Source organism: Aedes albopictus, chromosome 2 (assembly GCF_035046485.1).
Source record: "Aedes albopictus strain Foshan chromosome 2, AalbF5, whole genome shotgun sequence".
NCBI classification, from domain to species: Eukaryota; Metazoa; Arthropoda; class Insecta; order Diptera; family Culicidae; genus Aedes; species Aedes albopictus.
In genome coordinates, this window is record NC_085137.1 from 75,900,067 (window position 1) to 76,018,195 (window position 118,129).

A 118,129-nucleotide genomic window follows, 5' to 3' on the forward strand; every position below is an offset into this window, starting at 1 on the left:
TTGCATACAATGTTCGGGTCTTCGGCAAAAGTGTTTAATACATCAAAACCTATTTGATAATAAAAATTTATGCTAATGTTTTTTTTTTTCAAGCTGGCGCTAATACATATTCGCTCAGCATCCTAGACACCCTGAGCGACAAACATTCTCAAAAAGTAAACTTCTTTTGAGGTGAATGTCTTGATGCAATATAATGACAAACAATACCAATACTACTTATTTGATTGATAATTTACTTCAGAATTGACTCACCAGGTGCCGGAAGTATAGCTTCAAAGATTACACATGGATAAGACTTTTGAACCATAGTTGAAAAAAGTAATACACATTTGTTAGGTACCGTAAAACGGGGTCAAATTGATCAGCGGGGTGAAATTGATCATTTGGGTACTACATTGTAATTGCATACCAGGAACTTCTAAGCGTCGCAATGATCTCGAACTTTTTACCCCATCTAGTTCATAGATGTCTAGAGATGAGTTTAGACTTTTATTTGTTTAGAAAAAAGTTAGTTTTGCATTATTTTTTTAAGGAATTTGCAGTGTATTTCTCACTAAGCTGAAATCATTGACAGCAAACAATCGATTGCCACTAGGACTTCCCGTAAGTTTTTTGTTTCAACATTTTTGTGGAGCCTTGGTTAGAAAGTTATGAAGCTATTCTGGATATGAATAAGTTAAAAAAAAATCTTTTTTTGACGAAAAAGTAGTTTATTGTAACAGAAACCACTTATTTCAAAAAAAATTGCCTACCTTTAGGCGTTAAGGAGGAAATTTCAAAATTTAATTTTGCATTTTAAGGGTCAAATTCACTAATTGTAAGATTTTTAACGCGTTATTCGGGTTCAGAAGAGCAAAATTAAGTGGATAAGGAAATTTTTCTTTTTAACCGATGCCTAATTGCACACTGATCAATTTCGCCCCAAAGTGGCATCTTCATTTTTTTTTATTTTTGGAGTAATTTTACTAAAAGTTTAAATTAGTTGAACAAAATTTTGTCACATGGTTTCATGGAGATCCACTGGGTACTGATTTTACAGAAATTATTTTTGCAATATTTTAATAGTCACTAATGTTATCCGCAAAAGTTGTTTTGAAGTGATCAATTTGACCCCGGATTACGGTACCTATACACCGATGCAAGCTGATTCATTTCGCACACTATTTGTTTCTCTTCTGATTCGCTTCAGTGGCGTCGGTGGCGAGCCGTTCGTGTTGCGTTCGTTTTTAGTGCACCGTGCTCTCACTCAGTGTTGGGTTGTTGGCGTTCATTTTGCTATTTTGCGTCGCCGGCATTCGGGTGAGCGAAAGAGTTTTCCTATGCTTGCCAACGAACACAAAAAGGAACTGATAGTATTCATATCGTTAATTTATCCTTCTTCAAACTCAAACATGAGCTATTCTTTCGAGTCATGTTGTTTTGGAAATTGTTGTCACTACGGCTACTTAAACAATATCATCAGAGATTTTCCCTTCTTTGAAATAAATGCTATGCTTTTGAAAAATACTGTCTTAGCAATGTACTGCCCATAACTGCATATTTGTAACATTTGTTGTTTTTGTCAATATTCAGTTACAGTAGAGTTAGCTCGGTGCAAATGCTTTAACTGCAATGCTTTTTAACTGCAAGTCCGCTAAGTGCAACAATTTTGCAGTTATCGTACCGCTATCCGTCAAAACGAAATGTCAACAGCGATGCGATGTTTTTCACATGCAATTTTGTTGCAGTGCGATGTTTTCCGTATACACATTGGCTGCATTCTGCAGCAACTGACAGTTCTTTGACGTCTGTCAGTTGTTGTAGTTATCGAATTTTATTCGCTAAGTGAAACATAAACATGTTGCAGTTATCGAACGTCTACTGTAATACCGGGGATGATCTCCAAATCATCAGTACTTTCATCCACCAAAATAAACTTGACTAGTTTGTTCTCCAAAATGTGAAATAAATACCAAGTCGTTTTGTCTCATTATCGAATATTCACGAATGTAACCGCATAACAGTCACACTAGGGAATCACACTGGCCTCATAGCAATCAGAACTTGATCTAATCATTTTTGTCAACTATTAAAGAGCAGAAGAAGATTTTATTTAAAAAGGCTTAATTTTAAATTTTTGTATTTTTTTGAAATTTCGATCGTTTTCCATACTAAGTAATGCAAGTTGTAAACTTTGAGCTCAATTTTCTCCAATGCCTACTTTTGTCGAATGTGACTGTTATGCGGTTATGGGCAGTGTAGGCGTTCAATAATTCATAGCATTATGGCCAGTCGTAAAACTTTCTGATTTAGAACATACCCAACTAACAATCACTCATTTTACAAGCACCTTTACGACGAATTGATTCAGCATGATGCTGAATAACATTTGGATAATTTTGAGGCACAACCTTTGTTCGGGGTTTGTTCACACAAATTTGGAGAAACTATAAAGCATACTGTTGTGTACCAACTGAACAGTTTGTTGTTGAATTGTTTTACAACTATATAGTAAAGCTGTTATTCAGCTTTAGCAAAAATGCTTAAAAATAAATAAAATGATTTTTTTTTTAATTTCCACGAGAATTTATGATTGGAACTTAATGCTGTGAATAACTATTGTGAAATGATAACTACACATAAATTTACCTAAATCCAGATTCGAACTCGAGACCCATCGATTGCCAGCCGCATGCCTTCCTATCTGCGCCATCCTAGAGATGATGAATTGCAGCGCTCAAATCAAGACATAAACTTCCCGTGGTTTAATAATGATCAGACTTCGACTCCTATCCAGCACTGGTGAATTGGCACAGACATAATAGTTAACGACTGAACAACAGATTAATTCAGCTGTTATTCAGTAAAAAACACGTGTTTTTCATCACGTAATCTGAGTCGAAGTATGATGAAACGAAAGCGCTTATTTGACTTGTGAGAAACACATTATACAGATACATGTGCTAAATTTTACATGAACTTAACAAGAAGCAGGAAAAAGTCTTGTTAAACTATGTTGTAAAGGAATTACTGCGAGTCGAATAAAAATCTTATTAAACGTTTGAAAAGTGTTTTAAATTATCATTTTTAACACCAATACGAAAAGTTGAACATTGGCTAGCTTTTCAATTTAAATAGCATTTGTACAGTAATGTATACAGCATAATTTTAGTTTAGCTACAATTACTGTTATAAAGCAACAATTCAGCATGCATGCTTGTTTGCGGCTAGCGATTGTTAGTTGAGTAACTGAAGCATGTTTCCCAAAAATGGCTTAGTTTGGCCAACCATGAACTAGGGACGGTAAGACGGTAAATCGTCAAGCTCAAGCAAAACCATTGCGAGTGCCACGGCTGGTCGATTACCCAACAAAATTTTAAAAAAAGATAGTAAAATCAATGGATGTATGTAAATATTCCCAATAGGAGTGATTTGATTGTATAAGTTGTTAGTGTTGCGGATAGCCTTAAGGCTGGTGCGTTTGAAAACTAGTCGAATAACCATTTCAGCCTTATGTTATTTCAGCCTTTTGTTGCATTCAGCCTTCTCTAATTTCAGCCTTTCATGTTTCAGCCTTTTATTTTTCAGCCTTTCGTAATTCAGCCTTTTGTACGAACTAAAATATATTTTTTTACAACTTTTTCAATCACGGAAAATCATTGAAAGTAGTAATGTTGTCATTGAAACCATTGATTGATTGATTGATTTGTCTTTATTAAAGAGACTTTCAGCCCTTGGTTGGTTCGTCTCTGTTGAAACTATTTCGTCATAAACAAAAGATAAATATTTGCCTAAGATTAAGCATTATAATATGTTTTCATAATTTTGAACGATCAGTAACATTTAACAAAGTACTCTGCGGGCCGCATTCTAGAGCTTCGAGGGCTGCATACGGCCCTCGGGCCGCAGTTTGAGCATCACTGCCCTAGGACAAGATGTGAACTTTTTTTTTGGGTTTTGCGTCTCAAGGTGCACGAATTACTATATACTGGACTGGCATTGCAAAAATCCCTGGCTGATTGATTCCTAAGTTTGAGGCAAAATTTAAAAAAAAGTGTCAAACCCCACTAACAATCACTCATTTTACAAGCACCTTTACGACGAATTCATTCAGCATGATGCTGAATAACATCTGGATAATTTTCAGGCACAACCATTGTTCGGGTTCTATTCACACAAATTTGGAGAAACTATAAGGCATAGTGTTGTGTACCAACTGAACTGTTTGTTGTCAAATCGTTTTATAACTATATCAGCTTTAGCAAAAATGATTAAAAATAAATAAAATGCAAAATTTTTCAATTTCCACGAGAGTTTATGATTGGAATTTAATGCTGTGAACAAATATTGTGAAATAATAACTACACATAAATTTACCTAAATCCAGATTCGAACTCGAGACCCGTCGATCGCCAGCCGCTTGCCTTCCTATCTGCGCTATCCTAGAGATGATGAATTGCAGCGCTCAAATCAAAACATAAACTTTCCGTGGTTTAATAATGATCAGACTTCGACTCCTATTCAGCAGTGGTGAATTAGCACAGACATTATGGTTTACGACTGAACAACAGATTAATTCAGCTGTTGTTCAGTAAAAAACACGTGTTTTTTCATCATGTACTCTGTGTCAAAGTATGGTGAAACGAAAGCGCTTATTTGACTTGTGAAAAACACATTATACAGATACATGTGCTAATTTTTACATGAATTTAACAAGAAGCAGAAAAAAGCCTTGTTGAACTATGTTGTAAAAGAATTACTGCGAGTCGAATAAAAATCTTATTAAACGTTTGAAAAGTGTTTTAAATTATCATTGTTGATACCAATACGAAAAGTTGAACATTGGCTACTTTTTCAATTGAAATAGCATTTGTACAGTAATGTGTACAGCATAATTTTAGTTCAGCTATAATTACTATTATAAAGCAACAATTCAGCATGCATGCTTGTTTGCGGCTGACGATTGTTAGTTGGGAATCCTGTGCCAAAAGGAGCATTTAATGCAACAGAATGGTGTTGCAAAGCAAGTTGTTGGTTTCTATGCTGCGTGACCTTAGTGGCCATACTAATTTCTCAAGGACCGAAACTATGATGAGAAAGTGAAAATGGGTTATTTCAGATTCAGTATCTCATGCAGCACGCGGATTCCCAATCTTGGATCACGGGCCATGCTAAGTTATAGAAGAACATGTGAATGTTGAAGGATTCTGCGTCTCAAGGATTATCTTACATCTTACAATTAAGGGGTGTTGCAAAGCTCAGTGGTTCTCAATTTGAAGAGCCGGTTTATTTGGTGTGACCTCATATTGATATCTACAGAACTTTACATTTAGTGTTGAAGATACTGCTTTCTGAGATGTCCAGTTCGAAAACATGTGCAGTTCTTCCTAGTATTCAGGAAGATTTATACTTTACTAGCTGTCTCGTCGTTCTGCTTGACTGTGTTTTTTGACATGCAGCTCTGTATAAAAATGCCCCGCACAATGGATTTTTGATTTTGTGCGTTTCCGGTCGATGTTCCCAATTATTTTTCGTACGAACACGTCGGAGCCCCGCACGAATGAAACACTGAAAGAATGGTGTAGATCCGTTGATCCGTTTCCGAGCCTATTCGTGATATACAAACACTATTCTTTTTTATTTATATATATAGATAGATTCACATGGTTTCTCATAAAAACGCGAAAATAAGCTAAAAATCTGATTTTTTGTCTATTTAAACACATTTTTAAAATAACTCTAAAACAGTAGATTGTGCAACTTTGACGTCTACGGTCAAACCAAAATTAAATTCAAATCGCTTATTTACCCACACTTTATTTATTTTGATTTCGTTTTTCTGAATGCCTCTGTTAACAGTGTGAATAAATTACAAGTTGCACTGAATTCCTGCATCAGATACATATTCAACATTTCAAGATATGGAAGTGTTACACACTTGCAAAAACAGCTTATTTGTTGTTCTTTCGATCAGTTTTTAAAATTTAGATCCTGCTGTCATATTTTTAAAATACTTTCGTCTGAAAACCCTAGCTATGTATCTGTTTTCAAAGCTGAATTTCTGCAGAAACACCAGAACAAGAAGCCTTCTTGTTCCTTTCAATCAGTCTACTTATTATAACCGATCGCTGTTTGTTAGGGGTATAGTTAGTTGGAATTCTTTGCCATCAAATCTAAAATCTGCCAACAATTTTTCGAGCATATTTTGCCCTATAAATTGAGGTGTAGCTCAAAATTGTGACGTGCTGGAGCAAATCTGATCCCGGATTCGGGTTCAGCAGCCCAAAATCTGTCGGAGACACATAAGTTTGCTCTTGAGACAGACCAATAGTTAATTTTTGTTACGCTGTGTTATCTTTGAAGTAATTCATCGCGAATATTGATTTTTATGATTTTTCTGGGAATTCCGCTTCGATAATAGTTCTGAAAACAGAATAATTTCAAACTAAAATTTCCACGAACTTTCTTAGATGTCTTCAAAAAAGAATATTTAACAAAAATCATGCCGATTATCTTGGGAACCAAGGAACAACACAGGGCTTCGTTGAGGGTCTCGTCAAGAATCCACTGAAATTTGGATGTTAACCAGACACTAATTTCACCAACTTCGAAAAGAGCATGTTCATAAACAACGTAGACTCTTAGGGGGCGGAGTGAAGTGTTGGTAGTGTCTTGTGAAAGAGTACGATCCATACAAATTTCGAAAAAGTCATAGAACAACAAGCTTGATTACAAGTCATTTTCAAAATTATTTCAGAACATCAAGCTCGCGTCAGAAAATACATTAACATTTCTGACAAACTTCAAGTTTATTTTTATTGAATTTTTGATCAAGTTCACCGCGTGGCAATTTTCTTCCAAAAAGTGCATCGCTAGACATAAGGCCTCAAAATGCCTATGCTAGGGTATTTCAACTAATAGTGCATCCCCTTCGAATTTCCTGCTGTTTCTACCAGTGAATTTCTGCCAGAAGATCGCTCATGTTCCTAGACAGTAATTCCAAGTGGTGAAATCACACTGGAAAACAATAATTATTAACTGGAACACTTGTACACTTGACTATCACACCGAGGACCTGGGATCTTACCCCACTCCCGACAAACTCGCAAAACGTGAGTTCTTCCTTCGGAAGGGAAGTAAAGCGTGGGTCCCGAGATGAACTAGCCTAGGGTTAAAAATCTCGTTAATACAGATAAAAAAAAAACTGGACCAGAAAGTGCTCATAAAAGAAGATTCTGTTCAAGTAGGGACGTATGTTTGCTAGATAGAAAAAAAGTTTGTATGTGAACTATTCAGTAACAAAACATACAAGCACGTAGGGTATGTGCAGCGCACCCTTCTTCAGTCATACTCATCCAATTTCAAAACAAACGATTTAAGCATTAATTGTTTCCGTTGTTTTTGTTATTATACTTGCTCACTCCTAAAATCGAAAAAAAACGAAACAAATAGCGCTTATTAGCTTTGTTTTCGGTAGAATGAAAATGGGAGCACTATGCTGAAGATGGATTCCGTTCCCCTATGTCCGCAACCACGATTGAAGACCGACGTTTTGCAAATTGACCTTCTCATTCACAGATGTTTTCCTTAATAGCAGTTTCAGAAAACACTGATGTGGTTTGATAAAGGTCACAACATGTATCTTTTAATAAAACACTCTTAAAATTTGATACAACACTTTTACACAAGCATACACTTACCGATAAGTATTATCAGTCTTTTCGATGTATATTCTCCGACGCTATCAATCATCTCTGTAATAGTACCATGTGCCATTTAGCCATAGAACATTTCGTGCAAATACTTATCATTCGACTACTAGTGATAAGAGTTTCCGCTTTGGTTTCCTCTTCTAAACAGCACTGTTTATACCCGCTCCCGCTATCACATATTATATCACACAATTTTAATTAGATTCTCTAATGTCGTAGATTCACTTGCACTATTCCCGGAGGCCACTTTCCACTAATATGTCGGGAGAAGTTCGATTGACGCTTCGGTTGCCAAGAATCGCAACTGCTAAACTGAAGTGCGGGTGTCCAGTTGAAGTGCCATTACCGGCCATACCGTTTGAACGGCCTCTTCAAGGCACCGTGGATGGCCACCGCGCCTTCGTCGCTCATCGGTGCGTGTCGGTCATTGCAATCAGCATGGTAAGTCCACACTACTTTCTTCTGCCAGCCACCACACGGTCTGTGACTATCTTTCTTCTGGAACAACAACGGCACCAGCCAGCCAGAGCCGTTTATGCAGTTTCAATTGTCTGACTTTCCCTGATTGGGCGACAACGACGACGATGACGACGCGACGTGCACTATCGAACCAGCAAATCAGTGTGACAAATTTGCGCGGAATGCTGGACGGGATTCTTTAATTATTCAGCTCACACCGTAACCCAATGCGCCAATGCGAAAGCCAAACTAGGCTATCGAGCGCAGATATGGGTTGGGCGACAGGTGTTCGGAAGAGGTGAGCTCATATTTTCACCCGAACGGACGGTCGAGAGACAATCGAAGAGTACTGTCGGCCAGATGAGTTCAAGTATCACTTCTGTATTGATTTAAAACAGACTTGCAAATACCTATGCACATATTCCATATGAGATGTACGAGTATACAGGAAGTCGACATATTCAGCACTTCATGAATCACTATCATTTCATTGTTGAATTCGCATCTACCTCATAGAACACAACCGGTGTCGCACAAATATTGCACACTATCTCGGAATCATGGACCGTCGTCCTTCATTCGCACAGAACTTATAAAACAACACCGTGGTCAGCTCCAAAGAAACGTAAACTGAGTAGGTCAAAGTCGCCCTTATCATAGTATTAAAAAGAGAATAAAAAATTCATTAGAGAAGAAAGCATGGGAACTTAATAGGCTCGTCTGTATATTGGCGAATCTTCTTCTTCTTCTTCTTATTTCTGGCGAGCCGACACCGTTCGGCATCAGCTCTAGTTTAACGTCCGCCTATTTCTGGTACTAAGCCTAAACACGGACGGTCAGGGAGACATCCACACACACCTGACACCCTACATATCGAACCCATCAACACATGGGCCGGGACCTACGGCTTTACTTCCTATCCGAGGGAAGGCGTGATCAGATATTTTTGTCTCAGAAATACCGACGGCGTCGACTAGGATTGAACCTAGACCGACTGGGGTGAGAGGCAACCACGCTTACCACTACACCACCGACGCCGCTTATTGGCGAATCGTAGTTTTGTGCCGCCGGCCCGATCAATACACTATACTGTGGGGATATTACACATGCATGCATGCAGTGTTTATTCGCTCTTTCTCTCCATCTGATGTGAATGGAGCCCAGCTGATAAACTCGTTTTGCTGTGGGTGGACGGGTTTCGTGAACATTTGTGAGTGAGAGCGAACACGGCGAGGTGCGTTTAGTGATGGAAGATTAAATGTAATGTATCATTTTGTTTTCATATATTGTTTGACGGAGAAATTATTTTAATAGTTTGCTAGTTTAGAGTAAATAAGTACACCAAAACCTCATTTAAATTTTTGGAGCCAGATTATTTCACCGTTGCTGCCTTAACCTCGCTGGCGTCGAACACGTTTGTTATCTTGTACCGACTTTTCGAACCCTCTAAGCAGAATACCCTCTACGAATGAGTGTAATCAATTTCGTACCGTATTAGGGCGGAATTAAAAGGTACGAAACTGATTACACTCATTCGACGTTTGTTATGCTCGGTTTCACCGCCGAGGCCATATATGAGCCCTTGGGCCCCAAAGGGTTAAGGTAATGAGTCGGAGGTGCACAAATTGAATTAGTTTGTTACTTATAAGGAATTCAAGATTTCAGGGGAGTTCAAGTAGGTTGAGTGCGAGATAATTTTAGTGGAGATAGAAAAGGTTTGAGGAAGGTCTCAGGGGCGATGATAATAGAGGCATTTTCGGAGGCTAGACCCGTGAACGCCCAAAGTGTCTTACAATTGTAAGCTTCATAAAAGCTTATCAACAGTCAAGTTCCATAAAATATTTAAATATGCACGACTTCACGAAAAAAAATGGAAGTCTATGGTGTATAGTTCCAAAAAAAAAAAAATCTTCAATGTGAGTCCTCAACATTTAGTAAAAAAGAGGACTCAAGAAGAATAAGAAATGAATATCGGATGACCTCATGGTTTACTAGAGATATCTACGTGCATCAAAAAGTATATTTCTCCCTATTTCTCTATTTTCTCTTATTCTCCAGCTCTCATTAGCTGCAATTCACGCTGGAGAAAGTTATCTTGGAGAAATCCCTGAAAGTCACAAAAGAATTCTCGTTCAGAAATCCACATGGAATCCTCGAAAAATCACGGAAGAAATTGCAGCTGGAAGCTCGGCAGTAAAAATTCCGGGTGGAATCATAGTACAAATCCTTTGAGAAATGTAAAAAAACGAGAAGAATCTTTGAAGTTACCACAGCAAGAATCCTGGCATGAATACCTGAAAGAATCTCGCAAGACCTCCTAAAGGAACCCAAGGAGGAATCCCCAAAGCAATCCTAACAGGAACCTCTAAAGGAATCCTTTACAAAATCCCGGATACAGTTTTGAAGGAATTTCAGCAGTAATACTTGAAGGAATGCCGAGTAGAACATTTGTCAGTTCAAGATTATCCAAAGCAAACCCGACAGAAATCTCTAAAGGAATCCCGGGAGGATTTCCTAAAGGAATTCTGGGAGTCGAATCTGACAGAATTTCGCTAGAATGTCTGCTGGAAGCTTGACTGAAATAGTCACAGAAGAAATCCTGGAGAAATCCCGAGAGTACACACTTAGCACAAATCACCGACTTCGGTAAATTTTTTACCGAAATCTCAACAGCTGATCGCTCGGTAATCCGTTCGATAAACGAACAAACTACCGATCGATCGGTAAACTGAGATTTTCCATGAAACGTCAAAATCACCGAACCGTTCGGTAGTTTTCATGCACACCTACCGATCCGTCTGTAATGTTGCTTTTTCCATTCCGTTCCTTCTCAGCCGCATTAAAAATGAAAACAAAACATGAAACATGTAAAAGTTTTAAGGATATGATTTATTCAGCAGATTTTTATATTTTCTTATAAATCTCCTATTTGTTGCATAAGTTAACTATTCACATCACCAGTTTGTGCGACACCTTGCACGAGATCCAGCATATATCCTTATGTTTTCCAGCGCACCACCGCCGGCGTTATCATCGCCGCCGGTCAAGCTTGGGAGGGTTTATTTCACTGGAAAATTAGTTTATCACACTATAATATTGATGTGCCACGTAATAACAAACGAAATTAAGTTACCAAGTTACTCACCTATAGCTTTTACAAGAGTTGGAAGAGAATAATACGTATGAAAACTTAGCGCTTATTTCACCGTCTCCGCAGAGAAAATTTACAATTGCCAGTTTGACGTTTCTAGCCAGCAGGCTACCGACTTCGGTAACCTGAGGAACCGATTATTCGGTAAACATTACCGAATTCGGTGTTAGGCTTATTTTACAGTCCAGTTCGGTGAAATAAATTACCGTACTCGTTAAAATGCTTCACATTTACCGAATTTTTGTAATTTATTTTACAAATTTCGGTGATTGAGAGCGTGATTACCGAAACTCCGGTATTTTTTTGAATCACCGATCCGTTTCGGTAATTTTCATTACCGAACTCATGACGTCTGTTTAACTGTGTAGCCCCTGAAAAAAAAAAATCCGAAAAGATCCTTTCGAGGAATACCAGCAGGGACTCCGGCACGTATACCGTAGAATTACTTTAGGACTCTCTGAATATAATAGGAATCTAAAAAAGAAAACCATGAGGAATATGTGAAGTAATTTCAGCAGGAATCCCTGAAAAAATGCCGGCTAGAATTCCTGAAAAAAACCCCTTCAAGATGTTCAAGTCAGGGATTACTTTATTCCTGGAGAAATCTCACAGGAAATACCTGATGGAGTCCATGGTAGGAATCTCGGATGGAAGCTCAGCAAGAATCCTTGAAAGAACCATAGAAGAAATCCCGGAAAGAATTGATCAGGAAATCCCTGAAAAAACTCGGGAAGAAATCCCATCTGAAATTCTGGACCGAATATCTAGAAAAATCTAAGGTTGCCTGAAGAAATCTCGGCAGAAATCAGGATTCATTCATATTCCTTTTCGGAAGGACTCCCTAATGAAATCACGGTGCTTCATTTACCGTTATTATAAAAAAATATATGTACCATCAAAACCTGAAACGCCATTCTCTTTCTTTATAATTCCTACACCTCTGGACAAATTTAAAAAAAAAATCGTTAGACGAAATTTTGAGTTACGCCCTTTTAAAGGGCCTAACCTCTAAAAATCAGGAATTCTATTGAAAATCATCATATTTCATAACAAAAGCATGCTTCTGTAATCAAAACCTGAAACGCCATACTCTTTCTTTATCATTTCTACACCTCTAGGGGTGAATTCCGGCACACAGTTTCTTCGAAGAGAAGAAATTTTCTTCCATTGCTCACCAGCAAGAAAATTTTCTTCTCTTCGAAGAAAATGTGCGCCGGTATTCACCTACTGGACAATTAAAACAAAAATCGGCAGACAAAATTTTGAGTTACGCCCTATTAAAGGGCCTAACCCCTAAAAAATCAGGGTTTCTATAGAAGATCATCACATTTCATAACAGAAGCATGCCTTGAAGTCCCAAATTATAAAAAGTATCATAAATAATGCTTCAATTTGATACTATGCAGTAATATTGACTGTATTTTGTATTGAAATTAGCCATTACGCCAATATAAGGGAAGTATTCTTGAACCTGTAGAATACGGACGTTGTTGGCTTCATTTACTATTATAGCCAGAACAATATAGAATGAAAAACATAAACGACAGTTCATTCATTTATATAGTTATTGCACACCCGTAAATTTAATTTTGAAAATAATGTTGGTCAAATTCTTCTTAGTTTCATTTAATCATGTTTATTCTTTAATCAAATTGGTGCATAATCAAAAACTAAAAATGCAGTTTTATCGTCCATATTAAACTCAAGATAGCTCAAAAAACGATCACACAATTCCATTGGCCAATAGAATCACGCTGATCGTTTTCCAAAAGCGAATCATAATCTTTGAGCGAGAAAACTGCTTTTTTGTTTTTTGAAAAATGCACCAAACTGAGTTGCACGTTAATTCACTTTTGAAAACGGTATTCACTTATAAAACTAACGAATGGCAAATCCGTATGTTATAGCTCATTAAGGCTCAAATGAGAATCGCATATTATCCTAAACTGAAAAAAGCACTTTTCTCCAGATTGACGAAAAAGTGAACAAAACCAGCGCGTGTCCGATTATCATAATTGACTAAATAAACAATCGGACGTTCTTATTTTCTTCGATTTGTGGATCATTTTGGGAAAAAGTGCTTTTTTAGTTTTGGAACATTTGCCTTTCTCAATTGAGCCTTAACATATTCGCTAATTTTTTTATATTTCATACTGATACTATACAGTTTTGAGGTTCGCATAATATGGAAGTCATCGACAATTAAGGTTACAAAACATTCTTACGTACAACATAACAACATTTGATTTTGGTAGGTTGATATCTTACCGGTGTTCTCTGAACTGTAATATGTATGCACTCAAAATCCTCCTGCTGATATGATCGTCTTCAAGAACTTCATTATCATTTTTTTTTCCAGTATACAATGGACATGCTCTCCAGAATCTTCCAGGTCGCTTAGATTTTCTCTTGGTGATTAACCAAGGCTGCGTAGCCAAGAATAGTGAATTTTTCCAATAATTTTATTTTCTAAAGACGTTCTACAGAGTTTTTACATGTATTTTTTCAAGTATTTCCGGAGTGATTTATTTGCCCATAAAATAGCAATACAAAAAACTTACGTCCCACGCTATGAATGGCAATTGATACAAAAATGATTTCTTTCTACATGTTTAAAAATACTTTCTTTATATTGGCAATGTTTATACAAAATGCAGTCAATATTAGCGCATAGTATCAAATTGAAGCATTATTTATGATAATTTTTATAATTTGGGACTTCAAGGCATGCTTCTGTTATGAAATGTGATGATTTTCTATAGAGACCCTGATTTTTTGGGGGTTAGGCCCTTTAAAAGGGCGTAAGTATAAATTTTGTCTACCGATTTTTTAGAAATTTGTCCAGAGGTGTAGGAATGATAAAGAAAGAGTATGGCGTTTCAGGTTTTGATGGTATATTTTTTGATAATAACGGTAAACCCAGCCAACACGAGATCGTTTATTATGTAGAATAGGATGCTGAAGTGGAGTCCATATACGTACATGCTTCCATTTAAGGGAGCGTCCATAAATTACGTCACGCTTTGAGGGGGGAGGGGGGGTTCAGCAAAGTGTGACGACCAATACAAAAATTTCAGAGGTCCCATACAAAAAGTGTGACATAGGGGGGAGGGGGGGTTGAAAATGATCGATTTTTGCGTGACGTAATTTATGGACTCTCCCTAACCGCGTGTAAAGTGTACGCATGTCGCCTTCACTTTTGCATTCTATTCTACATCATATGCGATCGTGTGTTGGCTGGGAATGAAGCACCGTGCGAAATAACAGCAGGAATTCCGGAAATAATCTTTTAAGATGCTCAATTCCTAAAGGCGTGCCGAATAGAATAACGAAAAGAGAACACGAGAAGATTTCACGAGCAATCCCCACATCAATTGCGGAAGGAACATCTAAAGGAATCCCGGGAGGAATCCTGGGAAGATTCTCGACAGGAATCCTAACGAAATCCCAGAAAGAATTCCCGAAGGTGTCTCGAAAAAATTTCATCATATCTAATCCTAACTGTTCTACCGTCCACCTAACCGTCTTCTCTGCCTTCTATCCCAAACCTCTATCCTACGCTCTATCCTAACCTTCAACCCTACCTTCTACCGTTCCCTCTACCCTATTCCTTCACCATATGCTCTATACTATGGCAGCGTCTATTTATTACGTAACGCTAAAAACGACTTTTTTCGACCCCCCCCCCCTCCACCCTCCGTAACGCTTTTTTGTATAAAAACCCAAAAAATTTTCTATGGGCCGTAACGCTCGGACATAATCCCCCCTCCCCCTAGAGCGTTACGTAATTTGTGGATGGCGCCTATCCTCCATCCTAGCATCTACCCTAACTCTCTAGCCTACCATCTAATCAGCCTTCACCCTTTTACTTATCAAGCTCAAACTATCATTCTGTGGCTAACCATAGATTAAACCACCATTCCGTGGCCGCTATCTTGGATTATGGTCTTGAATTATTGTACGCCATACTGGATTTCAAAACGGCATCAAATTCGATTTTTGACTTCTACTAACCTTTTCTGCATTCGACCTTATGTCTTTCGACTTTTTGTCACAGATACTGAACAAGGTGGAGAACATCTTCTCTGAAGAAAGCATTCTAAAATTTTGATTAATTCTGGAGATATTCACATCAAAAAGACTGTCCTATTTATAGGACAATTATGGGCGCTTTCGAGTTTTTTTTTCAAGCTTTATATTTTCGTGGATTTTAACGAGTATGCTAGATCTTCTCAGCGCTTGATAAGATGTGTTACAAGGCGTTTCTCGGCGTTTCAGGGTGGCTTTTTCACTAAAACCTCTTTTTACCAACAGAACCAACAGCGGCCAGAGTTTATAAGGGACAGGAAAGGGATGTTGCAGGGACATTCCAGAAAGACACAAGGAGTGTTAGGGGGTACAGGCAAGGTTGCGACCATTAATTTGCAAAGATTTACATTCATTTGATATTATCTCAGTTCAGAAGCATGCTATCGAAAAACAATGTATGGATGAATTTAACCTTGTAGTTTTATCTGAAAGTTTGCCGAATAACATTGGGGTCGCAAACGTATACCAAAGTCGTGAGCGAGCTGTGAAGACAACTCTCCACGCGGTGAATGTAAATTTCATTCACGCTGTGGAAAGTTGCAAATGAATGGTTGCAACCTTGGGTACAGGAGATTTGAGAGGTGCTTCAGGGGGCTCTCAGGGGCGTTTCAGGGTGTTTGGGGGCTCCAAGAGGTCTTAGGGGCGCTTCAGGGGGGTCTTAGGGGCGTTCCAAGGATTCTCAAGAGCATTTCAGGGGAGCTAAAATGAATTAATGGGGTCTCAAAGAGTTCAATACAGGGGCCTACATCGTTGAAACCTAAACATGACACTAAAAGCGAGTCTCATCAGTTTCGTAGGGAAGCCGACAACAGGAACGTTCACGACACGGGTTGCAGATCATGTCCATCAACATTTCACAGCTTCGCCAGCTGTTATACTCATTAATCGAGTTATAACAGGAGAATTCATTCGATGTTTAACGTAAGTGCGAAACAAAATGGAATCAGCGAACTGGGTGAGGATAACGCCGTCTTGTTTCCATGGACGATGAAAAAGCCTAACAAACTTCAGCTTAAAAATTCAATTGAAATTGAAAATGTAGGGCTGTGGTTCCATAGGTTTCAGGGGCATTTCATTGGGTTTCAGAAGGTACTAGACCTCAATGGCGTTTCAGGGGGTCTTCGGCGGTTTAAAAGAGTTCCGATAAGTCTAACGGGCGTTTCAGGGGGTCACAGGGGGTTTCAAGCGGATTTCAGGGAGTCTGGAGATTCATCAGGAGTCTAGGGAGGTTTTAGGAGGTCTCAGGGGCGTTTCAGGGGTCACAGGGAATCCCAGGGATTTCAAGGAGTACCTGGAAAACTCAGGAGAGTTTCAGGAGGTCTGAGAGGATACCAGGAGGTCTCATGGGCGTTTCAGGGAGTCTCAAGGGGAATCCAAGGCAAAGGGCCTCAGGAGCAGGGATGCCAAGGGATTTTTTGAAAAATCTGTACCACTCTTTTCAACAATCTGTATTCCATACATAATTTGGGTAAAAAATCTGTATCTCATTCAAAAATAAAATAGCCTACCTAACTCGAAAATCTATCTTTTCGTCGCGGGGGTTCCAGGTGGGTTCTAGAAGGTCCCAGGGGCGTTTCAGGACGACTCAGGGGCATTTCAGGGGGTCCCAGGTAGTACCTGGACGTTTCAGAGGCGTTCAAGAGGTCTCAGAGGCATGCGCATAACTACAACGAACTTGGCCTATCAGTTCCAAGTGTTCTCAGGGGCTTCCTGGGGACTTTCAGAGAGTATTAACCGTTATGTGTCCGACAAACTTTTTGCTTTTTTCTACACCGTGTATTTTAAATGGGTGCTGGGTACCCGGGTACCCTGTCGGCCACATAAGGGTTAAGGACAGATTTGTTAGAATCCCAAAATAGCCGCCACAATGGCCGACTTTGGGACCTACTCACGATTTCGAGGGCACAAATCTCTTCGTAAACAAAACCAGTGCACCTGGTCTTCTTATTTCAAGCTTATCACATGTGAGCAAGAACAGAATAATAAACTGCACTGTTGTTTGAAATTTGCTTCTTGAGATTTGTGCGTCTGAAGCTCTGATGTATTGTTGAAACGGGATTTCAAGACGTTTGTCCTTAAGGTAGTTTCAGGAGGTCTCAGGGGCATTTCAGGGACGCTTCATGGGGTCTCTGTCAGAACGCCCTTAATGGTTCCTGAAACACCCTCAAACGCTCCTGAAGCCTCTTGGAACCCCCTTCCTTTGGGCTTTCTGGGAATTTCCTGGAAACGCCCTTGACCCCTATTCAAACGCCCAGAAGTGAGGCCGGTTCTCGTAATCTAAGTTTCCTCATTAAAGGCCTAACAATATTCTCGGGGTCTAAGATGAGTTTTTGGGGGTTTTAAAGCGTTTCAATGAGTTCCAGAGGGCTTTGTGATTTCAAAAACAAAGTAGATGCTTGTACGTGGACCGAACATGACATGATTCCGTCTTGGAAGAAAGAGACGGGAATACTTTCGAGGTAATGGAGAAATTTGCCTACCTTGGATCTTTAATAAGGGCTGGCAACAATGTGAGTCGTGTACCACGAATGCGCTAACAAGGGAAGGTTACGATAGTGTCCCCCGGGGATTTCAACCGGACTATTTTTGTTGCATTCTACATGTGGAAATATGAATAAATCCAAAGCCTTTCGGGTGATGGGCCAGCGGTGTAGTCAGGAGGGGCCCTCAAAGGGGCAATTTAAGCAAAATATAAATCACTTTGTTTATCACCCATCTCACCCTGACAACGCCTATGGTAAATAAAATTATTACGAAATCAAGTATTCATGCATATTCTGCCTGTTTCTACTACAATACATTTTGAAATTTGCATGTTGATGATGTTTGAGCATTTTCAATAATGTTATATTTTGCCTAAATTGTCCCTTTGAGAGCCCCTCCTGACTACAACACTGGCCCATCACCCGAAAGACTTTGGATTTATTCATATTTCCACATGTAGATAGCAACAAAAATAGTCCGGTTGAAATCCCCGGGGGACACCATCGTAACCTTCCCTTGTAAGTATGATCTTTGGCAGCGTGCAGATGAACTGTGTGGTGGCGAGGGACAATCCACGAGATGACTTCGTTTGGCGAACCCAGTATCCAGAAGGTTGCCAAAATCGGAAAGATACGGTGGACAAAGCATGTACAGTACTGGCCAAAATTATAGGCAGTGATGGTGATACGATGTTTAGGTTGATAAATCTCCCTTTGAAATAGCTTTATTCAAATGCAATAATTTTGGTATTATTGTTTATTGATTACAAAATAGAATTGCATTGTTTCTAACATGAGGTGAAACTTAACGAAAGAGAACGAATTTAAATCTTGAATTTAGTCGAAAATTGTCTGGCCAAGATTATAAGCATTTAAGACCTTCTTAAGAAAGTATGATGTTCTATCTCAGACGTTAATAATAAAAATCATCAGGATTCTCAAATATTCTGTTTAGCAGAACTGTTAGTACGGTTTAGAATCGAGATCACTAATTTATGAGTTTGATTTTTGGTATTTTTTATAAAATGTCCATGAGGTATATCGAGATTCTTGTGATTTCTAGTTTATAAATTTGAAGTTAACAATAAATGTCCTCCAACCGTGTCTAAATGGTTTTAAATTTTGGTAAGTGGGCAACCGATCCAGAATTGGAACTCCTAGGCATTGTAATGGATTAGTTTTGATTGTGTGGCCTTAAAACTTATTAATTTTGAATTGTGAGATGAAGCGTTGGCTTGTTCGAAATACCTGTAGCAATCATTACGACCAAAGTTCTAATTGAGATATTTCTCGCGAACATTGAAAATGGTTCTGACATACCAAATGGCATTCAGTCTACCTTTCTATGAAACCGGCAGTCCAGCTTTTATTGAAGAATTTTAGTCTTACACACTGTTTGTATCCAGTCCCACTTGTCGTTGTAAGTTATACAGCTACTCAAAAAAGCGGTGTCCAGTTCGATACAACAAACAAATTACCAACGCCTTGAATGGAGCCGAAAATATGTCTATTGGAACAAAATACAATAGTATCATGTTGTTTTGGTTTATTTTATCGCTTTTGAGGAAATTCACTGGAATATGGGGTGTCTGTTAGGTGGAGAGTAGAATAACGCCATATACCACTTACCATCTACACACGATTGCAAAGAGGTGGAGTAGTAATAGTGTGTGGGGATATATTTTCTGCACAAGATATTGATCCCCTGATTTTATATAAGGGTATGCTGAATGCCAAACGATATATCATCACCCTATCTATTGTCTAGGATAAACACTTTGATGAAAACTTTAGTTATAATTGTGATAAATGATACTTCCAGCAAGACAATGATTCATATAACAAGTTGAAATATCAATTCTTTGGTTTCAAAGCCATGAATTTCCTGTCCCAGCTTAATCGCCAACTAGCCTAGATAACAACCGTATTGAGAACACATGAAGAATATTGATCATCAGTTGTAAAATTATCAATCTAAAAATTGCCAGGTACTCGTTGGAGCTTTCATAGGTATTTGATCAAAATACACCAAACGCCAATGGCCTAAACTAGTGATCCTGATTCTAAACCGTGTCAAAAGAACATTGAAAGCTCGAGGGAGTAATATAACCTCAATTTTAAGTAGTTACAGAAATAAGATATCACACTGTCTTTAGCAGGTTCACATAATGCCTATAATTTTGGCCAGGTAGTTTTTGACCAATTTCAATATTTTGATTTTATTTCCTTCATTGATAATCGTTCGAAGTAAGAAACGTTGTATTGTTATTACGTAGTCAATAAACAGTAATACAAAAATTATTGCATTTGAATAAAGCTATCTCAAAGGGAGATTCATCAACCTAAACATCGTATCATCACCACTGCCTATAATTTTGGCCAGTACTGTATAACGAATGCCGAAAAACATCCTTGCAAAAACAATGTGGATGCAGGAAATCTGGATGGTGTAAAACGATGTGGAGCACAGAGGGTAAGGAGGCCGGATCAGGTCGAGAGTGATTTGGCGACTGTCGGACGTGTTCTCTATAAAAAAGTGACATTGTTTGTAATTGTTAATCAATTTATTATTTATTTCGCATCCTCAGTCATATCTTTAATTCTTGGAATTATCTCCTGTCATTCATTCTACTTCACTAATAACTTAATTGGACGATTAGATGGCTCATAACATAATTTTGCATTAAGATCTTTTTATTCTTTTTTGAACAATTTATTACGTATTTTCAACTACAACTAGAAGTTGACGATTTCTTATCATATTGAACGATTTTTCGATGCATAGTTTCTAACGTCAACCAACCAAGCGAAACGCTTCATTGTCGTCGGAAGATAATCTGGTAATCTGTTTCGATGATTAACTCCTCATAGCTTTCGGGTTGCTCAACACCAGAGCATAAAATCAGATCCGGCTGATTAGCGGCCCGCTACGGTGTGGAAATTCGCTCCTGAACCGCTTAGTCTTTTCAGTAGCCCATGGCAAACGGTGGTTTCTTATTGGTTGGCACGAAATAGACCCCTTCGGCTCTGATGAACGATAGAAACGAGAAACAAAGGGTTAGGAGATTGGCATTCTGTCTGAGAAGTCCATCTCAGTTGGAGCGTACAAATTGAATTTAGAGAAATTGTAACGTTTAAGTCTATTTAGTACGCTATAGCATCAGAGCTCTTATGAGAAATACAACATTATATGTAATTCTAAATATAAGAACAGAAACAAGATATAATTTCGCTCCGTGCAGTTGGTTCGAAAACCAACCGTCAGTTTAAACGCACCGAAAACGCAAAGTCCACAAATGCGTCTGTCATCGGTTCGGCATGCACACACATGCAAAAGCGCAGTCGCGGGAAGTACAGACCGGACAGACAGAGCAAATCGATTCGATCATTCATCGTCAGCATCCCGATCGGCACGCAGGCCGAAAGCAAGTGTCCGCGAGTGAATTGATCTGGTGAAAACCGCGTGGCCGTAAAATACATAATTTCGGTCTGGGCAAGTGGAAAAGTGTCCTCTCTTGCACCACCTCCGGGGATTCGCTTCGCTGGGCAGGAAAGAACCCAGATTCAACAAGTGCGCGAGTGTTACCCGAGTAACGGGGGCGGCGGAAAAGAGCATTCTCCGAACGAAGCCGGATCTCAGACCGCGCGCCGGCAGTACGGAAAAGGTCAGAACACGGAACGCTCACCCGGTGGACGGAAAAATAGCCGACGAATGCAAATAAAATTCGCCGACTGTAAGGTAAGGTACGATGACGTAATGTGGACGAGACGAAAGGTAACCTAACCTATAAACTCCCACCAGCTGGCTGCGGAAGTGTCAGAAGGACCAAACGACGCTGGAAGATTGATCCGTTGTGAACCGATCACTAGGCACAGAGCAACGGAGGGGGCGCGACGAAGAGCGACGGCATCAGGTAACTTCGATGAACGACTCCTGCTGGACGCAGATTCCTAACCCTAAATTGAATTTGCAGATCGCGGGACCTCTACGGAAAGCTGCGATAATCCGGAACAGCTGGAGGTACAGCTGTGACTCCTTCCGAAAGATCAGGAAGCGAACGACGACTGGTAGAAGTTCGTCGGACCGCGAAGGAACCAACATCCATTTGGTGCAGCCGAAGGCACGGATGCGATTGCTGGCGAAGACCCGAGCCAGAGGAAGAACCCCAACTGGGTAGGTCAGCGGTAGAGAGGTTATGTCAAACCGGGACTAATGAGATGCGTACTTTCCTAGGGTTCTTTTCCGGGACTGATCGCCACGTCGAGGTCGAGGGAACAGAGGACAGCGCGTCGAACATCCGGACTCACGCACTCCTGGCACACGGTAGTCCGCGACGACCGCTCGCATTCGGGGGCGCCGAAACAAGCTCGAAACCACCAGCTCGGAAAGGAGGACCACTGCTGCGCGCTGCGGGAAAGTTACGTCGATACGGGAGGTGCTTCGACGACGATCGTAGCACGATGGAGGGCTACCTCAAGTGCATGATCGCTGCTGGACGTCCGTAGAGCAAGGTGCTCGGTACCGTGAGTACCCGAATCTAATAGGATTAAGACAAATCAACATGTTAGCGCTTAAGGAGATGATGGACAGATCTGTCGCTAGGAGTTAGGGGTCGAAACACGACCGAGTGTAGAGACATGATAGGCATGATGCTTGAATAGACGTTTATCAGAACTTTTGTTGTTGATTGATTTTGGTTGGAGCCTCTAGCCCTCAGTGTTTGTGTTGAAACCCTTTTCGTTATTGGTAGTTCTGCTCTACTAGGCCGGGAAATTTGCAACACTGGCGCCCAACTGAAAATCCACACATTAAAAACTACCGTTTAGCGATTTTTTTGTTTGGTTTGATGAAATTTGGTTTTGCGCAATTTCGATTATCTGGCCTACGATTATCGAAACAATTTTAGCCCTTTACGCATACAATTCGAAAGTGTAATGGATTATACACAATTGACTGACGAAGAGGTGACCTACGAGCTGGCTTTACGCCACGTAGTCAACCTAGGACCAACGACCCACAGAGGGAAGGTCCTTCGTCTCAAGGCACTCATGCAAGAGGAGTCCTTGAGAGACAGTAAGCCCACCAGCTCGGAACATGTCATGAGTTCCCAGTCCAATCTAGAACAATGTGAATCGCAAGTTCACCAGCTGCATATTAGCGCCGAAGCTGCCATTCGGACGGCTAACAGCGCAGCCTTAAGTCAAATCCGGACTCGTCTGTACCATTACCGCGATCGCTTGCAGTTGATTCAACCTCCAACCGAACTGCGGGAAACTCATGCAATGTTATCGGTGCACGTAAACGTTTTACTAGATAAGGTGAACGGAACAAGTGTAGTGAATGGTGTACCGCGAAGTGAGAGTGTCGTGAGTCAAGCAACTTCGACTGGAGCCATAAGGAGGAACAACAGCGGAGATGAAGGAGCAGTCGGAGGAGAAACCACGATGCCAGTGGAAAGCACTTCGAGACAAGACACTACACCACCACCAGCAGTGCAGCCACCGCTCGTGACGTCATTCTCGGGTGGACAAGGCAGAGGATTGTTGTTCTCGAGTTCGTTCCAAACGCGAGACAGCGAAGAAGCAGAACAAGCAGATACGAGGCACCGAAACACCTCACCTCCCCCTCCCTACCTGCCGCGAGATCGGGAAACATGGAACCCGTCGACCAGGGAACAAGAATCGCGGGAAAACCGCGAATTGCAAGCAAGAATCAGGGAGATGCAGGAGAGAGAACAACACATGCGTGAGGAGTACTACAGAATGCGAGACGACCTGGAGCGGTTGATCCGCCGAGAGCGACCAGCACCGGAACGAGCGGACGATCGCCGAATACAGAAGGCCGTTCACAACTGGCCTTTCAAATTTCGCGGCGAGAAGGACACGACATCACTCAACGTGTTCCTAGATCGCGTGGAGACATTCGCGAGATCGGAAGGCATGAGCGATGCTACACTCCTGAGTTCGATCAAGCATCTACTCCAAGAGGACGCAATCGACTGGTACTCACGAGCAACGTCGCAAAACTTGTTGCGGACTTGGGACCAGTTCAAGCGAGAGATTCGAAGAGAATTCCTGCCCAGCGGCTACTCCCAAATTCTCCGTCTGGAAGCTAGCTTCCGATTCCAAGGAAGGGAGGAATCCTTCGCGAAATTCTATCGCGACATTTCAGCGCTCTTCCGCTTCGTCGATCCACCAATTCCAGATGACGAAAAGTTCTTCCTGGTGAAGAAGAACATGAACGAGAACTACGCAGCTATCGTCACAGCAGCGAGACCTCGTTCACTGGAAGAAATGGTGGAAGTCTGCACCGGATACGACGAGACGAGAATGCTTCTGAACAGGCAACGTAGGATTCCGATTCCGCACAGCGCGCTTCTGGAACCGAACTTCGCCACGCCAGTGATAACCAGCAGACCACCACCGGTTCAGCATCACCAACAGCCACAGCGGTTCAACAGAGTTCACGCCGTGGAGGTAGAAGAAAGCGCTTACGAGCACGAAGCGTTGGAGGAGGGACCAGAAGACAATTGGCAGCATACCATCGACGAACTGGTTGAGCAAGTCAACGCGCTGAAGATGAACCTGGAGCGGAGATCTGCGAGGCCAAACTTTGCCGCACGCGACGAGAAGCAGTCAAGATCGACGGACAGGTACAACCGTACAGAAGCTGATGTTCTGAGAGCAGCGCGACAGTACACAAGAGAAGCGCAAACTCCGGCACAGCAGCAGCGGCCCCAAGCCACATCGGTTCCGACTCGGCAACCACAACAGCAGCAAGAACAGCCGCAAAGAGCACAGGGCTGGCAAGCGCGACAGGGGATTCAAAGCTCGGATCCGAGCGACAGTAACCGAAGATACCAACGTCTGCTGCCAGAACCAGGTAGACAACGGGAAGATCGACAAGTAGAACAGCAAGAAGCTCACAACGACCAACGCCCAGCCATGCTCTGCTGGAACTGCGACGAGGAGGGCCACAGATTCATGGACTGTCCGAAACCACAAGCCATTCTCTTCTGCTACCGGTGCGGACGGAAGGGCTACTCATTGCGCAGTTGCTTCACGTGTCGCACGGACGCGTTAAACTACCCAGCGGAGAACCAGCAGTAGAGGGGAGCAGCTCTCCGCAAAATCTCGGAGACCCCTCCGATATCCCGGAATTTCAAAACCTCAACTCAATCATTATCAACCCCGGAAGTGACAATCGACCGCACGCCGTCATATCAGTGCTGGGAAAGGAGTTGACAGCTTTGCTGGACAGTGGAGCGAACTGCTCTCTGCTAGGAGGAAGAAGAGTCGAACTGGCAGAGGAATGCGGATTGCAGAAAGGAACCGTCAGCGGCGGAATAAAGACGGCAGACGGCACGAGACACAACATCGCAAATTTCGTCTATTTACCGATCGTGTACAACAACCGCAACGAAGTTCTTCCAGTGCTGTTGGTGCCTTCGATTCCAGACTGCATCATCCTGGGAATGAATTTCTGGGACAAATTCGGTGTAAAAGCGGTGTGTTGCACACTAGAAGCGAAGCAGGAAGACCAGATCAGCGAAGACCAGGAGATGAAGCAGCTCAGCCCCGAACAACAACGGCGCCTAGAGCAGGCGATCCAGAAGTTTCCGAAAGCGGTAGAGGGAAGACTAGGACGCACGAAGCTGTACGAGCATCGAATCGATGTGGGGAATGCACCGCCCCGTAAACAACGGCATTACCCTATGTCGCCGTATGTTCTACAGGAGGTCAACAAAGAGATCGACCGGATGATAGCGCTGGACGTCATTGAGGAGGCGCAGTTCTCACCATGGAACAATCCGCTGGTCGCCGTCAAGAAGAAAACTGGGCAGTATCGCGTCTGTCTGGACGCGCGTCACCTCAACTCCATCATGGTGAACGAGGGCTATCCGATACCCCAGATTGCAGCGATCACCAACAACCTCCGAAGCAGCAAATACATTTCTTCGATCGATCTCAAGGATGCCTTCTGGCAGCTATCACTTCATCCAGGTTCGAGACAACTGACAGCCTTCACCGTTCCATCCAGAGGCCACTTCCAATTCAAGGTGGTGCCTTTCGGGCTGTGTACGGCAAGTCAAGCCCTAGCGAGACTTATGACCCACCTATTCGCCGATCTAGAACCGCTGGTATTCCATTACCTAGACGACATCATCATCTGTTCCGAGACATTCGAAGAGCATATCGCTCTGCTCGAAGAAGTAGCCCGCCGGCTACGCCAAGCGAATCTCACGATTTCATCGGAGAAGTCCAAGTTCTGCCGGAAAAGCATGAAGTACCTAGGCTACGTGATCGACGAGCAAGGTTGGCGAGTAGACGACGAGAAGATCCAAGCGATCGTACAATTCCCGACTCCAACAACGCGCAAAGAAGTGCAGCGGTTTCTCGGTGTTTGCAACTGGTACCGACGCTTCATCGCCGGTTTCTCGCAGCTAGCAGCTCCGCTAACAAACTTGACGTCAGGAAAGACCAAGTTCCGTTGGAATCCGATAGCTGAAGAAGCGTTCCTAAAGCTGAAAGCAGCTCTGGTTTCGGCACCGGTACTGGCGATGCCGGACTACAGCAAACCGTTCGCCATAGCGTGCGATGCCAGCGACACAGCAATCGGAGCAGTGCTAACGCAGGAGATCAACGGCGAGGAACATCCCATCAGCTACTTCTCGCAGAAGTTGTCAGCGTCGGAGAGAAAGTACTCGGTCACGGAGCGGGAGTGCCTCGCAGTGATCCGAGCGATCGAGAAGTTTAGAGGCTACGTAGAAGGAATCCGGTTCATTGTCCACTGTGACCATGCAGCACTCAGCTACCTGAAGTCGATGAAGAACCCGACGGCTTTGATGAGCCGGTGGCTGTTGCGTCTGAACGCGTTTGATTTCGAGATCCGGTACAGGAAGGGTTCCATCAACGTTGTTCCAGATGCTCTCTCGAGGACGGTGGCAGAAGCAGTCTTCACGGTAGACCAAGTCCTGGATCCGTGGTACAGGAAGCTGGTGGACAGAGTAAAGAGCGAAGGAGATAAGTTCCCGGACTTCCGCATAGCAAACGACACGCTATTCAAGAACTGCCGTTGCAAGGACGAAGTGGGAGCAGTTTACCACAAGTGGAAGCAAGTCGTTCCGAAAGAAGAGAGGTTCCAGCTAATCCGAAGATTCCACGACGAACCGGCAGCAGCGCATCTTGGTTTCTGCAAGACCTGGCACAAGCTACAAGCCCACTACTACTGGCCACAGATGCAACAGGAGATTCACGTTTACGTTATGAACTGTGCGACCTGCAAAGCGTGCAAGGCACCGGGGAAAAGAATGATGCCGCAAATGGGAAACCCGAAGCCGGCGAAGACCCCTTGGGAGATGATTTCGGTGGACTTTGTCGGTCCGCTCACACGTTCCAAACGAGGAAACACGGTTTTGTTTGTAGTAGTAGACTGGATCAGCAAGTATGTGATCGTCAAGCCGATGCGTACAGCGGATTCGCAGAAGATGGTGGAGTTCCTGGAAGAAGAAGTTTGTCTGAAGTTCTCTCGGCCGCGGCTGATACTGTCCGATAACGGGAAACAGTTCGAATCGATGGTCTTCAAATCCTGGCTGGCAAAGCACAAAATCGGCCACATGAAGACAGCGTTCTACTGTCCGCAGGTCAATAACGCCGAACGCGTCAACCGCGTCGTAGTAACCTGCATCCGGGCATTGTTGGACGGCGATCATCGAGAGTGGGACGAAAAGCTACCGGCGATCACGGCGGCGATAAACGCTGCTCGGCACGAGGCGACGGGCGTCAGTCCACACGAAGCCAACTTCGGACGGAACCTGTTGTTGCACACGGATCTGTACACGCAGCAGGAACTCAACACGCCCGAAGACCCGAAGGTAGCGCAGGACCTGCGACTTTCTGCGATTCGTCGAATCCAAAAGCTTATCATCGAGCGGATTAAGAACAGCCACCAGCGGGCGAAGCAGCGATACAACCTTCGCACAAGATCAGTAGCGTTCAAAGTCGGAGACCTGGTTTGGCGGCGATCGTTCGTACTCTCTTCGAAGGTGGACCAAATCAACAGCAAGCTCGAGCCGAAATTCGTTCCGGCAGTTGTCAAGGAGATTATCGGGACGAACCTGTACGTGTTAGAAGATGTTCTGAGCGGCAAGAAGGGAAGATACCACGCGAAGGACATCAAGGCGGACTAAACGAACGTGTGCAAGCTATGCAAACAGGCGGTGCCTGTCAACGAAGAAGCGAACGCTGAAGAAAACACCACAATTGGGCATCATTACAGCGGACAGGAGGGCAGAGAAGTTCCAACCGGATTCTGCACTTCCGTTACACCGATTTGACGACTACATCTACTGGAATCTTCGTTCCCAGCAGCGAGATTCCGGGCTGTTCAAGCTATGTACACAGGCGATGCCTGTCAACCACGAAGCAGTCAAGCTAGCAGAAACACCAATCACTGGGAGAGTTGATCACGAGAGTTGAAGGTGAGAAGCCGTCGCAACACTGCTCCACCACAGCAACACCGATTGTGAGTCGACAGTAAGGATTTCCGTACATCCGTACGAGGTTCCACTATGTTAAAGCTATGTCCGCAGGCAATGCCTGTCAACCATGAGTACCACGCTCCAAAAACACGTAACAAACGGGAAAATGGTAAAAAGTCAGGTGTGATGAGCAATAACTTCTTTACGACTACCTCTCCACCTCGACAAATCAGCCAGCTTTGTTGTAGACCACGATCTTCGCCAGGATCAATGAACGATTTGAGATTACATCACCCGATCCGTCAGAAGGCTGAACAGTAGCAAGTGGAGGATTAACATGCGGTACCCAAACACTTCCATCGCGCCAGGAGGTGTACCGTGAGCCGTTCGCCAAGCGGGAGAAATGGCACCCTGTGATTCTGGAAACGGGACGCAGGTTCCTCGTCAAGGCACCAGATGTATTCTCTGATAGGAGGAGTGGAGACCCGGAGATCGACGACCAAACATCGGTTCGGCGTGGTGTCGAAGCTTACGGCCACTATCAGGCGCAGGGAGACAGCAACTGGAGAGCTTTGAGAGAGCAGGAGTAGCCTACAGCGGGCGCGGGAAATTGGAACCCTGAGAACAACCGTGAGTAAGGAGGCTCCAAATACCAGGACGAAGACACGCCAAACACCAGGACGAATCGACAGCCTACTGAAGGCGAGGGAGACTGGGACCCTGAAAACAGTAGTGAGTAGGGAGGCTCCAGATACCAGTACTGAGAACACAGCAGTCATCAGCCTACAGCGGGCGAGGGAGATTGGGACCCTGAAAACAGCAGTGAGTAGGGAGGCTCCAAATACCACTACTAGGAACGCAGCAAATCATCACCTACACCGAACGATCAACACGCGGTACCAAAACACTTCCATCGCGCCAGGAGGTGTACCGTAAGCCGTTCGCCAAGCGAGAGAAATGGCACCCTGTGATTCCGGAAACGGGACGCAGGCACCTCTGCAGTGCACCAGATGTATTCTCTGATAGGAGGAGTGGAGACCCGGAGTTCGACGACCAAACATCGGTTCGACGCGGAGTTGAAGCTTACGGCCACTATCAGGCGCAGTGAGACAGCAGCTGGAGAGCATTGGGAGAGCAGGAAGACAAGCAGGCAGCCTACAAAGGGCGCGGGAGATTGGGACCCTGAAAACAGCAGTGAGTAGGGAGGCTCCAAATACCACCACGAAGAGCGCAGCATACAGCCTACAGCGGGCGAGGGAGATTGGGACCCTGAAAACAGTAGTGAGTAGGGAGGCTCCAAATACCAGAACGAACATACGCAGCAACCAACAGCCTACAGCGGGCGAGGGAGACTGGGACCCTGAAAACCATCGTTGAGTAGGGAGGCTCCAGATACCAAACGAACAGAACATTGAATGAAGCGCAACAACATCCGAGGAACTCTCACACCGAAACACCAAGTGGTCATGCCGTTAGCCGATCGAGACAAATCGAGCCCATCATCAAGAATTCGACCACCCTCACTACACAGAGCTATGAGTGGCACCACTACGAAGGAACAAAATACGATCTCGGCAATCCAAGCACGTCCACGACTGGATGGTGCACACGAACCCTCAAGTTTTTCCAGTCAATTCGAATGCGTGGCCAAGGGTTAAAGATCTGGGGGTCGTCATGAAATCTTCATCCCAAAAGTAACGCGACCAGGGGCGCGGTAAAACCCTATTTCTCGGGCTCATGACGATTTAGATTAGTAAATGTTTCTTTTCTCAGAAAATACGCACAAACCAATACAAACCAATTTTGTCCATAGATATAGTCGATACACAAAGTTTCTTAATGCTTAGTGTACAGTTATGCCTATTTAGCAGATACCATAGGCTAGAATCCGATTTGAAAGTTTTGCCGTAGGATTCGTGGAAGTTGGACATGGACTTTGGTCAGAGACGATTAGAGAGGTCGAAGATTTTGCCAGGCGTAGCTGGCGTGAAGTTTAGTCTAGCATTTAGATTATGCAGTTTGGAGGATAGAGAAGATTTGGCAAGCGACCAAGGCTTGCGTATGAGTTTGGTTTTAGTTGAGGAAACGATGTAACTTGAGGTCTGCTCAAGAGTTAGGTTGACCGACTTGTCTCTGACCATCATCCTAGGAGGATGAGTAATGATTTTGTGAATTTTTCATAAATCGTTTGATCACCGATTTATGAAAAATTCTTCCGCTACGGTAGAGTTGTGTAACGTTTAAGTCTATTTAGTACGCTATAGCATCAGAGCTCTTATGAGAAATACAACATTATATGTAATTCTAAATATAAGAACAGAAACAAGATATAATTTCGCTCCGTGCAGTTGGTTCGAAAACCAACCGTCAGTTTAAACGCACCGAAAACGCAAAGTCCACAAATGCGTCTGTCATCGGTTCGGCATGCACACACATGCAAAAGCGCAGTCGCGGGAAGTACAGACCGGACAGACAGAGCAAATCGATTCGATCATTCATCGTCAGCATCCCGATCGGCACGCAGGCCGAAAGCAAGTGTCCGCGAGTGAATTGATCTGGTGAAAACCGCGTGGCCGTAAAATACATAATTTCGGTCTGGGCAAGTGGAAAAGTGTCCTCTCTTGCACCACCTCCGGGGATTCGCTTCGCTGGGCAGGAAAGAACCCAGATTCAACAAGTGCGCGAGTGTTACCCGAGTAACGGGGGCGGCGGAAAAGAGCATTCTCCGAACGAAGCCGGATCTCAGACCGCGCGCCGGCAGTACGGAAAAGGTCAGAACACGGAACGCTCACCCGGTGGACGGAAAAATAGCCGACGAATGCAAATAAAATTCGCCGACTGTAAGGTAAGGTACGATGACGTAATGTGGACGAGACGAAAGGTAACCTAACCTATAAACTCCCACCAGCTGGCTGCGGAAGTGTCAGAAGGACCAAACGACGCTGGAAGATTGATCCGTTGTGAACCGATCACTAGGCACAGAGCAACGGAGGGGGCGCGACGAAGAGCGACGGCATCAGGTAACTTCGATGAACGACTCCTGCTGGACGCAGATTCCTAACCCTAAATTGAATTTGCAGATCGCGGGACCTCTACGGAAAGCTGCGATAATCCGGAACAGCTGGAGGTACAGCTGTGACTCCTTCCGAAAGATCAGGAAGCGAACGACGACTGGTAGAAGTTCGTCGGACCGCGAAGGAACCAACATCCATTTGGTGCAGCCGAAGGCACGGATGCGATTGCTGGCGAAGACCCGAGCCAGAGGAAGAACCCCAACTGGGTAGGTCAGCGGTAGAGAGGTTATGTCAAACCGGGACTAATGAGATGCGTACTTTCCTAGGGTTCTTTTCCGGGACTGATCGCCACGTCGAGGTCGAGGGAACAGAGGACAGCGCGTCGAACATCCGGACTCACGCACTCCTGGCACACGGTAGTCCGCGACGACCGCTCGCATTCGGGGGCGCCGAAACAAGCTCGAAACCACCAGCTCGGAAAGGAGGACCACTGCTGCGCGCTGCGGGAAAGTTACGTCGATACGGGAGGTGCTTCGACGACGATCGTAGCACGATGGAGGGCTACCTCAAGTGCATGATCGCTGCTGGACGTCCGTAGAGCAAGGTGCTCGGTACCGTGAGTACCCGAATCTAATAGGATTAAGACAAATCAACATGTTAGCGCTTAAGGAGATGATGGACAGATCTGTCGCTAGGAGTTAGGGGTCGAAACACGACCGAGTGTAGAGACATGATAGGCATGATGCTTGAATAGACGTTTATCAGAACTTTTGTTGTTGATTGATTTTGGTTGGAGCCTCTAGCCCTCAGTGTTTGTGTTGAAACCCTTTTCGTTATTGGTAGTTCTGCTCTACTAGGCCGGGAAATTTGCAACAAAATTTGGCTACAATCATAGAAAATGTAATCGTACTCAGAGTTAGAAAGCCAATTGAATTGATCACAAACCGTTCAATGAGATCGAGGAAAAATTCTACTCACGTATGCGAACAGTGCTCGCCCATCAATATTCGATCGTTATCGATCACACTGTTGTCGTCCAGTTCCTGGCTCCGGCTGTCGTCGAACAGCGCAAACTGCTTCTGCTCAGCTTTGTACCGACAGAAACCAAAAAAGTAGGAAAAGTAGCTGGTGCACTTGGTTGCCCAGAAGCCCGGCTTGCTGGAGATCGACTCGGCGAAGAAGGCAGGGGCCATCATATGGCTGCACAGCGGTTGATCTGCATTCGATGGAGTCCGCCGCGACGCGGTATGTGATGGGTTCGATCGCATGGATAAGAAGTACAACATCAGCAGCAGCAGTTGGGGGTGGTGGCGGGGTCCGGGAAAGCAAAAGAAGCATAAAAGAAGCATGGTTGGTTGGTGGCAAATAACGATCAAGGCTTCGGGCATCATTATTCTTACGATCGACTGATCATAATCATATTGCATGCCAGGCAGTGCCTTTGATCTTAATTGGTGTGCTAGAACAAAACGGTGTGGTTTGATTAGATTGTCGTCATGGTTCTTGATCCCAGTTGGCAAGGTCGATTTGGGTAATTCATTTCCATGAACGTCGCAGCAAGACCGTTTTCACACAATTTCGATTGGCTGAAATTATGACGGGTATGCTAGACATAATGTTGTAAACCCGGCTCATTCGATTGAGACAGTAGAACAATTCGTTTGTCAGGGGTCATGAACAAATTGTGTGAAAGGGGATATTGCATTTTTATATCTTTTTATATTTTCAGTTGTATTTTCTCAGGAGACAATATAACATAGTCCATTTAAGGACCCGATTTTATGAATGAAAATTTGACAGGAGGTGGCATCCTCATATGTGAATATCAATATCAACACTGTTGTCGTTTTGTGAAACGGCTCATTCTATAAAATATAAACTTCGTACTGTGTTTCTCTCATGCATTTCCATAGAGAAATCCCCCGAAAATTGTATTTGTATATAAAACCTTCGTTTCCAGTGGTAGGTGAGCTCTGGTCATGTTAGGAACCTTCCCCGGCCACAAAAACTCCCACTTTCAAATTTTCACTCCGATCGATTCATTAGTTATAGTAGTAGTCTTCTATTATAATCCGAAAGATTAAACAAATTCAAACAAAGACAAGAATTAACCTTTGTATTACTCAGCCTGTCACAAACCTTATCTTGGCTTGCTAACCTAACGGCCATTCGCCCTTATTTGAATGAACAATCAATCTCTAGGAACGCTCAAGATTGGATACGTACAGCTCATGATACAGAACAGTGTATAGATGTAACAACCTGTAAAACAATCTACAACTTTTCCATAAGTCAGCAGAACATAATTCCTCGAATAACCCTAAAATTCCCAAACAAACCATGGGATAAACTGTCTAAACCAAAAGTTTTTGAGCTCTGATGTCCAACATTTCATTTTTTTTTTTCGGTGATAAACGATATATTATTCCGTCAAAGGAAAAGCTTTGCGACAAAAGAATACAAGGTAATTCAGACAAAACTTGTAACAGCTGTGAAAGAATAGACACCATTGAGCATAGATTTAAAACTTGTGGCTCTAGTGAAACTATTTGGAAGTGGATCACAAGGAACATTAAAGAAAAACTAAAAATTTCAGTCAACGATCCAACAGACATGTTAGGAATTCCCCGAGCAAAGGCGGATAACAAAATGATATCACTTTGATAATAAACTGTGTTATCGGTGTTATCATTTTGTTATTTGTGTTATCATCTTTTTCAATTGATGATAACCAGATGATAACAAATTTAGTTATCGATAATTTTGGTCTATCGCGATAACATAAAAATACTAAATGATAACAAAATATGTTATCTGTTTCCAAACGCACATTTCAAAGCTTTCCTAAAACTGAGAGTCTGATGAACCTCGAATATAAAAATAGATTCCGCTTTCCACCTACAATGCGACTGCAGTACGAAAGCGTAGCCTTTTATTACTATCACTCTCAATGAGCCCCGTTGGTATAGGGGCTATCGGCTGCGACCGACAATCACTCGATCAGAGTTCGAGACCCGCCTGGGCGCAATAGTTGAAAACATTGGTTGTAAATTATAAGAAACTTTTTTCAATAGGTGACGGTAAAGTAGATTTTTACTATTTTGGTCGATAAAATAGCTCTAAATGATAACTAATTGATAACAAAACCAGTTATCAGTCAGATGTATTTTTTTATGTTGATAACTAAATGAAATGTTGAACAAAATATTGTATAACACAATTAGTTATCAACTTGAACTCAATGATAACTTAACTTCTTATCATTTTGGTATTCGAGAAGTAAATATGAGTTATCATTTTTGTTATGTTGGCTCTTAATTCAACCTAAATGATAGCAAACTCAATTATCAAACGAATGATAACCAGGTAACAAAACTTGTTATCATTTTGTTATCCGCCTTTGCTCGGGAAGGGTAATTGGAACCAATCAATTTCAAAGCAAAGTAGCCTTATGGTTAGCAACCTTAGGTATAGCATACAACTTGAAAAACTCGAAAAGTAGTCTGGAGAAATTTATTGATACAGTTCGTGAAAAACGATGGGAAAACCGGAAATTGTACGAAAATAGCTTTAAGCGATGGATAAATGTGTTGTAAGAATTGTAACGTTTTTATACATAGAAAGTCCAAATAAACAAAAAAAAAAAGGCAACTGAACGTCAGGAACTGATGCTTCCGGTATTTTTAATATTTGTACCTGGTCGAAGATGATTCATATGGGACTGGATTAGTAAAAAAAATCAATAACTATTCGGCTCAACATACTGCCATTCATATTTAGCCTCCGGTCGAGCTTCAGGGAATATTATTGATAAAATTTCCTCATGATCAAGAAAAAAAATATAAAATACCGAAAATCACCTCGCTATGAATTTCAAAAGTATTTCTATTTGTAGACATTGCTGACAAAATTCATTGGCAGAATTTGAAAAGACTATCCTTAGGGATTTTTTGAACCTTTTCTGATAAGATTCGAATTTTCACAGAAACCACAGAGGCAAATAGGCATTAATAAAACACTGTTTCATTTTTTTTGACACCTAAGTCTTGAGATACCCAAGATGATTAGTAATAAGGATATTACTTTGCTTCCGTGATTTCTCCAAGAATAATAAAAAATGATCGTGATGTCTCCTAAGCGTAAATGGAAAACCGTCGGAGATTTATCTCTGAGTTTATACATAGTTTTCCACAGTAATTGCTTTAGGAGTTTCATCAGAAAATTAAAAGGGTTAATAATAAAAAAAAATCAGTCTTGTTGACAATAGCTTTTTCACAGGCTGCATCCCGACTCCATCCACAAACTTTAAGAATGATATCTACGGTATCCATGGGAACTTTTAGAGAGATTACAAAAAATAACTTTAGTGAAGTGTCTAAAAAATTCGTTATGCTTTTTAACACGAAAAATATTCATCATTTGTGAGCGACTCTATACCTTTGCATGGGCTATACTGGAGTCTCTTCGAACCTTATTTAAAAATTTACAGAAAAAATGTGCCTAAATTAGGTCAGTACTTTAAGTGAGGGACTGCTGTTAGTTCAGGAGATCAGGTCTTGCTCCTGGGGTTTGGAATGGAGCTGTGAAGGTTTCCAAGAGTTTCAGGGAAACATCAAATCAAGCGGTTCTTAAGGGTAAGGTCCTAGAGAAGCCCAGTGTGGTCTCCTGAAATGCCTTTAATTCCTGTCCTCGTCTGCCCCTGAAATTAAATGCCCTTAAACTCAACTAAATCTCTTAAAACGTCCTGAAACCGCCTTGCAAAACCCCGGAGTTTCATGAAATGCTTCTGGGACCGCACGAAACCCAATAAAACGCCTTTCAAACCCCTTCAGGTATTAAAATCTCCCTATGCTCCCTTGAAACTTCCATGACATCTTGAAATCGTCCTGTGGGGTCATGCTATGTACAAAGGGAAGTATTATGAAAAATGAATGTACCTCAAAATTTATTCGCTAGAACCATATTTTTGGACCTCTAGATTTAGAAAATGTGTGGTTCAAAATAATTCATCTTGGGTTTTTCTCCATACATTTTTATATGGGACGAAATTGACCTTAAAATGACTTTTTTCGATATTTGCATGGAAAAATAGGAAAAAAAAAAATCAAAATATTAAAAAACCAAAGATGAAATATTCAAAACCGCACAGATTCTGAAACTAGAGGTCCAAAGCTACGATCCTAGCGTATAACATTTGAGGTACATTCGATTTTCATAATATTTTCCTTTGGACATAGTGTGCCCCATGAAACGTTCCTGACACCTCATGAAAACTTTTGACACGCTCTCGATACCACTCAAAACCCCCTGAAATATCACTGAAATCACACGCATTGAAACTCTTTTAAACGATTTTTTATTTTCCTGAAACGCTCCAGAAATCCCTTATTACCCACTGAGACCCCTTGAATTTTCACACATTTCTGCGCTATAGCGCAGATGGCCGAGATATCAGTACTTTTTCAAACTTATGCCGAGAAACGTGCCCTGATGATTCTGAAATGCTCCTGAAACTCCTTGAAACGCTACTGACACGAATATTTGAAAATCCTCTTCAAACCCCTGCTAACCCCTACAACTCCCCTGAATCTTCTCTAATGGATCAATGAAGCCAACTTTTCTCGTGTTCACCGCATGTAAACAGAGGCGCCACCCGTATATGGCCATTAACATTTTGACAGCAGTTGAGCTACAGGGGATACTCAAAATAACTGGGACAGGTAAAATTTTCACTTTTCAAAAAATGTTCAAATAGCTGTAACTTTTCGAAAAGGGCATCAAATACCCTCAAATTTTTGCTGTGAGTTTATCAACTAGTTGTGTATCAGTGCTCCAATTTTTTAATAGATCGGGCTATTCTACACGATGTTAAAAATATTTTAGAAAAAGGTACACTAAGGTCTTTTTTACACGGGTAGTTTTTCTGCTTTAACTCGGTCAATTTTGAGCCAATTCACATGAAAATTTGAACACAGGTAGACACGGTTAGTACTACCTGTGTACGGAAAATCAGATAGGTAGGTTCAAAATTGACCGAGTTAAAGCAGAAAAACTACCCGTGTAAAAAAGACCCTAGTGTATAATTATGCGATAGCTAACTTTGAGATGTAATATGTCCGGATTCAACAAGCCGAATGCAATGAAATTTTGATCATTTATGACTAATATAATAAGCTATTAAAAACTTTTGACTAAACTTGAAATTCTTCACACGAAAGAATATTATAACGATTAGATTATTTTTCTAATATAACACCAATTTATCCAAAATTTCATCATCGTTTAAAAATTCGAGATAGTAATAATAGTTAATTCAAATTCTTTTTAATTGACTTTAATATGTTTATGTTTCGAAGGAAAGCAACCAAATGGCCAGCATTAAATTGAAAAAGTAATGGGATGCATATGAAAAATAGATAAATTTATTAAAAAAAACATAGAAAAAATGAAATCGCTATAACTTTTTTTCCTATTAATAATTTTAAATTGAGTCAAATGTTTTTCAAAGTTTATTATAATCGTCATAAATGATCAAAATTTCATTGCATTCGGTTCATTGAATCCGGAGATATAACAGCTCAAAGTTGGATATCGGATAATTATACCCTTTTCTAGAATATTTCTAACTTCGTGTAAAATAGCCCAATCTTTTCCAAAATTGGACGACTGATACACAACTAGTTGATGAACTTACAGTAAAAATTTGAGAATATTCGATGCCCTTTTCGAAAAGTTACAGATAGTTGAACATTTTTTGGAAAGTGGAAATTTTACCTGTCCTAGTTATTTTGAGTATCCCCTGTATGTCAAACACACAAGGCTACTGTGGCGCTATCTGTTCAATCCATAGCGGCCGTTTTAGTTATTTTAGTGATCCATTGCTACTGAAACAATCTTGCATAGAGACAACCACAGAGACACGCCCTTGATCAAAAGTTTATTTCGCACTAGTAATTTTCACGCAGCGATCGAAGGATTGTTTTCAATATATGTGTATCATTAGATCACCAGGATCTAGACTAGATCAACTATGTAGTGCCAAAAAGTGTTGATCTAGTGCTACACATAGATGAGTGAAAAATTCTTTATGTTTTCGATCGCTGCGTGAAAGTTTTTTGTGTACTGAGCACATTAAGTTTTGCATGAAGAGGTAATGACGCAAGATACCTTAAGCGCCCGGCAAAATAAGTGCATAGGACATGACCAATTGCACTTGCTCTTCTTCTCCTCAGTGTGCCCCAGGTGGTATAAAACCTGCTTCTCGGCTAGTGATCTATGAACGCTTCCTTAATTGAGAGCTACCTCTACCAATGACCATATCGTGTGGTTAGACTATTCCCAGGAAAGTCAAGGAAATTTATTTTACGAAAAGTTCTTTGATCGACTGGGAATCGAGCTCGTCACCCTCAGAATAGTCATGCTGAATACCCGGGCTCTTACCGCATCGACTATGCACACGTACTCGTCTCTTTCGAATTGGTTACACGATGCGCGTATACGGCGCGCACAGTTTCGAGCCACACCCTTCCCCAACCTGAGATCCCTTGAAACGCTTTTGAAAACACCCTGAATTCCTCTAACAGTGGCTCCAACTCACTGGAGCGCCTCTAAAAATTCTTCTGAAATTGCCTGAAACGCCTCTGAAAACTCCTCGAAATTCTTGCAGACCCATCGAAACGCCACTGGTCCTCCTGAGACTCCCTGGAAAGCCTCTGAAGCCTCTTAAGATCCCATGCATCCCTCTGAGAAGGCTTGAAACTCCACTGAAATCCCTTCAGGCCTCCTGAGACCCCTTCAAGCTGTACGAATTGAATATATAACGCATATTTTACCATACAGTAGGGTTAGGGAGGTATTTTGGACCCCTTTAGGAAGTGGATGGACAATTAAGCGAAAAAAGAAGGTTTTCACTTCAAAACATGGATAATTCAGTAGGCATTACGTAGAGAAACATGTTTTCTGTCGAAAAAAGTCAAACAAAACTCAAAATTGTTGAAGTACTTAAATACATGAAACATTAGAACTCCTGAAGGATCTTCCCGGGCAGAGGGGAATATAAAATTAATAACTACGAAATTACAAAACCTGTTTTTATATCTCGTTTTATTATTATTGCATTATCAAGGCATTACGTTTCCATAACATGTTTTGTTGGACAATTATATTTTGTTATGACCAAGCTATTGGTATACAGCTATGAAATAACATTTCAATTTTACATTTTATTGTGGAACAAGTTTGATTATTATTGTATTATTGAGAGTGTACAAATACTTTATGCTTTTGCTTTTAAAACTAAAACAAGTTTTGAAATAAATCCTACGTCATTCAACAACGTTATATACAGTATTTCGCGAGTTATGCTTACGGTATCACATTTGATAAGAGGTGTGGTATATTCCGTGACATGGAGGTGCTGTAATGTGTACAAAACCAAGTCCCTGCTGGGCGCTGCAAGGTTTGAAATTGACTGGGTTGCAGCTGAAAAGTTCCCAAAATATCAGCCACTGCCCAAGTGGCGCAGCACCCTACATACATCAAAACGAGAACATAGCAGACGATATTGAAGGTGGGGTTTGAAATGATAAAAATGTCAAACTTATTGAGTAAACTTGTTTGAATGAAGCTAATACAGACAGCTGAATCCAAACTTGTAGATGGTTTTGAATGGGATTTTTCAGAAATATTTTATATTTTCACATGTTTTCCCTGTCGTTCCAGAGGATGAAGTCCGATCTACCTATTTGTGGTAAAATATTACATGAATAGTTGAAAATACGCCTATGAGGGAAGAGAGAAACTGAAGTTCGCAATGATTGTTCCGCCATTCTCACATGCTGGTCTAAATATGTATAGCATTCTCAGCCAACACGAAGTCATATATGATGTAGAAAAGGATGCTAATGTGGAGGCCATATGCGTACATGCTTTCATTTAACCATGGGTAAAGTGTACGCATATCGCCTCCACTTTAGCATCCTATTCAACAGCATGTGCGATTGTTTGATATCATAACTAATTTTGCTTTCGTGATGTTATCAATAACTGTTTAATACCAAAATTTGTTATTGAAATATTTCCCAAATTCACTGTTATTAAGTTGTTATTGACACTAACAAAACATGTTATTGAATTGATTTTTCGGGAACAATTTTTTGTTATGTGACTTGTTATTTTGCCGCTTATGACAGAGAAGTTTATAACTCAATATGTTATGTTAATAACATAAAAATAACTAATTCCATTATGCAGTTATTTTGCCAAAATAACGCATTTTGTTATGCTGTTGTTATTTTCTTCTGCTCGGGTTGGGCTTCTATTTTGGACCACCTGACTTTATTTTGGACCACCAAGTGCACATATTTTGGCCCACCTAATTAAATTTTAATAGAATGATGAAATGAAGGCCACCTCTGCAAAACTTTACACATAGTCCAAACTTCGTGAAGTTTACAAATTTTTTTCGTTTTTTTAGGCAGGGAAAGTTTGAAAGTTACGTAACGTTCAAAAAAGAAGAAATTTTGTTGCAATTGCCTGTTTTTATACATTTTAGTATTATGTGTCATAAAAATGTTTAAACAACTGTTGCATGACGTCAGTCATCATGCATAAACTACGTAACGCTTTAAGTGAAACGTGAAAGTCTAGTGATTTTGCTTAATATAAGGGCATTCCTTAAATATTGTAGAAGGCCATCAAAAATAAAGTAAATTCAATGATACGTAATTTGACAAACATACATAAGATAACACATTGTCTCAGTTAACTTATTGCCGAGAAAGACAACTTTTCTAAACTGGATGACTGAACACCTGAAAATTACAACTTTGCGAAAAGTTGTTAGGACACAAATCGAATCCAGAACAATCTCATTATAAAATAAACGTATAACAACCCCCAACATATTATATTTATCTGTTTTCACAGTACATTACGTTGGCATGAATGTTTTCTCCCTTTAGGAGAGATGAATCTGACATGTGTACCAAAAGAGGTCCCCATCTGATGAATATATTTTGGCCATACCTTAAACCACCATTTTAATAAATATCGCTACACCTATTCACCTAATAACAGTTTATTTTGAGTTCTAACAAGGCTCTAACTACATTCACATGAAATAAAAGTTCATTTGTAAACTATAATACCTATTTGAAGCTAACTACAAATTTGTCACCTTTCTCGTTTTTGGTGCTTTCTGTGCGCTTCATTGGAAGTGAAAACACTTTCCTTTTTTTCATACTGAACAGCATATTTAACTGACATCCAAAATGCAGGTCACTATATAGTTGAATACTTTTCGTGTTTCAATAAAAATGTACCAAGATTTAGTAGAGGTTATATTATAAATGTCATAAAACTCCCTAGGTGGGCTAAAATACCTGCCCGGGCCAAAATACGTCCACTATCCTATCAGTAAGTTGGCTCCAGAGGCACGTTCTCCTCCATTTGGGAAATTTGTGCCATATTATACAGTGCGCGATTGGAAAAAAGCGAAAGTGTTTTTAATCTTCAAACCTCATTTTCGACCATTTGACGTTAACTAACGTTCTATGATCTCTAACAGGTTATTTTTTAGAAAAGTTAGAAAAAAAAATTTGGTCACTAATCTTTACAATACTACTTGACAAGAGTCTCACCTTTTCTCGACAAATCATGCAAAAATAAGGTGATGAAAAAAATGTATGAAGTATTCATTTACACGACCGCGTAAATAGAAACCGCGTAAAAATACCTGGCTTTACATCCAATAATAATAATAAATTTAAGTGAGCATATGCAAAATTTCAAATTTCAATTTTTTATGTGGATAATTAAAGGGCGAACACGATGAAATTGCCACACAGAAAATATTGTATAACTTTTGATTGCGTTCGCCAAAATAGCTATTTTTTACCATGAATAGTTTATTATGTGTAGCTAATACCATAAAATTTTCATTAGAATCGGTTGAGTATTGGCGGAGATATTGTTGAAACAAGGAAATAGCCACTTGAGAATCTTGTGCAAACAAACATTTTGGAAAATATCTCTTTTTTGCAAGTTTCAACGCTGGCGCCAAAAATACTGAACCGATTTCAATGAAAATTTTTATGTACGTTAAGTATGTATGTAGAAGTAGTTTGAAAAAATTACATTCAATTTGATTTATGTCGCACTATGTCACAATAAGCAGATGTGATTTTTGGTATAGTGAAATTCAAACTGCTCTTACTTTGAAAGTACTCGACAAAAATGGCTGAAATTTTCACTGTAAACAGTTTAACACAACAATTTTACACTGTCAAAGTTTTATAAAAATCGGGACAGTGTTACCAGTTCTACAGTCAAAATAGTGCACGCGGAACTAAAAATAGTCAAAAAGTACCTAAAATTTACCTTGAAGCGATTTGAGCTTTGGACATTTACTAGAAAAAGTACTGAACCGATTTCGATCAAATTTTTACCACTTAATTGATACTATGTTAGAATATCGAGTGAAATTTTCAAACGTTTTGATAAGGTAACAAAACAGTTATAGCCTAAGTAATTTTTTGAAGGGGTGCACAAATTTTCTAAAATCTCATTTTATGATATTGGCAATATATGCGCCAATACTCAACCGATTTTTATGAAAATTTTATGGTATTAGCTACACATAATATACTATTCATGGTCAAAAAATTAGCTATTTTGACGAACGCAATCAAAAGTTAAACAATATTTTCTGTGTGGCAATTTCATCGTGTTCGCCCTTTATGAATAAAACCCTGTTTTTCCATCAACGATCCGCATCCAACTTGCAACTGAATACATTGTGCAACGGGCTGCCGAATACATAGCATGAGCTGGCGCATTCTTCCATCTCTCTCTCAACGGAAGTAGGACGACAACCCCGCAAAAATCCCCCACCGTTCCATACTCACTCGTCGCATTTTCGCACATCGGCTGGGTCTGGCCACCGTTCATGTAGAAATCCACGTGCCCACAGGTCTCAATCTTGCCGAACACACCGGCATTGGTGTGAATTACGTCGACAAAATCCGCATCGGTGAGGTCCAGTTTCCACTGCTGGCGAGCGGTGGCGAAGAAGGGCAACGCCGGATCGAGACCTAAATTCGAGGGGAAGGCATTCTATTAGCGAGAGAACTCTTCATTTGAATATGTTTTCATGAGCGATGAGACCAGAAGCGTTTATTAGTTACTAAAACCGAACGTATGTGCCGGTGCGTATGGGCATAAACAATGTCTTACACAGGCCGGTCGCAACCGGCAAGCTGCATCGTTTAAGCGCCACCAGGTGGGGGAAATGACGAGAAAATGTGTGAGCAAGTGATGCTATAAGTTTTTAGTCGATAAGTAGTTACCGTAGAATGGGATAACATCGATACTAAAGTAGTTTTTTTTAAAACTGTCTTTAAATATTTCTTCAGATAATGCAAACCTTTTCGTTTTATGTTTATCAAGCAAGTACTGAATACTTTGAAACCATCTATGTATTAATAAAAACAAATCGAGTAGATTTCTTTCATACTTGTCAAATTTCCACGAATATTTGAATAGATTTTATTTTTTCACAGTCCAACGGTGTAATAGTAAAGTTGTGAACCTTGTTTTATAGTTGTGTTCAAATCCCCCTCTTTATACGGTACCCGCACTTTTCTATACCGTTTCGCACTGCGTATGGCTGAGGCTGCAAAGCTCAACCAGCTTGTTGCCTGGTTTGCGCTGCTGTTTGCTCCGGTTGTACTTAGGTTGATAATTACGCGTGTCATTAAAGTAGTAGTTCCACTTGAACTTGACTTTGATATCGAGGCATTTTTGTTACTTCTCTTGGCTTGGCAGAAGGTACATACGTCTTGACGAAAGAATCTAAAAAACGATCGAACCGGTAGTTGATCCGTTGTCAGATTAGGGCTATAAGATGCTGAACAAGGATAAACGTTATTAAGTACACTTTTTATGAGCGTACTCGATGTTGTTTTTATTGGATGATAAGTGGGTAGGGCTTGTGCTCCACTCTGGTCGGTAATAAATTACACTAGTTTACAGCATTTTTGAACTCGGTAAGCTGATGCTCATTCTTGGTGTAGAATCATGCCCTGAGTTCGAAAAGGCGAAAGAAAAAAATCACAGTAGAGCGGAAATTTTTTCGACTTTCCATACAAAGTTGATGATTTGAAATCGATTTTTGTTCTATTTCTAAGCAAAGTCGCTCACTTCAAACATCTCATTCTCCGTAATCAATGCTCCGATTGAGCTGAAATTTTTAATGTAACTCGCCTACATATGATATGTCAAAAAACCGTCGAGAAAGAATTTTTAAGTTGATTTTTTCTTATTGAAAAAAATACATATCTTCAAAAAATTTTGGGAATTTTGTTAAAATTTAAGAACACAGTCCCTAAAACTCGCCAAAATCTTGAATTTCATCAATCTGACGCAAAACCTGTATTCAGATAATCGAATGGTATTGTATTCAGCTTTTAATTTATGAAGAAAGATTCAAAATTGGTTGAACAAAACGCAATATATTTGAATTTTAGTAAATTAGATATTTTTAAAAGCTGCAAAACTCGATATTGAGCTAAAACTCAAAAACTGTTCTACTTAAAATTTTTTGAAGGTCCGTTTCGAAATCAGCACCAAATTGTGCTTCAAAAATTTAGGTCGTTGACAGAAGTTCACGACTTTCGTTTTATTTTGTAAACTTGTGTTATTATGATCGACGGCGGTGAACTTATTGAGACTGAATCTATGCCGTATTGCAAGTAATCAAGGTTGAGCAGAAAGGTATCTTTGAAGATCAATTTTGAAGCTGATAGAACGTGATCTCTGACCAGTATAGAGGGTTTAATTGCATGTATAAAAAGCGTCAATTGGATTCAAGTGCTGAAAAGACGTATTAAGGGCAAAAGAACTGTGAATTATAATGAGAAAAAAGCAATTCAGGTAATTGAGTTTGTTGGAGAATTGCGATTGATTTTGATTCTACCCTTGACAGTCTATGTTTTAAATGTGATTAGAATAAGACGCAATTCACGGGGAATGATTGGAAAACGCTTTTTTTTATTACGCTCATCTGCGATTTGGGTCATACTTGGCATGTGTTTTCAGAATAAAAAATCTAGTGTCTTGATGAAAGATAATAACATGTTAGGAATCTAATAGCGGTTTGTGTTCAAGATCCATAGATAATGTAATGCATAAAGTTCGTGTCTAACTTGTTCACACTTATTATTATCAAATATCTATGAAAAATGATGAAAATAAGTTGAGTTTTAAAATATGTTGATGCCTATGCTATGCTCATAATTATTCAATTTTTCTAACAGAGTTCTTAACCCTAGTAGGATGTTGGGGTCAATATGACCCAGACAGGTGCGCTGAACGTGCACTACGCCATCGTGGTGCAAAAAACCTAACACCTTAGGAGGGTTAATGGAGTTCCATCAAATTCTCATCATGGGGTTCTACGGAGACTTTCGCAAAACAAAGGGGTTTACTTACCATTTTTTACTGAATTTAGTCTGAAATTTGTTCCGGATACCTTTTGGAATCAAGAACAAAATTCACTCGAATTCATTCGAGTTATTGACTACTTAAGGACTACTAAGACTTGGGATACGGACGTCAAATTTTAACCCCAGTCGTGCATTGGGGTCATTATGACCGCTTAACGTGCACTAGGTCAGCGAAGTGAGCGTAAGCTAATGCACGAAGAAGGTTAACACGATCATTTCTTAGCTAAAACGATCATTTTCGAACAACAAACTTTCAACATTTCCATTTTTTGTAAAATAATTGACGGCCTACTCACTATTCGCCGACTTAGAAGCAATGAGTTTTTTTTATTCTTCAATAACTTAAGGCGAAACTGGAAGCATTTGCTCATTTTTTCGGTTTTTGATTTTTTAGTAAATAACGAAGCAATATTTTCAAAATTGGTTTTCGTGCATATGTAGAGTATGGATTAGGGTATATCCTGAATTTTTTTCGTGATGAAAATGTTTTTCGTTTTTGCAGAAACCATTTTTTGTGAAATTTTGTTTAAAAATGGTTTCTGCAAAAACTAAAAACATTTTCCATCTGAAAAAAATTCAGGAGATACCTTGATCCATACTCTTCATGTGTACGAAAACCGATTTTGAAAATATTGCTTCGTTATTTTATTAAAAATCAAAAACCAAAAAGTGAGGAAATGGATCCAGTTTCGCCTTAACCTAATTTACAGCTCTTTTGTCCACTAGGGCACTGCGTGAGCGATTCCAATTGGAAGCTGTACATCTAGCTGTACATACACTTTGTACAGCGCCTAAATGTATTGTATTCTAATTGTACTACATCGAATTGAATGCCGTTGCGCTGCTTTCATTTTCTACCCTATCATGGTAGAATGATGAGCATGAGGATGTTGATGTGTGACTGTTGGTTGTTTCTGTTTCCAGTCCGATTGAGGGTCCTGGCATGGATGGAATATTCCCAGCGTTGATCCAAAAAGAGGAGAAAACACTGGTTCCACCCTTGTTTGAGATTTGTAGGGCGAGTCTGATTTTGGGGCATACACCCAACGATTGGTGTGAAACCCCAAAGCATTCAGGCCGATAAGTTTATCCTCTGTAATGCTCAAAATTATGGAAAAAATACTATGCAAGTACATAAATCACAAATTTATGAAAACAATGCCTTTGTCAAAAAACCAATTCGCTTATCAAAGTGGAAAATCTACGATCTCGGCACTACATACGGTAGTTCAAAAGATCGAAAAAAAAACACTTAATGCAAAGGAAATTGCTCTTGTAGCATTTCTTGATATTGAGGACGCATTCGATAACGCTTCTTATTCATCTATAGGGTTGGCAATGTTGAGGAGAAAATTCGACCCATGCATTGTTACCTGGGTACATGCTATGGTAGCTAATCGAAAAATCTCCTCTGAGCTTAGCGGTTCATACATCACTGAAAGCAACAAGGAGGTGTGCGCAAGGCGGAGTGCTCTCTCCCTTGTTGTGGTCACTGGTGGTGGATGAGCTTCTAGACAGCTTAGAGAGAAGAGGCTTTGAAGTGGTTGGATATGCTGATGACGTTGCCATTATTGTACGAGGCAAATTCAAAAGTATTATCATGCAAAGAATGCAATCTTCCCTAAATCACACTTTTTCCTGGTGTCAAAAAGAACAACTAGGCATACATCCTACTAAAACTTCCATTATCCCTTTCACCAAACGGAGAAAGGTTCAACTGAAACCCCTTTTCTTGAGTCAAACACAATTAGTTTATTCAAGTGAAGTAATATATCTAGGTGTCATACTCGACGCAAAACTGAATTGGAACTCTCATCTCCGATCAGTTGTGCAGAAAGGTCTCAATACACTTTGGGTTTGTTCAAAGACCCTTGGCAAAAGATGGGGCCTAAAACCAAGTATGATCATGTGGATATATAAAACCATTGCCCGTCCCAGGACCACTTACGCTTCCCTTGTCTGGTGGCCTAAAACTAATGAGGCTGCTGCAAGGGCGAAGCTCAACAAAATCCAACGCACCGCTTGCATAGCGATCACTGGTGCAGTTCGTAGTACACCCACTTTGGCCCTAGACGCAATGCTTCACCTGCCCCGGTTAGATCAATTCATAAAGCTGGAAGCGGAAAAAAGTGCTCTAAGGTTGAAGAGAACAAAAACACTGCTGTCGGGAAACCTTACGGGTCACCTCAGCATATTAAATGAATTTGCCATAAATTCCGCAATAGGAATTTGTAGTGACTGGATGGAAACGGTAGTCAATTATGACTTACCTTACGATGTGTTCATTCCTTCCCGCCAGGAGTGGGAAGGAGGTGGACCCAGCGTTCCAACAGGCTCTATAAATTTCTTCACAGATGGTTCGAAAATGAATAATCTGACAGGCTCCGGTATCTATGGCCCTAGAACAAAAATCTCGGTCCACTTAGGACAGTGGCCCACAGTATTTCAGGCGGAAATATATGCAATATTAGAATGCGTGTTATTATGCCTGAGGAGAAAGTATGTATAGGTTTGCAAAAATATGTATTTTCCCTGACAGCCAAGCGGCACTTAAGTCGCTTGTAACTCAAAGCTAGTGTAGGAATGCATTCTGGCTTTGAAAAACTTACCCATACGCAATCGAGTCTACCTATATTGGATCCCAGGATATACGGGTCTAGAGGGAAACGAGATTGCTGATGAGCTAGCCAGGAATGGATCTTCCGCGGGATCTGCTCTGTAAAAATGGAACTGAACAAATATATGGTCAGTCAAATCACATCAAACTGGAATGCGCTTCCCCATACGAGCCAATCCTAAAGGCTCGTAACGATTAACCCCAAGAAAACCCAACAACTATTAGGTCTCAACAAAAGGGATCTCAACATCTACACCGGTCTAATAATTGGACACTGCCCCTGCAGATACCATCTACAAAAGATCGGAGCAATCCAAACCTCAAATTGCCGCTTCTGTGACGAGGAGAGAGAAACATCAGAACACATCCTCTGCTATTGCAGTGCACTCACCCAATGTAGGTTCAAAGTTCTCAGCAAGCCCTTTTTAGGGCCTGCTGACATATGGATCATATCCCCCAAGGACGTGGTTGGCTTTATAAAGCTAGTCTCGCCAGAATGGGGGAGTCACATACTGTAACTCAGGATCTCTATTCATCAATAATAGATGGTCTTCTGTTCAGACGATACTAAGGTATCTCAGTGACAAACATGTTACTGCGATAACTTGCGTATCTCACAGCAAAAGGGTATATCACAATAGTTCTAAAATCTGGACGCAGTGATCTTCGCCCGAAAAACGAGAGAGATGGTAATGGTAATAGATCCGAGGTTCTGAATTCCAAGTCAATATGGGTGACCTGGATATTCTAATAATGTCAATGAGTGGCGAGTTTTAAAGAGATTCATGATACAGCAGATTATGCGATATTATAATTTGAAGCTAAATCGAAATAAAAACTCATTCGGATTTGAATTCAGCCGAGCAGAAGGGAATACCCATGCAGCAACCTCTCAGAATTAGGTGAAATAAAGGTTTTAAAAATAAAATGAATATGACACAAAAGCCCTTCTTTTGAATCGATGATTTTTTTTCTGACGAAATAAAAGACCTCATACCATACCTACACTCATAGAAAAAATCATGTAAATTTAAGTTCACTTGGATGCACATAAAAGGAGCGGCCCGCTTGAGACAAATTTACGTCTTCTATCACAAATAAAGTTGAGCTAGCAATCGCTAGAGCCGAAGCGAGAGATAAAACATATGTAAATAAAATAATGAACTGCATTCGAACTCTGGTCCGCTGGTTGAGAGGCACGTACTATACCTCTCGGCTGTATCACCGAGTTGTGAGACAAACGATAAATGTAAAACTGTTTCTACCTATCTGGTCAGATAGTTTTGTTGACATCTTGTGCAACCAACTCGAACTTACATGATGGATGTAAAATTGAGTCAATTTGGTTGTTCAGTCATGAAATGTTTACGTACGTAGATGGTTTACGTCACGTGTAAATTCCTATTTTTTTAAGAGTGTACATTTTTCCAAACAATGCACATTGAGCAAAATCAATCCCTAAGGTGGAAAAATTAATTACTTTCTAAATACACGTGACCACTGATGGCTCATTCGAAAGCCAATTTTTGTAAGAATTGATAGGGAACTGATTCATGTATGGGCATCTGATTTGGAGCGAATTATAGAGGCCGTTTCACCCAAGTTTCTTCAAAAATTTGAGTATTTCCGTTATTTCCGTTATTCTATGAAATCATGAAAATATCTGTTTTGATGTTAATATTTTTGTCATTTTTTGTCGCCTTCAACCGATCTGCTCCACAACAACGTTTTGCCTTTTTTAAATAAATATAATCACTCATTCTAATTTTGTAAATTGGGACAGAAATCCCTAAACACTGATAAACGCCTAAATGTATGCAATCCCGAGCAAAGTACAATAACTGAGCAGTAACAAACTGATAACTAGTGTTCGCTCCAGAACAAATTTTACAATTTTGTGTTATCAACTTGGTAGTTCATGTTACCATTACCTGTCAAACTGGGGGCATCATCGTCGACAACAACAACGGAAGTTAGTTATCAATGACCGTTGCAAATATCTATCTGATAACAAAATAAGTTTTCAATTGGATAAAATTGATAGATTTACAGAAGTTGTTATCAGGGTGCCATTGATGATAACATAATGAGATACTTTATTGGTATCACGGATATACCTGGCTGTTATCATGTTTGTTATGTTGCCTGCTTATTCAGCCACAATGAGAACAAAATTAGTTAATTATTTTTGATATCAGATAACACAGTATGTTATCCGATTGTTAAAAAACTTTGCTCGGGATGTCCTTGTAATTCCATCTCATGTGGACTTTCCACCTTTTGGATTGTTTTTCTCATCTAACCCCATGATGCCCTAAATTACCAAAATTTTTAGGATGCAGAAATGTTACTAGGTAGCTCATAATGAATATTCACTGATGTCATGTGTTAAGTTTCAATTTAGAGCTGTTTTAATTTAAAAATATTAGGTAGCATCCATTTGTTACGTAACGCTAAAATCGACATTTTTTTAGCCCACCACCCTCCCAACCTCAGTAACGCTTTTTTTGCATGAAAATCCTATTTTTTTCCTCCCCCTAGAGCGTTACGTAATTTGTGGACGACGCTTTACAAAAATAAGCATCGTTGATATCAGGTAACGAATTACTTATACTTGTTTGCGTGAAAATTTACCAATACTTTGATTCCAACGTCGCAAAAAATGGTATCTTTACGGTACCATGTCAAAATTAAAAACCTAAAAAAAAAATTTATCATGAAAATATATCACTGCCAAATTGACCCCGTAATACCCTAAAATTCCAACATTTCATGACCGTCTTGTGTGTAACGTTACTCATTGGATTTGGGATTGCGATCCCAGCGAAATATTCATCAAAATCATGATAGATGTCGTAAAACAAATATCTAAAGTACTCAAATTTTAGGGGGAAATGGGGCAAAACGGGTTCTATAACTCGCTTCAGGGCATGAAGTGCATGAATCAGTTACCAATCAATTTTTAAGAAAATTTGGTTTTGAATGAGCCATCGGTGGTCACGTAGAGTCTTGTATTTAGAAAGTAATTATTTTTCCCACCTTTGGGATTGATTTTGTCCAATGTGCAATGTTGCTGTGATATTTTTAAGAAAAAAAAATCAGTTTTTTTTATGTCTACATTGAGTGAATATTTGAATATTTTTCAGCGCGTTCCATTCCAACATGGACATGTATAGGCTCAGTACCCGGGTAGAGGTGAATAACAAACCAATAACTCAAGAATAACACGCTTTGTCATCATATCAAAATTTGCAATTATTTAGTTTTTTATGAATATCTCAGGATGACACATAAATAACAAAACAGGCTATCATTGTAAAACTTGTAATTGGCGAGTTATTGTTGAATAGTATAATAACATAATAATGGCAAATATTACTATCATACTATCAACCATAATAATAAAACAATAACATAACTTACCATCATATCAAAATATGTTATTATTTTGACATTCTTTTTGCTATTATTTTGTTATTACAATAGCAAAATCAGTTATTCTTTAGTTGTTATGCCATAGAAATTTCGTTTTTATTTTTGTTATTTTAAATCTTATTTCAAACAAACTAATAGCAATTTTTGCCATTCAAACATTCTACTTTAATGGTAAAATGTTCCCTTTATTTGCCATTTCACTCTACCCGTGTAGCCTCTCATCAACCATCCGAATGTATAGAAATTAGATTATAAAGAAACTTTTCATGAACTATCTTTTATCTGGACTATCATTTGAAAACCGGCGTATATATACTTTAATTTTTAATATTCATGTAATTTTGAAAAATACAGGATCTAAAAAATTGGAAATTGGAATAAAATGTAGTCTATCGTAGAATTGTTGAACATTATAATTCATGACTTCGTATGCAAACAGTAGCCATAAAAAAAAACAATAAGAGTACTTAAGGTTGAAGTAAAACAACTTTTATTGATGGATTTCTTAAAAAAAATCCTTTGTTGTCCAAAATACTGCTCAAGGGTATCATTGGAATGATTCACAGGCAACAATACAGAAAACAAAGTACGTAAAGTTGCTTAAAAAAGTCTAGACCTCATGCCCAACGTGTCGATTCTGAGAGTGTGCTGCCAACTCCATAGAAAGGTTAACGCGAATTCTTCGAATACCTTACAAATATCATGCAAAGAGCAACATGTGCTCCTCCTCTCTCCTCTTCTTGGCGTAACGTCCTCACTGGGACAAAGCCTGCATCTCAGCTTAGTGTTCTATGAGCACTTCCACAGTTATTAACTGAGAGCTTCCTCTGCCAATGACCATTTTTGCATGTGTATATCGTGTGGCAGGCACGAAGATACTCTATGCCCAAGGAAGTCAAGGAAATTTCCTTTACGAAAAGATCCTGGACCGACCGGGAATCGAACCCGTCACCCTCAGCATGGTCATGCTGAATACCCGTGCGTTTACCGCCTCGGCTATATGGGCCCTCTCAACATGTGCTCTACTACCTGAAATTGTGATTGCTATGTTATTCCATGAAATGTTATGAGAACATCACTATAACAAAAGGACATAATATTATGTGTGCAGAGTTTGGCTTTGATAGGGTTTTTGCCTTTCTCGTACACTAAGTGTACTGGAAAGGCCATATGTTCGATCAATAAACGATTATTCGAAAAAAAAGGCTCGGAGGATCAAGTCACATATACCGGTCGACTCAGTTCGATGATTTGAGATGATGTTTGTATGTGTGTATGTCTGTGCGCGAATAAGTTCACTCACTTTTAAGGCACTTCTCATTGGCAGATTTTTCGGATTATACTAGAATCGAACCACATTTTTACCGCATTGTTTAGTATTAAAAATGGTTCACATCGGTCAAGTCGTTCTGGAGTTATCGCCATTTCAGTGATCCAGATCAGCACCGGTAGAACTGGCCGTATATAAAACTGAACCAAGCCCCATCATGCGACATATCATACTGCGATGATTTTTGTAACGTTCAGCATAGTTAGCGCATTTTGTGTGGAAATCAACACTGGAGACCAGAAGTTCCACGATGTCGGTCTAGAATCCAAGATGACGTCTCCACATTCAAGATGGCGTCTGTTTAATGGAGTTTAAAGCTCTAAAACAATGGAATATGGGTATATTTGATATGAAGAAGAAGTCTGGATCCCAAAAATGGCGACCAAAATATCCAAGACAGCGGTCTAAAATCTAGAACGGCGGCTTCAAATTCACGATGATGGCTGTTTAATTGAGTTTTGGGCTCTAAAACCATGCAATATTTGGTATAAGGAAGATATCCGGTGTTCAAAAAAATGGCTGCCAGAATATCCAAGATGATGCACTAAAATACAGGATGGCGACTTCAAATTGAGGATGGCGGCTGTATAATAGAGTTTTAGGCCCTAAAACTATATACATATTGATGTTTTCTAGGTGTTATTAATTCAAAATTATGGCATTTGTTTTTGCTTTTTTTGTCTTTTATTACCACCTCGAAGAGCATATCAAAGTATTATGTTGTTTATGATTGATTTCTATATTTGTTATTCAGATGTTATTCGTTTCTTCTCGTGTAGGATGACAATGAAGTCTGAAACACATTCACTCATATTTTTCCATTATAGAGGCGTAGATTTGCAATAACTTTGCGAAAGACAAGTTTCACAAGTAGGTGTTGTTATGCTGCCATTTTCATTTTGAGGTTTATGACCATGCAGTCCGAAAGGTTTAGGATTGTTAGGGGGAAATTTTTCACAATTCTGGAAGATTTTACAATGAAATCTTGCATTCGGCCTAACGGCATTCGGCCTAACGGCTTTCGGCCTAACGGCCTGCTCCCTAATTTTGAATGCTCAGCAATTGGTGAATTCAAGACCAATAATTGAAAAAGCCGCATCAACATTGCGTAAACAAACACGTTTCTGTCGACTTAGGGCCTTCTGGAATCCACCCACGCATCTCACCACCATTAACAGAAAGCTTGATGTTTGCGCTTTCTGTTAGTGGTGGTGAGGTGTGTGGGTGGAGTTAAAAAGACCTCAAGTCGACAGAAACATGTTTGTTTACAAAATTTTGATGTGACCTTTTCAATTGTTGGTCTTGAATTATAAATAAGTATACTAATCTACACTAAATTTTGTTTTACGTGATTGTTTGGTCCGCGTAAAAAAAATCGTGTAAAAAAGTTTTCAAAACTTTGTTTATCGGGAGGGTTTGAAATATTGAAAGAGTATCAAGGATAATAAGACAGATCTCTGGCAGATATTTGAGCCCCCTCGGAAAGAAATGGCGACTAGGAGAGAAGTATATTTGCAAAAGCACATCGCGTAATTTCAAGAAAATCGTATGAAAAAATAAAGCCGCGTAAAAAAAGATCGTGTAAAAAAAGAATTCAGTGTACCGCTAAAATATTCGTATTGGACCCCTCTCCCCTGAAGAACGACAAAAAGGTGCGACAAGATGCGCATTTCCAAGTATTCAATTGCAGAACCCTCAATAACCGTAAATCAATGTTCTTTATTAATTTCATACCCTTTTAGTAACCATTATCACCTCCATAGGTCAATGCTATTTCTATGGTGTGGTCGCCATTCATTACCGATAAAGGGTCTAAAGTTTAAGTATCCCGTCATCACATCATCGCGAAACAAATCACCGTCCTGCGCGTGTTGGTTTGCATCTCTGCACCATCCAGCACTAAGCTATAAATTATATTCAAATTACCGCCGGTAAACCGGTCACACTGAAATTTGCACAAGCTGTCCCAAACGGTGTCAATGTAAAGAACAACAACATGACCCACCCGGTTGATGTTTGATCGATCTCCTACTTTTCGTACGATGCTCTTCCGAACGGCTTTAAAAACGAGGGAGGTGCATAGTATTTTGTAACGAACGCCACCGTTAGGATCTAAATCAATTTTCTCAGAAACTGGTTGGTCTGGTTGCATTTAACGGCACACATCCGGTCGGGTGTAACATTGACAATGGTTCACGTGCAGATTTTGAATAATTATCCAAAGGTTAGATGTTGAGAGCTTTTTTTTTAGCAATGAGCCTAATTCGATTAATTTAAGTTTTGCGAGCAACTGACGCAATTGATCCTCTCGATGGGTTGGGTCCTTTGACAGAGAGACGTTGTCACAGCCAATTATAATGGAAAAGTACAGATTTTTGCTACCGGCCCAACAGTCAGTTCGTTTTTGCTGCTGGTGCGAATTCGATTCGGCTTTACGCTTGGTCAGAAATTGATGTTATGTAATGATCGGCTGCCTGGTACAAACTATCTGCTAGATTTCAAATGTATAACTGATGCTGAATCGCAGAAGGAGGCTGCACGTACGGTGTAAACATCATGCAAGAGTGCACTGCCACCGGTTTGAATACGTTTAGATCGCGTTCGTTGTTTCTCAATTTGTGGGAAACTGTACTCTGGTTGCGGTCAGACATGATTAGTCCTTGTTCTCTTTGACCCTACGATTTCTGTTTTTTTTGCTTTTCCAATTTCCACTTTCCATATCGTGACTGCATCTCTGCTTGGTGTTCAATAAACACTTACTTCCATAGTTTTTAACTCAAAGCTTTCAAGGCCAATTGACCATTTTTCGTACATCGCCCAAAGGTGGAAAAAATTAATAACTTCCTTAATACAAGACACTATGTGAGCATCAATGGCTTATTCGAAAGCAAAATTTCTCAAGAATTGGTTTGTGGATGATTCATGTACGGGCAACTTCTCTGAAGCGAGTCATAGCGCCCGTTTTACCCCAGTTCCCCCTAAAATTAGTGAATTTCTGTTATTTTACGGCACTTGTTATGATTTGAATGATTATTTCGCTGGGATACCATCGCCCCACTCCCATTGAGTAACGTTACATACAAAAAATTATTAAAATGTTGGAATTTTAGGGTGTTGTGGGGTCAATTAGGCAATGGTATATTTTCAAGGTAGAAATTCATTTTATATTTTTATTTATGATTTTTTTCATGACAATAACTAAATAAATGATCGAACACACATGGTTTATTCCTAAAGAAACCATTTTTGGCGAGTTTGATCTCAAATTATTGTTTATATTTAAGTTTTCCCGCATTCAAATATGAGTAGTTCCCATCCTTATACCACCGATTCCAAACATTTCCAAACGATGAGCCATTGCTTATATACTCCAAAAATATCCTAAATGTTGTTTGCGCATAGCCCCTTAGACGGGAGGTGACGGCATCATATAGTTTTAGAGCTTAGTTTACCAAAAATCCCCTATAAACTTATTTTTTATTGCTTTTAAATTAAAACAACTTTAACTTGAAACTTCTATGCATGATATGAGTTAATATTGATGAAGAGCTAACCAGTAATATCATTGCATCCTATGAAATTTGGAAATTTAGGGCACAATTGGGTTAAATGAAAAAAAAAAACAATCAAAATGACCATATAAGTTGCAAATAACTTGTTTGAAAGATAATATCCATACGAGTTCATTAATGACTGATTGATGCACAGGTAGAACACATATAGCCGAAGCGCTAAACGCGCGAGTATTGAGCAAAACCATGCTGAGAGTGATGGGTTCGATTTTTTTGTCGGTCCGGAGTTTGGCATTATTGAAATTCCCTTGACATAATGTCAAATGAACGACTGCATTTCCTCAAAATTGATGTGTGTATCAACATATTGACTTGATTTTTCGTATACGGATAGTACTGGCCGTCAATTTTAATGTGGATTGATTAAAAACTGTATGAGGTATGTCGAAAAACAACCCGTGCAGAGAAAGAATTGAGTGTATGTAATGTAGGGTGCAAGACTTTTTGACAGGGTGTCCGATTTTGCACAGTACGCACAGCAAAGTATCTAGCCGAATACAAAAAAATCAAGTCAATACAAACATCTTAAGGAATTTATATCCAACCTGAAAAGTTTGGTTTTTTGTGCAAATGAACTTGATTAATTACTAAACTTTTCTTTTGCATTGACCATATCCATAACTGATCTTCGTTAGCGAACAATAGAGACTCACAAAAAGTATTGCAATAGTATTGAATCACCCTATCGAAGTGAATATCTCTAAAACCAGAACACCTACAAAAAAACCGCTTTCAGAAATTGTTGTTGCCTTTGGGCTTCTGAATAACGTTGATGAAGACAGCATCTTTGTAAGGTATTGGAGATATCATGGTGAGTAAATGCGATACAATATTGTTGTAATACATTTTTTGAGTGTATACTTATGACAGGTAGTGTACTTGGCTAAGTGGAATAAGACTGTCATATTATTAGTGTATAGCAAACAAAATAAATACCTATTTGATGATTAAGTTGCTATTTCGTTAACAAAAATATATCGAATGCATTTTGGAGACTTTTTACTACAATGTGTTACTATAACCCCCATAAAGTCTATCGGCAAGCAGCAGTTTGCATATTCTCAAATTCACGCTACAGCTCTTCATCATGAAATGCTTGGAATGGTGAATAATGGAAGTGTGCGACATGGATTTTAAATATTCTTTCACGTATTGATTATAAATTTCTTCATCTTCAATATCAAAATTTTGAGAAATAAACAGCAGCATATTTTGCCCCATTATCCCCCAAACGTCCTATTTATATCATCTTTCATGCATACTCATTGGAATCAGAATGTTATAATATGAATGATATATTATATTAACTGCAATGGAACAATTTAACACATATACTTTTAGGGAAATTGGGGTGAAACAGGCTTTACACCCCGCTGAAGCAATGTCGTAAGTACAAGAATCATTCGTATAGAAATTATCTACTAAACAAGCTATTTATCAACTTATATGGTCATTCAAGCTTCTTGAATGTTTTTATTTTCATTTAACCCCATTGTACCCTAAATTTCCAAATTTCATAGGATGCAATGATATTACTGGTTAGCTCTTCATCAATATTAACTCATATCATGCATAGAAGTTTCAAGTTAAAGTTGTTTTAATTTAAAAGCAATAAAAAATAAGTTTATAGGGGAGTTTGGGTAAACTAAGCTCTAAAACTATATGATGCCGTCACCTCCCGTCTATGGGGCTATGCGCAAACAACATTTAGGATATTTTTGAAGTATATAAGCAATGGCTCATCGTTTGGAAATGTTTGGAATCGGTGGTATAAGGATGGGAACTACTCATATTTGAATGCGGGAAAACTTAAATATAACCAATAATTTGAGATCAAACTCGCCAAAAATGGTTTCTTTAGGAATAAACCATGTGTGTTCGATCATTTATTTAGTTATTGTCATGTAAAAAATCATAAATAAAAATATAAAATGAATTTCTACCTTGAAAATATACCATTGCCTAATTGACCCCACAACACCCTAAAATTCCAACATTTTAATAACTTTTTGTATGTAACGTTACTCAATGGGAGTGGGGCGATGGTATCCCAGCGAAATAATCATTCAAATCATAACAAGTGCCGTAAAATAACAGAAATTCACTAATTTTAGGGGGAACTGGGGTAAAACGGGCGCTATGACTCGCTTCAGAGAAGTTGCCCGTACATGAATCATCCACAAACCAATTCTTGAGAAAATTTGCTTTCGAATAAGCCATTGATGCTCACATAGTGTCTTGTATTAAGGAAGTTATTAATTTTTTCCACCTTTGGGCTTGATTTTGCCCAATGTACATCGTATTGCCAGCACGAAGATACTCTATGTCCAAAAAAGGTAATGATCTATCCATTTCTTAAAGATTCTGATAAAATCACACTTTTACACAGAGTTAACCACTTTCTTGGCTGTATCAAACCACCAAAACTAATATTAATTGACTGTGAGGAAGACTAATGTGTACGAAGGTAGTGGTCCTGGCTAAAACCCTGAAGCACTCTTTCACTGTCAACAAAGTTCATCTAACCGTCACGAGTAGAGTTTTTTTTTCAAGAAAATTGAAATTCCTGGAGTGATAATGGACGCTCTATTTCACTTGGCAGTTTATATTAGACATAATTAAGGAGAATTTTATTCTTTGGGATTCAAACTTAGACTAATATTTGTTTTGATAAAACAAATCACTACTATTCACAAATACTCATTTATAGCCCTTTCTAGCATCATCGAGCACTCAGTTGCAGTTCTAGAAAATGATGGGTTCAACGCGATTCTATAGATATTTTATTGACAAAAAAAAACAACTATTTCAAATTATAGAATTAGTTGAAAACTTGCCATAAATTCGCAGTATTTGATTAGATATTCTAAGAAACATTAGTGACCCGATTTTGTCAGCCTCTTTTTTGAACACATTTTCTGCTCTCCTCGACAATCTGAATAGTTTTTCAAACTGTTTAGCTCTCTATGTTCTGCATTGAAGCTGTAGTTTGATGGTAAACATGAATTAATTGGTTAAAGTTTGTCCGTAAGATAACGAAAGCAAAAAGTTTGTCGCAGAATGCGGGTGACAAAATCGGGTCTTTACTGTACAGCCCTACAGACTACATAGTCTTTTTAGTTCATTAATTGTAACGCTTTTTAAACTGATGATGAAAATGTATTTAATGCAATTCTGTTTCATAATTTCTTTTTATTACTACTCATTTCTGTACAATAAGAACTAATTTTTCCATACCGGTTCATTATGCAACTGAAAAGAGTTGCATAATGAAAAATATGATGTTCATAATGCAACTCATTTGAGTTGTATTATGAAAATGATACAACTCAAATGACTTTTATAATGAAAAAAATTATTGCATAAAATTCTGTATGGAACTTGTTGCAAAACTCTATTTTTTCAGCAGTCTTCGTATTTATCCAACTCGGCAAGCCTTGTTGGGTAAATGTACGATTCGTGCTGAAACATCATCTTTGTACAACTCGTTACATAAATAACCATTATGAGATACTGTTACTTTATATATTATTTTTATCTTCAGAAGTTGTTAGAAACGTGTTAGTCACCAAGATTGAGAATCACTGAACCATTAACCTAGAGAAATAGACACAAACACACAGAGCCTCAACCGTCTAATACAGAACCTGTAATCCGCCTGAACTTCGTGCCGATGGACTTCTCCAGTGCGTTGCTGGTGAAGCTGAGCACATGGGCGCCCAGGCTGAAGCCGATCGAGTGCAGATCCCGACAGCTGAACTCCGGATGGTTGGCCTTGAGACCAATAAGGAACGTTGCGGTGCACTCGCCGGCTTGCTTGGTGTTGAACGCCGCCGTCGGGTAGCAGGGCAACCGGGACAGTTTTCCCCAGTCGACGACGAAAACGTTGGTGCGAGGCTGCTTCAGGTAGGCTGCAAGAGGATAAGAACAACTCGTTGGCTGATTGTGGGGTGGGCAGTAGGGTGTCTCTAATTTGCACGCAATTTGGAAATTGGGGTTAACTCTTTAACCCCTTCGGGACGACTTTTTCACTGTAGAATGGGTCAGCAAATGACCCAACCGTTCTGAAAGGGTTAAATGGTCGCGGAGAGTGTGAAATAGGATGCTTTATATGAATGCCACCTACAAGGTTTAACGTTAATTCTGAAAAAAAAAAACATGTAGAAAATGCACTCCCGTGCAAAAGTTTGGGGTCACCCCCTCAAAAACATGGAAATGTTTTTCGGCCATGTCTCAGTCATCTGTATGAAAAATTGTTTCCCGTGTAATTCAAAATTGGGTAGACCAAATTTTAAAAATAAAGTTGTATTAGAACCCTATTTCTATCCTCTTTGAGAGTCATTCATTAGATTTGAGCGGAAAAATTCATAACATAATTTAAATTATCGAGTTAGGTTTACAAGTCACCGTGCAAAAGTTTGGGGTCACCTTTCAAATGAATTCTGAGTCTTTTTGGTGCAACTTCAATTCCTTCTATGATAGTTGAATGACAAGACACAGGAATGGATATGAAATGTTTATAAATTAAGTTCTAGACTAAGTTAAGGTGGAAAATAGTATATAAAATCCATACTAAGTTCGTTATATAAAGTGCGAAAGAGGATAGAAGTGAGATAAAAATAACTAATTCGTTAATTCTACCCTATATAACTGTATGTGTTAAAACCACAAATACATTACACCTAAACCTCATTTTATGTCCACTATTGGCTTAGCGGAATAAAACTCTACTGCCAAAATAATAATTAAAATAAACATTTTTATATTTTTGTACACTTCTTCTAATCACGGAGATGTTTTAAAAAATATAAAAGTGTTGAGTTTGCTCATTTTCTTGGCGGCAGAATTTTTTGTCGCTAAGTCATGCATGGACGTAAAAATGGGCAAGGTGTATTACCCCAAAGACCATTACAACGAATGTCATTTCTCTGAATGTACTATTACATTCGAGATTTAGTGTTTTGGAACAGATCAAAGGGATAACTTTTTGATGAAAATGCCATTTAAATTAAAATATGTATCATTCCTTAAACTTATGGATTTTTGGGTAATGGTATGTTTGTGGTTATAACACTTACTTTATTAGGGTACAATTCACGAATCAGTCATTTACATCCCACTTCCATCCTCTTTGGCACTTTATATAACGTACTCAGATGATTTAGTATGGATTCTATATACCATTTTCTACTTTCACTTAGTCAAGAACTTAATTTATGAACATTTCATAACCATTTCTGTGTCTTGCCATTCAACTATCAAAGAAAGAATTGAAGTTGCACCAAAAAGAAATGATGATTTGAATAAAAATCCGACTCAGACTTCATTTGGAAGGTGACCCCAAACTTTTGCGCGATGCAGCATCCTAAGGGGTGACTCCAAACTTTTGCACGGTGACTTGTAAACCTAACTCGATAATTTAAATTATGTTATGAATTTTTCCGCTAAAATCTAGTGAATGGCTCTCAAAGAGGATAGAAATAGGGTTCTAATGCAACTTTAATTTTAAAATTTGGTCTACCCAATTTTGAATTACACGCAAAACAATTTTTCGTGCAGATTTAGGAAAAATATGTAAGTTTAGGTAAACTTTTGCACGGGAGTGTAGGTGCCCTGTGGCAAGTGAGAATTCGGGATAAATAAGACAAACATGCTTCTTGACAGCCGAAAGTAGTGAAACAGTGTAAAAACACATGTAAAAAATCATCAGTGTATTTTTGTACTAAAAGAAATTATTTATTTTAGTACAAAAATGATAATAATACAAACACTGAGATGATGATTAACCTGGGCTTGTTAGGGGAATATCTGTAAATAAAAAGAAAATCGCGTTAAGTACTGTTTCTTTGAATTCCACTAAAAATTTGCATTCTTTGACAGATACGTATTTCGACCTCAACTGTAAGGTCGTCTTCAGTGTCTTGTACTCAGTCGAGTCAAGTACAAGACATTGAAGACGACCTTACAGTTGAGGTCGAAATACGTATCTATCAAAGGATGCAAATTCTTAGTGGAATTCAAAGGAACAGTACTTAACGCGATTTTCTTTTTTATTTTCAAACACTGAGGTTTTTAACGTGTTTTACACTTTTTTTTTACATGGATACGCAAATTTATTCTTTCTACTTTCTTGCGCACTAAGTGTCTAGAAGGAAACTCTTCCTATAAGGGGATTTCATGGGAAGTTTTTGAAGGGTCGGATACGAGGGGATCACAAATGGTTTAAAGTGGTTAAAGGGAGGTGGGGATGATTTTAAAGGGGGGGGGGTGTATGGTGTGAGTGATGACTGGTGATAACGCAAGGAGGGGCTAAGGGGAGTTAAATGGAGGTTTCATAACCCTATCATTTCAAGTTTTATGCTGCTCTATAAGACATTTTCGTAACCAATTTTTTGAATCTTCCTACTGGTTCGTACATCAAAATCTCTTGAATACCTTTTTAAGGGTTCCGGGTCATTTGGCCGAACGCCGTTTGGCTGAATGCCGTTTGGTTGAACGCCATTCGGCCGAAAGGGTCATTTGGCCGAATGCCGTATGGCCTAAAAATGAATGATGAACTTAAATGACCAAAAATACATTAGAAAGAACAGCCTATGACACAGAGAAGGAATAATCTTTGATAAAATGTAAGCAGTTTTAACGCCAACTCGGGTATCGCGCCACTTGGGCGGTGGCTTCTATATTCGTCTGTTTTCCACTATAACTTTTTGAACCAATTGACTTGAAATGTTGTACACGGGTAGATACTATACCTATCTCACCATATTCCAAAAGTTGTGTCAATTGGTTCAAATTTGACTGAGTTATAGTGGAAAACAGACGAATATAGAAGCACCCGCCCAAGTGGCGCGATTCCCTAATCCCTGAATGGCTGAACTAGAAAGAATAGCCTATTATTAAAAGAAGAAAATATTTTTGATGATCATATTGGCATGTCATATTCTTCTGATTTCCTTTGATCATAATTCGGCCAATCGGCATTCGGCCAAACGACCATTCGGCCAAATGGCATTCGGCCATATGGCATTCGGCCAAATGGCCGGGCACCCTTTTTAAGGGCGTGTTCTGACTAAGGCATTGTCCACTTAGAATCCGGACGGACAAAATCACGTATATCTCAGGGATGGAATAACAAACATAAAAGGTGAAGCCCTCAAAACAAAGATTATTTATTGTAGTTTTATGGAAAAATTACATTGAAATTATTTATGTTTACTTCAAATAAATTTTTTACTTTTTCCGTGTTAACTTCCTTAAAAATCTGCACAACGGTGGTAAATTTTAGAATCAACCCCTTCGGCATGTTAGTCCAACGATCAGGTCGTCTATGCAATTTCCTGAGTGCCTTGATTAGTCTGATTACGAAGAAAAAAATCAAAAAGTTTTTCTCATTACGATATGAGAGGCAATTTGGTGGAAAGAGTGAACGCGAAATTTGAGTGTTTTTTCGTTGATAAATACTACCCATCCATGACGAAACCACTGAACGGCTCCGGCTGCCGTGACAGATCATCAAAATAGGTAAAACCTCTATAGATTCCTTGCGTGCGTTTTTGAAAAGCAGCACGCGGTTATTGAGGCGGTCATCCTTGTATAAATTCGTTCTCATCATCTTGTTTTTAAAAAAAGATGCACTGAGTTCGTACTTCTTGCCAAATCTTCGAATTCCAAGCAGATTAATCAATGAACCCAAGCTTTAATCCTTTGGGGACACTTCTTTATGCCAAGATTAACAACATCTGTGCACAAAACACATAATGGTTTTGGAGATATTAACATTTTTTGCGACTGTCGTACCTGACCACGCTAAATTTTTAAACGTGTTTGTGCAAGATTTTTTTCCTTCTCTTGTCTTCAATCTAAAATAACTTTTCACTCGTTGCAAGAAAATCGATGAAATTTTCACCGTTAAAAGAGGACTAGTGTAGGATAAGACTGCTGTAAAAGAATGAAGATTGTGATCATTGAGAGCGTCCCTAGAAAACATGCCATGCATCCGGATTCTAAGTGGACAATGCTTTAAATGGACCACTTCGAAGATGTTTTGCAAACCGTATTAAGAGTAGCAATAAAGCTATTTTAAAACTTAGTTCAACAATTTTCCACCCTCGACGGTAATTATGGTGCCATGTGTTTTTTTTGCACCGTTTCAGTAATGTAACAACAATGCATCGATTACGCTAGTAAATCTTGAAGCCTTTACTCGTGGAAGTTCTTGGATGACCTTTTAGTTCTTTGCAATACCATGTTCCATGGACATGTCGGATTTTGCGTCCCACCTAGCCGAATTTACGAAACGTAAGTTAACCCTGAATTTATTCCAAATGAATTAGCCTAATAACATTTGTGTCATTATAGAATTTTTTTAACCGTTCCTGTAAAAAAAACGATAAAATTTGCTCTCGTTACTTTCGTAACAATCCTTTCGTAACAAAAACTGTAAAATAGTAAAAAAAATCTCGAATAACAAAAAATAAAGTGTTCGAAACAAAGTTATTGTTAAAAAACTGAATTTCAGGGGTCATCCTGGTCTTGTCTTTCGACGTCGAAAAGTGAAAGAATACTTTCCTTTGAAAAAAAAATAAAGAATATGTTTTCGACGTATTATCCCTTTCGACGTTTTGTCCCTGGGGGTTGGGAGACCCAATTGTAAAGTCACTTTTGGTCCATTCTGGACATAACAAAGCATTGTAATTTTGCCAAAAAGTGTCTGTTTAAAAATTATTCAATTGTGAAAATAGTGAAATTAAAAAAAAGTGGGTTTTCTGTCGCAATGATCAATTTTACAGTGTTGGTATCTTGGGCAAAATAGTGTATTATAGTAGTAGCCACAAACTTGTATGTAGAACATATCAGGTTGAAATTATACGATGCAATCATGGAAAAGATCAAAAAACTGATTTTAAGGTTGTTTTTCAAAACTTGCATATTTTCTCTAAAAAAACGAAGTCCAAGCTATTTGGTGTTTTCAGCAAAGTTACTTGAACCAACATGTTCTAGGGTAGAAGCTTCAGTTTTGGCCAGCCCGGAGTTTTGGCCATAGTGCAGTATTGAGCCTGTTGCGATCCAAATCGGAGTTAATTTATTTTTTACTAGTAGATCCCATTTCAATATGATAATTACAGTTGTGAAAACTATACATTTTGATAAAAAAACTGGAAGAAAATAATATATTTGCTTAAAAAATCAGCTCCCATATATCTATTTTGGCCAGGGTGCTTCTAATGATTCTGTCACATTCGCCCGAAATCCATTCGCCCGAATCGCAACCGCCCGAAAAGATCATTCGCCCGAAATACCATTCGCCCGAAAGTCATCCGCCGATTCCATGTAATTTCTTTGAACACAGGGTTCCTGATTTCCACTTTTCATCTTCTTCCACACTCGAATACAGTCAGCAGCGAACGGTTGTCGCTTTAGTTTGTGTGTTTGCTTGTCAGCGACGACAGCAAACATCGGCGAACGGTGGGAAGCCATACATGGAATTTAAACAGTCGTTCACATTCGCATCGCAAGCGATGGAGAGGTGATGCAATTCGTGAGTGAATTGCGCGTACGAATATTTAAAGTTTTCAAAAAATGTTTATTATTTTCTTTGCTAATCTACCATTTCAACAACAATACACTAAAAACGTATGCATTACATGCAGAGATTCTCTTCTAGTTACGATAATAGCCGCTTCGATCGCTCACCAGCATTCGTCACTATTCGCCATTCATTCATTCGCTTGCGATCCAAACTGCGATGATCGGGCACGAATATCCATGTCAACCAGCTTGCGCATCGCTTCCCCCTGGTGATGGGTTTGCGTGTTTGATCACGACTATCCGTTTGCTGCATCTTTCTCGATTCGCTTCAGCAAAGAGGAGTGAATATGAATGAAGTGAGGCGAATTTACCGATCCTTGTTGAACAAGTTTTTTTTCCTAGTTTGCCATGATGAAAGTTTAATATTCATATTAGCTTAGTATGAAAGAACGGCCTATGTTTCGAAGAAGGCCTAATTTCTTGTGAAAATATTACATTAATAGCCTATTTAATCGTTATAGCATTGTTGATCGAGAGGATAGCGCCACAACTTCAGCACAGAGTAGTCAATTCTTTTAAATTAATAGTGTTCACGACGGATCTACTCGGAATAACTACGTATCGTTAAAATGAACAATAATTCATAAAAATTAAAACGTGTGAGCTAACGGATGCAGAAAAAAAACACCAAAATCGCGAGAATGCAACATTCTTATTTGAATAAGCTATTCTTTTAAAACCATGTTTTGAATCCAGAAATTGTAAACAATAAAATATTAAGGTTCCCCATAAAAAAAAAAACAAATTAAAAGAATAGCCGATGATTGAAAGAAGGGCAAATTTATGGTAAAAATAACATCAATTTGAATTTAATTTCCTTGAAGGTAGAACTAGAAAGAAAAGTCTATTAACAAAAGAAGGAACAATTCCAATAAATGTTTTCACAGCTATATTGCTGAAAATGTTTTAACAGTATAAGTCTTATATCAGACTGTGTTCAAAGACTGTGCTTTATTGCGAATGGTCTTTCGGGTGACTGGTCTTTTCGGGTGAATGGTATTTCGGGCGAATGGTCTTTTCGGACGAATGGTCTATTCGGACGAATGACTTTCGGGCGTTTGTTACATTCGGGCGTTTGTCATTCGGGCATTTGGAATTCGGGCGAATGGTTTTCGGGCGAATGTGACAGAACCGCTTCTAATTTGGCCACTCCCTTAAGAAATACACGTGATTGGCCAAAATAGAATCCAAAGTTGAGAATATGGCCAAAACTGCGGCACAGCTTCTATTTTGGCCAGTGCCACTTTTAATACAAAAATCAAGTATTAGCTTGATTTCTGCATTTTTCCTTCAAAACTAGCTGTCCCCGGCAAACTTTGTCTTGCCTATTGCGTTTTTTGACATTTCAAGTTTTTAGCCAAGACCAAGTCCCCGGTCAAAACGTATGGAAGATCAATTTTCAAAAACTCTCATTTTTTCCATGTTTTTTGCCTCATAAACCTTCCTTGGGTGAAAACTAACAGAACAAAACTAAAACGACCAAAATCGGACCTTCCGTTTGCAACTTATGCGCGGTCTCACGTATGCCACTGCATTTTTATATATATAGATATAGATTGAAACCTTTCATTCGACACGTTGGTAGTTTTCGTAGGATTATTGGTTATTTTTATAAAAATAATTTCCCTTAGACTGACCAAAACCGGTGCCCGCACCCTACAACTTTGCTGATCACATCTACCCTCTAAAAATGATTTTCAAATTATTGTAACTCGGATCTACCTTGCAATTTAATCGTACAGTGAATATCCACAAAAATGGAGAAGATTGGTCTGATTATGTCTTCAAAAGACAACTAAAATGCCATCTAACGGTTCTTAGAAATTTTGATCATTTTTTTTCAGAATGGTTCCACTGTGTGACGTTTTGTTATTCGACATTTTGTTTTTCAACGCTTTATCACCCAAACGTCTCCGGGAGATGGCTGGAGCTTGCTTCGTACCACGATTCAAATGGAGTCAAGTGAAGTTAAATGTAAAGTGCAAGCATATAGTTATCGTTTATTTTTCGTGATCATATGTGATGTGGGACATCTTTACTTGGGCCTAAATATGTAGCCACAAAGCTGTAAAGGCGTGGGTATTCAACACGAGCATGCTAAAAGTAACGGGTCGGGAACGATTCCTGGTCGGTTAATGAACTTTTCGTAAAGGAAAATCACACTAAATCTTTGAAGACAATTGTAGATGATTTCTTTTAAGTTTGAAAAATAATCCTTAAGAAATTTTCAGATAAAATCTTTAGAAACTTTTGAAAAAAAAAAATCCTATCAATAATTCTTGGAGGAATCCCTTGTGATAATTTTATACAAATCCCTGAAAAAATGGCTTTAGGCAATTTCTAGAGGAAATCGTTGAAGTATCCCAAAAAGATCAATGAAAATTTCAGGAAATTCTTGAAACGATTCTTGAATCAAGGGATAGACCTCTAGTAAAATCTTATTAAAAAATCCTGACAGAATTTCTGAAAAAAAACAGAAACAATGCCTAGAGAAATATTTAAAAAAAAAACCTTGCAAAAATCCCTGAAGAACTGAAGAAATTTCATAAGGAATTCCTTTGAAAATGCTTGGTGAAATTCTTGGACAAGTACTGGGAAAAGAATCCTTGAGAAGCCTTTACAAATAAAAAATGTTGACACATTTCTAGACAAACTCCAGGTGGAGCCCGTTATGTAATCTAAAAATTCCTGGAGTAATGTCTGGAAAACTCTAAGAAAATACTTGAAGTATTTCAAGAAGAATCCATAAAAAAACCATGATCCCTTCTGTAAGAATTGAAGGAAATCTTAAACGAATCTTAGAGGTCTCCAGCTAGCCTTGTGGGTAAGGCTTTGGATCGCCAATCCGGAGACGGCGGGTTCGATTCCCGTTCTGGTCGGGAACTTTTCTCGACTTCCCCGGGCATAGTGTATCCTTGCCTCACAATATCCAAATCCATGCAATGGCAGGCAAAGGAAGCCCTTCACTGTGAAAATGCTCAAAGAACACTAAGTTGAATAAAAAGTAGGCCAAGTTCCAGTGGGAACGAACCCTTATTCCTTAGAGCCTAGGTTCCCAAACTTTCAGGTGCGCGACCCCCTTTGGCCAGCAGACGTACTTTTCGCGACCCACCATGAAAATTCTCTCATATGTTGTCTGTTATAGTAATATAGTCGACTGTCCCTCACGACCCCCTGGATGAAGGCCGGTGGCCCCCCTGGGGGGTCGCGACCCACAGTTTGGGAAACCATGCCTTAGAGTATTCCTTAATAAATTATTGACGAATTCACTGAAGCAACTTCTGATTGAACTTCTTGTCAAATCTGTAAAAAGTTTCTTGAGAAAACTCCCGGAAAATCCTTGAAGAAATGGAATCTATCAATAAATTTCTGAAGAAATCTTTAAAATAATTCCTGGATAGATTCATGATAAAGTGCTTTGATGAGTTTCTCCGGAAATGTTCAGAAATCTGTTCACAAATTCTCCTAGGAATCCATGTAGGAATCCCTACATGAACAAAACTCTGGAGAAGAGCTTGATAAACTACCTGAAGATATTCCTGAAGAAATTCCCTATGAAATCCTAAAAACACTTCAATAGGAATCCTTGAAATAATTCTTGCAGAGTCCCTGTGGGAATTTCAAACAAATTTCATGGCAAGTCTGTATAGAACTTCCTTCAAAAATATTCAAACGTACTTCTCATAGAGAAATCTCTTATGTAATAATTGGACCAACTTCTGAAAAAAAAAGAATACTTGAGAATCTAGAATCTCTTAATCAGTTATCTCCAAGATTTTCTAAGGATGAATCCTTGATTTTTTTGAAATTATGATATTTTTCATTGGATTGATTGGATGAATCATTGAAGGAGTTCTTGGCAGAATTGCCAAATGTTCAACATTTGGAATATAGTTTTCAAATTGGACGAGTTGTTTTCAAGATTTTTGCCTCAAAATAGCTATCAAAGCTCAGAATTTCTAAAAAAATATTATATTTTAACTAGTATACACAATCCTTGTGTGATAAATTAGCTAAAGTTAAAATTCACGAATAAATTTAAAAAAGTACACAGTTACTGTTCTATGTGTTTGTTTTACGTGGTGACGTAATTGATAACTGCATACTTTTTGTTTCCACCACGTCTTGATCTTGCACAATTCGTCAATCAATTAAAACAAATATTTTCCATGCGAGTTTCAACTACATCATGCGAGTTTACATCAACCAATGGTGATGGAGCTCAATTGTGACAGCCCAGTTAACATTTTGGTCTGTATAATTTGTGAAATACATCACCATATAAAAACCAATCCAGTCGCATAAAATGCACACAACTGCTTTATACATACCAAAGTGGAGGCCATATATACAGGGTGTTAGGTTCGTGAGTGCAAACTTTTTGAAGGGTGATAGAGGACCATAAATGGTGAAAAAAATGTTCTACGCATTATGGTCAAATCTCAACCGTTACGTAGTTATTGAACTTCTCATATTTTTGACTCTCATAGCCTTAACTGGCTTTAACTTGAAAATGGTCAAACTTATCGCAATTTTTTAACCCTTATTCGAAAGATTATTGAATTTTCTATCATATGACATCTTTGAATCGATTGGTTTAGTTAATAAACTAAGTTTTCTAGAGCAAAATAGTTAAAAATAGTGTGTTTTAATTTGTTTTTGTCACTTATCTTTGAAACATGCGTTATAAATTCAAATTCTTTCTTTGGAAAAGTTGTGGCTCCTGTTCATCTCTACAATTCGTTCTTTGACACCAAACTTCTAGCTCTTATCGTTTTCTTGCAATTTCGATTTAAATGTGCGGCACAGTGAGCAAAAACGTGCTTACCTTGGCAGTTGCAAATTTTTGACCTGAAATGCGATGTTAAAATCAAAATTGCAAGAAAACGATAAGAGATAGACGTTTGATGTCAAAGAACGAATTGTAGAGTAGCACAGGTGCCACAACTTTGCCAAAGAAAGAATTTGAATTTATTACGCATGTTTCAAAGATAATTGACAAAAACAAATTAAAACACACTATTTTGAGCTAGTTTGCTCTAGAAAACTTAGTTATTTAACTAAACCAATCGATTCAAAGATGCCATTTGATAGAAATTTCAATAATCTTTCGAATAAGGGTAAAAAAACTGAGATAAGTCTGACCATTTTCAAGTTATAGTCAGTTAAGGCAATGAGAGTAAAAAACATGGAAAGCTCAATGACTACGTAACGGTTGAGATTTGACCATATGCGTAGAACAATTTTTTTCACCATTTATGGTCCTCTATCACCCTTTAAAAAGTTTGCACTCAGGAACCTAACACCCTGTATACTTCTGACGATTTTGCTCGACTTCGCTTGATTAGCAGTACGATTGGCCAAGCTCCCGATGAAAATTTAACAATACAACATTTTGTAACCATAACTACGATGCCTATTAAACGTTAAAAAAAGAAAAAAGTTGATACCCGGGAATCAAACATGGAACCTTTAGATTCATAGTCCTATACTAGACCACTACATCAACTCATCTGTCTTGGACTGGAGGGTAATTTTGACCAATAAAAGCTTCAAGTTAATCATAGAGGTAATCCGTATTCGTCACCTTGCTAATTTCCATGAGCACCGATACAAAGACTGGGTTGCAATTTTTCCTAAGTCGTAGCGATTCAGTTTACTACTTTTCTGACATTATATCCCATATTATGATCTGCCATTTATATACAACTTGTAACGATTTAGAATTACGCTAGTTCAGGCATGTTTTGTTTACAAAAATACAACAGTCCCGTCGCGTACTCGTCGTCGTCGGTGCCGTCGTCGCGAGAATAATACCCTCAAAAATTATTTGCTTTTCATTTAATACCATCCGGTGTATGATAATCGGTAAGAATCAACCATCAATCATAGGTTTGGAGCGATAAAATTAAAAAAAACGGATGAATCCCACATCTGGAATAGGTATCCGCGGTAACCGCCAGCTGGAGGTGCAAGCGAAGTTAGCGGGACATTTCGGGATGACCGATTTCAATTGATGGCTTTTGGAAGTGCTGTGATGTGCCCTAATTTCAGGTGACCGTAATCCAGGTAAAGAGCGATTGAAGAAATTTGTTTAATGAAGATGCGAACAGCATCAACAATGATTGTGAGGTGGCTGGAAGCGTAGTAAAATGTAGTAACGTGCAGATGTGGTGTAGGGGTGGCGGTATGTGGAAATGGTGAAAATGGGCTTTTATGGTTTCGAAAACGACTTCCGTGTGTTCTGCATCCTTTTCATATATGGAAAATATCCAGTTTTTTGACGAATGTTGATGTATGTTTGTTGTCAACTCTTGGGTGCCGGTTTCTATTGATATATAACGATTGCATTTGAAACATTGCTGACATGTTTTATGATCTGTCAGATTTTACAACTTGGAGCGATCTTGATTCGCGCTATATGTGGCTTTCATAATTTACAACCAAATGTATCGTTATGCAATCGCAACGACGATTGATATACTACTGTTTTTGTCATTGTTGTTGCAAGATATACCATTTGATGCGATTTTGATTTTTGGCATATTAATAAAGGATTTGGCACGCACATTCTTTTACGATATATGGTTTACTGGGAGGATATTTGACTAGCACCAAATTAAATATGGGTCATACCACAATATTCCTAAATAATGGACGCCGTGGGTGAAGGGCTCTACAGATGAGGAAAAATGCGAGTTTCAATGAAGTTGCTACCTACATTGAACACTCTCTCTAACTGAAAGCATTGAAGCAATTTGTTTTGGCGACACCAAACTCACACCACAGTATAAGCTACGGAAATTGTTTTGTTTTCAATTCCATCGTAGTTTCTAACACCCTCAGCTATGATTTGGATAGCCAGCCACCAAGTCCCAATAATGTGCAATTTCCAGACACCCTAGTGTGCAGTTTTCCGTTGACAACCAACCGTTGCGAATGATCTTCGTGGCATTGAAATCTATGTGACCGTTGTAACCGTGCACTATCAACTTATTCCTATAGGTGAGATTGATATGGCTAGGAACTTTAGGATCGATGTTGTCCAGCAGTAGCGGAGCGTCCCCAGGGCTATCACTGGTAAACAGGTAGAACTCTATGGCATCGGAGTTGCATGGTTCGTAATACTGAAGCTGACAGGGGCCAATGGTAAACTCCCGTCCGTGTGCTGCGATGAATATCAATGAGACGGCAAACGAAATCAATTTTAACGGCACTTTACTCATTGTCACTCAATTTCACTTCACACATATCGATTATTCATTGCGTTCGAATCTTCCATCGCACATGCACTTTCACAAGCTTCCGTTCCGATATCACTGCCAATGTGAGCAATTTAACAAACTCCACACGATCAGTCCCATCCTTTGCATCTTCTTTTTATTCTGTCACCGAACGTTTGCTTCAACCGTCCATTTGATACGATCCGGATATCCCCAAAATCGCATCTAACTCTTTGCGCGCGCGTTTCCCAACTGAAATATCGACATGCTCGCGTACGACTTCGATCCGCTAGATGTGTTCTCCGCGCGCAGTGAACGGAAAAGAAAAACAAAAGTTTCTACTGGCACCAAGTGTCAGTGTATCTAACTTTGTCGGAACAGCACGCGTGAGTGAAAAATTCTTACGAGCCGGGCGAGCTTTTAGTATAACCGCGTCGTAGGCATCAGCGCGTGCTCGACCGCAGACAGGCTGTGAGGCAAAAGCTGCTAAATGAACCTACTAGGGTAAGTGTGCCCATCGTTGTGGTATTAAGGTAAATTCATTTTAAAAACAATGATCGGACCATCTAATGAAGGGTTACAAAACGTTAGTTGGTAGTTTTCTATCCAAATTTGCTTGGAAAAATATAAAAACTATCGTTTCTCTCTGTTTTCGATCATAAATCGCTTACCACAACATTAGGCACACTGTTCCTATTATGGAGGTAAAATTTAATTTTGGTTCCTATTGTTGCGGTATCCCATTGAAATCATATGGGATACCGCAACATTAGGAACACTACCGCAACAATAGGAACACAGCAGCAAAAAATTTAAGGAAAATATTTTTTTAAAATAGGTTTTTGGGCAAATCTTAAGCACACAAATGGTGCAATCTCATAATTTAAGCATAATACATCTATTAAAAATGCCTTTTGGTAACATTTCAGTCGAAAAAGTGCTCAATTGCCACTACCGCAACATTAGGTACTACCACAACGAAGGGAACAATTACCCTACATACTACTCGCTTGGCTCGTTTTGCTGGTGGCGCGGAAACTAAAGCACTAAAAAGCCGGCTGAAGCGATGATGGCTGGCGGTTTGGACCAAGTGGAAATAGCAAGCTTTGTTTTTATAATCAGTAGGAGAGAATACGGTGGTTGTTCTTGAGAGAGCACAGTGGGAGTTATCTTTTTGAGATGGCTGAAATGTAGACAAAGGCTACGAAAAAAAAACACCTAAATATCTAATTCTGTCACATTATAAAAGTTTGCATTGCAGTGGGAATATTTGATACCAATGGAATTCTAATTATTTCGAAGGAGACTCAGTATAAAGTCACTTGGATAATATTTAAGTTTTATTGTAAACAACAATAAAGTTTGCTTTTACCGTTAACTATGATTATGAATAGTTCTTATACAAAGACAAGAAATAAGAAATACGGTGCAGTGTTGACCGTTAATACACCTATATGGATGGCATATCCTATGCCCATGATACACTTTGCATTTTTATACACTTTTAAATTTAGAACAAAACAACTTAACTGGAAGAAAAAAATAGAACTAAATTGTTTGACTAGAAGGCACTAGAAATCATGCTGAACCTAAAATAAATGCAGATTTCAATAGAGGCAGTGCTATTTATTAATTCTTCTTCTTCTCCTTAGCATAACGTTTCTACTGAGATAAAGCCTGCTTCTAAACTGTATGAGCACTTTCACAGTTATTCACTGAGAGCTTCCTCTACAAATGATTGTTTTGCATAGATATAGCGTGTGGCAGACGAAGATACTCTTTGCTCAAGGAAAGCTCCTAGGCCGACCGGGACTCGAACCCGTAACATTTAGCATGGTCATTACTTTACGTCAAACATCAAATTTTCATCATTGTTTCCTGATGCTCCTTGCGCTCCAGAAATAAAACTATCGAAAAAAGGACAACTTTCAAATATTGTAGCCCAGTCAATACCCCGACATATAAACATTTTTCAGAAATCTCATACAAAAGGTGAAAAGTGGAAATAGTGGAAAGAGGTTGGGCAGCTTTTTCCTGCGAAGCAATCGAGCCCTCTCAAATGGTTTTACTTTTAAAGATACCCCAGAAAAGTACCAATCTCAATTTATCAATCAATGAATCAATCAATCCATGAAAATACATTTGACAGTATTTTACCAAATTTTGAACATAAATACATATCCGTGATGAATGTTTTATTGAACTTCTGGACAGAGTAAGGCTGGTGGGTAACTGGATTAGGACGGCTAAAAAATGACCAAGCCATACGACATTAGAAGTTGCTTAGGGTTCGAATCTGAGATTTTTCGATAGCTTCAATTTAATTTGAGCTCTTGGGATATTTAACATTTCTGATTCATCCACGTCTAAGCTTACGTTTGTTATTTTGTTTTCAAATGTCGTTAAACACTAGACACCTACTATCCCCTTATTGAACTCACATGATAGCGGAGACATCGTATTTTGACATATCCATCCAGCTGGCAGGACACTTCTAATACAATTGAAAATTAACACCGTTAAGGTGAAACGGGACGCCGTGTTATTTTTCCTATCTTGCCTCTCTTTCTAACAATTTGCCTCGCGATTTTGAAGATGGTAATCTCGAGTTCTATCGCACTGCAGATGCTGAAAAACAATCAGCATATGCACTGCAAGTGAGCATACACAGTGATAGGTTTTTGTTGCAAAATATGAAGTAGAATCTGAGATTACCATCTTAGTAGCAACAGAGCAATGGCGGATATTTCCCCGACCGTCCCGTCCGCCCTTAAGTGTGTGGTCCAAGAGCGTACTAAGTACCGTAAAACGGGGTATCATTGATCAGCGGGGTAACATTGATCGGCTTGACTGACCTCATGAAATGTTCAAGCAAGCATTTTACATTGAATCAGTTTCTCCTATCGAATAGTATATCATAATCTGCTATCATTTAGCTATTAAATGATATAAAATTAATGAAAATTGAATTTCATAAACATTGAAATAAATCGATTTTTCCATAACTGTGTTTCGTATTGCAATGAGATACATTGTCAAACATTCGTGCTTGGAGTGAATACTAGATACAATATGAGGTTTGAAATCACTGTATTACTTCAATATGATATCCTAGAAATGGATTTAATAACCGAAACTTCTATGAAAATGCTACTTTTCAATAAAATATACGGTTTATTAAAAGCAGGGTATCAATTTCTTAAGCCATTGCCTACATTTAGGCGTTATTCGCGATTTGGAGGATTTTAATCCTAAAATATCTCAAAAAGTACATAACTTGTAAGAATTTGGACAACATATTCGAAATCAGCGACCCCGAATTTAGTAAGAAAGGGTATTTTCAACACAAACAAACATTGATCACTGACATGATCAATGTTACCCCAAATCAACAAATTTAAAAATTAGATTAAAAAAAACCTATTTAAACATGTTTTAAAGTTTTACAATACTTTTTCGAGTAGCTAAACACATACTCAGAGGGCCAGTACTTGTTTTAAAAATATAAAACATTTAACTTTTGCTAAAACAAGAGAATTATTCAAGAAAGATCGAAAATTCTGATCAATGTTACCCCGGATTACGGTATAGCTTACCTAACGGGATTTTGAAAGTATCTGATGAAATCCTGCTGGATAGATGGTGGTGTTCCTTGCATTTTGCGGAAAATAGTCGAATTATAAACATCACCATCTGCCATTTAGATTATATTAAGCATGGATGTTTTGGGTGGCTTTCTCAGTCTTTATGTCGAGAACGAATTGTTTTCTACTCTCCCGACGTTTCGGCCGAAGGGTTTTGGCCTTTCTCAAGGGCAGAAAACAATTCTCGACTTGAAGACTGAAAAAGCCACCCAAAACATCGATCAAACATCCAGTCGAAACCCTCATAAAACATATACTAAGCATGCATGCTTAGTGAAACACATGTGTTTCACAGTAGCAAACAAAAACTTTTGTTCGATCCTCGAAAATTTTTTGAAAAGATTCCAAGTGTTTTCACACATACAGTGGTGACTCGATTTTGTCCACCCCGATTTTGACAGATTTTATTATCCTTTTTAACATGAAAAAAAAAAGTGTGTTTGATTCATCATTGCCATTTTAAAACCGATATTAATTCCATCGTTGTATTTTGGCGTCATATATAAATTACGTAACGAAAAAAAACCTCGCGTAACTTTTGAAAATGGCCAAATATACTTCTTTAGCTGAATATCGTCCCATTATCGAAGAATGTACACTGTGCTTTTTTTTTCAGAAAAGCCTTAATGGATTCCTCCAGGAATACTTGGGGGCCATTCATAAACCCCGTAGACTTTAACGGGGGAGCGGGGGTTTTGCCAAAGGTTATACTCCACACTTGAACTTTTATTTTAACAAAAACCTACGAGCCGGGAAAAGGAGAGGTGAGATGAATTGCGGTCAAAGTGGCTTATGAACGGTCCCTTACTACAAGAATATAAGCTGAGGTTTATGCGGTAGATATCCTTCTGGGATTGTTCAGGAGTTGTTACCAGCATTTTTCCAAAAATTCCATTCGTAACTTTTTCGGAATTCGTGGTGGGATTCCTCCAAAAATTCTTACTGTGGTTCCTCCAAAACTTACAGCATAGATTCTTCCAGAAGTTTCTGCTGTTGTTCCTCCAGGATTTAAGAATTTCTATGGGAAATCTTCAAGAATTTTTTTTTCTGATGATTTTTATGACACTTCAATTCTTACTATCAGATGCAGTGAACAAAACCATTGACAACTTTAGACAACCAGACACACCATGTGATGAAAAAATCACAGACAACAGACGTTGAAAGTTTTGATTTTTTTAAATATTTGAAATTCTTTTTTACTATCAGATGCGAAAAACAAAACCAGTGACAACTTTAGACAACCAGACACAGCATTTCATGAAAAAAAAATCCCAGACAACAGACGTTGAAAATTTTGATTCTTTTTTACTATCAGATGCAGAGAGCAAAACAAACCAGAAACCAGCCAAGGGCTGAAAGTCTCTTTAATAAAGACAAATCAATCAATCAACAAACCAGACAACCAGACACATCATTTTAAGAAAAAAAAAACACAGACGTTGAAAATTTTGTTTTTTTTTTAAATATTTTCAAACTTCAATTCTTTTTTACTATCAGATGCAGAAAACAAAATTAGTGACAACCTTACCCGATCAGGAATGAATAACTGACACATAACTGGAGCATACCAAATTCAGGTATCATACCAAGACAAGGTATTGGTTAGCTATCCAGGTATTGAAAATAACTTATTTTGGTATTTTGAAGATATTGACACAATACCTCAACGAGTTTGGTGTTGGTGATGAGGACTGCTTGAGGTATTATTCAATTATGGAAATATCGCTATTTGTATGGAAAAATGACCGATTATTATTTAGGTATTGCCATCCCTGATGTCATTATTCACTAGTGTGGGTCATCGGAACCGTTTTCTCAGACCAAAGCTTTTATGGTTCCGTTTTGGGTCCTGCGTCTACACTTTGCGCATTGCAATTAAATTTTGCATGGGATTTTGTGTGGGAAAACATACGTTTTTGCATTTTTGTCATAAGTTGAAAAAATTTGTCTGAAACTTTTTAACCGATACTATAAAATGATAGCCTAGGATGTTCTGAGAAACTTTGTTGAAGACCGCAAAGCGATCCGATGCTTGTGAAAATAGTTATAACCAACGAACCACATGCATGTGTTTATGTTTTAACATGTAAAGGAATAACAATAGCAACAAAATCATGCTGTTTCGCCAAGCAATGTTAACGCTATAACTTTTTTCATTAGCATCAGATCACTTTGCGGTCTTCGACAAATTTTTCAGGACACCCTAGGCTATGTTTTCATTTTATCGGTTACATGGTTGTAGAAAAAATCGAGCTTGTTATAAGAAAAATGCAAAGAAGTGTGTTTTCCCATGTAAAATCCCATACAAACTTCAAACGCGATGCGCAAAACGTAGACATAACCGGTCGTGCCCAAATTCTGCACCCGTATTTGTATCCTGAAATAGGATCACAAAAGTTTTGATCTGATGGGATACCATTGAATTTTTCATTTTTCCATATAAACGATGACCCACTCTATTATTCACGCGTTATTCACAGAATACGCACCCGTTATTATTTTAGGTATTTTACCTTTTATGCAGGGTTACTAATACCTCATTCAGGTTGTAGGTATTCGGTTTTCCAAACCCGAGTTAGTTATTCTTCAGCTTTTTTTCCTGCTCGGTTAGACAACCAGACACAGCATTTGATGAAAAAACACAGACGTTGAAAGTTTTGTTCTAAGAGCACTTCCACAGTTATTAATTGGAGGGCTTTCTTTGCCTGCCATTGCATGAATTTGTACATTGTGTGGCAAGTACAATGGTACACTATGCCCAGGGAGTCGAGAAAATGTTCCCGACAGGAACGGGAATCGAACCCGTCGTCTCAGGATTGGCGATCCATAGCCATAACCACTAGGCTATCTGGGACCCCTTTTTACTATCGTTAGCGTTAGCGTTAGCATAGTTACTAGAGACCCCTGCTTATTACTATCAGATGCAGAAACAAAAACAGTGATAAGCTTAGACAACCAGACCAAGGATGTTTTCGATCATCTGGCAATCATTTGACTAATTTGTCTATAACTCAGTTCAGAAGCCTAATATTAAAATATGATGTTCGACAAACTTGTAGATTATTGTTTTTCCTACAATTATCATCGAGTACGCATATTCATATTCCTACTCTTATATTTACGAGGATCATATCATATCATCGAGGATCATATTCCTACTCTTATATTTACGGCGTAAAAGTGTTAGTACTACCTACTCATACTCAACGGTCGGATTTTTCGATCGTTTAGTATGAGTGGGTGGTACTAGCTTTCTCACGCCGCATATAAGAGAATTAGGATATGGCGTCCTTGGGTTATAGGGTAATTTTCCAATTGTTGCACGATTAAAAACTCGCCTATTGTTGCATACTCTATGTTATTCTTATGAGGTGTGCAACAATTGGCGAATTTTTAGCCGTGCAACAATTGGAAAATTACACTAATTGTAGGAAAAACAGTTATCTACAAGTTTGCCGGTGTCCCATTTCAATATTATGCTTCTGAACTGAGTTATGGATAAATGAGTCAAATGATTGCCAGGTGATCGAAAACAACCTTGAGCCTGACACAGCATTTGATGAAAGCTGCATTGAATTTACCGAATAAAAACTATTCAAAACGTTGAATCTACAAGCGTGAATAACACATGAACCGTCTATATTGAAAAAAAAAAAAACACTTGCCACGGGCGCTACGGCGATGTATATTTTTTTGAACGTAATTTCACCTGGTTTCATCGTTTTCCAACAGTTATCACACTCACCATTGAGTTGTCCAAAAAAAGTCTCACGAAAACTACTGCAAGCCTAGCCATATACGTGAGAACAAAAGATGTTTACAAAGTTCTTACAGATAGATTAACACGGAAAATCTGAACACAAACCACTACCACACAGGAATTTGGATTGGTTAATGTACACTCTGGTTAAGCACCGGAAAGTGTCAACAAACGCGTTCCAGCAGATACCTAGAAGCAGTATCATATTTATCATCCACTTAAGGACAGACTTGTTAGAAACCCAAAATGGCCAACTTTGGCACCTACTCACGATTTTGAGGGCACAAATGTCTTCGTAAACAAAACCAGTGCATTTGAGCTTCTTATTCTAAGCTTATTACAAGTGAGCGAGAACAGAATAATAAAATGCATTGTTGTTTGCAGCTTGCTTCTTGAGATTTGTGCATCTGAAGTTTCCATGCACTGTTGGAGCGGGATGTCAAGACGTTTGTCCTTCAAGGATATGCCTCACAACCAACGGATCGGTGTACGGATCCGTGCCAATATTTTACATTTGTATGACTTGTCTGTCGGTTCGGTTCTAGCGACTGCTAGACCCACTGTCAAGCTGCGGCGGCTAATTTGCTGCGTGGAAAGGATGTATGGTACACCGGGCAAGCTGAAACGGGTAGGCTAAGATAAAACAGCTGGTTAATATGATGCTTTCTAATGATGATAAACAATTTAACTGCCATAGTTTTGGATTCAAACAATATTTTAGCGTAGGATAAATTTCCAAATTTTATTGGAAACTATTTCAAAACTTTGCGTTTCATCTTGCCCCGGTTTACCTTAATGGCAGCCAAAGTTTAAAATTTTCATTTTCAATAAGTGAAATCAACTGAGGGATCAAAATAAAACTCATTTTGGTGAAGCATATTTTAACTTAGGCATTAGGATGCGGCTTATTTTTCAAAAGTTGTTGAAACCTGGAATTCGTAAGCTCTTTTGGATTCAAATGACACAAAAACATCATTTTTTTTCCAAAGTCACGCAAAATATGAGTTTTTGAAGATTTAATTCATTTTTTCTTCTTTTTACAAAAAAAAAATAACTTTAGAGTCCTATAACTTTTTAACCGTTTGACCAGTTTTAAATTTTTTAGCTTGCTTTTGTAGATATTTTTGTTGCCTATCTTTGTCCTAAACAAACTTTTCATCAAAGTAGTCATTTTTATGATACTTTTCACCAAAAACTGCCAACACATGCCTTAAAACTTGATTTTTAATGCATAATTGGAGTTTTTGACGATTATTTGCAATTTCTTACTCCGAACCAGTTACTTAACATCATATTTAGGGATATGGAACACATTGGAGGATTTTTTTTTCAAAATTTTTTTTCTCGCTTTTCGAACATGAAAATATGTTTTGATTCGGAACACCCCAAAAACTGAATTTTAAGGCTTCCTAATGATTATTTAGTTTAAATTTTTCACTTTGAGCTCGAAACTAAGCATGAAAACTATTGAAATTTTGCCAAAATTCTGATTTTTCCAATAAAATAAGTGTTTCTGAACGGTTTTTGGAATTTATCTATTTTGAAACGTTTTTTAAAGGTACAGTTTATTCACAGCATTCTTAGGCAATAAAAATATCTACAAAAGCAAGCTAAAAAATTTAAAATTGGTCAAACGGTTAAGAAGTTATAAGGCTCTAAAGTTAAAAACTTTTGTAAAAAGAAGAAAAAAATGAATTAAATCTTCAAAAACTCATATTTTGCGTGACTTTGGAAAAAATTATGTTCTACGAGTTTATTCGAAATTTAATTTGTGAGAAATTTATAAAAAAACATTGAAAATCGGTTGAAAATTGAGAAAGTTATGGCACTTGAAGTGAAAATACCTTTTTATTACTCGAAAATTCCACTTTGAAGCGATTGCGCGACCTCTAAATCTCAATATTTTTGGCTTAAACTCAGAGGTTTCCCTTTTTGTGTCATTCGAATCCAAAAGAGCTTACGAATTCCAGGTTTCAACAACTTATGAAAAATAAGCCGCAGCCTATTAGGCATTCATTCGTTTTTCTGTCACCAACAATTTTCACTGAGAAATAAAACTTGACCATAACTCCCGTTTAAACTTCCAATCACCACAAAACTTGTGTATAGTAATTAATTAGAATACTAACCATATGTTCCATTTTGTCGTATTTTTTGTTTGGTAACAGAAATTGACTATTTGAATCTTTGATTTTTTACACTCTGGTGGCAGCGTCTAACAAAAGACCCAATTGTATCCCAAATTGCTTAAAAATATGTTTAAAAATCCTGCTTCCTTCGTAAAGCACAGCAAAAGTATTAAATCAAAATTTATATGTTATTTCGAAAACATGATTCAAACCAAGGTTCAAACTTATCTTAAGGTGATTTTTTCGCATTTTTTGCATGTAGCACGGTGAAGCAATCTAGAAGCAGGTGATTTTTCTACTATATAGGTATCACTCGTTCCATTTAACTCTTTTATTTCGCATCACGCTCACCCCGTGTAAGTAAAAATGCAAATGTAGTTTTTAATGATATATTTTTACACAATGAACAATGATATTTTGTTGTTCTGCAACACTGTTTGCTATATTTGAGTTTTTTTTTATTGTATTACATAAACTTATAGTGCGTATTTTAGCTACTTAGCAGCTGCCTATTACAAAATTTCTTACATTTAGTTCAACTACAAATCTAACAGACTGGGTCACTTCCACGATCAAATTCACTGAGTACGGTTAAATGCAGCATCGTTTATCCCCGGGCATTCCAGGATTGGTCGGACAGAACGGTGGGTTAGTATCCTTGACGCAGTATGATCCAAATGCGCTACAAAACAAGAAAAAAAAAATGAAAACTGTTTCGAAGGATTAAGCTTCTATGAATACCTCGTAGGCGTTTTCTGCCCCATCGGAATGGCGTATCCTATCGCATAACCAAAGCGACCTCTTCCATGCCGTCCCGATGGCGGGAGTAGAACATTGGTAGGACACCTCCTGTGGCACGGTTCCGCCATCGGTTCCATACCGTCGTACACGGACTGCGCCAGATAGCAGATCGCCCAAATGTGGCTGCACAAGTTGATGTCTGGAAAACATATAGGGAAAATTGAGTAAATAAAAACGTATCCTTATAAAATGCATTATTGCATCGGTTAACTTGTGCTGTTTCCACAGTAGGGCTGCCGCCGGCCGCCGTTGATACAGAAATCGATATGTCCCACTCGACCTCCCTCGCCGTAGTGTCCTGCATTGGTGTGAATCACCTGCACGGACTTAGCGTCTCCGATGTCCAATCGGTTCAAGTTTCCGGGTTTGACCAGTGGTCGGGCTGGGTCCAGAGCTAAATAGAAATGTTTCGATGATTACATTATTAACAGATAGCTTTCTATAACAACTTTTATGTATTCGTATATCGTGTGGTGTTCGCATTTCTTGCCCGAGAAGGATTAGTCTTGCATCACGAAAGTATCCTGGACCGTATCGGAAATCGTGCTCATATGCCTTCCAATAGTTAGGTAAGTACATGTATACCGGCTAGCGTAGCCGGTATATACGTACCTAGTTAACAATTCAAATGCGTATGAGTACGATCCTCGGTTCTTTTCATCTAGTGCCATCAATCACAAATAATTACCGATAATGCGTTCCAGTCGGAAGTTGAGATAGTTTGCCATGATCCCGCAGATGTGCGCCCCCAGTGAATGTCCCACGCAGGTCGTTTTCTCTGCCGGAAGTCCCAACGTTCGCAGTTTCATGAACATCTTGGCAAGGCACGAAGCGATCGGTCGGATGTTGTACACGGCAGCAACGTAGCAGGGTGGCTGACCCAGGGCACCCCAGTCGATCAGAAACACGTTGTATCCTCCGTGATTTACGTAGGCTGAAACCATTTAGAATCACAGAATTATAAATGTGCGTACACAGCGTAAGTCATTGGAGCAGCGTCCCGGAGGTCGAGTTCAATGGCTCCAGTTATACTTACCATCGCGCAAAACCGCAATCGGTAGGGTGTCATCTCCGCCAGCGTAGCCGTGAACTAGAATGATATTCTCCTTCGATCGGTCCCACTCGGTATCGTTCAGCCAATCCGGGTGATTCATGTTGAACTGTGTAATATGAGAGATAAGTGTCATTCAGGCGCCAGGTTGAATTTAATGCGGTAGATTTATATGCGTTTGGCGGTGTGATCTCGTTTCAATTAGTTTGCGGCCGCAGTCGGTAGTCGGCTGCGCTATCAAATGTGATGCCGCCGCAGCTACAAGCCAAGGGAATTATCGTGGCAATGGAGTCGGTTACTGGGCCAAATGCGTTTGTAAGAGCATGTAAATGTACACGCATGGCGTGTCGATCGCCGCAATGTGGCTAAAAATATATCAGTTGCAAGGTGAAAAAGAGTTCTCTCCTCTTACGAGGTTAAACGAAACAAATAGGTAGGGTGTGGAACCATTTGGGCGTGGGTTCCTAATTTGAACACTTTTCGCAAAAACGTGGGATATTTTTCTCCAAATGTTTTTTTTTTCGTACACAGTGGGATAGGTACCGTATCTGGCCATGTACCAAAACATAAAGCCAATTGTATACAATCGACAGAGTAGTTCCATACTCAATCATCATTATAAATATTACACATTGTTGCAAGTAGTAGCTTGAGGGGTAGAGGCATTACATAATCTTCCTTTTCTTTTCAATTTCTCCACCACTACATTATCTTTTTCACAAATTTCAACCATCTTGTAAGACACAAACATAAGACACAGTTTTAATACCAGAAGAAATTGCTAATGGGGCCTTTAGATATATTCCTGAAGTAATCTCCGAATGAAGTTCTTCAAGAAATCTCTGCAAACATCTCTCCAAAGAAGCCCCAAGTAGTTGGTAGAAATTTTTAAAGGAATTACCCAAACAGTACTTTGCAGAATGCCTACAATGTAAATGTTAAGAAACTTTAGATATAATGAACCTTTGGGTTATTTTACTATGATTTTCCAGGAAACATGTACAAAAGAATGCCAAAAGAAAATTCCCGAAAAACAATTTTAGAGGAATTACCATGAGAATATCTGAAGATCTTTCTTAACCCTCCTTTGGCATTATGGTCATTTTGACCCAAACCGTGCACCACGCAAGCGAGCTGTTCCCAACGTCATGCAGAAGGACGAATTTGCAGAATTCACTAAAGAGTCTCTGAATAAATTCTCAACAAAATAATAAATGAATATTCCCTGAATGAGTTCCTGAAGAAATTACTGGGATAATCCTCCCGTGAATCGTTGAAGAGGTTCCAGATAGAAATCTTGTAGGAATAACCGAAAGAAGTTTCTGAAGCAGTTCTCAAAAAACTCATTGAAGTAATTTTCTATGAAACACCTTAAAATAATTCCGAAGGAATCTCTAGACGAAGTCCCAAGGCAACTACGAGAAAAAATCTATCGATTCCCTTGAAAAATACTACACGGTATCCAAAAAAAAAACATCGCTGGAGAAATTCTTCAAAGAATACATTAATAAGCTGCCCTAAACAAATCTCAATTATTTTGCTATGGAATTTTTTAAAGAAACCTCGATAGAATGCCCGGTCGAGAAGTTTGAGAAATTCCTACAGGAATGCTTAGATTTTGTTTCCTCCCTTCTTCTTCTTCTTCGTGGCTCAACGTTCCCACTGGAACTAGGCCTGCCTCTCTTCAACTTAGTGTTCTTTGTGCACTTCCACAGTTATTAATTGAAGGACTTTCTTTGCCTGCCATTGCATGAATTTGTATATTGTGAGGCAAGCACAATGATACACTATGCCCAGGGAAGTCGAGAAAAGTTCCCGACAGGAATGGGAATCGAACCCGCCGTCTCCGGATTGGCGATCCATAGCCTCAACCACTAGGCTAACTGGAGACCCCCAGTTTCCTCCCCTGTTGGGGAATTTAAGCCACTGCGTCCAATAAGCTGAACTTATGTGGCATAAAAATGGCACTCTCACCCCCCCCCCCCCATCCCTCTAAGAGTCTACGTAGTTTATGGACAGATCCAAAAGGGACATTTGTCAGTTTGGAAGGAATTTCTCGGCATATCTTGATGCATAGAAAATTCCTTGTCTAAGTTGACCAAAAGCCAGTTATTCTTCGAAAGCGGTGTATGCAATTGCAAAGAAATAATTCAAATTCCAATCGCTGTTGAACGTTTCAGCCATTCGAGTAGTTCCTATTCGAAGTTTGGCGAAAATCTAAAACTAGCCCTCACCCCATTTTCCATTTTTATCAATACGACTGTATCTAAATTGTTATGCTTGCAAGGTAATCCCTTACGATTTACATTTACATATTAAAAAAGAAAGATTTTTTTCATTCGGTACCTAGTTGGTTAGATGACCTCATATGCCCAATCTACAAAAAAGGGCACAGATTAGAGTGTGTCAATTGAGGGATTACATTTTTAAATTCGGCATATAAGATACTGTCGCGTGTCCTTGTCAACAGAATGAGACATCTTGAGGGGTCCTTCGTCGGTGAATACCTGGCTGGTTTTCGTGACGACTTATCAACGACGGATTAAATGTTTAACCTTGGATGATCCTAGAAAAAAAAAACAGGAATATAACTTGCAGGCTCACCATCTGTTCATTGATTTTGAAGCAGCGTACGATTAAGTGAAAAGAAATGAGCTTCAGCAGATAATGTCAAAGCATGGTTTTCAGGCGAAACTAATTATGCTGATACGCGCAACACTGGATGGATCAAAATTAAGTATTCGGATCGCAGATAGAGTTCTACTTCGTTTGTGACCTTGGATGGACTGAAGCAGGGTGGTGCTCTTTCAAATTTGCTCTTCAACATTGAACTCGAATGAGCGATTAGGAGATCTGGTGTACAGAGGAATGGCACTATCATCACACGGTCGCACATGCTGCTCGGCTTTGCGGACGATATTGTTCTCATCGGCATCAAGAGGGCAGAGCTGTAGCGTGGTTCCACGGCGCCCTTGGCATGCATCCAGATTGGCGCCCTACGGCAATTGGACATTGTTGATTTGCAAAAGTTTGTAGTTATTCATTTTTTTTCCACAGTTTCTTTAAAAGTTGGATTTTGATTTTCTTGAAGAAACAAATAAACTTTTAAACGAGTTTAAGTACGAACACATTTTGTATCTCAAGAATCCCACTAAGACCTGCACAACAATTAGAAATGACATTTCAGATTCCTTACATAACAAACAAACATTTCTTCAAGACATCTTACACTATTTTTTCATTTCTGAATTTCTTGTTCAATTGAATTTTGTTTTCAAATATACTCAATTGAATTTCAGGGGTTTTCAGAAATCTTTAAACAATCTTTTTTTACTATTTTTTGATAAATTTTTCAATTGGATTTACCAGAATTGTCCAAACTTTATTGAATATTTCTTTTGAGGTTTATTCATAATATTTCTAAAAAGATCTACCTGTATGAACATTTTTAGTAATCATTACATAAAACATAGACATGGATGAATACCAAAATACATTCCTGAAGAAATGTAAGTTTTTGTTGGAATCTCTCAAAGGTTTCTGAACGAATCTCTTGAGAATTTTCTAAAAAATATCCCTAGAAGGTTTTATGAAGATATTCATGGAGAAATTTCTGAAGGAATCTATGGAAGGCTTTCAAAATAATCCTATAGATACATTTTGTATAAAATCAATGGAAGATTTTCCAACGGAATACGTTAGAGAAAGGAGAAAGGGCACATTTGGTCCATTTCATGTACACAATTGACTCATAACTTTTCTAAAAGGACTGGACGAAACAAGAAAAGTCTATATGGGTCGAAAATTCTATATATAAGGAATTAAAAATTACAATTAAAAACGTTAGGGGATTTTCAGTAATATTACCTGTTTTTAAAAACTGTTCACCTTAATAGTTCAATAATGTATACGAAAAACGTGTTTTTTTTCCTCCCAGTATATGGAACATTCACCACATATAGACTTTTCCTGGCTTCGCTGAGACCTTTCAGATAAAAGATGTGAGTCATTTGTGCACATAGATGGACCACACCCCATACATTTTTGCCCATTCTCTTTTCTGACGGAATTTCATATTTATGGTTTTCTGGAGGAATTTATGAGGAAATTCATGAAAGGTTTTCTAGGTGAAACTTAGCTTAAATTTATGGAGAAATCTCTAGTGAATATGGAACAATTTCGGAAGGAATCAATGGAATGTTTTTCTAAACGATATTACTAATTTCTTCTTTTAAAGGGAATCTATAGAAGACGTTTTGAAGGAAACTTTGGTAAAATTTCTGAACAAATATATACAGGATTTTCTTAAAAAAAAAACGGCTGGAAGAATTTCCGAAGAAATTTCTAAAGGAACCTCTGCAGGATTTTTTATAGGAATCCATGGAGGAACTACTGAGGAAATCTATTGAATGGTATTAAAGTAATCCTCAAAGATAGTTTAGCAAAAAACTCTATTTTTAAAGGAAACTCCACACACTTTAAACAAAATGCCGAGATCAGCTGTGCGAATCTCGATCAAAGTTTATTTGCTGAAATCACGGCTAAACGCTTGACGTTTAATGTTCGATACCAGCGGTATTCATGGGTCCTGATATGAATAAACTTGACTAAAGGGTGATCGGTCAAAATTTGGTCACACAATTTTTTTCATAACTTTAGACTGCGTACACCAAAACAGCTGATTTTTGGACTAGTAATGCTACATTATTTGTAGCTTATACCATAAAAATTTCATCGAAATCGATTGAGTATTGGTTGATATATAGATAAAACCATCGACCTACCTTTTTAAAATTTTGTACAAAGGCGCTCCATAGTAAATTTTCAGAAAGTTAAGGTCAATAAAGCACAATTTTGATTATAGAACTACCAATACTGCTCCGATTTTTATCAAAATTTTACAGTATAGTACTATTATGAAAATATGTTCTTAGTAAAATTTTGAGCCATTTTGTATGAATACCTTTAAAGTTGTAGCAGTTTGAATATGAAAAAAACTGACCGGGTGCCACTTAAGCAAATATAACTTTGTAACGGCTGAATAAAATTGAATGAAATTTTTACACAACATTTTGATATGCATACTTCACATACAGAAAATTTTTCATTGAAATCGGTTAACTATCTCTGGCTCTAAAAATAAACCAGTAAAAATGTGTGAATCCTCTTTGCACAAAATTTTAAAATTGCAGATCTCAGGGTTCAACAATATCTCCGCAAATACTAGACAGATTTTGATGAAAATTTTATGGTACAAGCTACATATAATGTACCATTACTGATCCAAAAATCAGCTGTTTTGGTGTACGCAATCTAAAGTTATGAAAAAAAATGTGTGACCAAAATTTGACTTGACTTGACTAAATTTGACAAAATTTGACCACCCAAACAAATATAGCTTTGTAACGGCTGGATCAAATTGAATGAAATTTTTACACAACATTTTGATATGCATACTTTACATACAGAAAAATTTTCATTGAAATTGGTTCAGTATTTCTGGCTCTATAAATAAAAGAGTAAAAATGTACAAAATTTTAAAATTGCACAAAATTGTACAAAATTTTAAAATTGCAGTTTTCAGGATTCACAATATCTCCGCAAATACTAAACCGATTTTGATGAAAATTTTATGGTATAAGCTACATATAATGTACCATTACTGATCCAAAAATCAGCTGTTTCGGTGTACGCAGTCTTAAGTTATGAAACAAATTGTGTGACCAAATTTTGACCGTATCACCCTTTATTTTCTGAGATATCAGTTAAATTTCGATTGTCAAGCGCTCGGGTGTGCAAATCTGGAAGAACATCGCCCAAGACAGGTGAAGATGGAACACTATACGCTCGACGTATTAGTTATGTAGATTGATGTGAAAGTTCAATTCCCCTGCCTCTTGTTACTGGCTACAACCATGTGTGATATTTTTCTCTAAAAGCAACATTTTTAGGTTTATGAAGGAAAAAATGAGAATTTGTTGTTTAATTGTAGAATTATGATTTTCTTATGTTTTGTATTTTTCTTGAGGCTACTCTTTATTACTATTTTTCCTAGTTCCATTCATGAATTGTGTTTATTTTCAATCGTGGGAGAAAGGTATTATTTGCCTGTAACGCGGTGCATTTCGTAAATATCTAAGAAACTCTCTCACTCCTCCCCCCATTCGGCTTTTCCTTGCTACGACTGTGTCGTTTTCAAGGTGGGTTCTGATGGGCTTACTCAGAAAGAGAAGTTTTTGTTTGATGACTAATAAATTAATACGGATTGATTTGAGAACAAAACCTCTCTGCCTCTTGTGAAGCCATACCACTGGCTACAATTATGTGTGATATTTTTCTCAATAAGCCGAGATTCCGTGTTTTTCTAGCTTCGTCAATAATTTGCATTTTGTTTGGAAGTCCTTACCAACAGATTCTAACCGTTATTTGTTTGCTAAGCAACGTTTTGCAGATATATTTTTGAATATTTTAGTGAACACATAAGGCGCCGTCCACAAATTACATAATGCTCTAGGGGGAGCTGGGGAGTATGGCCAAGCGTTGCGGTTCAAATATTTTACGTTTTTCATACAAAAAGCGCTACGGAGTAGGGGGGGGGGGGGCGGGTAGAAAAATGTTGATTTTGGCGTTACGTAATAAATAAATGATGCCTAAATGGAGTGTCCCTTATTTGACCTTTTCCTCACTACGACTAGATTCTTTATTTTTTCTAGCAAGATAAGTGTTGGTGGTCTCCTATGGTAAAGAACTTTATATTTATGGATTACTTAACAACTCAGATTCAAGCATAATGATAGTGTAACGCTTTTTATAGAAGGTTTCTTTTTTGCACATCCCCTTTTTATCATTTATTCTACGACTATATTTGACAATTTGTTATTGCAGTTGAGGTTTTTAAAGCAGTTTTTTTTTTAAATTTTGTCATAAAATATATAATATAAAGTCTAAAACAGTCTTTCTGTTCAAAATTGATATTGGAAACTGAAACCTAAGCATAATCAGCACACACGGCCATCCGTTGAGGATTCTAAATGCCTCCCCTCTTTTGGTGGCATTGCCCTGAGAAATAGGGTTCTCAAACCGCATCCCAGCAAGCTAACCAAACGGTGAAATCGCAATCCAACACACTTTCTCTCTTCTGATAATTAAATTGTAACTATTTTTTAGGATTACAAAACCCCCTGACAGTTTTGGATATCCCATGAGACTTTGGCTTCGTAAAAGGCGCTCTGAAACTTTTGATACTTAAGGTACCTCGGGGCAAGTGAGAATCGGGGGCCTTCAGCTATATATTTTTTTATTATTTATTTTTAGGACTAACATTCTTCATAGAAAACGTAGGCATCAAACCTACGGATACTTTGAATACATAAATTGTTATTGGTTCAACCATAAAGAGATCGTATATGTTATTGTTGTTCATATGTAGTTTTCAATTCACTAAGTAAGATTGACGTGCTCTACTTCATTCGTCGTTTAAGAATAGATTTGTTATTCTACAAATACTTTTTGGAGGACAATATTTGGAGATCTTGCAAATGATTTTAAGCAAAAAAGCTGTATATGATTTTTATTTATTACCTTTATTTTACTACTCTCACTTGCCCTAGTGCATTTCATTATCTGGGGCAAGTGAGACCTATGAGAATAAACAAACACAATTTCATAGGTTCATCTCGCCTTGTCCAGCCTATGACGAAATTAGCACTAAAGTCAATAAAAACTGGAGCCTTTAGTAATCTACTGTTGAATTATACTTGATAACCTCTATTTAGATGTTGAAGTTCTTGTTTAAAATGATAAATCCTTGGGTAAAATTTTTTTTTTTTCAAAAGCATGCATTTTTCATTTTTCTAAATATCTTCCATTATGTTTTCATTTAGTGCTGAATAATGAGTTCTTTTGAGCATTCAGGAACCGTCCATGAAAAATAAAAATGGGACAAAGGCCCATTCAAAATTGACGGTTTAAAAAAAACATTATTCAATGATTGTAAGATTATGTACGACAGAAGATGTTACTGAAAATCTCAAAACCCCAGATTTCCAATTGGCGAGATTCATCAACTATGTTATATAAAGAGCAAGCGATTTGTTTTTTAATGTGTAACGTAATTTATACACGTTATCACGAAACTCTTCGAATTTCAATCTCTAAACATGGTTATCCGTATAAGATATTAATGATTTATGCTACCTCATTTGCAGAAAGGGGCTGTCCATAAACCACGTGGTCATTTTTTTGGGACTTTTCAACCCCCCCCCCCCTCCCCGCGTGGTCATTAGTCCATACAAATTTTTTTTTATTTGTCCATACAAAATGGTCATTGGCCGAAACCCCTAATGACCACGTGGTTTATGGACAGCCCCAAACTTATATTGGATCATTTGAACAAAATGCTCAGAATGGATCACGCTTGCCCCGTGAAATGCAGTAAATGAAGATCTGCTACACTTTTCATTATATGCTTGATATATGGAATGTAAATATTGTGAATCACTGACAAAACCAATTTAGCTCTTTTTTAGGTCCCACTTGCCCCGGGATACCTTAATTGATCGATACTCTCATTAAAACCACAACTTCTTAAATCACCCTGAAACCTCTTTGGGGCTGTCCATAAACCACGTGGTCATTTTTTTGGGACTTTTCAACCCCCCCCCCCCCCCCCCCCCGCGTGGTCATTAGTCCATACAAAAATTTTTATTTGTCCATACAAAATGGTCATTGGCCGGAACCCCCCCCCCCCCCCCCCCTAATGACCACGTGGTTTATGGACAGCCCCTTTGGAATACTCTTAAACGTCCATGAAACCTCCCTGAAAACCTCTGAACCCCCCTGGAACACCAGCGAGCCATAGCTCACTGAAAACCTCTGACATCTCTTAAACTCCCTGAATCCCACTTAAATCGTATACAAACCCTGAAACAATGAAATCAATGATTCCGCTTTGAAACACCCTCGGTATCCACCTATATTAACCAGAAATGCCCCTGAAACCTCTTGAAACGCTCTGGAATACCTACAAAATCATTCTGAAACCTTTTTTGAAACCAACTAAAAGCCTAGCTCAAAGAGCTCAAAGCTCTCTTGAACCTTAATGTGAAACACTCTTAAAACGTACATCCCAACTGGGACAGAGCCTGCTCCTCAACATTGAATTCTATAAGAACTTTCGCACTTTTCGTCTGACTGTTTTCGCATTCGTTAGCTCTGTGCCAAGCAAGAAAGTCGAGAAAAATTCTATTACAAAAAAAAAAATCTTAACCCGATTTAGAAATCTAACTCAGATACCGTCAGCAACACCATGGGCACTAATAGTGATATACATAATCCATGATTACAATTTCCTCAATAGCTTTTGAATGTATTGTCATCCCGGAACCGAATCCGACGTACTCGGATTGGCGATACGCCAGCGCCTTATTATGATAATTATACTCCATGGAGACCCGGTTAGTATCTTAGTAGTACATAAGAACTAAATCACTTGTTTCTTCCAAGATAAAAATTATGTTATGAGAAACCAAAAATCATGTAACACATTTTTAATTCACAATTTAATCACATCGTATTTTGAAAAACTTTCAGTAATTGTAAACATGAAATGCCTTCTCCTGTTGGGTGAATGCATCAAAATCCGAACCAAGTGCAACCCCACATTATCAATCTTAATCAACATCACCATTCATTACCCGCGGTAATTACATCTGCCCTTGATCCTCCAAGAAACTTTCATTACCCCCGCCCGGGCGACGACTAAGCGACGAAAATGAAGTTTTCTCATCCGCTGCTGCCTCGACATACCTACCAGCACGTGTCGATCGGTAACGTTGCACTCTCACAAACCGTAGCGTTGTGAACAACTTCTATGCACGGCACAACAACCAGGACCAGCCGGCGGCCGCCCAATGTCAGCAGCATGCGGTGCCCCGTTCTGACACTGTTTCCGAACAACAAGTTTTTATTATTAGCTTTGCGTCTTGAAGTCCACCGTTCTTATAATTACAGCAACTAATACATTTTATTGAACCGCTAAGAAGATTTGATGTAGGGGTGTTGCGTTATGATAGTGAAGAAAATTAATCATGCACCATTGCTGGATCAAGGTATCGAAAAGATTATTTGCATAACATGAAGATTAGGGGTTGATAATGTTTAGAATCTTTGCAAAGTCTATGCATTGTAATATTTAAGGTAATGAATCCACTCCATAAATATCGACATTCTGATATACAGACAACGAGTGAACGTCCCTAGTTAAATTCACGACCACCGCTAACATTGCCGGTTCTTGGATCTCTATGCTCGCTTGAAGAACTAGCCTAGCCAGCCAACGTCGTTGGGTGGCTGATAATTGCCATTCTCACTTCTGCTCACGAGCGATGCGACGTCGATGGCTCTATAGCAGCCAGCGCAGCGTAGCGTGCTCATGCCGCCAGAACGTCTCGCGACGTGCATTATTTTGCTCCAATATTTACCGGTTGGCTGCCGACCGAGGTACGCGCCCTTTTGCACAACTGTTTGGCGCCACTTGATGATGAGGAATGTTTAGTATGGTTTGATAAGTCATGTTAGCGAGGTCGACGAGAGTTGTTCAAAAGTAGGTTGATGGATGTAATTGAAAAAAGTTGGCGGCTACTGTAGTGGATTTGGGCGCACAAGAACGACGCCTTTTCACAATCTAATGAGAATGTTTCTGCGTGGGCATAACAGTATTATGTAGCTGGACTTAATCATCCTCAAATCACGCAGACGCAACGCAACAGATGCTAATGTTAACATCAAATTCATAACATAGGCTGATCATCTACAGGTTTCTGGGTGTAAAAAATATGTTTTTTTTTTTAAATTTATCATAAATAAATTCGATTTTTCCATAATAAATTTAAAACACAAATTAAAAAAAAACTTTGAGAAATTCAAACATCTCAATAAAGAAATTACTAAATCATCCATAAAAAAATGAAGGCAAACAAAGACGAACTACGGAACTGTGAAAGAAAGAAAGAATAGACGGCATTGCGTGCAATTATACAGACATTTGCTTACTGTCCGAACTCGCTAACGCTCGAAGGACTTTAAAAACGGATAACATCTCTGTTCGCATTATACCGGACAAATTGTTGGATTCCTAATCTTCTATGCGGCTTCGCGGTTTTTGCTCAAAACATATTTATGTTTGTTGCTCGTTGTTTCATATTTATTGCTAATTTAGTCTTTTATTAATTGCATTATGTTAATTTTAAATAGTTTTTTCGTTATTTTTATTGTGAATTTCCAAATCGGATTTTTTTTTTATGAAATATTCAAACTTTTTTGATGGAAAAAACACAGTATTTTATTTCAATTGTTGATGAATTATTTATGCACTTTTAGGTTTGGGTATGTATGTTTTGCCATATAATATTGCTTCCACCCCTAGCTGTTTTTGGCGTGGTCCAATAATTACTTTTTTTATGTGTCATTTATATTCAAGCCGTTTCCTCTCTTCAGCCTATTTTTATGAATACATATGTACAAAGGATGGCCAAAATGTTTGGGATAGGCAACTTTTTTTCTCTCACAAAAAGTTCAACATGCTATAACTTTTCATGCAGCGCATCAAAATATCTCAAAACTTGACTGTTTGTCAACCTATTATATGTGCATCATTGGTACAAATTTGGGCTCGATTGATTAATATTTCGTAAAGTTAGAACCGTTTGGGTAAAACACTATTTTTTAGACAACTCATTTTTGAACTGTCATATCTCGGAAACCAGTAAACCGAAATGAATGAATTTTTTAACATTTATCAACAATATGTTGATACATAATACGACGTTATAAAATGTAATATTTTCTCACGGCGAATTAAGTTATACCGGGTTGAAGTTTTTACCCATGTACAGGAAAATAAGTCAATTATACAATACCACACAAAAATTATTAAATGTTTTCTTCCTTCAATCTAAATACGCTCTAATATATCTGATTAGAGATTAATTGAGAACAGAAGTGGAAAATCTTTGGATATCAACACTAAAATTTATTGACATTGATGTAAAAAAATTACATTTTTTTCGAGAAAAATCCAAAAAGTGTCAATCCATGATAACTTTTCTCAACGTTTAAAAAGTACCTTTGTGTCAATAGTTTGTGAAGCATTTACATATTGTTGGTGTACGTTCAAAATTTCATTCAATTCGGTTCACTGGTTTCCGAGATATGACAGCTCAAAAATGAGTTGTCTAAAAAATAGTGTTTTTTTTCCAAACGGTTCTAACTTTGCGAAATATTAATCAATCGAGCCCAAATTTGTACCAATGATGCACATATAATAGGTTGACAAACAGCCAAATTTTGAGATATTTTGATGCGCTGCATGAAAAGTTATAGCATGTTGAATTTTTTTGTGAGAGAAAAAAAGTTGCCTATCCCAAACATTTTGGCCATCCCCTGTATGATAACTAAAAAATTGTGATTTACGAAAACGGTTCTAGCTTCGCGAAAGATTAACCAATCCACCTAAAATTTGTGACAATGATGCACTTATAATAGATTGACACACAGTCAAAATTTGAGAATTTTTGATACGCTCTATGAAAAGTTACAACGTGTTGAACTTTTTTGTGAGAGAAAAAAAAATTGCTAATCCCAAACATTTTGGCCACCCCCTGTAGAATAAGAATACTTATGATGATGATTCTTTATGATGTAACATCCCAAAGGACAGAGTTGGCTCCACATACTCGTTCTTAGAACAGAATATCAAGGTTTTAATCTTGTTCTGACATTGTCTACCAAAGCTAATTTCCTTTCGCTGAATCGCACGCTGCTTTAAAATCAATGGACAGATTGTGAGTCTGCCAGTTATACTCCCGAAATTTGTCTAGGATCATCCACAGGTTAAATATTTGATTCGGCTCTCACAACAACCAGCCTGGTGTTTGCCAGCGAAGGACTCCAAGAGGCCTCAGCTTGTTGAACAGGACACAGGATAGTATTTTTACGATATTGATACACTATAGTCTCTGTGCCTTTTCTTGTAGATGCATACGAGGCCATCTAACATGCTGGTGGACAGTTCTTGAATCTTTATCCTCCAATATCTACAGAAATCATTCTTCGACATATTTTTTTGGGGATAATGGAGCGGTCTGTGGCGATTTTTCTATGGCAATTTAACCCTGGTAATCCCTATGAAATTTTAGAACTGCGGCGGCTAAAATATAGTTTCTCCGATCGAGAACAATGAAAATGATGATTAACCTGGGCTTGTTAGGGGAATATCTGTAAATAAAAAGAAAATCGGGTTAAGTACGGTTCCTTTGAATTCCACTAAGAATTTGCATCCTTTGACAGATACGTATTTCGACCTCAACTGTAAGGTCGTCTTCAGTGTCTTGTCGAGTCAAGTACAAGACACTGAAGACGACCTTACAGTTGAGGTCGAAATACGTATCTGTCAAAGGATGCAAATTCTTAGTGGAATTCAAAGGAACCGTACTTAACCCGATTTTCTTTTTATTTAACAATGAAAAGTTTACAGGAGCACGATTTTTTCCAATTTATTTAATTTGTTTTCATATAACCGTGTGCCAGTCTATTGCACATGGCGGGCACTAGCGCGGTCATGTGCCACGCGCCATTCACAGTTGCATAAAATCTTCGCATAACGTTCCCATCCATAATTTTCTGCGCTTCAGCAATCACACTCTCTTCGTGATGTCGTTCATACTGCGCTGGATTCGTTTCGTTTATGCTCTTGTTTCTTCTTCTTCCCCGTTGCCACTGGAACTTGACCTGCCTCTTCAACTAAGTGTTCTTTGAGCATTGGCATAGTTTTTATTTGAAAAGCTTTCTTTGCCTGCCTTTGCATGAATTTGAGGGGGTTAGAAACAAAGGGGTGTAAGTGACAAAAATCCACTTTCGAGTAAATGAGGTTTAAAGTTTTTCACCAATTTTTCATCCCATACAAAATGTATGGAGTTTAAAAATCAACCCAATTTCTCCGATTTTTTGTAATTTTTCCAATCATTGTAGAAACAATCTTAAAAACAGTTCCTGAAAGCTAGAAATCTGAAGAATTTTATGATATACTCAGCTCAAAATCGACAAAACGGTCACTTACACCCCTTTGATTCTGGGCCCCTCATTTGTAATATGTACTGAGAGGTAACCACTGTGATACACGATGTTCAAGGAAATCGAGATACGTTCCCAGCTGGAACGAGAATCGAAACCGCCGTCTCCGGATTGGCAATCCAAAGCCTAATCCACAAGGCAAACTGGAGACCTTCTACCTTCTATGTGGGGAGCCCTCAGGCGCAAGGGTGTCCCTGAGAAAATCATTTGCCTCATTGAAGCACAGTACAGAGTACAGCTCAACGGTGTTTTGTCCGATCATACGATTTCATACCATTCGGTTCACTAGTTTCCGAGATATATCAGTTCAAAATTTAGTTGTCTTAAAAATAGTGTTTTACGAGAACGGTTCTAGCTTCGCGAAAGATTTCAATAAAACCCAAATTTGTACCAAAAAGTCAAAATTTGCGAATTTTGGATGCATTCTATAAAAAGTTACAGCTTGTTGAACTTTTTTTTTAGAAGAAAAAAAGTTGCCAATCCCAAACATTTTGGCCAACCCTGTATGTTATGGTGATTCCTGAAATTCAGTTTTCTTACAATAACTTTTGATTAATTCATTTCTCGTAAAAGCTTTGTTCCGAATCCGAGCACTATAAACGACGCAACTTCTTGATTGCGTTGGAAAGATAGTATTCTATTCCATTCATTGTACAAAAACTGCGGGTACGCATTTTTTTTTTGTTTGAAGCTTTTTATTAACCTTGGTAAGGTCTTGGGGTTTTTTTTACCTTTTTCAAATTTCAATTTTCTGTAGCTTTTGTTTAACGAATCTTAGCAATCTGGAATTTTCTGACAATTATTTTTTCGTGGAAATAAACCGTTCCCAAAAATCAAAAGCATTGAATGACCCCTAGGGGCGCTCCCATAAAAAAAGTTAAAAATAAGACCCTGGGGTAATTTTTGACCCCAAACTTTGGACAGCTCGCAAAAGTCAGTGGGTGTTCGATTTTGGATCTCTTTGGCTCAGATGAAAGGGGCACAAGTCTAGTTTTCAAAACCACCGGAGAAATCCGGATTTGGCCACCGGGAATCTGCTTCAACTGAAAAATGCCGCTTTTGAGACCCTAATTTTGGCAAGCTATAACTTTGCAACCAAACAAGTAATCAGGACCGTTCAAGGATCGTTGGAAAGGTATTCACGTGGACTTTGATTATAGACATTAATATTGACTAATTATTGGGAACCGGTTCCGGAAATCCGGAACATCCGAAATATTAGTTTTCATCATTGATATGTGCTTGAAAGTCCACAAATGTATTCCATTTATGCATTTCATTGCATAACTTCTCTGCACGCTCCACTGAAATGAGAAACATATTGTTTAAGACCATTTTGAAGGGTTCTGGGCAGGTCTGGTCAAGGCGGAACGGGTTACAGGGATTCCGGAAGGTGGTCAATTGGGTAACGACAATGAGCTTCGTATAGTTTTCGCTCCAAAACCCGGCGTCACATGGTGCAATCTTCATGGATTTTCATGTCTGTTGTTCTTGTGATACACAAAGAGATTGATAGTCATCTTCTTCTTCTTCTTGGCGTAACATCCTTACTAGAAAAAAATTCTGCTTCTCAGCTTAAGTGTTTATGAGCACTTCTACTAGTATTTATTGAGAGTTTTCTCTGCCAATCATTATTTTACATATGTTTATCGTGCGGCAGGCACGAAGATACTATATGCTGAAGGGAGTAAGAGTAATTTCCATTACGTATTGCTCTCAGATTTTTACAATAAATGTAAGCTTTTGACGGATCAATTTTTATTATTTATCGTAACTGCAATGTTCTGGTATAGAAATGAGCAAATGATGATCTCGATCTTTTAAGGCCACTGGAGTGACCACCGGAGTATCCCCAATTGTGTTATTTCAATTTTCTTACTGCAACAAAAGCAGGCATTCGGAAGCTAATCATACTGTCTTGCCATGTTATGATGCAATATTTTGTCATTATCTACCTATGCGTGATAATGTTTGCACCATCGTACAAATAGGGTTCCCGTATCACCTGGGCTGGTAGTCTAGAGGTTGTTCCGGAAATTCTCTCGCCAGTTGTAATTTTTTGAACTAAGAACTGTGTTCGAAGTTACGATGGGAATGCCTCTAGGAGTTTCTCAGGAAAATCCTCTAGGAGTACCGTTACGAATTTTCTTTGGAGTTCCTTATAGACTTTCTCTAGGAGTTCCACTAAATGTTTTTTTTTTTCTACTTCCACCAATCATTTCTCTGGTAGATCCACTGAGAATTCCTCTAGGAGTTCCTGTCAGAGTTTCACTGGAAATTCTGCTAAAAGTTTCAACGGAAGTACTTCCAGTTACACCGGAAGTTTCACTCGAAGATCCTCCATGAATACTTGTGGGACCCTTTCCGCTAATATCCAGAAATTGTAGTAGTTGATCCACAATGAATCGGTCCAGCAAACCCACCGTGAATTCCTCCAGTACATTCACTGGAACTCCTCTAAGACTTCGACCAGAGATTCTCCTAGGAGTTACAGCAAGAATTCCTCTAGGAAATCCACTAGGAATTCGTCAGGGAGTTCCAAAGAGAATTTCTCTAGGAGTTGCATCGATTATTTCTCGAAGTTCCATCAGGAAGTCCGGCAAGAGTTTTACCGGCAATTCTTGTGAGAATTCTTCTCGAAGCTCCACCGAAAATCTCTTCAGACATCGTTCTAAAAGTTCCAAAGAGAATTTCCTCAAGAATTCCTCAAAATACTTCTCTATGTGTTCCGCCGCAAATTTCCTCTACGATCGATCAACGATCAAATCTGACTATACATGTCAATGGTTGCTCCTCCGTGATTGATCTGAGCTGGTACAAATTGCACTGAGATCCAAATGAATCCACATATTCTCAAAGTGCAATTTGAGCAGTTCATACATTTTTGGATCAATAACGGCGCCGCCACGTCCCTATAATCAGTTGGGAAGGGAAAGGAATGTTAGAGTGTGCTGGTGTGGAGCGGACCTGGTGTGATGGTTAGAACACTTGACTATCACGCCGAGGACCTGGGATCGAATCCCACGTCCGACAAACTCACAAAATGTGGGTTCTTCCTTCGGAAGGGAAGTAAACCGTGGGCTCCGAGATGAACTAGCCTAGGGCTAAAAATCTCGTTAATACAGATAAAAGAAAGAAGAAGAAGAGTGTTTTTTTTATCTGTATTAACGAGATTTTTAGCCCTAGGCTAGTTCATCTCGGGACCCACGTTTTACTTCCCTTCCGAAGGAAGAACCCACGTTTTGTGAGATTGTCGGGAGTGGGATAAGAGTGTTCTGGTTGCTGCTACTAAAGACCGAGATCACCTCTGCATCCCCACAACCAGCACGGACTGGGGTATTTGTTAGACGGAAAGGATGGGAGATCTGGGAGTCACCGTTGGGTCGGTGATGCGATCCTTGGATAGGAGGTTATTTATAGTGTCCGTAAGGTGATAGATTGTGTGATGAATAAGGTGAATAAGGACAAGCGGCACAGCACACTTTGGTTGCATAACTTGTAGGCGTTATATACACTGTGCTGTGAGTGGAAGTTGGATGGGAGGGAAACGACTTTTTTTTTTCGAATCGTTTCTGGTTCTAGCGATGGCTATGAACATATTAATATACATGAGTTGTATATGTAGAGAAGAGAGAGCGAGAAAGTGGATAGAAAGTAGGATGAAAGGGACGGGCCAGGGATTGAACCCATGACCTTCTGCATACGAATCAGAAGCGGTAGCCACTAGACCACCAAGCCCGTCTGTGTTCCGCCGCAAATTTCCTCTAGAAGATAAACTTTTAATCCCTAGAGAATTTCTGTCAGGAATTCCTTTGCAAGTTTAATGCACAGGGGATTCTTTCCGTAAACAAAATTCTTACAAGAAACTAAATTTTGAAAAAAAAAACATTCAAATGGTCAAATTTGAAAACTTTCAATCCGGGGTGAAGTTGATCAACCAATGACAAAAATTCCAAGATTGGAAAATCATTGAACAAACTAAATTTGATGAAGCTGTATCTGAATAAGTTTATAAAATTACTTATTACTAGTATATTTTGTATGTTTAAAAGTGCAATAAAGTTAAGTTAGCTACATAAGAACCCACATTAAACGCCTAAATGTAGGCAATTTCTAGAAAAATCGTCCTACTTTCTCAAAATATGCTATTTTCTAATATCAGAAATCCTTCAAACATATTCACCAAATTGATTTATGTCAAAAGTTCTTCCACTTAACCAGAATTGTAGCTTTCTCAGCCGTTGAAAGACGTGGGTCCCATTGTGATCAACCTTACCCCGCTGATCAACTACCCCCCAGACTACGGTAATATTATTGATAATGTTTGGCTACGCAGTCATTTATTGAACAAACGACGTTCTTTATTTGCCAGACGTTTCGATATAATCAATTTCACTGAACAGTTCATGTTTGAACCAGAACATTACAAACTATAAATGTAAATATAAATGTAAGTGATTAAAATTTAGCTGTCGAACCTACATTTGTTGTAAAAATCTGTAAGCAATACAATATGGATTTCTATGGTGGCCACTCCTGTGACCACGTGAAACCAATATGGTTGTTCATTTAAGGCCCCAAAAACCATAACAGTAAAGGCATGCTGAGGGCGACGGGCTCGATTTACGGTCGGCCTAGGTACTTTTCGTAATGGAAATTACTCTTACTCCCTTCAGCATATAGTATCTTCGTGCCTGCCGCACGATAAACATATGTAAAATAATGATTGGCAGAGAAAACTCTCAATAAATACTAGTAGAAGTGCTCATAAACACTTAAGCTGAGAAGCAGAATTTTTTTCTAGTAAGGGTGTTACGCCAAGAAGAAGAAGAAGATGACTATCAATCTCTTTGTGTATCACAAGAACAACATACATGAAAATCCACGAACGTTGCACCATGTGACACCGGGTTTTGGAGCGAAAACTATACGAAGCTCATTGTTGCCACCCAATTGACCACCTTCCGGAATCCCTGTAACCCGTTCCGACCAGACCTGCCCAGAACCCTTCAAAATGGTCTTAAACAATATGTTTCTCATTTCCGTGAAGCGTGCAGAGAAGTTATGCAATAAAATGCATAAAGGGAATACATTTGTGGATTTTCAAGCACATAGCAATGATGTGAACTCATATTTCGGATGTTCCGGATTTCCGGAACCGGTTCTCAATGATTAGTCAATATTAATGTCTTTAATCAAAGTCCACGTAAATACCTTTCCAACGATTCTTGGACGGTCCTGATTACTTGTTTGGTTGCAAAGTTATAGCTTGTAAAAGTTAGGGTCTCTAAAGCGGCATTTTTCAGTTGAAGCAGGTTCCCGGTGGCCATAGTGGCCAAATCTGGATTTCTCCGGTGGTTTTGAAAACTAGACTTGTGCCCCTTTTATCTGAGCCAAAGAGATCTAAAATCGGACAAACCACAGATTTTTGCGAGCTATCCAAAGTTTGGGGTCAAAAATGACCCTAGGGTCTTATTTGTAACTTTTTTTAGGGTCTAAGGACTGTTAAAATTTGAAAATACAAATACATACAAAAAATGGTATGGGAATGCAGTCTCAACTCTGAAAATCAAAAAGATACAAACTTGGTGTCTTCGACAAAATTTAGATGCTCTAAAAACCTAAATTTAGATGCTCTAAAAACCAATAACAAAGCATTGCGAAAAAATCAACACATAAAATTATGTTGAATAAAATCCAATTTTCATATGGAAAAGAAAATAATTCAAGCAATTTAAACTTGTATTTGTAGGATAGATCGAAGATCAATCAAGCATCACATCAATTAGTAAAAAACGGATATTCAGATCAGCAAAACTAGAGGGAACACTCTAACTTCACAAAGATAAGGATAAAAGTTCAAAAATAAGAAGAAGCTTTCTCAAAGACACCGTGTAGCCAAAAGTAAAGGTGTAGGCACAAACATTTCTGTCCTCGTATATACGACTCTGGATCCATTGTGCAGTGAAGGCGAATACTTCATTCGGCGTAGACTCATCGCTACGAGTTGAAACCCATCAAGCATCAAGTAAGTAAGCCCAACATATATGTTAATATCGTTCATCGATGGAGCAGAGCTTTGAGTTTTGAATACGGGCTTGGTACGGGCTTCTGATTCAAATGCTGAAGGTTCTGGGTTCAAACCCTGGCTCGTCACCTTCATCCTACTTCATTTCAATTAATCTACTATCTTTCTCTTCTCTGCATATACATCTCATGTATATTCTTTTATTCATGGCAATCACTAGAATCAGAAACGGATAGAAAAAAAAAATCATTTCCCTTGCTTCCAACTTCCACAGCATATTGTCAATCTATCATATAACGACTACAAGTTATACAACCAAGCTAACTGTGCCGCGTCATCTTCACAGTAATCAACACACAATCTATCACTTTACTCAAAGCATTCACGTACCAATGCGTGAACTCTGCTCCGAAAATAAGCATTTCGATACCAACATTTAAAAAGATCGCAACTTCTTTTGCAACCATTGCCTTTTCACAAAACTGAGAACCTTATTACACTTATCTCACACAATCCACATCCATTACACGAAAGAGGACGGTTTTATCTTTCTATTTGTGCTAGTGGATTGCTCGGGAGATATGAGATACGATCCACAGCTTTGCAAAAGTAGTTACGCTCTTTTTGAAATGTTGGCACCGATTACCCAATAACACTCTGACATCTGCATGACCTTACCCAGGCGCAGAGGACTCAACGGCCTGAAGTGGGTAAGAGATCACCATCATCACTTCCCCCCTTCCCCACATTGACTACGTAGCTGATGTCATTGCCACAAAAAAAAAAAATAGAAGATCACCAACACACCGCCGAATACCAAACGAAAAAAAAAATACATTTTCAAGACTTACCAGAAACTTATCCTTCACAATACCGGACGTATACAGGATGGTCTTGATGTCCGGATCCGGACACCGGTCCTCGCTCCGCTTCCAGATGCAGTCCTCCTTGGTCGTGTTGAACATGCTCGGGTCGCCGAGATAGAGGGCCTGGGTCAGCAGATGCTGTGCCTGGGCATCTATAAAATGGTCTTGCGGTTTGTAAAGTACACTAGATCGAATCACATGCTTTCAAATGTATGTAAATCGAGAGAGTGGTGCCCCTGCACGCTCTAGGTCTAGACAGAGGGACAGGGGATAAAGAGAGAACGGAAGAGTTGCGGAAAATAGATAGTGGGGTTTTGGTTTTCTTTATGTGGAAAATAGTTCATGTGGAAAATAGAGATGAAAGCAGAAAAATGAAATCCTAAAGGTGGCGAAAAATGTGCGTGATTAGGAAGGTATGAGCAAGGTGCACTGGTGGACAGAATGGAATTAACCGTGAATGCAAGTGAAACAGGCGGTTAGTGGCCGGCTGAAAATGGAAATGTCAGTAAGTTTATGCAGTTGGGTCCGGTGTGTGGTTTGTTGGTCGATTCGTATCGATGACTTCGGTGGAAGGTCGACCGAGCAGGAAGTGTCTCTCTATGGGCATGTCGTTCTGTTGGCGATGTCGATGACGTAGGATGGCACGCAATCCGATGAGGTTGGTCCCTTGTAGGTCCGATGCCATGTCGTGATATGCTGCCGCTGGTTCTGGACGATCTCTCTTTATATGATTTCACATATTCTACACTTACAAATCACGTAACTGCCGCACATGAACACAGATGTCAATACTATTTTCATCATTATTATCATTTTGTTTCACTGATTTTCGCCTTTCTTGTTCGTTTAAAGAACTTGAACTTGCCACTTTATTCGTTTTCCGGGTAAGACACTCTGTTCTCTTCAAGATCACTCTAACTGAGTTTCAAATTAAGTTTATCGTTTGCAATTAACACTTTATTTTAGATTTCGATAACGTTAATATAGCCCCAACTGTTCGACGCAAGCACGCGCAAAATTACGACTGCGATCCTTTTTCTTCTTGACTTTGAAATCACAACAGCTCTTGAAAACGCGTCGATTCGGAATGAAGCAGCCTTCGCAGGTTTTCCAGTTGCTTGCTGCACTTTGCTAGCCCGCGCGGTCAAGTTGGACTGACTCACAGCAGATCGACCGGGCGGGTACCTCACCAAGTGTAGAGAGGTATTCGCCAATGTACTATTACGTTGGCTGCACGCAGGGCTTTACTACTAGCTGACAGCGGCGTCCGTTAGGGATTGTGGGTGGTGGGATGTGCTGTAAAGTTTTTACCATAGAAAAGCTCAGGAAATCCTTAACAAGTCCCAACATCACGTCAAATGTTAAATTTAAGAGCAAATTCAATAAAATGAAAGCACAAAAGATCGATGTGACAAAAAACAAAAGGAATTTTTTTATTATTTGGATTGCTTAAACAAATAAGAGTATGCGTTTTCTTCTCTTGTTTCATTTAGACATTTAATTATTTATTTATTTGGATTAATTATATTTATATTGTTAGTTTTTTTTAAATAAATATAAGTGTTTTGATTTATTTATTCATTTATGTTTTTATTTATATTATTTATGTGTTTATCTTTTCCCATTTCAGTTCCATTTCTTCTTTTTTTGAAAACGCTGAACAGCAAAGAACTTTGTTTGAGTCGTTCGGAACAGTTTTGTTTTACACATAAAATGACCTAAAATGTTTATCAGTGAATGCGTGAAAATTATAAATTACTCAATCACATTCCCCTAATTCAATGTCCCTTATCCACGAAAAACCTGCACACGTTCTCACCACCTGATACTAACACCCGCCCCGACAGGTTGATGCGACCAGCTTCAGCTTAGCATACCAGTAGTTAGTGGCATGGTCGGTCAGCTGTACTCGCAAACATCGCGCCGATTGATCGACGGTTACGGACCCCCCGAGTCCGTGGTACGGATGAGAATGAATAATTTTCAGGTTCATTCATAATGCTACGACACTTTAATGAAGGTATGCAGCCCATTTATGAGCGACGAACAGAAGAAGCTACCTAGCACCGCAGACACCCCGATCGATGATGGCGGCGAAACCGAACCGACGGCGACGACGACGGGAAACCGTTATGAAAAAGTGGGTTATCGATTGTTTCAACGGTGGCGGTGTGATTTGCGGCTTGTTCTAAATGCCAACTTTGCCGGTAGGATGGTGAACTTTTTCAACAATGTAGCTTAACTTGGCTTTTGCTGAAGAATAACTAGATGTTGAGTAGTAGTTGACTGAAAAATATGGGACTCGATATGATACATAGCGACTGAACTCGGAACCCGGGAAGATGTAAAATACTGATGATCAAAACATGATATTGGTTTGATTGATATAAGAGATAAAAGATCTGAAAATAATATCTGAAAAACGTTCCTGGAACATCTGAACAATATCAAAATTTGATATTTCAAGATCATACGAATAGCTCGCTGCTATTGGTTAGATATTACAAAATCTTAATATGATTTGATGATGATGTTCCAGGAGTACATTTTTGATTTTATTTTTAGATCTTTTATCTCTTATGTCAATCAAACCCATATCACTTTTTGATCTCCATATCAAAATATGCTATTATTGAGCTCTTTTCCTCTACTCGGGAAAGAACTCACCAACGGCAGCAAATACCTAAACATGAAACGAATGAAAAACTTGGAGACAGAAAATATTGAAATCATTTTGAATGGCTTAAATACTGGGAAACAAAAAAAAAACATAATTCCAATAAAATATGAATTGCCAATGAATCATAACAAAAATGAATTCGTAGATATAAAACTATCTTCTCAAAGGTTCAACAGTCAAATATCCCAGAAAAGATTGCTAGTTGATCTAAATTTTAAATGACACGTTTACAAAGTATCATTTGTGTCAGCAACAATTTTTAACAGGAAATGAAATGATATTTTGATAAACCGGCTTTGTGAGCTGAAATAAAACACCTCATCGATTTCTAGTTCGGCAATAACTATTTTGAATGTAATGAACAAAAGCTGTTTCTTCAATTCTTGTTTCAAGATTCATATACTTAACTGATATAAAGGCGATGAAAGAGAAAGTGATTGTACTTCATTATTCTCATTATTCCGGTCTCATAGAGATATACTGTTTGTCAAAAATGTGGGCTCACTACAAGGATGGCCACAGTTGTTGAATCGGGGCCTACATTTCATCCATCGAAAACTTTCTAAATGAATCCTACGAATTTCTTAAGGAATGATGATTTTGAGAATTTCTGAAGGAATCGCTGCATTCATTTATTTGGATGATTTGTTGCAGAAATTTCTGCAGGAATGTCTAAAACGATTCCTTAAGTAATCCTTGGAGAAATTGCTAAGGCACTGTCCATAAACTACGTAGACTCAATTTTGGCAATCTCAGACCCCCTTTCCCCCCGTAGACTTTCGTCCATACAAAATTTTCGAAATTTGTATCGACCGTAGACTTTGTCCAGAACCCCAACTCCCCCCTCAGAGTCTACGTAGTTTATGGACAGGTCCTAATGAAATTACTGAAAAAAATCTATATAGAAATCTTTAGAGAAATTTCCTGAGCAATCCCTGGGAATATTTCCAAAAAAAACGAATTTCTAAAAGAACGATGCAATTTTGAACAAATCACTTGAGAAGTTTCTGAAGGAATCCTTTGGAAATTAAATTAAGAATCCACAGAATCCAGGGAGGAATTTCTGAGGAAACCCATGGAAGTTTATCTAAGGAATCATTGGCGAAATTTCTGAACAAATTTTTGAGAAAATTCTTGAAAGGTTCTATAGAGGAATCCTTGGAAAAATTTTTGGAGGAAACTCTTGGAACAAAATTTAAAAAAAAGTAAAAAACAATTTCAAGATTTTCTACAGGATTTTTTTCAGCATTTTCCAAAGCAATCCGTAAAATATTTTCTGAAGAAGTATTTGGAGAAATTTCTGGACGAATCTCTAGAGGAATTTTGGAAGGAATCCCTGGAAGAATTTCGTATGGAAAACTTGGAAAAAGTTTTTTTGTTTCAAGTATCCCTGGAGGAAGTTCCTTGCAGTCGATGACGCACCCGCGTTGGGCAACAATTTGACGTTATGTCATGATTTTTTTTTTTACCAGAGAAGCCTGTATCCTCAAGTGGTCGGAATCATTGGAAATTCCTGGCACTACTGGACAAGTCGTACCATGAAATTGATCGCAAAGTAAACTTGTTTCCGCGACAGGGAGAACATAATGGATTCGATCTTTGGAATTTTAGTGGTAGCAGTACGTAACAAACCGTATATCTGGGAAAATTTGCTGAAGAAGGTTTCATGTTTGTTCATCAATGGGGGAGACTCTAATGGGCGCATTTCGTCTATCTCTGACTTGGTTGGCATACAAATCGCACACTCCTCGGGCACTGTTTGATAGGAGAGGCGAGAAATGCTGGGCACTTCCAGAGTTATTGACTGAGAGATTCCTCTATCAATGACCATTTTGTAAGTTTATATAGTGTACCGTATGCGTGATAATGTTTGCACCATCATACAAATAAGGTTCCCATATCACCTGTTCATACAATGCCTTGATTTTCTTTGCATGCACGTAAGCTCAAACTTATATCATATGCAGTAGGCTGCGGGTAATAAAATCCGAATTCTAAGTTTAAAACTTGCACCATGAAGAGGTGGCAATGGAAGTCGTGATTTGTCCACGCGCAAATGTTAAAAAAGACATTTCAGGAATGTTCAGGTGGACCGTACAACGAGTTTAGACCATAAGAAGATTTGGGCGAATTATGTGCGCTCAATGAGAAAACTGGCAAAAAAAGAAATGGCTAAATCAGCGACTTAACGGTACCGTGGCCTTGATGATCCTTCGCCCGTAGAATAAAAAAAAACTCACATGAATACCAATTGCATCCGAGAGCTACGATTAGTGCCGTGTAAGAAAGTATTGAATTTGCTCGAACACAACATCCGTTTTTTTTCGTTCTCCGACCCCTTCCTAATTCCAGAATCAATAGATCATCAATACATTAAATTTCATTTGTGTGTCAATATTGTGACTCAATATCAATACCTTTAAGAAATGTAAAAATAACAGCAATCTCAAAAATTTTGATTTTTGACTGTGACACTCCCACTGTGCCACTTTTCGATAATTGCCCGTATGCAAATCACGACTACCGCTGCCTACTACTACTAGTTTTAAACATAAGAAATCCGATTTTTTTAATCTGCTACGATATCAGTTAGAGCTTACGTGTATGCAAAAAAAACCAAGACATTGTGTGTGAAAGTGATACGAGTACCTCATTTGTACGATGGTGCAAACAGTATCACGCATACGGTAAAAATCCCTCTCAGCTGGGATTTCCTAAGGAATTCCTCATGATATTACTTCCGGGATTCCTCCTGGGGTATCCTCAGGAATTCTTCCAGTTGTTCCTCCAAGAATTCCTACAGGGATTCTCTCAGGATTTCTTCCGGGGATTCACTCGGCAATTCCATATGGGATTCTTTCAGGAACAGCTCCAGAGGTTATTTAACAAATTTCTCCAGGTACTCTTCTCTAGATTCTTTTAGAAATTCCTTCAGAAATTGTTCAGATATTCCCTTAGATATTCCTTCCGGGATTCATCCTGGGGATTTTTCAGAATTCATGCACGGATTTCTTCAGAAATTGCTACAGGGATTCCTTATGATGGTTGCTTATAATAAACATTGTTAAACGTTTGACTTAACCATGTCTAAGCAAGAAATTTCTTTAGGGATACCGCAAATGTTCCTCTTGAAATTCCTCCAGGCATTCCACCAGGTATTTTAACAGGAATTCTTTCAGGAGTTCCTCAAGGGACTCCTTCAGGGATTTCTGCAGGGATTCTACCAGAAATATACCCGGCATTCCTCCAGGATTTTCTCCAGGCATTTCACCAGATTTTTTGTTCTAGTTATTTCTGGGAGAATTCTTCAAGGGAAATGTTCAGAAATTTCTCCAGGCGCTCTTCCCAAAGTTCCTCTATGGATTTTCCCACGAATTTATCCAGGGATTATCTTCCAGATATTCCTTCTGGAATTCCACCACGGGTTCCTTCACGAATTCATCCAAGAATTTCTCTAGGGATTCTTGCTGGAATTCCTCTGGGAAATCTGCATTTCTTCAGAATTTCCTCTAGACCTTCTCCTGGCATTCCTCCGGACATTGTTTCAGGAATTCCTCCAAGAATTCCTCCAGAAATTTCTTCAGATATTTTTCCAGGGATTCCTCCCAGAATTTCTCTAGGGGTTTCTGCAGGAGCACATCCAGGGATTTTCCTAGGAATTCATCCTCCGGAAATTCATCAAGGAATTTCTCCAGGAATTCCTCTTGGAATTTCATGTCGTATTTTCTCATAAATTCCTCCAGGGATTCATCCAAGATTTCCTCCAGAGATTTCATCCAGGAATTTCATCCAGGAATTTCTTCCAGGAATTCATCGAGGGACTCCTCCGGAACTTCTCCAAAAATTTCTTCATGAATTTCGCCAAGAATTCATCTAGGACTTTTTCCTGGTTATGCCCCAGCAACTTCTCCAGCAATTTTTCGTGAAATTTCTCCAGGAAATCCCCCAGGAAATCCTCCAGGGATTCTTTCAGAAATTCCCTGAGGCGTTCTTCCAGGAATTTTTGTTCTAGGATTTCCTGTGGGAATTATTCCAGAATTTCCTCAAGGAATTCTTTCAAGGATTCTCCCAGATTTTTTTCCAGGATTCCAGGGGTCCCTCCCAAAATTCCTGTACGGATTATTTCACAAATTCATGAATGCGTATTTCTCCATGAAATAATCTAGGCGATTATCTAGTCATTCCCCCAGGAACATGACATTTCTCCAGAGATTCTTGCAGGAGTTCCACCAGGTATTTCTCCACGGATTTCTTCCCGGAACCATAAGATTCATCAAAGAATTTCTCCAGGCATTCCTTCTGGAATCCCTCCACACATTTCTTTTGGAACTCCTCCTAGACTTCCTACAGAAATTCATTCAGGAATGCTTCCATTAGCTCCTTTAAGAATTTCTAAAGGAATTCCCCCAAGAATTCCCACATGAATTGTTCCAAAAAATTTTCGAGGAATTCATCCAGGTATTTCTCCCGGAATTTCTCAAGAGATTCATCCGATAATTCTTCCTGAAATTCCACAAATAATCCAAGTTTTTCTGACGGAATTCCTTCAGGCATTCCTGCATGTATTCCTCCAGAAGTCCAGATATTCCATCAGGTATTCCTCCAGGAATTCATCCGGGCAATCCTCCAGGGATTCCTCCGGGCATGCCTCCAGGAACTTTATTCCTCCAGAAATTCTTCCAAGAGTTTCACCAGGGATTTCTCCTAATATTTCTCAAACGATTTCATCCAGAATTTATCTAGGGATTTCTCCAAGAGGACATCCAGGAATTTCGCTAGGAATTCTTCCTGAGATTCCTCCAATAATTCATCCAGGGATTCCTCTTGGAATTCTACCATGAATTTCTTTGGACATTACTCCATGGATTCCTCCACATATTCCTCCAGACATTCCTTCAAGGATTTCTCCTGGTATTCATGAACTCCTCCAGGCATTCATCCAGGATTTCATTCAGGAATTCTTCCAGGAGCTCCTAAAAGAATTTCTTCTGGTATTTCTCCAAGAATTCCTCCAGAAATTTCTCCAGGAATTCCTCCAGAGATTCATCCAGAAATTCTTCCAGAGATTCCTCCAATCAAGGATGGGAACACTGACTTGCATAGAGTTACACTCACTTGCTATTTTCTCAGTTCAGAAGCGTGCAATCATGAAACGATGTATGAACGACTTTTGCCTTGTGGTTTTGTCTATAAGTTTGCCAAAGAGAGTAGGGGTCGCACACGCATACCAAAGCCCTGACAGAGCTGTGAAGGCGACTCTCCACGAGGTGAGTGTAATTTACATTCACCTCGTGGAGAGTTGCTTTCGCCGCTCCCTCACGGCTTTGGTATGCGTGTGCGACCGATACTCCATTCAGCAAACTTTTAGACAAAACTAAAAGGCAAAAATCGTTTATACATCGTTTCTTAATTGCACGCTTCTGAGTTGAGAAAATAGCAAGTGAGTGTAACTCTATGCAAGTGCGTGTTCCCACCCCTGCCTTCAATAATTCCTTCAGGAATTCCTTCAGACATTCCTTCAAGTATTCCTTAAGGGATTTCTTGGGTTTTTTTTTTCAAACTTTCCTCCCAGAATTCCATTCTCCAGCAATTCGTTCAGGGAATTCTCTTGAACCTTCGCCAGCGATTCCTTTAAAACTTCCTCCAGGGATTCCTCCAAGGATTCCACTAGGAATATCCCCAGGAATATTTCCAGGGATTCCTCCAGGCTTGAATTCAGGTATGCCTTAATGCGAATGCCCTCAGAGATTTCTCCAGAGACTCCTCAATGAATTATTGCTGGTATTTTTTCAGGAATTCTGCCTGTGATGATTTTCTATTAATTCCTCCATGGATTCGTCCAGGAATTCTTGCGGGGGTATTTCCAGAAATTCGTCCAGCGATAACTTCAGGAATTCTGCTTGAGATTCCTTCCGAAATTCCTCTCGGGATATGCAGGGGTTCCTTCCGATATTTCAAATATGCTGCCATCACCTCTTGCAGGGTTGCATCCAATAATTTCTTCAAGGATGCCTTTTTCCCAATTTTCTCCAAGACATTTCAGAAGTTTATGCACGGATTTAGTCAGAAATCCATCCATGCATTTCTTGAAGAATAACCCCTGCCAAGGATGTTTTCGATCACCTGGCAATCATTTGACTCATTGATCCACAGCTCAGTTCAGAAGCATTATAATGAAATGAGGTGCTCGGCAAACTTGTAGATAAGTGTTTTTCCTACAATTATCACCAAGGACGTCATATCCTAACTCTCATATATACGGCGTGAGATCGCTAGTACCACCTACTCATACTAAACGATCGAAAAATACGATCGTTTAGTATGAGAAGGTGGTACTAACACTTTTACGCCGTAATTATAAGAGTTAGAATATGGCGTCCTTGGTGATAATTGTAGGAAAAACACTTATCTACAAGTTTGCCAAACACCTCATTTCAATATAATGCTTCTGAACTGAGCTGTGGATAAATGAGTCAAATGATTGCCAGGTGATCGAAAACATCCTTGGCCCCTGCTGCTCTTGCAAGGAATTCCTTCAGAAATCTTCGTGCAATTCTTTCAGGATATATCCTGAGATTCTTTTTTCCCCAAGAAATCCTTCTAGAAGTTATCCATGGATTCCTTCGGGAACCACTTCAGAGATTCCTCTAGGAGAGAATCCAGGGTTGTTTTGATGGTGTTCCTGTAAAAAATCCTTCAGGGATTCTTCCAAAAATTTGTCCTCCTTCAGGATTCCTTCAGAAATTTTCACGGAAATGCCAACAATTGTTATAGGACTTTTCCCACAATTCCTTCAGGAATTCCATCAGGAAATCAGCACCAAATTTATTTGTGTAGAAAAGGCGAGCTTTTTTCATCATATTTAAAAAAATACAACAGCGTGATTGTTGAAGAGTCAAATAATGCTTCCCTTCCGGGAGAGGAGAGGGGTATTGATTTAAACTTTTCGGAAACAGAAAAAAATCGAGGGTTTTCTAAATGTTCGATATCTACAAAGAAAAAGGTGTACCACGCAGCTGTAATATGGGTCATGCTAAACGAAGACCCGTCCCCGTCATGCTAATCTAGGTGCTTTTTCGAAATGATGTTTTTACGATTTCTTATATTGAACGCCAAGAATCCAACTACTATGTAGCAGTGCTGCATTGACCAATCCAAATTCCTGTGTGGTAGTGGTTTGTGTTCAGATTTCCCGTGTTAATCTATCTGTAAGAACTTTGTAAACATCTTTTGTTCTCACGTATATGGATAGGCTTGCATTAGGTTTCGTAAGACATTTTTTGTAGCACAGTTGCTAATTTCACCATGCCGTTTAGCGTCATGACTTCTTCGAGGAGATTTTTCACAACAATAACGCGGTATGTGAAACTGTTAATAAAACTGGTTAGTTCCTCTAAAAATGAGATAGAAAATACAATTTTTCAGGGTCGATGTCTTCGCAAGAGTTGTAGAAAATGTTGTTCTGAATAACTTTGTCGAAGACTCAAGTTACTTTTCAAGATACCGTAATCCGGGGTATCATTGATCAGCGGGGTAACATTGATCGGCTTGACCCACCTCAGGAAATGTTCAAACAAGCATTTTACATTGAATCAGTTTTTGCTATCGAATAGTATATCGTAATCTGGTATCATTTAGCTATTAGATGACATGCAATTCATGAAAATTGAATTTCATAAACATTGAAATAAATCAATTTTTCCATAATTGTGTTTCGTTACCCAATGAGATACATTGTCAAACATTCATGCTTGGCGTGAATACTAGATACAATATGAGGTTTGAAATCACTGTATTACTTCAATATGATATCCTAGATTTGGATTTAATAAACGAAACTTTTATGAAAATGCTCTTTTTCAGTAAAATATACGATTTGTTAAAAGTCGGCTATGAATTCCTTAAGCCATTGCCTATTTTTAGGCGTAATTCGTGGCTTAGAGATTTTTAATCCTAAAACAACTTAAAAATTACATAATTTGTAAGAATTTGGACAACATATTCGAAATCAGCGACCCCGAATTTAGTAAGTAAGGGTATTTTCAATAAAAACGAACATTGATCACTGATATGATCAATGTTACCCCAAATCAACAAAATCAAAAATTAGATTAAAAAACCTATTTAAACATGTTTTAAAGTTTTACAATACTTTTTCGAGTAGCTTAACACATACTCAAAGGGTCAGTACTTGTTTTAAAAATACAAAACATATAACGTTTGCTTTAACAAGAGAATTATTCAAGAAAGATCGAAAATTCTGATCAATGTTACCCCGGATTACGGTACCTTACGTTTTAATATCGACGGCCCCTTGAAAAGGATATTTTCTCAATAACTTTTTTTCAGTTTTGATTTTACAATTTGATTCTTACAGTTTCGGTTTGAATAAGTCGAATCTACATAGGAATCGTAGCAAACTTAGGACCTATTCAAATCGAACGCCTGATTTAGTTTTTGAAATCACCAAAATGAAATGTTCTGCAAAGTAGTGTATTTTATCATTATCCAGAACAACGTAAAATTTGAAAAAATATAGAATAAAAACTGAAAAAATTAAAAAAAAAACCTTTTCAAGGGGTTGTTGCTAGAAAAAAAACCTAGATTAATCCACCTAGTGGTGATAGTGCCTTTCACGTCGAATATGTACTCAACATTTTTTCCGGCCATAAGCCGAAGTGTTCCTGAATCCTGAGAATACTCTAGAACGGCATAAATCTCGTTTTCTTCTTTTGTCACTGTGCTCGTTGACTCGTCAATGTGGGGTGGAGTGGATAAATAATAAATGTATTTGATGAAAAAATTCTTAAAAAACTAAGCAAACCGCTCTTCGGTTTTGATAAAAAAAACTTCTGGAAGAACCTAATTTCACTTTAAAATTGAAAAAAATATTGGTTTATTTATTTGTAAACTTCTTCAAAATGTTGAATTCCGCTAAAATTTCCAAGAGGGGACCCCTCTGGACTTAAGAGAAAATCGAAATTTGTGTCAGCCTTATTCAGAAAAGCAAGAATTTTATCAAAGTCATAATTGAATTTGGAAACTTATTGATGGCTCATATTTCGACGCTATGTTAAACGTATAGGCCGAGCTGAAAAATATCAAATCTCTCAGTTGACTGCTTGACCACCTTCAGTAGCACTGGATTCCGATCATTATCAAGACATTTCGGCAATTTTTTTTTCTGCACACTTTAGCCTTTATTTTATTATCATTAGTTATAAGATTCATGTAAAATTTGCAAAAAAAGTGCAAGCAAGCGAAATTTCCCATATTAAAGGCCATTCAAATTTCAACCGTGTTACAGAGTGCGAGGACTCAACCAGTTGCATCAAAATTGTTCGCAATAATTTTAGACGCAAAAGGGGATTGGTGCTATAAAATTTAAATTTTTGCATAC

General features: G+C 38.8%; 3 protein-coding genes across 5 annotated transcripts in view; 1 reads left to right on the plus strand and 2 right to left on the minus strand.

Moving 5' to 3' along the window:
* The window catches only part of LOC115261023 (phospholipase A1 member A), a 10,882-nt gene extending 2,521 nt beyond the window's left edge, over positions 1-8,361 (minus strand). Inside the window, exon 1 of the mRNA XM_029862395.2 lies at positions 7,680-8,361. Within this exon, the coding sequence (XP_029718255.2) occupies positions 7,680-7,755 (76 nt within the window). The 5' untranslated portion in view covers positions 7,756-8,361. The remainder of the gene's footprint in view (positions 1-7,679) is intronic.
* A 12,245-nt stretch (positions 8,362-20,606) lies between these two features.
* Positions 20,607-107,276, minus strand: LOC115253863 (uncharacterized). Its single transcript, XM_062847655.1, has 12 exons — positions 106,802-107,276; positions 106,035-106,201; positions 85,011-85,134; positions 84,663-84,908; positions 84,186-84,368; positions 83,915-84,113; positions 83,773-83,855; positions 73,346-73,645; positions 60,474-60,737; positions 43,275-43,460; positions 32,347-32,584; positions 20,607-20,900 (listed from the first exon to the last, which is right to left on the minus strand). The coding sequence occupies exons 1-12, from the start codon at positions 106,860-106,862 to the stop codon at positions 20,840-20,842; spliced, it is 2,112 nt and encodes a 703-aa protein (XP_062703639.1). The 5' UTR covers positions 106,863-107,276; the 3' UTR covers positions 20,607-20,839.
* LOC115265651 (uncharacterized) lies at positions 20,999-24,983 on the plus strand. Of its 3 annotated transcripts, XM_062849969.1 has the most exons (3): positions 20,999-21,612; positions 21,676-21,787; positions 21,848-24,983. In XM_062849969.1, the coding sequence occupies exon 3, from the start codon at positions 22,809-22,811 to the stop codon at positions 24,981-24,983; it is 2,175 nt and encodes a 724-aa protein (XP_062705953.1). In that variant the 5' UTR covers positions 20,999-21,612; positions 21,676-21,787; positions 21,848-22,808. The 3 variants fall into 3 exon arrangements, with proteins under 3 accessions (XP_062705953.1, XP_062705951.1, XP_062705952.1); XM_062849967.1 differs by having other exon boundaries at positions 20,999-22,047; positions 22,108-24,983; XM_062849968.1 differs by having other exon boundaries at positions 20,999-21,617; positions 21,676-24,983.
* Positions 107,277-118,129: the final 10,853 nt, after the last annotated feature.

What these genes read in the sequence shown, in the direction of transcription:
- LOC115265651 (XM_062849967.1), top strand. Translation starts at nt 22,809, where the DNA reads ATGGATTATACACAATTGACTGACGAAGAGGTGACCTACGAGCTGGCT.
- LOC115253863 (XM_062847655.1), bottom strand. Translation starts at nt 106,862, where the DNA reads ATGATAATAATGATGAAAATAGTATTGACATCTGTGTTCATGTGCGGC. An exon ending in CCGACTGGAACGCATTATCG is followed by an intron (nt 84,369 to 84,662) that starts GTAATTATTTGT and finishes ATTTCTATTTAG; the next exon opens with CTCTGGACCCAGCCCGACCA. An exon ending in GCCCGGGGATAAACGATGCT is followed by an intron (nt 73,646 to 83,772) that starts GCATTTAACCGT and finishes AGTGAAATTGAG; the next exon opens with TGACAATGAGTAAAGTGCCG.